Raw genomic sequence first — 143,690 nt, forward strand, 5'->3', positions numbered from 1 at the left:
TATGTTGAAAATTTGGAACCTCTAACACACACAAAAAGCACCCCCCCCCCCGAGCCCCAGATACCTGCACATCAATTCTCCATTATACCCTAGGGCCTATGGGAATCAGTTTCCATGGGGAATAATGCAGTGCCCAGAAGACATTTCCCTCTCCTCCCCCCTCTTTTTGATGACCCTGAAGTGGGGGGAGGGCCTCCAAACCGGGTGATCCCCTGCCCCCACCTGGGGATTGACAACCCTATGTGGAAATCTTTCCTCTGTGTCACTTGCTGAGATCTGTTAAGCAGATAGGCCTTCTTCATGCAGAGCAGTTATTCTGTCAAGGGGCCCTAACCACGCGTTCACATTTTGAAGACTGAGATCTGATTCTATATACAAAGCCTAAATGGGAAAAGTCATCAAATTCTGATGCTCAAAAAGCCCACATTTCTAGTATTAAGTGCCTTGCACTTTGTGGAATACGATAATATGGTGTGGCTAAAAAAAAAAGAGATAAGGATAAGCACATCTCCCCTTGCTTTTCCTCTCCGGTGCAAACGGAATCTGTATATTCCATTTAGGTCTAGAGACAAGAGTCACATTCCTGCTGACATTTAGATTTTCAAAGGCAGAGGAGCCTTTGGCACTTTGTCCCAGTGGCCTTTGGACTTCATCAAAGTTCAGGTTTAAGGCTTTGACACATCTGAAGCGGTCAGTTCAAAAGCTGGCAGCTCACAGTGACTCCTGTCTGCTTTACCTCAGGATAAATACCCATTACTTTCCTGACATCCTAGCTAGGGTTGCCAACTCCAGGCTGGGAAACTCCAGGGGTATGGAGGTAGAGCCTTAGGAGCTCAGAGTTTGGAGAGGGGAGGGACCTCAGCAGGATATAATGCCATAGAGTCTACCCTCCAAAGCAGCCGTTTTCTCCAGGGGAACCACTGTGTAGCCTGTAGGGTTGCCAAGTCCAATTCAAGAAATATCTCGGGACTTTGGGGGTGGAGCCAGGAGACATTAGGGGTGGAGCCAAGATCAAGGCTGTGACAAGCATAATTGAACTCCAAAGGGAGTTCTGGCCATCACATTTAAAGGGCCTTTTCACATACCTTTTCAATTCCTTCCTTCCATAGGAAATAATGAAGGATAGGGGCACCTTCTTTTGGGGCTTAAAGAATTGGAACCCCTGGTCCAATCCTTTTGAAACTTGGGGGGTGTTTTGGGGAGAGGCGCTAGATGCTATACTGAAAATTTGGTGTTTTTACCCCAAAACACAGCCCCCCCCCAGAGCCCCAGATACCCGCAGATCAATTCTCCATGATTTTCTATGGGAATAAATCTCCATAGGGAATAACAGAGTTTCCAGCAGACATTTCCCTCCCCTCCCCCTGCTTTCTGACGACCCTGAAGCGGGGGGAGGGTCTCCAAACCAGGGGATCCCCTGCCCCCACCTGGGGATTGGCAACCCTAGTAGTCTGGAGATCAGCTGCTAATTCCAGAAGCTCTCCAGGCCCCACCTGGAGGTTGGCAACCTAGATCTCAAGTGGGGAAGACAGCTTCTAAATCACACAAATGGTGTTATCCGGATTGCCAGGCATCTGGGTAGTGGCTTGTTTTGCTCTCGAGTCACAAAAGGCCCCGCGCTTTGCTGCTGATGCCGGCAGATGAGTTACGTTTCTTAACTGGGGCGGAGGGGGCAAGCGTTCTGTGGGTCAGTACTGCTCACAGCCCGTTGCAGCAATAAAGCTGTTAAAACCCAAAAGGTCCCCCAGCCGCTCTGTAAAATGACACAAGGCCCTGTCTTTCCCCTATTGTTTGTTTTTCCCCTCTGAAATCTACAGGCATCGGGGAACTGTATAGCTTTGACAAGTTAATGTGGAAGTATGATCTAATTGACTGAGCAAAGACTGGGCTGTGTGCCAGGAATGTCTCTGCCCTACTCATTATGATGTCTCTGTTTTTCTCGGTGCGTCCTTCAGTCAGTCACAACCGTGACCCTTCTGCGTCTCAGCCCAGGCCTACCCACTGCTGGGAAAGAGCCATGGCCAAGGGCCAAAATGGATATTACCGCGGGAGTTCTTTCTCTTTTAAGCAAGGGCTGAGAGATCCAGTTTGAAAAGCAGAAGGGGCACATAAGTATGGAGTGCTAAGCCTCCCTCTGTCCCACAGCTTAGCAGGAGAAAAGTACAACCTAGAGTTGCCAAACCTCCAGGTGGGGACTGGAGATCTCCCAAAATTAAAACTGATCTCCGGACGATCCATTTTCCTGCAAAAAAAAAAAAAAAAGTTCATTCTGAAGGATAGATTCTATGGCTGGGTACAGATGGGCAGCTTGGGGTGGCAGCTTCCCAGCTCAGAAAAAAAGCTGGCACAGTCTGAGACACTCTGGGGTGGTCAGACAGTGTGCGCCCCGCTGCCGGAAGAGGAATGGGCTGTGTGTGCTTCAGAGGAGCAGTCAGTCCACTCAAGCGGAGGCGTTTCTCTGGTGCTACTCAACAGTTCAGATGGTTGGGAAAAGCGACGGGGAAACGTTTTGGAGATTTTTAAGGCAGCAGAGGGGCCGGAGGATGACATAAGAGCAGGAACAAGGTGGGACCCAGGTGTGTGTGTTCGAATGCACAATTTAAATCTGGCTGTGAGGAGTTCCTGTGTTGACCCAAATAGGCCATCTGTGTTCAGCGTATAGCATTATACCTTGCTGATGTCCCTGCCACATAAAACTGCCAGCTCTGGGTTGGGAAATACCTGGAGATTTTAGGGGTGGAGCTTGGGGGGGTTATGGAAGGGAGGGACCCTTAGCGGGATATAATGCCAGAGAGCCTACCCTCAAGAGCAGCCATTTTCTCCAGGGGGAATTGATCTGTTTTCTGGACATCAGTTGTAAAAGCAGACAATCTTCAGGGACATCTGGAGCTTAGCCATCTATAGTGACACAGACTGTTCTGCATTGGAGAACGGCAATTTTCCCCCCCAGCCTGACAGGAGACCACATCTGGGTCTCCACCCATGTTTGAGGGTTCAGACTTGGGCATTAACGTTGTAGTCTTGGCAATAGGATTGGCAACTCTGACACTAGAAAATTTCAGGAGATTTGGGCAGGGGTGGCTGGAGATAGGGTTGCCAAGTCCAATTTCAGAAATATCTGGGGACTTTGGGGGTGGAACCAGGAGACTTTGGGGGTGGAGCCAGGAGACTTTGGGGGTGGAACCAGGAGACATTAGGGGTGGAGCCAAGATCAAGGCTGTGACAAGCATAATTGAACTCCAAAGAGAGTTCTGGCCATCACATTTAAAGGGACGGCACACCTTTTCAATTCCTTCCTTCCATAGGAAATAATGAAGGATAGGGACACCTTCTTTTGGGGCTCATAGAATTGGATCCCCTGGTCCAATCCTTTTGAAACTTGGGGGATATTTTGGGGAGAGGCACTAGATGCTGTACTGAAAATCTGGTGCCTCTACCTCAAAAAGCAGCCCCCCCAGAGCCCCAGATACCCGCAGATCAATTCTCCATTATTTTCTATAGGAATAAATCTCCATAGGGAATAATAGAGTTCCCAGCAGACATTTCCCTCCCCTCCCCCTGCTTTCTGATGACCCTGAAGCGGGGGAGGGCCTCCAAACCGGGGGATCCCCTGCCCCCACCTGGGGATTGGCAACTCTAGCTGGAGAAGGCAGATTTGGGGAAGAGAGGGACCTCAGTAGGGTATAATGCCATAGAGTCCACCTTCTAAAGGGCCATTTTCCAAGTGAAACTGATCTCTGTCGCCAGGAGATTAGTTGTAATTGGAGGTGGGTGGATCTCCAGGGCCCACCTGGAGGTTGGCAACCCTATTTGGCAGGCCTGTGCTTTGCTGGCTCTGCCATCTTTACATTTGGGCAGGGCAGGCTAGTGGTGCCAGGGATCCTCCACTGTGGCATTTGCTCAACAGTTTGACTCCTCAGCTGAGGCTTCAGTCTGACAGGATGTTGCACTTGACAAATTGTTAAGAAGGTCAAAGGGCTGGAAGAAAAGCTTCTGTGAGGTGCCAATGACCCTGGAACTGTAACGTGTCCACCTAGAACAAAGGCTCTCTCATATGAACGTATGAAGCTGCCTTCTACTGAATCAGAACCTGGGTCCATCAAAGTCAGTATTGTCTACTCAGACTGGCAGCGGCTCTCCAGGGTCTCAAGCTGGGGTTTTTCATGCCTACTTGCCTGGACTCTTTTTAGTTGGAGATGCCAGGGATTGAACCTGGGACCTTCTGTTTACCAAGCAGATGCTCTACCACTGAGCCATCATCCCTCCCTGGACGGTGACTGGAGTCCTGTCTCCCAAAAGTACTCCTTCTGCATCTCTATGGAACAATAATTTGTGTAAGGGATTCTTGTGGGAATTCAAAGGAGGATTTAAATGTACAAGGAGAGATGCCAAAAAAGGCCTCAAAATCATCTGGGGAGGGAGATGTGCGAGAAAACAAGCCCCACATGTTCAGGACTAGAATCAGGGGCCCTCAAACCTGTGGGCACTTCAGAAAGTTTGGAAACAGGTCATGGAAACAACAACAAATTGGCTACCATGGTGTCTGTGTGGGACATTTTAAGGTTTCTAGGTGTCTGTCCTCAATCCCTGGGAGCTTTTGGGGGAGGGACGCGAGGAAGGGGACACTCGATCTTCTTTACACGATCAGTGATTAAAATCTGGGATTCTCTGCCAGAAGATGTAGTGATGTAGCTATAGGCAACGAGAACGTTACAAGGGGATGAAGAGATTCATGTAGGAGAGGGGTCTGTCAGTGACTATCAGCCATGGTGACTCAAGGGAGCCTCCACATTCAGAGGCAGTACCAGGAGGCAACATCAGGGAAGGCCTCAGTCTCAGTACCCTGTTGTTGGCCCTCCTAGGTAACTAGTTGGCCACAGTGTGAGACACGATAGTGTACTAGATGGATCACCAGTCTGATCCAGCAGAGCTATTATTATGTTCTTAATCTCAGAAACTCTATAGTTTTACCATTGAGTTTTAAAGAATTCCTCGAATGTTGTGGCATCAATTGATGTCTTTTCCCTGTCCCGTCACCACGGGTCATTTGAGCACTGGCAGAAATGGCTAGCATGAACAGGAGTTTGCCCTGCAAAACTGGGCAAATGGCAAGTCTACTGGGATATGGCACAATATGGTCACCATGGGGGCTGGGTCCAATCACATATTGTTGGGAGGTTCCACAACATGTTGGCAAGTTCCCGGCCAAGCATGCTCTTATAACTAGGGTTGCCAAGTCCAATTGAAGAAATATCTGGGGACTTTGGGGGCGGAGCCAGGAGACATTGGGGTGGGGGCCAGGAGCAAGGGTGTGACAAGCATAATTGAACTCCAAAGGGAGTTCTGGCCATATCATCTAAAGGGACTGCACACCTTTGAAATGCCTTCCCTCCATTGGAAATAATAAAGGATAGGGGCACCTTATTATTTATTTGCCCTCCCTGCTGAAGTAGGCTCAGGGCGGCTCATACCCCCTGGTCCAATCGTTTTGAAACTGGGGGGGGCGTGTTTTGAGGAGAGGCCTCCAAACCAGGGGATCCCTTGCATCGGGATTGGCAACCTTACTTATAATGGAGGCAGATGTTTCTAAATGGGTGCTACCTATAGGTTATTTTGGCTCTTCTGAAGCATCTCCAATGCCACTGGAATGGAAGAAAGCCAGGATTGGTTCTTTGCTTTGGGGAAGAAGCAAGTGGGCATCAGGAGAATTATTGGTGGGTGCTAAAGTTCCCAAGGGCATCGCACTGGTGTTTGATCTTTTAGCCACCTTGAGCCTGCTTCGGTGAGGAGGGTGGGATATAAAATAAATAATTACATACATACATAAAATTAATGCTTCAACAGGGAATCACTGACACTTTGAACTGGGCTTGTACGCATACAAAAAGCCAGCAAATGTCAACCAGCCAGGCTTGCACTCTGTGTTTCCTGTGATCCATGATGATGATGATGATGAAGATATTGAATTTATATCCCACCCTCTACTCCAAATCTCAGAGCCTCAGAGCAGTTCACAATCTCCTTTATCTTCCTCTCCCACAACAGACACCCTGTGAGGTGGATGGGACTGAGAGGACTCTCACAGCAGCTGCCCTTTCAAGGACAACCTCTGCCAGAGCTCTGGCTGACCCAAGGCCATTCCAGCAGCTGCAAGCGGAGGAGTGGGGAATCAAACCCGATTCTCCCAAATTAGAGTCCACACACTTAACCACTACACCAAACTGTGATGCACCACACAGTATTGTGTGCTAGTGGAACTCTTTTCAGGACAGTTGCATTAAGAGCACATTGTAGTGGGTATTAAGACTTAATACAAACAAAATACACAATCTGATTAAAATGCATTAACATGTTATGAGGATTTAAAATAAAACAGAGGCTGGGAACTGTCCTGCTGTGATAGTCACCTACCCTTCTGGATTTTTAATAAAACTGGAAATGCCAGTGAGGCTAAACTCTTTTCCTGCAGCAATGCTAAATTATAGGGCTAACTTTAGAAGACAGCAAATGAGCTGAAGATCCCAGACAAACAAAGGGCCCAATGCTCCATTCCCACTTTGCACAGACAACCCCTGAACTTGATGGAATTCTCACTCTGCGTGATCCATCTCTTCCACATTAAGAGAGTGCACTGTAAGGGCCATTCCTAGGGCCCCCAAATTGTTATACTGGCAATGCTAATTGGCCTTGCTCTTTCATTGACCTTTGTCCCCTGTCTTTGATCATTATATATTGTTCAGATCCAGGGCTTTTTTTGAGCAGGAATGCACAGGAACGCAGTTCCGGCTGGCTTGGTGTCAGGGGGTATGGACTAATATGCAAATGAATCCCTGCTGGGCTTTTTCTACAAAAAGCCCTATGTGAAATAATGGTGACATCAGGGTTTGTGGCCTAATATGTAAATGAGTTCCTGCTGGGCCTTTTCTACCGAAAAAGCCCTGCTCAGATTACATCAAAGTTAGACTGCTGCAGCAGAGTCTAGCTGGGGCTGCATTTGAAGATTGTCCCTGGGAGGCATCATCAGATGCAAAAGGCAGCAGCAAGACTGACATCTGGCACAAGCTGCAGGGAACTCACAAATCTTAATGGAGATACACAGGTTGCTTGTACGCTTCTGGACCTAGTTTCAAGGCATTAGTGGTGTAGCGGACCCAGTTCAAAGCAGAATGGTGTCGTGGTTAAAGTGTTGGACTAGGAGCTCCGAAACCCAAGTTCGAATCCCCATTCTGTCATGGAAGCTTGCTGAGTGACCTTGGGTCAGTCTTGCACTCTCAGCCTAACCTACCTCACAGGGTTGTTGTGAGGATAAAACTGAAGAGTGGCAAAGAATGCAAGCCACTTTGGGTCCCCACTGAAGAGAAAGGCAGAATATAAACAAGAATAAAATAAATACAATAATAAAATAACCATTAAAGTCCTGGATAGTCTGAGACTGGTTACTTAGTGGACCAAATGTCCTCATACAAGCTTGCCCAGCAGTTAAGATAACTGAGCCAAGCTCTGCTTTCTGAACCTCCATCTTCTGAAATTAGCCGCCTGAGCTCTCAAGGTGGTCCCCCCCTCTCCCAGCTATGGCACCTTCCATGTGGAATTCCTTCCAAGTTCACTGAGGATCTGGAGCTAGGCACCCACCTTTTGCTTTCCCTGGCTTTTTGCTGATAATACTTTGTAAAATAGAACCAGGTGGGCAGCCGTGTTGGTCTGAAGCAGTAGAACAAAGTAGGAGTCAAGTGGCACCTTTAAGATCAACAAAGTTTTATTCAGAAGGTAAGCTTTTGTGTGCTCTAAGCACTCTTCATCAGATAATAGTATGGAATGGAAGCAGTCCTAAATACAGAGAAAGTGGGCAGTGAGTTAGTATGCAGAGTCATGGAAATGTTTTTTTTTTAGCAAATTAAAAGAATCACAAGTTGGCGTCTGGTGTTTGTTAGTTAGTGGTAACTGGGCTGAAACAACAATGAAGGGTAATATAAAGCAGATTGCTGTCCATGTACTAAACCCATTAAGTATCCTGGGTATGAAGTGCAATAAATGAGAGTCTGTTGAAATGTTTTTGTTGTTCAGTCTCTGGGTTAAAATAAGGGCATAGGTATCTCAAAGGTTTGATTTAAACATGTAACACACATATAAACATAATTCTAGTTTGCCATTAGAAAAAATAATACATTAAAATATAGTGGAAGTTGGGTTAGTATATGTAATGAGATAAATAGCCAGTATCCCTATTTGAGTATGTTAGCACTAACTAACAACTCGTGATTCTTTTAATCTACTAAAAAAACATTTCTTTAACTCTGCATACTAACTCACTGCCCACTTTCTCTATATTTAGGACTGCTTGCTATTCCATACTATTGTCTGACGAAGTGTGCTTACATTCTGAATACAACTTTGTTGGTCTTAAAGGTGCAACTTTTTAAAATGTTTGGGTTATTCCCTGATGTGTTGTGGGATTTAGTTAACCTTTGCTCGTTTGTCTATATCTCAGGTTGCCAACCTCAGGATGGGAAATTTCTCAAGGTTTAGAGGTAGAGCCTATGAGAGCAGGGTTTGGGAGGGGAGGAACCTCAGTGGGGCACTATGCCATAGAATCCGCCCTCCAGGGCAGCCATTTTCCCTTGGGGGGACTGAAGTCTATAGTCTGGAGGTCAGTTGCAATTCTAGGGAGATTTCAAGGCCCCACCTGGAGACTGGCAACCCTATCTACATTTATTTTTGTGGGGTTTTTTATCTTATGCTGTAGACTGGTCAGCATTTATTTATTTATTTATTTAATGATTTATATCCCACCCTTCCCACGAGTGGCTCAGGGCGGCTCACAACAAATAATAAGACATAATTTAAACTAGCATTTAAAATATTAAGAATTAAAACATTCAGAAAATTAAAACCTAAAAACATTAAACAGTATAACAATATGTATAACAGAGCATATTGGTTTGGGGCAGTAGGGAGCTAATCCCTGAGGTATCTCCTCCTCTGTGTACTTAGAGGCAATGTGGTGTAGTGGTTAAGAGTGGTGGACTCTGATCTGGAGAACCAGGTTTGATTCGCCACTCCTCCACATGCAGCTGGCTGAAGTTCTCTCAAAGTAGTTCTCTCAAGAGCAGTTCTCTGAGAGCTCTCTCAGCCCCACCTCTCTCACAAGGGCGTCTGTTGTGGAGAGAGGAAGGGAAGGAGGGGTATAAATCCAGTCTCCTCCTCCATTCTCTTGTACTATGTCTCATGAAAGTAGCTTTGACGCTTGAAAGCTTCTACTCTGAATCTCTTGTGGTCTCTACAGTATTACTGGACTCAAATCTAACTGTTCTACAGTTTGTTTTTAACTTTGGAAACCATCTTGCCAGTCATTCCACTGAGGGGGTGGGATATAAATCAACTAAATACATAAATATCTCTCTTGGTCATTTTTTTTCTTACTTCTTTCCCAAATGGGACAAGCCAGAATGTCCCCTCTCAGCAGGAAAGCTATTCCCTTTCCCTCCCTAAACCGTTATAGGGGAACAGATTAGGATGCAAGAGGATTTGGTTTGGAGTGCGTACAGATCTGGAGTCATTCCAGAAAAAATATGATTCCCTCCCCCATATGCACATAGGAGAAAGGTGAATTGAATGCCCTGTTCTCTCACCTGTTTGTTGCAGCGACTGAAAGCTACAGAGGGTTTCAGACAGGAAGGAAATCCGCTGTGCTTCAGAGAACTTTGGCAGAGTCTTCGGGAGGAAGGAGACCAAAGACTGTCCACGGAGAGATGGAAGTTATACCAAGGAAGGCTAAGGTGTGTCTGGGGAAATTGCCATGGTTACCTCTGTGGCAGTAGTATTTGGATGATGGTCACCCAAACAGCTCTCCAGAAAATGTGTGTGTGTGTGTGCGTGTGTTGATTTGCAGGCTGCCAGAGAGGCAAAGCTCCTTTGCCCCTGCTCTTTAAAACCTCCAGCCTTCCTCCACAAGATCACAAACAGCTCCGGGGAGCTGGAAAGGAGCGGTAGAGATTTTAACAGGCGGGGAAGAGGTGGGTGCCACTGTCGTCCCAGGTGAGGTGGAGTCCTCCCGTCTCCATCACCTGGAGCAGTGGTCCAGGGTTGTTGGGAGGATGCTGAGCGGATTTTGGGATGAGGAAGGTGTGTGTGTGGGGGGGTGATGCCACATGTTGCTGGCTCTCCCTGCCTCCCTCCCCTCCTCTAGGTGTCTTCTCTCCGGTTCTGTTTTCAGAGTCAGCAGAAGAAGTGGCAGAGGCTGGCGGCTTCCTAGAATTGTCCGAGCTTTTCTGGTCCACCGAGGGAAAAGGGGAGGGAAGGAAAACCAACGAAGTTGATCCAGCCACCCCTAGCCTGAAAAACGAGGTAAGCGAGAAAAGGGGGGAGAAGATGGGCAGCAGCTGGTTTGTTTATCTCCTTGGTCTGAAACTCACTGCCAAGGTTTTGTGTGTGTGTGTGTGTGTGTGTCTAGTGATGTTGCGTGTGTCTGGGCTCCGTCCCCCTCCCAAGTAATGTATACTAGTTGTGAGGGCAATTCAAAATCCCCTGCTTTTTGCAGACTTTGGGGAAGGGAAGCAGAAAGAGAGAGAGAGAGAATGTTTTGGCATTACATCCTGCCCTTGGGCTGCTGGAGAACCGGCACCCATCCCAAATCACTGTCTTATGGGGGGGCTTGTGGCACTGGGAAAGGTGGGGGGAGAGGAAGGGTCCGTGCTGGTTGTGCTGAATCTTCTTGGATGATGAAGGGAATGCCTGTGTGGCGAAAATAGCAGCAGAGAGTTAACATGAACCCTTTTCTGAGTGCCTGCGCTGGTTAATGGGGGCTGGTTCATCTGCCCCACTACATCCCACCCACCCTTGCTTTGACATATCTGAGGTGATGGAATCCAGAGCTGGAGAGCAGAAAGGGAGGGGGGGGGGGCTGTTGTGGAACTGAAGGTCATTTCCAGCCCATTCCTCTGGAGAATTACCTGGTGCCATACACTAGGGTCTTGACAGAGGGGAAGGTGGTGGTCACGCATGTGTTGTTTCCATCATAGTTTTTGGGGCTACTAAGTCACTAGTGCCTAGGGAACCATCTGACTGGCTGCCTCCGCCATTCCCCCCCACCCTTTTGGGCCAATTGCGGCTCCTTCCTGTCCTGTTATTATTCCCCCCCCACACACACATGCTATAAATGGTAAGATCTTCGGGGCAGAGGACCACAGATGGTGTGGAATTTTATTCTGTTTGGGTTACCAGATGTTCTCTTTTTAGAGGACGTGTCCTCTCTTTTTTTTTGGTGCCTTTTCTCTTTTGGACTCTTTAAAAAAAACTGATGAAAATGTCCTGTTTTGGGATTGGGAGGTTAGGAATATTCCTAGCGAGTAGCAATTATCACAGCTTAAATAGCAGGGGTATTTAAAATGAAATTTGTTATAGTGGTCACTTGTTTGAAGTAGTCAGTTGGGAAATATGCCCACTTTTTTACTTTTCAAAATATGGCAACACTAATTCTATTCTATTCTATTCTATTCTATTCTATTCTATTCTATTCTATTCTATTCTATTCTATTCTATTCTATTCTATTCTATTCTATTCTATTCTATTCTATTCTATTCTTCTGCTGTTGTGGGGTTTTTTTTTTTTGTGTGTGTGTACAATGAACTCTTTGCAATGAGAACATTTTAAGATTGGCAAACTACATCTAGCACTTTTCAGTGGTACTGACACAACAGTTCTGCTAGCCAAAGCTTAGAAGTCATGTGCCCAAGGGTCCCTCTTTGATACGGTTGCCAACCCCCAGTTGGGGGGCAGGGGATCCCCCAGTTTGGAGGTCCTCCCCCCACTTCAGGGTTATCAAAAGGCAGGGGGTGGAGGGAAATGTCTGCTGGGCTCTCCATTATACCCTGTGGAGACCAATTCCCATAGGGTATAATAGAGAATTTATCTGTGGGTATCTGGGGCTCTGGAGAGGCTGGTTTTTTTAGGTAGAAGGACCAAATTTTCAGCAGAGCATCTGGTGCCTCTTCTCAAACACATCCCCCCCTCAGATTCAAAAAGATTGGACCAGGGGGTCTAATTTTGTGAACCCCCAAAGAAAGTGCCCCTATCCATTATTTGCAAATGGAGGGAAGGCAAAAGGCATGCAGTCCCTTTAAATGTGATGGCCAGAACTCCTTAAGAGAACAAAAGAGAAGCCATATTGGATCAGGCCAGTGGCCCATCCAGTCCAACACTCTGTGTCATACAGTGGCCAAAAAACCCCACCAGGTGCCATCAGAAGGTCCATTAGTGGGTCCAGGACACTAGAAGCCTTTCCACTGTTACCCTCCTTTGGAGTTCAATAGTGATTGTCATACCCTTACTCCTAGCTTCACCCCCAAAGTCTCTTGGCTCCACCTCCGAAGTCCCCAGATATTTCTTGAGTCAGACCCGGCAACCCTACTCTTTGGTAGCCCATGATAGTTGTGGTCACCTCTGCAGGCATTCAGAAGCACACGCTATAATTTATGTATGTCCTCTCCTGCCTCAGATGGAGCTCAGATAAATGTGAAATCTTTACAACAGTCCTGCCAAGGAGGTTAGACTGCCTCAAGAACATGGCAGTGAGCTTCAGCAAGAACTTGAGTCCAATTTCTTGGCTCCGGGTTACGACCCTGTTGAATCTGATCATGATGTTGTTGTCGTTTGTGGGTTTTGTTAACATCCTTGCCTTTTTCGGGCTTGGCTTAGGCATTGCAAACAGGTTCCGGGGCTCCGGCTAAGCCCTGGTGTCAGCTCACAAAAACCTGATTTGCTTTCCATGGCTTTGTCTCTATAATCGGCTGTGTATCATCAGTTTCTGTGGGGGCTCCATTCCATCGTGGGGAAGAAAGCCCAACCCTGTGACGGTTTAAATACGCCAATTAACCACTTTGAGTGTGTGTTAATCCGATGCTTTGCGCTCTCTTGTACGCCAGGGGAGTGCATGAAACTAGAAATGCAAAGGCACCAGGCCAGCCGAGGAGCCCCGGGTTCTGCTTTTAGGAGCACGTGGCAACCCTGTTATCGGCTTTATTTGTGAGTTGTTCAGTAGAAATCTCACGTCCTTGCTTATTCTTCCAAGAAACCTTGTGCTTGTTAAAGGGCCTTGATTGATGGCTCCTGAGAGCAAGAGAGAGAAAGAGAGAGAGGAAAAGAACCATCTCCATGTCTATCCCACCTCCAGGGACACGGGGTGAAAGTTTCCATGACTAGGCTTTTCAGCAACAGCAACAAAAAAAGTTGCTAAAAATGCATTGTTTAACAATGTTAATTGGTATTAGCATAATGAATGGATGCAGTATGAGTCAACGGGAGCTTTTTCAAAGTGTGTATTCCATTTTTTCAGGTCACTGCTCCTTACCGTAGCCTGTCTAAGCTGTGGGGCATGGGGTTGCCAACCTCCAGGTTGTGGCTGGAGACCTCTCACTATTACAACTGATCTCTGGGCCACAGAGTTCAGCTCACCTGGAGAAAATGGCTGCTTTGGAAGGTGGACTCTCTGGCATTCTACCCCATCAAAGTTCCCCTCTTCCCTTCCCCAAACCCTGCCCTCCTCAGACTCCACCCCCAAAATCACCAGGTATTTCCCAGTTCGGAGCTGGCAACCCTACTGGGGCAGCTGTTCCAGGCCCTTGGGCTCAGGCTAGGGTTGCCAGCTTCCAGGTGGTAGCTGGAGATCTGGGATTACAACTGACCTTCAGATGACAGAGATCAGTTCATTTGAAGAAGAAGAAAACTACAGATTTATACCCCGCCCTTCTCTCTGCATCAGAGACTCTGAGTGGCTTACAATCTCCCATATCTTCTCCCCCCCACAACAGACAACCTGAGAGGTGGGTGGGGCTGAGAGAGCTTTCCCAGAAGCTGCCCTTTCAAGGACAATGACTGCCAGAGCTATGGCTGACCCAAGGCCATTCCAGCAGCTATAAGTGGAGGAGTGGGGAATTGAACCAGATAAGAGTCCACACACTTAACCACTACACCAAACTGTCTTTCTCTGAAGACAATGGTCCCTTTGGAAGGTGGACTGTATGGCATTATATCCTCTCCCCAAGCCATGCCTTCCTCAGGCTCCACTCCCAAAACCTCCAGGTATTACCCACTGTGGAGTTGACCAATCCTAGGGAATGCTGCCCAGATGGCCAGCTACTGCTGGTCTCTCTGCTGCCACTCGGACTATGAAGATTGAACAAATCTTTCCGTGCAAATTTTAGATCTTGGGAGAAGTTGTGAGGGATTAATGCACAGCATAATGTGAACACTTCATACCTCCTAAAATTTTGGTTTACATATCAAATATGCCCTCAGATTCACGTCTTAGTTGATTTACAGCACTGTAAAATTTCCCAATTTGGATTGTTGTGGAATACCCCCTGCACTGCCCATCTTTTCCAAAGGTTCTACTGGTTTTATCTCATCCTTTCTCCCAAGAATTCACAGTAGCATGTGTGGTTCTCCCTTCTCTGTTTTATAGGGTTGCCAAGTCCAATTCAAGAAATATCTGGGGACTTTGGGGGTGGAGCCAGGAGATATTGGGGGTGGAGCCAGGAGCAAGGTTGTGACAATCATAATTGAACTCCCAGGTACTACCCCCAAATATCCAGGAATTTTGAAAGTCAGAGTCGGTAACCCAAGCTGCAGGTTGATGCCTTTGGATTGGAGATGACTTCTGAGCAGGAACGCACAGGAACGCAGTTCTGGCTGGCTTGGTGTCAAGAGTGTGGCCTAATATGCAAATGAGTTCCTGCTGGCCTTTTTAATTTTTTTGTATAAAAAAATGAATGGCAGGTGACTAATGGGAGAGTGCTTTTGTTGCGCCGCTAGGTTGGCTCCAATGGCTGCAAAGCTAGGGATGAAACAGCCCACACTCCTTTGCTTTTATTAAGAAATGATGCCCAAAGAAAGCTGGAATTTACACAGGGGCATTACTGCCATGAATAAACCTTGTGAATAGGCAGCCAATTAACAACGCATGCCTAACTTAAATGATAAATTCCATCACTAGGTTCTTAGTGGACACTAGCACTGTAGCAAACCTAGTGTTAAATAACTGTCCACATGTTTTGGAGATGGTCTAAAGTGCCACACACAAAAGTGCCACATATTAGCTATTCTTTCATTAAAATGCTAATTGGATCCTTTGGTTCTAGTTCACACAACGGCCTTCTGGCCACAACTTGACCGCAAAAGCCTGTGAGGCAATAACACTTCACAATGGCCATTTCTTAGCATCAAATGTTGTGCATTGTTCCTTCAAGAGGTCGGTGGAGACAGACAGTGTGACATATGTGACCTTTGTGCAAAAAAGGTGGGCAAAATCACTTCCCACAAGAGCGATATTCTTCACAACTTGACTTACGTACGGTGTGATTTCAAACTGGACCTCCCTCCAGGGCCGTAGCAAGGTTTTTAAACGTTGGGAGGGGGCTTTTTAAAGAGTCAGGGGCACCTCTCCCCATCCACTGAGGGGCTTGCCACTTCTCAGAAGCTTTATGCGGTTGGGGCAAAATCTGGAGGCTCTGAATGTGGTCAAGTCAAGGCAGTCAGCCCCCAAATTCTGGAGTCAAGAAGGAACTGCGCCTTGCATGCAAGCAGTGGGGTTTCCTTCCACCTCCTTCTCCCCCACCTCAGCACTCGGTAGCCAGCAGCTCTATCCATCCCCATCCACCCATCCATCTTTCCATCCCCAACTCCCCAGCAACTACACCAGTTTGGTGTAGTGCTTAAATTTGCAGACACTTCTCGGGGAGAACAGGGTTTGATTCCCCACTCCTCCACTTGCACCTGCTTGGAATGGCCTTGGGTCAGCCATAGCTCTGGCAGAGGTTGTCTTTGAAAGGGCAGCTGCTGTGAGAGCCCTCTCAGCTCCACCCACCTCACAGGGTGTCTGTTGTGGGGGAATTGAACCCAGTTCTCCCAGATAAGAGTCCGCACACTTAACCACTACTCCAAACTGTCTCTCTCTGAAGACAATGGTCCCTTTGGAAGGTGGACTGTATGGCATTATATCCTCTGTGAGATTCAGAGTGGAGGGCGGGATATAAATCCAGTATCTTCTTCTTCTTCCTCTGCCTCCCGACTCCCCACTTGTTGCTTTTGCTGCTGCAGTGCACTGTACCATGTTCAGCTCTCCTGGCTCTGGCCACCGCTGCTGATGCTTCACCAACTCAGCCATGGCAAAAAGAAAAAGGAAAAAAAGCAGACTGCACCCTGGAGTGCCCCTGGAGAGGGAGTCAGGGGGCCCTGCCTGGAGAACTGCTAATGCCAAATAAAGAAACAGACTAGTCGCGTGCATATTGTTGTGGGCATTGGTTCCAGCTCCACCCCCAAATCTCCAGGAATTTCCCAAGCTGGAGCTGTTCCGCAGTGTGGGCAGTGGCTGGTGATGGTGTCTTTATCCTTCTATTTAGCACTATTTAGAGCCAGTCTGGTGTAGTGGTTAAGTGTGAGGACTCTTATCTGGGAAAACCGGGTTTGATTCCCACTCCTCCACTTGCACCTGCTGGAATGGCCTTGGGTTAGCCATGGCTATTGCAGGAGTTACCCTTGAAAGGGCAGCTGCATTAAGAGGTCTATCAGCTTCACCTACCTCATGGGGTGTTTGTTGTGTGTGTGGGGGAAGGTAATGGAGATTGTGACCGCTCTGAGATTCTGAGATTTGGAATGGAGGGCAGGATATAAATCCAATAGCATCATCATCATCATCATCATCATCATCATCATCATCATCATCATCATCATCATCATCATCATCATCTTTTTCTTCTTCATTTTAATTGTGCTTTTCCACAGGCTGTCTTCAGTTTAGGGACAACCTCCTTCCCCACAAAAAGTTTAGGGACAACTAAAACATGGACAACTCAGAAACAGCTTTTAGAAAAACATCAGAGTAAATATGTAGCCTTAAAAGAGTTGGGAGAAAGGCCGGGGACAGGGTTGAAGTGAACACTAAAGGCAGGAAAAGGCATGCAAATATCAGGGGATAAACCAAAGCAGCATGGGGCCAGAACCGGTGAAAAAATACCCATGTGAAAAAGCCCTTGGTTCGGTACTTTGGTGGTCTGGTTCTCACAACAAAAAACCTTCTGGTTTGCTCTCTTTGTTCCCTGGTTGGTGTGTGTGTGTGTGTTTATGTGTGTTTATTTATGGCTCAGCCATAATTGTGTGAGTGGAGAATGTCCACATCTCTGGCCTCATTCAGAGATAAATGATAATGATAGCAGTTCACTGGTAGATGTGTGTGTTGTGGGGGAGGGAGCGAGGGAGGTGGAAAGACAGCAAGGGAACCAAAAGAAGTCACAGAGCCCATCAGTAGTCAGAAGCATTGTGTTGGGGGTGGAGTGCTGTGGCTCAGTGGTACAAGAACTGCTTTGCATTTAGAAAGTTCCAGCCTCAGTCCCCAGCATCTTCTGTTAAAAGGGTCTAAGGCAACCAGGTCTTTCTCTGACACCTTGGAGAGCAGCAGACAGAGAGACAAAATAGTTTTGCTGAGCTCATGGATCTTTGTCTGCAGGTAAAAGGAGCATTATGCATGCCTGCAGCTCTGATTTTGATGGATCAGGCCCACGAGGAAAAGAGAGAGGTCTTCCTTCCTTCCTTCCTTCCTTCCTTCCTTCCTTCCTTCCTTCCTTCCTTCCTTCCTTCCTTCCTTCCTTCCTTCCTTCCTTTTCTAAGGTTGCCAACTTGCAAATGGGGCTTATAGAATCATAGAGCTCAGGAAAAATGGCCCCAGAGCAAACTAATGTATGAGGTAGCTCGCAACTTTAATGCCGGTAGCTCACAAAGTAGAATTTTTGCTCACAAGACTCCACATCTTAGGAGGAGTATTGGACCCCAGTAATTATCATTTGTTGTTACCTCATGTGGCAATATCTAATCCAGGAGTATCAAACTCATTTGTTATGAGGGCCGGATCTGACATAAATGAGACCTTGTCGGGCCAGGGCAATGTTGAGCCGGGCCATGGGTGTACCTGTTTAAGATTAGGTAGCACAGAGATAAAAGACACAAAAACAAAGATTTTTTTTTTTTTAAAAAATGCTTAAAATAAAACATGCTTAAAACATTACCACTTGTTGGTCTTAAAGGTGCTTTCTTTGTATTTCTCTCATAGGATCAAGGGAACTGGGCAAAGGAAGCTCTGGCTTTTTCCTTTCTTCCCCAGGGGACCAGGAGGGGGAGGAGCCTCAGCCAATAGAAGGAAGACAGGCTTGACTCAGTAGCTCTGCTGTGCAATTGAGAGTGCTTGGAAAAGCAAGCCCTGCCTTCCCCCTTTCTTCTCCAAGGGATGAGCCTCAGCAAATGTAGAAAACAAAGGTTTTGCTCTGTAGTTCCTGTGTGGTTGAGCAAGCCTGGCAAAGCAAGCTGTTTTGCAGAAGGAAGAAAGAGAGAGGGAGAAGGAAGCAAATGACAGCCAATTGCTCGGGGGGCCAGATAGGAGCCCTCCAGGGGCCATTTTCTTCAGGAGAGCTGATCTCTGCCAACTGGAAATCAGTTGTAAAAGGAGGAGATTCCCAGGCCCCCCATGGAGGCTGGCAACCCAAATTTTACACCTGGCCACTGATACCCATGTATGGAATGTATAACTTGTAATTTGGCCCTGACCTGGTGTGAAGGATAGAATAGATCTAACATTGTACTGTGTTGCCAATGAAAGGGTAGCTGGGTATATGAGGATACAGGTCTGTTCAAAAGGGGTTTATATGTCAGTCTAGACAGATCGTGATTGCTGGAGGCCCCTGCACACCTATAGGAATCAGAATCTCGATATTTGTATAGTACTTCCAAGGTTTCCAAGTTCTTTACATACATCATCTTGTGGCATTCCTTACAACACCCCTGAGAGGTTGTAATATATTTACTGTATATATGGATCTATCATGTATACATATAATAAATGTAATAGAACAGTCTGCTCCTGCCCCCCCCCCCCCCCCAAATATATGTGGGATTTAGTTTGGTCCTATCAGGTAGATCTCTTGTTTCAGCTTCCAGTTTTTTATGGTGCTCATCCAGGGATAGTTATGCAGCTGCACCTACTATTCAATGGACAAGGTGGGAAGGAGGAGGTGGAACTCTCAGAAAGGTTCAGGAGCAGTGCTCCTGTGAACTTCTGCTGAATCCGAGGCCTGGCTCTAATTGTTGGTCATAGGAGTTGTCTCTTTGCAAATAAACAGCTGATGTTTTGAGCCAGCTTGTCTCTGCTGAATGGACCTGAGAGCAGGTGCATGAGTCAGTAGTCTAACATGGGAACCCACAGCCAAAGGGGGACATTACAGAGTAGGTTCGCCAAGTCTAATTCAAGAAATATCTGGGGGCTTTGGGGGTGGAGCCAGGAAACATTAGGGGTGGAACCAGTAGCAAGGTTGTGACAAGCATAACATTTGGGGCTCCTTAAGTCAGGATCTCAGCTTCTGCAGCCCAAAGCAGCAAGTCAGCTGTGTTCTTCAGCATCTCTGCATCCCTTCCTTCAGTGCCGCAGCGGCTCTGCTGCCCCGTAAATTCCTTTGCCTAGGAATGTCAAATCTCAAAATTTATGATCCTGCTGGGAAAGCTGGGCTCTGCCATAAATCACTCCTCTTTGATCTTCCTCACTATTTCGGGGAAGAAGAAATCAGAACTTAGACAACCCCAAAGGATATCACTCAAAAAAAAGGTCCTAACCTTTGGATGATTATTATATGTGGCTTCAAAGAGTTCCTATTTCCCTTAATAATAATAATAATAATAATAATAATAATAATAATAATAATAATAATAATAATAATAATAATAATAATAATAATAATAATAATAATAAATTTTATTTCTATCCCGCCCTCCCCACCTCAGCAGGCTTATCCACTGGATCTTTTAAAAGGCTGTCCCATGGAGAGGCTGGTAAAAACATTTAAAAGCAAATAATGGGGGTGGGAAACCAGATGCTCAAGGAATAATCCACTCATTGCTAATTAATACATGTGAGCTGGGATAAAACCGTTGCAGGTCTCTCTTTCCAAAGGTGTTCACAACTTCACAGTCTTTTCTCAAGTGCTCCCATTTCTTCTTCAGCATCATTCCCTGAGCCCTTTGAGAGACTTAAGGTGCTTTAGCACACACTAAGACCCATTTCCCCACTAGCCTTATGCCGCTCTCACGCTCCTCCTCTCTGCGGGACTTTGGTTGGATTTCGCACTAACTGCCCCAAAGCTGCAACTCGCTTTGCCTTTTTCATGCAGCAAACAGAAACCGGTTTTTAGAGGATCTTGTTTTGCTGCACAGAAGAGGCGGAGCGAGTTGCAGCCCTGGGGCAGATAGTGTGAAATCCGATGGAAGCCCTGTGGAGGAGAGTGAGAGCAGTGGAAGGCTAGTGGGGAATCGGTCCAAATAACGTACTTTCAATCCAGTTTCAATACACTTTGCAAGTGGATTTTATTGTGTGAAATGGCAAAATCCACTTGCAAATGGCCACTGGACTGGATTGAAACGGCATTATTTAGCATGTGTGAAAAAGCCCTTTGGGATATGATACCTTATCCCTTCATCCTGAAGTGCCCATATAATGGATTTTCAGTGTCAAGGGCATTTGTGACTTATACCCACCAATTATACAACCCTGGGGTTTAGACCTAGAAAAAGGAGATTGGAGAGAGAGGAGAGAGCCAGTTTGGTATAGTGGTTAAGTGTGCGGACTCTTATCTGGAAGAACCGGGTTTGGTTCCTCACTCCTCCACTTCCAGCTGCTGGAATGGCCTTGGGTCAGCCATAGCTCTGGCAGAGCTTGTCGTTGAAAGGGCAGCTGCTGTGAGAGTCCTGTCAGCCCCACCCACCTCACAGGGTGTCTGTTGTGGGGGAGGGAGATAAAGGAGATTGTGAGCCGCTCTGAGACTCTTGAGTGGAGGGCAGAATATAAATCCAATGTCTTCTTCTTCAGTGTCTTCTTATACCCCACCCTTCACTACCCAAAGGAGTCTTAGAGCAGCTTACAATTGCCTTCCCTTCTTCTTCCCACAACACACACCCTGTGAGGTAGGTGGGGCTGAGAGAGCTCTGAGAGAACCGTGACTGACCCAAGGTCACCCAGCTGACGTTATGTGGAGGAGGAGCAGGGAATCAAACCCAGCTCTCCAGATTAGAGTCTACCACTCTTAATAACAACACCAAGCTGGCTCCTTGTTCAATGATCTTCCTAGTCCTCTGGGTGCTTGTACTCCGAGCCCATTTCAAGCAACAGAGCTATGATGGTGGCTGGAGATCTCCTGGGATTACAACTGGTCTGCAGGTGACAGAGATCAGTTCACCTAGAGCAAATGGCTACTTTGGAAAGTGGGCTCGGAGTTATGCTCCATTGAAGTCCCTCCCCTTCCCAAACCCCACCCTTTTGAGGTTCTGCCCCTCAAATCTCCAGGTATTTCTCAGCACAGGGCTGGCAACTCTAAACATGCAACATAATTTCCTGCAAGTGGCCAGGCAGTATGGAGTCTCTGGATTGGACAGACCTGGAATGGGTCCAGAGGAGGGCAACGAAGATGGTGAGGGGTCTGGAGACCAAGTTCTATGAAGAAAGGTTGAAGGAGCTGGGCATGTTTAGCCTGGAGAGGAGGCGGCTGAGAGGTGATAGGATCACCATCTTCAAGTACCTGAAGGGCTGTCATAGAGAGGACGGTGTGGAATTGTTTTCTGTGGCCCCAGAAGGTCGGACCAGAACAAATGGGTTGAAATTAAATCAAAACATTAGGAAGAACTTCCTGACCGTTAGAGTGGTTCCTCAGTGGAACAGGCTTCCTCAGGAGGTGGTGGGCTCTCCTTCCTTGTTGGTTTTTAAACGGAGGCTAGATGGCCATCTGACAGCAATGAAGATCCTGTGAATGTAGGGGGAGGTATTTGTGAGTTTCCTCCATTGTGTATGGGGTTGGACTAGATGACCCTGGAGGTTCCTCCCAACTCTATGATTCTATGAAATGCCAGGAACACCCTGCAGTACCTAATGCTTTCCGATTTCTGCTTCCAACCATTCCACACACCCTCCAGGCATATTTGTGTACAGCAGTCTGTTGCTTTAGCTCAGGGGTGTCGAACTCATTTGTTATGAGGGCCAGATCTGACATAAATGAGAACTTGTCAGGCCAGGCCATGCTGTGCCGGGCCATGTGTGTTCCTATTTAAGAAGAAGTAGCAGAGAACTTTATAAAGGATAGACAAACTTAAAAATAAAAAATACTTAAAGCATTAGCACTTGTTGATCTTAAAGGTGCTTTCTCTGTATATCTCCCATGGGATCAAGGAAACTAGGCAAAAGAAGCTCTGGCTCTTTCCTTCCTTCCCCAGGGGAAGAGAGGCTTGGTTCAGTAGCTCTGCTGTGCAACTGAGAGAGCCCGGCAAAGCAAGCTCTGCCTCCGTCTCCTTTCCTCCCCAAGGAAGGATCCTAGTCTAATGGAGAAAACAGAGGTTATGCACTGTAGCAAGCTGTTAGGCAGAAGGAAGCAAGAGAGAGGGAGAAGGAAGCAGATGACAGCCAGTTGCTCAGGGGCCTGATAGGAGCCCTCTGAGAGCCTGATTCAGCCCCGGGGCCGCATGGTTGACACCCCTGCTTTAGCTGGTTTCCTGTTACATACTAGCAGTCTTTGGAAGCTAGCAGCTGCCCTTGCCGTACATGGGAAACCTGTTTGTTTTTAATCGTGGGAGGCTTCTGTTTGACCATCGATGAAACTGAACATACAGCAAAGATCCCTGATCTTGTTAAACCTGAGGGCACTTCAGGGATTTTGAATACAGGGGGTGGAAGCCACAACAAAATGGTTGCCATTGTGGTGCGGGGTTTGTTAGGAAGACCAACTCAAAATGACTTCCACAAGGGTTTTGACCAGTCACAAAACACCAGAATGTCAGGAGATTCTAAGCTAAACATCCTCCAACAATGAAGGCAGTTGCTTCCAAATGGCTGCTTCCTGTAGACATGAAAGTGATGCTTCCCAGGTTCCTCTGAAACACCAACTACTCCAATGAGTCAGGGAAGAGATACTTTGGAGAAGAAGGAAGTGGGCACCTGGACTCTCACTGATGGGTGCTATGGCATTGTATTGGGGATCAAGGCTTTCCTTGTAGAAAAAGCCCAGCAGGAACTCATTTGCATATTAGGCCACACCCCGACACCAAGTTAGGCCACACCCCCGACACTGCGTTCCTGTGTGTTCCTGCTTTAAAAAAAAAAAGCCCTGTTGGGGATCACCAACATACAATCTTGAGGAAAACTACCCGTCCCCTTAAAATCCACGGAACTGACAGGCAATTCAAAGGGTAAAAAGGTAAATGTTCTCACAGAAATGTAAAGGTAAAGGTAGTCCCCTGTGCAAGCTCCAGTTGTTTCTGACTCTGGGGTGACGTTGCTTTCACAACATTTTCACGGCAGACTTTTTACGGGGTGGTTTGCCATTGCCTTCCCCAGTCATCTACGCTTCCCTCCCAGCAAGCTGGGTACTCATTTTACCGACTTCGGAAGGATGGAAGGCTGAGTCAATCTGAGCCGACTACCTGAAAACCCAGCTTCCACTGGGATTGAACTCAGGTCGTGAGCAGAGTTTAGGACTGCAGTACTGCAGCTTTACCACTCTGCGCCACGGGGCTCTTAATTCAAAGGGTAGTGCTGGGCTTATGGAAAGGCCTAATGATAATGGCAAGAGATAAGAGAAGCCATGTTGGATCAGGCCAATGGCCCATCCAGTCCAACACTCTGTGTCATACAGTGGCCAAAAAACCCAAGTGCCATCAGGAGGTTCACAAGTGGGTCTAGAAGCCCTTCCACTTTGCCCTCCCCCCAAGCACCAAGAATACAGAGCATAACTGCCCCAGACAGTTCCAGTAATATACTGTGGCTAATAGCCACTGATGGACCTCAGCTCCATATTTGCATTGATCCACACGATCAATGCAAACCTGGCCAAATTTCTGTGTAGGAGCTATGTAGGAGAGTGGTAAGCTGCAGTACTGTATTCCAAGCTCTGCTCACAACCTGAGTTCGATTCCGGTGAAAGCTGGCTTCAGGTAACTGGCTCAAGGTTGACTCAGCCTTCCATCCTTCCGAAGTCAGTAAAATGAGCACCCAGCTTGCTAAGAGTAAAGTGTAGATGACTGGCAAACCACCCCATTAAAAGCCTGCTGTGAAAATATTGTGATGTGATATCACCTCAGAGTTGGAAACGACTGGTGCTTGCACAGGGGACTACCTTTACCTTTACATTTCTGTGAGAATGTTGGCCCCCTCCTAAAAGCAAAGCAGCCCTAGCCAAGGTGACCCAGAATAGCCTGGTCTCGACAAATCTCAGCACCTAAGCAGGGTTTGCCTGCATAGTACTTGGATGGGAGACCACCAAGGAGAAGTCTCAGGTCTCTAAGCAGAGGTAGCAATGACAAATCACTCCTGAATGGCTCTTGCCTTGAAAACGCATTGGGATCGCCAGACTCAGGAGCAATGAAACATGAACTAGGCAAAGCATAAATTCCTTCAGTGCCTCCACGGGTTAGCTGCTGTTGTTCAAGTCTGGGTGGATTCAGAAGTGGATGGCAGTCAACTTGCAACAGATGAATTTTCCTAGTATCTGTTTTCTATGCTGGGTGCAGACTAGCGTTTCCCATTGGTTGAGCTCCAGACGGTGTTTCCCTTAGCAACCTTACTTCCAGCTGTGCTTCTGTTGACATCTTTCCAGCTGTTTTTTGGCTCACCTGCAGTTACGGAAGGCTTCCTGCTGCCCTGCCTGCACATTACGCAAATCTTGCTTGGCATGCACATCCAGTGTTAGTGTCTTACCGGCTGCTGTTGTAGGCTAAAATCCATCCCTCCTTGCCTTAACTGTAGTTTTATCTTAATTCAGTGAGGTTTGTGTCTGCAAGGATAGGACCCACATAGCATCTTTCCCCCAGCTAGAAGCCTCTGGAAAGCCCACAGGCATCCTCTATTGTTTATTATTTCATTCAGGAAAGGAAGTATCATCTACAAATGTTTCCATCACATCACATGAGACCAAGCTGTATTGCATCAGGCATTCCCATATAAATGGACAGGTCGTACCACCGGACGTCTTGAGCAACCAGTATAAATTTCTTTTTGGGGGGGTGTCAGGAAAATCTCACCATCACGTTGACGATTCGCAAGCCAGCTACACTCTGAGCTTCAGAGGATCGAGTGAAACCGCACTGAAACCCCTATGGTCCCCTAGTTTGTATCTGACAAAGGAAGCTTTGACTATTGAAAGCTTATACCCTGCAAATCTGGTTGGTCTTTAAGGTGCTACTGGACTTGTATCTTGTTTTTCTAGGGCAGATCAAAGTGGCTACCCATCTGAAACAATCCCCATCCCCCGCCCCCTTGTGTCACAGGACTCTGTTGAACTAGCAGCTGTAATACTACATTCTGCCTATCTGCAGTTGTGGCGCTAAAGAGCAGCTGAGAGCAAGCCAACAGCTCTTCATCGGCTGCTCTTCAGCGCCATCACAACAGGTGGCCAAAAGGTGTCACTACAGTAGCAGCCAGGAAACTCAAGGAGCCATTAGGGTTCCACATGGTCTGATAAGGGTGAAATTTACATCAGATCTCAAGAGTTCTAAGCCAGTTCACTTTAGATTTACAAATGTAGCTGTGTGGTTGAATTTGGGGTAATAGTAGGGCAGGCATCAAGTGCAGCTTCTAGTAGGCCTCTGAGATGTCAGGCATGATCCTTTCTGTATCGGAAAAGGGCTACCCCTCCACCCCCTTTTGCACTGGTTCAAGATCAGGGAAAGGAATTCCGGTGGGCTCTGAGAACTTCTGCTCATATCGCTGGAATGAGTTACCAGCATAGGCTTCTACCTCTAAACTTTTCATTCCTGGCCCTGAGTTTTACTCAGCTCTAAATGGTGTAACTGAAGTTTACAACCTCCCTAACCTCAAGGCTGGGCCAATTCCAGGTTCTGGGCGGGGGGTGGGTGGGCTCTGGGTAGAGAGTGTTCAGGGATGTCCATGCCCATTACTAGCCCCCCCCCCTTCTTGACCACCCACCCCACATGCTCCCATCCACCTGTCCTCTGCCCATTCGCAAGTTCTCCCACCACCTGCAGTCACAGCTGCCCACACTGCCTGCATGCCCTTTCCCCGATGGTGCTGTGTGGTGGGTGCAGCTGGGATTGCCGTGGGGCCACCAGGAATACTCATGCTTTGTGCACCACTCACATGCCCTTCTCCAACAGCACCACGCAGCATATGCAGCTGGGAGCACAGGTGAGAAAACACTCACAAGCAGGCGTGGAAGGGTGGGAGTGCAGGCATCAGGGGAGATGCTTGAGTCAGCAGCAGTGGGCCCAGGCAGAAGCTTCAAGGTATGCTGAAGCCAGCCTTTCCTTAAGGTGGTAGAATTGCCCCAGCTTTCTCCAATTCCAGAAATATCTGGGGACTTTGGAGGTGGAGCCAGGAGCAAGGTTGTGGCAAGCATAACTGAACTCCGAAGGGAGTTCTGGCCATTACATTTAAAGGGACCACACACCTTTTTAAAATGCCTTCCCTCCGTTGGAAATAATGAAGGATAGGGGCACTTTCTTTTGGGGCTCATAGAATTGGACCCCCAAGTCCAATCTTTTTGAAACTTGGAGGGCATTTTGGAAAGAGGCACTAAATGATATGCTGCAAATTTGATGCCTGTCTTAAAAAGCAGCCCCCCCCCAAAGCTGCAGATCAGTTCTTCATAATACCCAATAGGAATCAGTCTCCATAGGGAATAATGGAATGCCCAGCAGACATTTCCCTCCCCCGGCCACTTTCTGATGACCCAGAAGCGGAGGGAGGGCCTCCAAACCAGGGATCCCCGTCCCCCACCTGGGGATCGTAGAGCGAAGAGAGAAGTCACTGTAGAGATAATCAAAAACACAACCAAAGGTTATAGTGACAATTAACTAACAATTGTATTATTACCCATGAACACAAAGAAACATAGGTCCCTAATAAAGTCCTTAGAGTAGATACATGTGGAAGAAGTCCAACATGAGAACATCTTCTTCACGTAGTGATTTCTTCAGTGAAATTTCCATCAATGAAATGCGAATTTCCAAATGTTGTTTGAAAATCCTTGGACAGGTTGTTGACTTCTGCCCCACCTGTTTCTAATTCTTTTTCAACAGGGGATATTGCACAAATTTTAATAAGAAATATAAGCTTCTTACACGGCACTAATAGGGACCATAGTCTCCACAAAACCTTCACTTATGGCAATTGCTCATGTTGGACTTTTCCCATATGTATCTACTCTAAGGACTTTATTAGGGACATATGTTTCTTTGTCTTCATGGGTAATAATACAATTGTTAGTTCATTGTCACTATAACCTTGTGGTTGTGTTTTTGATTAACCCACTTGGGAATTGGCAACCCTATATCCTCCTGCCCTGGTTTGAAACTTCCTAGCACATCGTCAGGCGTTCCCTGGTAATTGTGCAGTATGGAAGGGGAGACTGCTTTCCTACAAGTTCTCTTCTGCTTCTGCTTCTTCTTTGGAGAGAACTGCCCTTTAACACCATTTATGCCTGTTACAGCAAAAAGAAAGGCTGGTTGTATGGAACCTTAAAGAGTAGTAGCATTTGCGGACCAAAGCCCATGTCACTAGATGCCTGAAGTGTATTCTCGGTTGGCTGTGCAGGCATGAGTATGGAGATGAAGGAAATCTTGCAAATGGGATGCAAGAGATCCAGCCGGTGACATTTCTCAGCAAAGCCCGGCCGTACACAGATAAGCACGCTGACATTCACAGCCGCAGAAATAGGTGATAACGCCGTCTCCCGAGACTTAATTTAACACCTGTAGTGGGAGGAAAGAATCCTGGTCTTGTTTGAGTTCCACATGAAACGGAATCAAAGCCTTATTTATGCATTCGAGCTCAGCCATCCATTCCACGCAGGAAATTTCTCCCTTTGAAAATTCTTTTTTTTTATTGAAGAGCAGTGACTTGCAGGTCAGGCGCAGAGCGTCCTAGGAGATTGAAATAGTCTCCCCCTGGTTTCTGAATGTTGTTGTGTCTGATGTCAGATTTGGGTCTGTTTATTCTTTTATGCGAAGGCTGACCTGTTTGCCCTGCGTAGACAGCAGAAGGGCACTCTTGGCAGCTGATGGCATATATCATATTGACGGATGAGCAGGTGAAGGCTTTAGGTCTCTTAATAATGTTCTTTGAATGGACATGGGGACGGCATTGACATCTGGGCTTCTCGCTGGGCCCTGTTCCTGAGCAGACGCCTCTAGTGTGCGGCTTGTTGTTGTTCCCAAGTAGACATCTTAGTGTCAGAAAGGGGTCCTCAACCTTTTTCATAATTCTAACACAAACGCTGGGCACAATCACAAAATGGCTGCTGCAAGATGCGGAGTAGGGTGGCAAAGTCCAATTCAAGAAATATCTGGGGACTTTGTGGGTGGAGCCAGGAGACTTTGGGGGTGGAGCCAGGAGACATTAGGGGTGGAGCCAAGATCAAGGCTGTGACAAGCATAATTGAAGTCCAAAGGGAGTTCTGGCCATCACATTTAAAGGGATAGCACACCTTTTCAATTCTTTCCTTCCATAGGAAATAATGAAGGGTAGGGACACCTTCTTTTGGGGCTCATAGAATTGGGCTCCCTGGTCCAATCTTTTTGAAACTTGGGGGGTATTTTGGGGAGAGGCACTACATGCTATACTGAAAATTTGGTGCCTCTACCCCAAAAGGCAGCTCCCCAGAGCTCCCCAGATCAATTCCCCATGATTTTCTATGGGAATAAATCTCCATAGGGAATAATAGAGTTCCCAGAAGACATTTCCCTCCCCTCCCCCCGCTTTCTGACGACCCTGAAGCGGGGGAGGGCCTCCAAACCGGGGGATCCCCTGCCCCCACCTGGGGATTGGCAACCCTAAGGCGGAGCCAACCACAACTGGAAGGGAGTGAGGTTAGGAACTCCTCAACATAACGGGCTGAAATTCTGCTTAGCAGGGTGCCTTTTTCAATGAAAATATTGTCTTGGTTTATTTTCCTGAGGACATACCGTTTAACTTCAGTCACGCGGTGAAGACTCGTGTGCTCTGGTGGCAGTAGCTACCAGAGCAACATTTTAAAAAATCTGTTCAGCCAATCGGATCTCCAATGGCCAATCAGAATTTCTCTATTTCTTTTGAATTTTTTTTTTTAAATTTCTCTACAGATACAGACAACAAGATGCCTGGACTCATCAACCAGACAAGCAACAGCCCCCTCCCACTCACAGCTTCGGAGGTCACCTCATGTGTCAGCGGCTACGCCTTTGGGATGACCGCCTCGCTCACCTACGGCAACTCTGAGAGCCACCCTTTTGAAGGTTCAAGGAACTTGCATTCTTACCTGCTTCTTGTGGGTTTCTGTCAAAAGGACACGTCTCGGCAGAGGCTTCTTTCCAACCATCAATGCCCTGGAACCGACAAAATGCTGACTATTTATTTAAAATATCCATTAACTGCCTTTCTTCCTATGGCGCTCAAGGCTACTGATATCAATCAAACACATAAAAAACATAATACAAAAATTTAAAACATTTAGGACTGCTTTAATTAAATGCAACAAAACTGGAGTCCTGTGGCACCTTTAAGACCAATGAAGTTTTATTCAGAGTTTTGAATAAAACATTGTTGGTCTTAAAGGTGCCATTGGACTCTTTGTTCCATTACTTCAGGCCAACAAGGCTGCACACCTTGACGTTAATTAAATGCAGTCTTAAATGAAATGGTCTTCAGCTGTGCCTCAGTGGTAGAGCTTCAGATTTGTACACAGAAGGTACAATCCTCAGCATCATCCATTAAAAAGGACCAGGCATTAGGTGATATGAAAGACCTCTGCCTGACACCCTGGAGAAAGCCACTGAGCAGACAATACTGACTTTGATGGACCAGAGGTCTGATTCCATATGAAACTCTGGCTTGTATTCATGCCTCCGAAAGATCAAAACTGAGGGGGCTAGGCACACTTCCCTGGGAAGAGTATTCCATATCATGGGGCTGCCTGCTGATCAGGCCCCTTCTCTGGTGTACTCACCAAATGTGCATCTTTGATTGATGAGACAGTCAAGTGAGCCTCTCCCTGTGATCTTAGTTCCTGGGCAGGAACATTTGGGAGAAGACTAGGGCTTTTATTTCTAGCAGCAACTCCTTTGCATATTAGGCCATACCCTCCCCTGATGTAGCTAGTCCTCCAAGAGCTTACAGTAGGCCCTGCAATAAGGGCCCTGTAAGCTCAGGAGGACTGGCTACATCCAGGGTGTGTGGCCTAATATGCAAAGGAGTCCCTGTTACAAAAAAAAAAGCCCTGGCAGAAGACAGTCCTTCAGATACACTAGCAAGAAGACAAGTAGAGCCTTGAAAGTCAAAAGCAACTCTTTGAATTGGGTTTAGGAGCAGATCAGTCACCAGTGTAATGGCTGTCATATGGAGATCACGTGCTCCCAATAGTTAGCCTCAACCAGCAGTCTAGCCACGGCATTCTGCACTAGCTGCAGCTTCCAATTAACAGTAGTTGGGCTGGGAAACTAGGTCATCATATGGGGAAGGGACTGTGGCTTGAGAGGCAGAGCATCTGCTTGGCATGCAGAAGCTCCCAGGCTCCCTGGCCTCTCCAGTTAAATAATCTGACAGTCGATGACATAAAAGACCTCTGCCGAGACCCTGGGGAGGCTACTGTCTGCCTGAATAGACGATGCTGATCTTTATGAACCGATGGTTCAATTCAGTACAAGGCAGCTTCATGTGCTCATGGGTTTATCTGCCTATTGTCTGGCAGTTCTGAGATGCCCCTTGGTCAGAGCTGGGTTGTAGGTACTGGCCCCAATCCAGTTTTGCTCATGTTCTTTTGAATGCTGGCCTTGATCTGACACGCAAATGCATAGAGCTTGCTCAGAATGCTGCTTTTCCAGAGTTCCCAATTCATTGTCAACATTCAACAAAATGCATGGGCAAGTATACATGCCATATGGTTGCCAGCCTCTGGGGCGGGGGACTGGAGATCTCCAGGAATGACAACTGATATCCAGGCGATAGAGATCACTTCTCCTGGAGAAAATGGTTGTTGGCGGGGCTTTTTTTGAGCAGGAATGTAGTTCCGGCTGGCCTGGCATCAGGAGGTGTGGCCTGATATGCAAATGTGTTCCTGCTGGGCTTTTCCTTTAAAAAAGCCCTGGTTGTTGGGGAGGGTGAATTCTTTAGCATCCTAAGCAATGTTCCCTCTAAGCTGCAGTGTCTTGTGAGCAAAAACTCTACTTTGTGAGCTACTGGTATTAAGGTTGTGAGCTACTGGCATTAAAGTTGTGAGCTACTGGCATTAAAGTTGTGAGTTACTGCATAAATTATTGTGCTCTGGGGTTATCTTTCCTGAGCTAAGACAAAAATGTGTGAGCTGGAGGCTAAAAATCTGTGAGCTTGCTCACGCTAACTCAGCTTAGAGGGAACACTGGTCCTGCCCTGGTCCTACCCTTCCCTTCTCAAACCTGGCCCTCCCCAGGCTCCATCCCCCAAAAAATCTGCAGGAATTTCCCAACCCAGATCTGGCAGTCTGAGGGCACAACCTTCCTATTCCTGGTCCTCATAAATGCACACAATCCTACACAATCTCATAAAATCCAGTGCTTATGTAATCAAAACCACTGTCCATGAAGACAGCTCTGAATGCCACTTGCACATCCATCCAAGGAATGAGAATCTGGATGCCTCCCATTCCTCCAACAGTCTGGCCCTTGGCCCTTTATCAGGGTCTGACAACCTCTGACACTAGTTCTGTGGTTGCACGACTGGTAGAAAAGAGCAAGAGCCTTGCTCTTTTCGACTGTTAAGGACTGGCTAACCTGGCAACCCATCTTACTGTTGTCTCTGTCGGCTTTCCTGAACTGTGGCCTCGTTTTCCAGGTCTCTTTGTCTATCCGCTGGATGAATACACGACTGTGGTTGGCTTTGAAGCTGTCATTTCCAGTCGGGTAGTGACCGTCCAAATCAAGGACAAAGCCAAGATAGACGACTGCTATGTCGACTGCTGCAACGGAAGGGCTCCGGGTGAAGGTAGTGAGACAGATCTTTACGAGAATAACTTGAGGGCATGGTAACTCGGACTGCACATTTAGGAAGCCTTTGGGCCCATGAGTAGGGTTGCCAAACCCCAGTTGAGGGCAGGGGATCCCCTAGTTTGAAAGCCCTCCCCTGCTTCAGGGTCATCAGAAAATGGGGGGGAGGGAAATGTCTGCTGGGCACTCCATTATTCCCCAGGGAGACTGATTCCCATAGGGTATGATGGAAGATTGATCTGTGGGTATCTGCGGCTCTGGGGGGGAGGGTGTTTTTGAGGTAGAGGCACCACATTTGCAGCATAGCATCTGATGCTTCTTCTCAAAACACCCTCCAAGTTTCAAAGGGATTGGACCAAGGGGTCCTATTCTATGAGCCCCCAAAGAAGGTGCCCCTATCCTTCATTATTTCCAATGGAGGGAAGGCATTTAAAAGGTGTGCGGTCCCTTTAAATGTGATGGCCAGAGCTATCTTTGGAGTTTAATCCCACTTGTCACAACCTTGCTCCTGGCTCCACCCCCAATGTCTCCTGGCTCCACCTCCAAAGTCTCCAGATATTACTTGAATTGGACCTGGCAACCCTATTTGGAGGGGGCGGGGTTGTATGGTATATCCTACAGACCACATCCCCACTGAGCTCCACCCCCCATATTGCACCTTCCATAGACACTGTTCACAAATCTTTAACCTGGAGCTAGCGATCCGATTGCGGGCAAGGGTGACCAGGGAGACCAAGTCCTGTGAGGAAACGGTGAGGGACTTGGGAATGTTCAGTCTGGAGAAGAGGAGGTGGAGGGAGGACATGATGGCTCTCTTTGTGGATTTGAAGGGGTGTCACTTAGAGGAGGGCAGGGAGCTGTTCCTGTGGGCAGCAGAGGAGAGGACTTGTGATAATGAATTTAAATTAAGAGTGGGAAGGTGCCAGCTGGATATTAGGGAAAAACTTTTTTACAGCAATAGTTTTTCAGCAGAGGAATCAGCTACCGAGGGAGGTGGTGAGCTCCCCCCTCCCTGGCAGTCTTCAAGCAGCAGCTGGACAAACACTTGTCAGGGATGCTCTAGGGCTAGGCTGATCTTGCATCGTGCAGGGGGTTGGACTAGATGGCCTGGATGGCCCCTTCCAACTCATGATTCTGTTTTAAGTCACACTCAATTCTACAGGTTTTATTCTTCCGCCTTTCTTAGAATACTGCTAAGGCTCTGCTGTATGTACATTCTGAACCAGGGGACCCACCATTGTAACAGCGGGAGAACCATGACCATGGTTGCCAACTGTGAGGTGGGAAATTCCTAGCGATTTGGGGCTGGGGGAAGGAGTTTTGAGAGGGGAGCTTGCTCAGTTAGCACGTGATACTTCCCCACAGTGCCATTTTTTTTTCACCCTGTAAAAACACTGGCTCCCATCCTTTTTGGCACCAGGGACCAGTTTCGTGGAAGACAATTTTTCCATGGACTGGTGTGTGTGTGTATGTGTGTGTGGGGACGCTGTTTTTTTTGCCACCCCAGGCTGCCTGCCCATGCCCTGTCCCTGCCCCCAATAGGGATCTTTGAATGAGGAGTAGGTGAAAGTTACTGCTCCACTGCCCCTTCCGCCCACCCTGGACCCGGGCGGATGAAAGAGGGTGGTGCTTCGGAGTGAGGCTGTGCACTTTCATCTTTCACCTGGGTTCCAGGTGGGCAGAAGAGGTGGTGGGGCTGGTCTGCCTTGCTCTGCCTCTTTTGTCCACCTGGATCCAAGGTGGGTGAAAGGGGCAGTGCAGCAGCTCTGCCTTGCTCCGCGACCCGGTTGCTTAACAGGTCACAAACCGGTACTGGTCCGCAGCTTGGAGGTTGGGGATCCCTGCTGTAACAGATCCAGGAAATTATTTCCCCTGGTGAAATAAAACATCCAGGCCCTTCCTTCAGTATTCATTTCTCAGGTGGAGCAAATAGACTTTCCATGGGGCCATTTCAGATTGGAAGAAAGGATCCTGGCAGGGGGGAGGCTTAAACCTTCCTTGAGCCTTGAGCATCTTTGGCTTAAAAGGAGGGGGGTGCACTGGGGAGATCATTACGGAATTTCCAGTATCACACCTGTTTTGGTCCTTAGAGTACTAACTGCAGCACTATCAAGCAGTTGGTAAGGAAGACTGATATTGATAGTACTATTTGCTGGGCTAGGCATATCTGCTCTTCTTGCCCTATGTGAATCTCACCATCCTTTACAATCCCCAGATACTTGTTTAGCCTTACAGTTTGGAGATAACAAGGGAGCAATTATGCTCACAAGATTAAATACAGTACTGTATGCAAATCTCTAAAGACTGTATATTAGGTATACTGTTTTCAGGGAGATATTGTGGTTGTGGCTTAGGGAATCATAGAAATGGTGAAGCATGTTTAATTTGAATGTCCATGGTATAAGGAGGCTAGAGAGAAATGGATCGAGCTGCTTATGCCCCAGCGAAACGAGCCTTCCCTGAACATTTTAGTTATTAAAATTTTTAATGGATCCTAAACCGGCAAATGCACTTTTAAAAACTAACTTCCTTATTCAGGCCATGAGAGTTCGGGCAGTTCATGACAAGACACCTTCTCTAATATAGTATAGCCTGTCCTCTCAAACTTGAATTCATCCTTTTCCCCTTTTATTCGTAGCTAGGATAGATCAATAGGAAAGAAAGAAAGAAAGAAAGAAAGAAAGAAAGAAAGAAAGAAAGAAAGAAAGAAAGAAAGAAAGAAAGAAAGAAAGAAAGAAAGAAAGGAAAGAAGGAAGGAAGGAAGGAAGGAAGGAAGGAAGGAAGGAAGGAAGGAAGGAAGGAAGGAAGGAAGGAAGGAAGGAAGGAAGGAAGGAGTAAAAATATGTGTTGTTTATTGAACAGGGAAAGGAAACCAGTGTACATGCATTGTGTAGCCCTCCTCTTCTTAGAACAGGAAAGGAACTCTGCACATGCTCTAAGGCATTCAACCCGAGGCATCAGAATTTTTGAAGACTAAACAAGGGCTGCCCTATATCTTGCCAGCAATGTGCCACAGGAAATCTTATTTTGGCATCTTACCAGTGTGGATTTTTATTATATATATATATATGTTTTAATACAGGGCACATTGTGCTAGATGAAGATTTGGAAAGGATAGTCTTTGTGGTCAACTTGGGCCTGGTGCCCCCTCAGGAAAGTGTGTCCATCTGCATCAGCACCTCCTCAGAACTGCAGACCCTCCCCAGCGGAGCTGTGAGGGTCCTCCTTCCAGCCGTGTGTGTTCCCAAGGTCCCCCAAAACACAACCAGCGCTACTATCAGCCTCTCTGGACATCACCTCCGACTGTAAGAATCCTGTTGGCTTTGTTGGCAGAGGGAGAGGTAGGGTTGTCAGCCTCCAAGTGGAGATCTCCTGAATTAATTAATTGTCATACGGCAGTGGGGGTGTACTGTAGCCAGGAGATCCAAAGGTTGTCTGGCAGCCTGACACTTTAGCTCTTTTTGTGATGAACTATGTTTATTTTGGGGGGCTGAGAGGTCTGTGATTGACCCAGGGTCACCCTGTTGGCTTCAAGTGGAGTGGGGAATCAACAAGATTCTCCAGATTAGAATCTGTCAATCTTAACCACTACACCAAACTGACTCAGAGGTCTCCTGAAATTATACCTGATCAGCAGGCAAAAGAGGTAAGTTCTGAAGAAAATGGCTGCTATGGAGGGTGGATTCTGTGACATTTTACCCTGCTGAGATTCTGCTCTCTCCCCAAATCCCACCATTCCCAGTTGTCTGGCGATCGATTAGGCCTGCCAGTCCCCAGTTACGGCCGGGGACCCCTGGTTTGGAGCCCCCCTCCCGTGTCAGGGTTATCAGAAAGTGGGAGGGGGGTGTTGAATGTCTGCAGGGCACTCCATTATACCCTATGGAGACCGGACTCCATAAGGTATAAAGGAGAATTGATCTATGGGTATCTGGGGCTCGGGGGGGGGGTGTTTTTTGAGGTAGAGGCCCCAAATTTTCCACATAGCATCTGGTGCCTCTCCTCAAAACATCCCCCAAGTTTCAAAAATATTGGGCTAGGGGGTCCAATTCTATGAGCCCCCAAAAAGGTGTTCCCGTCCTCCATTATTTCCAATGGAGAAAAGGCATTTAAAAGGAGTGCGGTCCTTTTAAAGGTGATGGCCAAAACTCCCTTCAGAGTTCAATCATGCTTGTCACAGCCTTAGCTCCTGGCTGCCCTAAGATCAGCTGTTAATCCAGGGGATCTTCAGGCCTGAACTGGAAGTTGGCAACCATAAGTCTACCCTCTGAAGCAGCCATTTCCTCCGGAGAAACTTCTCTCTGCGGTCCAGAGGTCAATTGTAATTCTGAGAGATCTTTAGGCTCCATATGGAGATTGGCAACCCTATGATGGCCAATGTAGACTCCAGGGATCAGAGAAACTTCATGATGTCTCATAACTGGTAAATTACATGGTATGATGAGAGGGAGAAAACTACAATCAGGGCTAGGGTTTGTAGAATCTTTCGGGATCAAGTGCCGTGTTCTACTGGAGAAAGTTTTCCTTCCAGACGTTTCGTTCTCAGCTGCGGAGAACATCCTCAGTGGCATTGCAGCCGGAGCAGGCGCTCAGACCTTCTTGGCTGCTGTGCATTGAGTGGCACAGCAGCCAAGAAGGTCTGAGCGCCTGCTCCGGCTGCAATGCCACTGAGGATGTTCTCCGCAGCTGAGAACGAAACGTCTGGAAGGAAAACTTTCTCCAGTAGAACACGGCACTTGATCCCGAAAGATTCTACAAACCCTAATGATGTTACCAGCCGTGAAAACCTGAATTCATTGATACAATCAGGGCTGTTGAGTGGAGGGGACTAGAGATACAAAATTCTGTCTGTCTGTTGTCGGGAGAGGAAGGGAAAGGAGATTGTAAGCCACTCTGAGACCCCTTCGGGTAGTCCAATCTCCTCTTCTTCTTCTCTTATGATTCCATATGGAAAACAAACGGTTACATTTTACACCCTCCTGTCCCTGGTGTACCTAGAGCAGGTGACCCTGTTAGCCCAATTGGTTGAGAGGTTTGTCTTGAATTTTAGCAGTTGCAAGATGCTATCCATAAAGCACTCTCTTGACCCTCTGTCTTCCCCTTAGCAGAGACAGACACTACTGTGGCACCGTGACTCCAGATCCGGCTGGTAAATTCTGTTTGGCCCAGCTTTTGGAGACGGAGGCGACCAACCCCACCGAATATGAGTTCAGCTTCTTCTTGGAAATCAGGGGGCCCTGCTTGCTTGCAGGTAAATTGACACGATTTAATGCAGGGCTAATCTCAGATGCTAAGTAGGGTCAGCCCTGGTTTGTCTTTGGATGGGAAACCATCAAAGAAGCAGGCAATAGCAAAGCACCTCTGAACATCTCTTGCCTTGAAAACCCCAAGGATCCCTGTAAGTAGGGCTGCCGGCAGGGGAAACCTCCCCCTACATTGCTCGCATGATGATGTCACCCGGAAGTGATGTCATCATGCTGTCAACATTGTGAGGCGACCGTTCTAGGCATTTCCGGGAAAACGCTATGGTTTTCCTGGATGCTCTAGCCATTTGGGAGGAAAAACTCTATGGTACAATAGGTACCATAGAGTTTCCCCCTCCCAAATGGCTAGAGCGTCTGAGAAAAACTATAGAGTTTCCCCAGAAATGCCTAGAGCAGCCTTGTGTGACATCACCGGTGTGATGATGTCACTTCCGGGTGATGTCATTGCATCGCGCATGCGCTTCACATGTGCACGAAAGTTCCCCACTGGAGAACGTAGGGGACTTGGCAACCCTACCTTTAAGTCATGTGTGACTTGACCACAAACAATAAAATAAATATTGGGGTCAGATAACTGTAAGGAGCAGTGCTTTATAAGGGATTATATCATTGAGTTCAACATCCCAGTGCCCATGTTTTGCCCTTAGGCCCCGCATGTCCACCGCAAAGGGTCCCCCTGGATCTCCTTATCAAGGCGAGAGGTTTCTTAGCTGACTTCGCGTCTCAATAGGCCAAACACTCTCACTGTCAAATTTGCAAGTTTGTTAAAAAAAACAACAACTGGTAAACCTTACCTGCTAGGTACTGTGGACCAAAGGGAGAATTCCCCAACATGGTTCATGTCTGATGAGATTTTCAGAAACTGGGTGGGATGATTATAAGGAAGGGCCACTTGAAGTATTTCAATGTTTTGCTTTTCCCTACATTCTGGGTTTTGAATGAACGCAGGTTTTGAAACACCTGCTTTGTTCACATTGACTTCATTTTTAAACTGGCTCAGGAAGCAAAGAGGACAGGGGTCTAGATGGAGGCCACAAAATTCAGAGGAGAAACTTCTTGGGGGAGGGGGGTTTGGAAATGCCACATCAGCACCAAGCAACATCCCACCCCTTCCACACATTTCTGTTGGGATCTCTACCTTCTTTTAACATGGATTTCCCCAACCAGGAGTCGAAAGTCCAACTCATGAAATTCGAGCGGATGCTGACCCTTCAGCCAGATCTGCCAAGAGTATTGTGATCACTCTTGCCAACAAGCATACCTTTGACCGGCCTGTGGAGATTTTGATCCATCCCAGTGGTAGGTGGGCTGTACTCTCTGTCTTTGGGGACTGGTTGGTCAGGGGGACAAATTCTTGTCCTCTGGAGAGCAGAGGACAATGATTTGTCCTCTGGTCTCCAGGAGAAATAAAGTGTACTTATTCCATCCCTTTGAAGCATGAGATCCATGGCATCCCTTTTGATCTCTGAACAAATGGTTGAGTCATCTTCTAGAAACTGGATTTCCTTAATACCAGCTTACTGTGCCCTTCCTCTATATTAGAAGCTAAAGTCAGGTGTATGAAATATAGAAAAAAAATGCAGAAGACGGTGTATGTAGAGTCAAGAGTGGCCAACTAGGGCTAGTGAAGCCAGGGTTCAAATCCCCACTTTGCCATGGAAGTTTGCTGAGTGATTTTGAACCAGCCACTCTTTCTTAGCTTAACCTACCTCACAGAATTGTTCTGAGAATAAAATGGAGGGGAGAAAAGAATAATTGTTGCCCTGAGTTCATCAGTGGGATGGATGGATGGATGGGTGGATGGATGGAACTGCAACTCCATACCATGAGTGGAAAAAATGATAGGCAGCCAACTGCTAGAATGGGAATCCAATATAGGCCTCCAATCCATTTTCATTTGACATCCTGATCTGTTTAGACATATTTATGCTAAAAGAGAATATCTTTATTATGTAGAATTGCCACAGTAAGAAATCAGTGTACTTCCTCAGATAGATAGATAGATAGATAGATAGATAGATAGATAGATAGATAGATAGATAGATAGACAGACAGACAGACAGACAGACAGACAGACAGACAGACAGACAGACAGACAGACAGACAGAAATTTCTATTAATCAATACAGCTTTGGAAGTTACTACATCAGTGCTAGATTCTTTTAAAATGTTTATATAAACTTATTTAGCGCACTAGGCCTTCTATGTTCAAAGCACTGTAGGTATGAGAAGGAGCTAATATTAAGAAATATCTACTGAACTTCTTGAAGGAGTGCTTTTCTCAATATAAAAATATAAAAAATCTTATTTCAAAAGCTATGTACATGATTCCAGGAGAGAGACTGGAATGGTCTTCAGATAGGGTTCCCAGCTTTGTTGGGAAATATCTGGAGATTTTTTTTGGGGGGGGGGAGCCTGGGGAGGGTGAGGTTTGAGGAGAAGAGGGGCCTCAGCAAGGTATAATGCCATGGAGTCCACCTTTCAAAGCAGCCATTTTATTTAGGGGAACTGGAGAATAACAGGGGATATTGGTCAACTGGAGATCAATTGTAATAGCGGGAGCTCTCCAGGTGCCACCCTATTTGGCAACCCTATTTTCATACACGGCTAGCTGGTGTTTAATTAAATCAGGTTTTTTCAGTGTTGGTCTTGCTTAGCTATCTTTTTTTTAATTTAAATTTTTATTAAATTTTTATAACATAACAAATCATAAAATAATTCATAAAACAAAACACTAACATACCGTAATACAAACCATACAATAACAGAGTAAAGTTCAGGGATTCCTTAGGATGGAATAAATTGTAAACTTTACATGGTTTCTATTTTTGGTTAAATCAGTTTTGAGACCCAGAGTGTCTCTGTGGAATTCATGCAGTTATTGGGGGGTGGGAGGGGGATGGGGGTGGGTTTGGTTTGGACTCTGCTTCCTACACTGTAGGAAATGTATTAGATAATGGTGTCATATGAACAAGTAACTATTATGAGAAGTCAGAGTCCTTAATTACTTCAGTTTCTGCAAATTAGACATAATTGTAGTGACACTCCTCAGGGAACCCAAGAGATAAAAACCCCTTTCGAGTTATTAACAGGAGATGATAGCTCAAGAAATCTGGTACTCAAACTGTAGAGACTCCTGCTGAATTTAAAGAATGTACCCTGTTGCTTTCTTAAGAAATGAGGGAAAGGTTTGACTGAAGTTCAGATTTGATCTAAAGGTCACTTCTAAATTACTACCACTTCTCTTGAGGGGAAGTTTTTCCTATAGTCTGTTTCAGCAGTATCTCACACAAATTATGTCACTCGGTAACAATAAATTTGTATTGTCTGTGGTATAAGGCAGATTTTAGCATTTAAACTAAGACTCACAAAAAATACATGTTGGTTAGATGTCACAAGACTGTGGTAGTAGACTGACAGGGCAACTGTTAAAAGTCTCTCTCAAGACATAAACCATGCCACCTGCTTTATTTACTTGACCCTCATTTTTGTTCTCCTCTGGCCTTTCAGAGCCTCACATGCCTCATGTCTTGATGGAAGAAGGTGACATGTCCTCCACTGAGTATGAGCAACACCTGAAGGGGCGGAGCGATTTCATTAAAGGGACAAAGAAGGATCCAAGTGCTGAGAAAAAGGTGAGAAGACGGGAAAGTATCAGCTGAGGCCATCTGAGAATCAGCAGAGTGAATCTGGAAAAAGAAAAAGCCCTGCTGTCTCACATCCTCAGTCCTTGTTCCCAACAACGACTATCTACCCCAGCCAGTGAATCCTCTGACACACTCTACATTCCAGCAGAAAACAGATTTTCCTTGCAGTTCAGCTGGTGGCTGAAAATAGATTTGAAAAAGATATTTTAACAGAATAAAGTTAGAGTCCAGTGGTACTTCTAAGACAGATAAAGTTTTATTCAAAGTATGAGCTTTCATCTGTATGCACACTTCTTCAGATAAGAGTGCATTGCACACAAAAACTCATATCTTGAATAAAACTTTGTTGGTCTTAAAGGTGCCACTGGACTCTCACTTTATTCTGTTGCTTCAGACTGACATGGCTACCCACCTGGCATTTTAACAGAAATGTGTTCCTAAGGAAAGGCAGGGTACCTCTGAATTAGAACAGGTGAAGCTGCCTTATACTGAATCAGACCTCTAGTCCACCAAGGTCACTATTGTCTACTCAGACTGGCAGCAGCTCTTCACAGTCTCAGGCAAAGGCCTTCCACATCCACATCACAATGTTTTTAATGATTTCATTGCAATTTTATATTAGCACTATGTTGTTTTAACTGTTGTTAGCCGTCCTGAGCCCGTCAGGGGAGGGCGGCATACAAATGTAAAATAGATAGATGATAGATAGATAGATAGATAGATAGATAGATAGATAGATAGATAGATAGATAGATAGATAGATGTATTACCTGATCCCTTTGAACTGAAGATGCCAGGGACTGAACCTGGGGCCTTCTGCATACAAGGCAGAGTCTCTTCCACTAAGCCACAGCCCCTCCCCCTAGTTTGAAGACAGATTGATTAATAGTCCTTGTCTACTGCAAATGAGTTAGAACTGCAGCCGTGTGACACCACAAGCCTTTTCGGCTAATTGCATTCCAGAGACTTCCGTCTCAGCTGGCATCTCAGGAGGCAAGATAATTAACCAACGGGCCCTGTTTTGACAGTTTGACTTCGCCTTTTCTCAATGGGTGACATCAGAAGCCCGGAATTGCATTGGAGGAGCCCTCTTTTGAAAGTGGGGGGTACATTGAAGGAGTTGTAGCACTTTACAGAACAGTTGTGCCTATTCATAGAACCCCCGGCGAGCCCATTCCACACATCCTTCGGCAGCAAACCCAGGTTTGTGGACCAGCATTCAATCAGTAGGGATTTGTGGTCAGTCCTGTATCTTGCGACCTGCTTGACCATTTTTATTTCATTTCTTGAAATAAATCTATACCCCGCTGTTGTTTTGTGCCTCAAGTTGGCTGACAATTCCAGAATGCAGGGCTTTTTTTGTAGAACCTCCCCCCCAGCATGAACTAATTTGCATATTAGGTCACACCCCCTGACATCACTACTGTTTCACACAGGGCTTTGTTATAGCAAAAGCCCTGCAGGAACTCATTTGCATATTAGGCCACACACCCCTGATGCCAAGCCAGCCGGAACTGCGTTCCTGCTTAAGAAAAAAAGCCCTGCCAGAATGTATGAAGTATAATAAAAATTTGATTAACCCCACATGCCAAGAAAATGCAGTTGCTAGATACCCCCATTAAAATCTGTACAGTACTTCCTGAAAACTTCTAAAGAGAACTCCACTACTCTACCTCCTTACTAGTGAAAGCTACTGCAGAAAAAGCACGGTCTGTAGCAAATCAGGGAAGGAAGAGAGCATGGTATAGCCAATCCTGTCTAATCTCAACCTTAGCAGGAGAGGCCCTTGGATGAGAGACCACCAAGGAAGGATCTGTAGAGGAAGGCAATAGCAAACCCACCTCTACTTCTCACTTGCCTTGAAAGTCTCTTGCTAGGGTCACAAAGTCGGATGCACCCCAACAGTGCTTATTGCATTGCAGATTGTACATTGCAGATTGCCAAACAGGATGGAGGGACCACCAGTAGGTGGCAACATCAAACCCATAGCTGGTGCACAAGGAGATATGGGGAGTGATGGTCTCCCAAACATATGTTTACCCAGTCCACATTTTACATTTTTGGGGTATGGTTTTAAAATAATCTTCAGCGTTTAACTAAAAAAAGGGGGGGCATATGAAGTGGATTAAGTGTACACCCCCCCCCCAAAAAAAAATCTATGAGCTGTAGCCTATTTTAGCTAAAGCAAGCCTGTTAGAGTTAGTGGGATTGGTTTTGAGTCAATAAATTGTCAACAGCAGCCCATAATGCCTAATTGGAGGGGTACAGGAAATGGTAAGATGGAACCCTTTGGGGATGGTACCTGGAGAGGGGAGGAAGGAGAAGAGAGGAGAAAGAGGAGGCAGAAGAGGAGGAGGAGGTGATTGGATTTATACCCCGCCTTTCACTCTAAGCCTCAGAATGGCTTACAAGCTTCTTGGCCTTCCCCTCCCCACAACAGACACCCTGCTGTGAGGTAGTTGGGGCTGAGAGAGCTCTGAGAGAACTGCTCTTGAGAGAAGAGCTCTGAGGAAAACATGTGACTGACCCAAGGTCACACCAGCAGCTGCATGTGCAGGAGTGAGGAATCAAACCCAGTTCTCCCAGATTAGAGTTCTCACTCTTAACCACTACACCAAACTGACTCTCTCAGGTGCTCAGTGGGATTGCGTGGGTAAAAAGCCTGCCCTCCAGTGTGTGCATTAGTTGTAATTCCAGGAGAACTCCAGGCCTTACCTTGAGGTTGTTAACCTTATTTGCTCCCATGCTAGCGTTGGCTGCCTCATTGCCCTTTTGGCAAAGCACTGTTAAGCCTAGGAACATCAGTAGGGAGCAGTAATTAATTTCTTGCCTTTAACATGCTACGCAAAGGCTTATTAGCTTGCAGGATTATGTGGGACAAACATCCTCAGGAATTGGTGGGCAGCAAATGAAAACTTATTCATTTATACCACAATTGGATAATGTGCGTAGGAAAAAAAGCAACCACCAGAATAGTGAAGAGATGTCACATCTGTTTCCCAGTTCAGCCGCCTGGGGCTGTTCCGGATTATTAAAGAGAAATCACATTTGATGCTGATAGAAGCCATCTCGTTAGCACCAAACTGCGGTCCACATTGCAGTAAGTTTCCACGTACTGTCCCAAGAAACAAAGGACGATCCCTGTTTTGTTCTACCAGTCTACCATAAACTACTATTTTGATTTTGCCTTTTGGGAGAGCTAAGCACTTCCGTGCTCAAACTACGCTCACTTGCATTGCACATTTTCAGAGCCGAATATGCTCCCTTTGGTGTATGTCCCTACTCTGTTGTGGTTTAAGTGTGGAATGCCTTTCCTTTAGACGTTTGGTATCCTCTCTGGCCTGCTTTACAAAACAATTGAAAGCTCATCTTTTTAATCTCTAGCTTTTTTTTCCTGATATTCTACTTGATCTCTGATTTCCCCTCCCCATTAATTATTGTGCAGTCTCTAACTTTCATATTTTTCTAGTATAACCCAGACAGTACACAGTTTTCTCTGTTTCCCTTCTAGCCGTCTCTTCTTTCTGTTTTCTTTCTTTCATTTTCTAAGAAAGTGAACCTTCAGGCAGAGTCTTCTTTCATTTGATTTGTATGTAATGTTTGTTGCAGGGGCTTTTATAACTAAACCAGCTGAAATGGGTTTTTTGCTTGCCTTGAAAACAGGTTGTGAATTGGCATGTGTGTGCACCAGAGTTCTTCATGGTTCATCCCCCTTGCCCAGGTCTTTCAAAGAGAAATTGCTGCATGAGGTGGTGGTGGGGATACATCTTGATTCAAGTGCCCCTGAATATAAATGCATATACATTCCAGGGGTGGAATTCTAGCAGGAGCTCCTTTGCATTCTAGAAATACACCCCCCTCCCCGATGTAGCCAATCCTCCAAGAGCTTACAAAAAAGAGCCTTGTTAGCTCTTGGAGGATTGGCTACATCAGGGAGGTGTGGCCTAATATGCAAAGAAGTTCCTGCTAGAATTCTACCCCTGCATTTGTCATTTTAATCCAACCTTTTCTTTGAGGATCTCCATATTGCAAGATGTCATAGTGTCCCATTGTACACTGCATTGGTCAGACCAATACCTGAGGTATTGTGTGCAGTTTTGGAGGCTCACTTCAAGAAGGATGTGGACAGAATGGAGCAGGTGCAGAGGAGAATGACGAGGATGACTGGGGGCCTGGAGACCGGGCCCTACGAGGAAAGGATGGCAGGAATGTCCAGTCAGGAGAAAAGGAGGTTGAAGGAGGACATGATCACTCTCTTGAAGTATCTAAAGGGTTGTCAGAGGAGCTGTTCCTATTGGCAGCAGAGGATAGGATTCATAATAATGGGTTTAAATTAAGTGCAGGAAGGTACTGGCTGGATATTAGGAAAACCTTTTTTGACAGCAGGAGTTGTTCAACAGTGGAATCAGCTACTGAAGGAGGTGGTGAGCTCCCTCCTCCCTGGCAGTTTTTAAGCAGTGGCTGGACAAACACTTGTCAGGGACGCTCTAGGCCAGGGGTGGCCAAACTGTGGCTCGGGCTCTTTTACACATATTGTGTGGCTCTTGAAGCTCCCACTGCCCTATTGGCTGGCCTGGAGAAGGCATTTGTCTCTTTAAATCACTTCTCCAAGCCAAGCCAGCTGGCAGCTTGGAGAATGCATTTAGAGTTAAAGTTGCTGTCTTTCCACTTCTCTCTCCCTCCTCCCACCCCATCTATTTGCCTTCCTTCCTTCCTTGTCTCACAGCTCTCAAACATCTGATGTGCATGTCTTGTGGCTCTCAGATATCTGACATTTATTCTATGAGGCTCTTAAATTAAGCAAGTTTGGCTACCCCTCTAGGCTGATCTTGCATTGAGCAGAGGGTTGGACGAGATGAACTGTAGGGTCCCTTCCAACTCTGTGATTTTGTGACCTCGTGGCATACACCCCTCTTCATTGCAGCCTCACAAAAAGCCCGTGACCAGTGTGAAGAAAGTTGGGCTAAGGGAGAGTGACAGGATGAAAGCATCTGCTTTGTATGCAGAACGTCCCAGATTCAATCCCCAACATCTCCAAATGTTAGGTGATGTGGAAGACTTCTACCTGAAACTCTGGAGAGCCACCGCCAGTTCAAGTAGACAAAACTTTTCTTGATGGACCGATTATCTTATTCAGTATAAGGCAGCTTCATGTGTTCATGTGTCACCCAAGGAACTTCATAGCAGAGTTGACATTTCAGCTCACGTCTCATAATCCATGTTGGACCACGTGGTCATAAAATGCCGTTACGATGTTTCTCCTTTATCCCCCACCCCGAAGAATTATGTGCTGGTTCAGATTGTGCTGTACCTATTCTGTAGTTGGGTACAATTAGGTCCATTAGGAAATTAAACATTCTAAAGATTTTCTTAAAAGGAAAAGGCAATCATACCCATACTGGTTTTTTTTTCATTGTAGACAGAAATTATCAGGAAACGCCTCCACAAAGATATCCCTCATCACCCTGTCATCATGTTGAACTTCTGTCCTGATCTGAGGACTGTCCAGCCCAACCTGAGGAAAACTCAAGGAGAATTCATCTTCCTTGTAGACCGCAGTGGAAGTATGAGTGGGGTGAACATCAGCCGTGTAAAGGTACCTTGGCTGGAGTGAGACTTGCTTCTGTGGTGGGGAGGTGTGTGTGTGTGTGTGCACGCACAGTGAAGTTGTTTCCCCCTGAAGTTCCTTGTCAAATGTAGGATTCCATGTATGGTGTGGTTGTTAAAGTGCTGAATTAGTGTTTGAGAAACTGGAACTTTCGTCTGCCAGTGAAAGCTTGCTATGTGAACTTGGCCCAGTCAGACTCTCTTGGCCTCATTTACCTTAAATTGTTTGTTGTGAGGATAAAATGGGAGAAAGGAGAATGGCATTGAAAGTCATTTTGGATCCCCCTTGGGGGGGGGGGGGGGGAAAGTGAGGTAGAAGTATCTAAGTAAATAAATATGCCTCAATGGTCTGGGATCAGGGTATCCTAGGGAATGGTCACAGCTCCAAGTATCAACCTATTTTCTTCATCGAAAGCTCTGGCAGGGTTGCCATCTAAGGGCTGAAAAATTCCTGGAGATTAGGGAGTGGAGTCTGGGGAAGGCGGAATGAAAGAAGGGACCTCAGCACAGTAAAATGCCATAGAATCCACTCTCCAAAGCAGCTATTTCTTCCAGTGGAACTGATCTCTATCATTTGGAGATCAATTACAATTCCAGATCTCCAGGCCTCTCCTGAAGACTGGCAACCATAGATGTGAGACAGATACCAGATGAATAAGGCCTTTTCAGTAATTGGGCTCAGTCAGACCATAAACTATCTGGGAAGTGGGTTTTTTCCCCCTGTATTGGGAAAGAAGAATTTAAATACCTGTTGTGCAGGAAAATATTACCAAGTTGACCAAACTTAATTGTACAGCAGTGGAAGTTGTACAATTGTTTCAGTCTTGTGGAGGTTTTTGTTCAATATTCTTCTGTTCTGATTTTCATGTCAGCCACTAAAAGCAGTTTTGGTCAAGTAGAAATGTTTTCCAACACACATTAGATTGTCTGACTATTCATCTCCCACCCACCCACCTGAACTTTACATAACCAATTCAGTGTGGCTGTGTAAAGATGTCACTGCAGACATATGAAGTCTATTGTCAGGAAGCATAATGGAAACAGTTTTGGAGCTGTAAAGTTGTCAGAAAAGAGTGCTTTTTTTAAAAGTGTCCCTCAAAAGGTGTGAGTAGTTTTGCCTCAGCTGCATTCTTGTCAATTTGAAAAGCTGTCTTCTGGTGATTGCTTTCAGATTTATCCTCCAGCGGATCTCTGCTGTGTTGCTAGCACCTCTCAGACCTTGGGAAAGCAAACTTTCCTGGTCTACCTTTGTTTGAATTGCGGTAAGAAAGCAAAATTCCACACACACCCCAGTTCCTGGGGAAGGTTTAGGTATCGTTAACAACTACATAGCTAATTTATGTTGTCTAAGGGTTTCATGGCTGGAGTTCATTGGTTGTTGTAGATTTTCCGGGCTGTATGGCCATGGTCTTAGCATTGTAGAACCTGATGTTTTGCCAGCAGCTGTGACTGGCATCCTCAGAGGTATAACACAAAATGCTACAGTTCTCTCTGTCAAAATGAGAAGACAGTAGGCAGTTAATTTATAATCTACCCAACCCCACCTTCCTGAGTAGATATAAATTAACTGCCTACCATCTTCTTCTCACTTTGTCACAGAAAGAACTCTAGCCTTTTGTGTTATACCTCCAAGGATGCCAGTCACAGCTGCTGGCAAAATGTCAGGTTCTACAATGCCAAGACCACAGCTATACAGCCCAGAAAATCTACAACAGCTAATACATAGCTAATTCTCAGCATGGTCCCAACTGCAGATACTTAAATTTGCAGGTTGGGGCTATGTAGAGAAAAAGGGGGTCTTTCTGCAAACTTGAGAGAACCACTAGGGTTGCAGAAAAATCTCCAAATCCTCCAAAATGCAGGAAGGGGTATAAATCCCTCCCAAACAGAGGAGCGTGATCTGTATTTGTGCAAACAGTGAACCTGTGGCAGGTGGGCAGGAGAGGGAGGGCGAGAAGGAACAGAAATGAGTGTTCTCCTGCTGCATGAGTGACGGAGGCAGCAGTGATACAGAGGCGTCAAACCAGTGGGAGAGAAATGGGATTCCCACCCACCCCAAGTCTTGCGGATCCCCCGCCTATTTTACCTGTTCTCTATGATCACCATGATGCTTTTAGTTAGATTTATTCCCTGCTTTCCAATGAAAAGGTCTTCAACGCGGCTCACATCATTTTATTATATTACAATAATTCTCTTTGAGTCTTTTTTTAAAATTCATACTCTGAAGACTCAACAGTGAAAACCTTCTCCTGTTCTTGGATCCCAGCTCGGTTTCAAATAAATCCTATTTACCATTATATTATTTGTTCCCCCCCCCCCCTTTTCTGATTTCCTTCTGGACAAACAAGATCTTTCAGATAAATTAACTCAGGGATGAATGGCAACTTTGACATATAAAGCCTGCGAAAACCGTTTTTTCTCCTCGTCTGAGAGGTGCACTATTTATTCAGCGATAAGAACAGAACAAAGCTAAGAATCAGAACAAACATGCAGACCTTGGAGAGTCTGTCCGACACATCACAAATTTCCTGGCTTGTTCTTGCGGTCTATCGATTGCAAGGACCTTGCAAAGTTGCTTTTGGGATCATGCACATCAATTAGGGTGACTGGTGCAGGCACGGCAGTATAGGATTTCACAGTATGTGACACCACTAAGGTTGCCAGCCTCCAGGTGGAACCTGGAGATCTCTTGCTTTTACAACTGATCTCCAGTGGCAGAGATCAGCTCCCTTGGAGACAATGGCAAAACTATAGGATCTTAGCATACAGCTGTGTAAATAAAAAACCTGCTAAGAGACACCATCAATTTTAAACAACAAGACAGTGTAATGTAGTGGTCAGTGGTGTACTGACAAAATTTGCACATAGAACTTCAAATAGAAAGCATGTAGCAAAAAAAACCACAAACAGAAGACAGTTCAAAAGCAGTCTTTCCAACCACAAAGGAGTGACATTGGCTCTAGAGTTTCGAGAACCTGGAAATCTTACAGACATGTTCTGAACCTTGCTGGTCTCTTCTGAATGTATTGTAAGATCGGGGTGAGTGTTCTGTTTATGCTTTGACAATTGTTGGACTATTTTTTGACTATTGTATAACAATTTAATATGACATGTATGTATATATTTCCAGTTCCAGTGATAAATAAGCCTCCAAACTGAAGAAAGACGGATGAAACATCTTGATATCTAGAACAGACGTCTTTTGAAGGGCTTCTTTTAGTTCCATGAACTAAATACTGGACTATTGTCACTCCTTTGTGATTGGAAAGACTGCTTTTGAACTGTCTTCTGTTTATATTTTTTTGCTACATGCTTTCTATTTGAAGTTCTATGTGCAAGTTTTGTCAGCACACCACTGACCTCTACATTACACTGTCTTGTTGTTTAAAATTTATGGGGTCTCTTAGAGGGTTTTTTTTTTTTAATTTACACCCTTGGAGACAATGGCTGCTTTGAAGGGTGGATTCTATGGCATTGTACCATGCTGAGACCCCTCCCCTCCCCAAACTCCACCCTCTCCCGGATCCATCCCCAAAGTCTCCAGGTATTTTCCAACACAGACCTGGTAACTCTACCACACTATCATTTTTTTTTCTGTCAAGTCACAACTGACTTAAGGCGACCCCAAGGAATTTTCAAAGCAAGAGACATTCAGAGTCAGTTTGTCATGCCTGCCTCTGTGTAGCACCCTTGGTGGTTTTTCATCCAAGTACTAACCAGGGCTGACCTCACTTAGCTTCTGAGAGATGATGAAATTGGGCTAGCTTGGGCTATCTAGGTCAGGGCACCCTAATGCATACTTGCAAGTGTGGGGAAAGGTAGGAGGATGAAGGGATGGCGAGAGCAGAGGTGGTGGAGGAAGGCAGGATGCAGGGCTGCCGACTTCCAGGAGGTGGCTGGAGATCTCTCACTGTCACAACTGATCTCCAGGTGACAGAGATCAGTTCACCTGGAGAAAATGCCTGCTTTGGAAGGTGGTCTATATGGCAGGGGTGGCCAACGGTAGCTCTCCAGATGTTTTTTGCCTACAACTCCCATCAGCCCCAGCCACCCCTGCTATATGGCATTGTACCCTGCTGAGGTGCCTCTTTCCCTGAAACCTCATCCTCCTTAGGCTCCACCCCCAAAATCTCCAGGTATTTCCCAGCCCGGAGCTGGCAACCCTAGCAGGGCGGGCCCATGGAGAGGGCTGTCCTGGGAAGCTGAGCCAGTTGTCCAGGCCTGCCTGGTGCAATAGCATGGAATAGAGAAGTGCAATGATCATGAAGTGGTGATGTGCAGCGATAATTTCAAGACTGGAACAAAATTCAGAGATAAAAAAACCTGCATATTCTCTCCTGGAGGAAAGTGTTCTAAATCTGCAGTGCCAAAGTTCAGGAAGGCAGAAATATAGGCTGGATTAAGATGACATTCCTGATGTCTATTTAGCAGCCGGTTCCCTCTCTTTGCATGCCTCCGGCCTAAACAGCTTGTTGCTGCTGTTTCCTATCTACAAAGAGGCTGCTTACCAATTTATAAACCTTTTAAAACATGCCTTCAGCTTCTTTCTTGGCATTCATTCTGCTGAAGTACCTCTTGGAGTTATTCTTCAGAAATGGTGGTCTAGAATGAGTGTCACATCTTTTAATTAATACATTCCTCAGGCTGTGACGCCTTCCTAATAGCTCTTCTAAGCTGAATAAAGTCGCGCTCGCTTGTTGTTTCGATGAGAAAACTCAAGGATCTTCCCATTTAATCGCTCAGGCTACTTGATTTTCCATTCATTGTTTCGAATCCCATCAGGGGATACAGCCATGCCATGTTGCAAAGAGGTCTGGGTGAAGATGCTGTTGTTTTGCAGCCGATATAAGCAGTTTATGCTGCATTATACATCATATTATATATGTATAATGCTGCTTTATTGTCACACAACTAAGGTTGGATTTGTTACTGGTATCTTTAGCTTGTTGTGGTAGTATATATATATATATATATTTAAAATTGTAGATTTGTAAACTCTCTTGGGGGGTTGAAATATCATATGGGTTAGTATAGAAAAGATTTGTAAACTCTCTTGGTCATACAGCAGCTCGTCAAAGAATACCTGATGGTGTCAATTCAAATAAGAACACCTGTTAAGAGAGCCAGTTGAGTGTAGTGGTTAAGTGTGCGGACTCTTATCTGGGAGAATCGGGTTTGTGAGAGCCCTCTCAGCCCCACCCACCTCACAGGGTGTCTGTTGTGGGGGAGGAAGGTAAAGGAGATTGTGAGCCGCTCTGAGACTCTTCGGAGTGGAGGGCGGGATATAAATCCAATATCTTCTTCTTCTTCTTAAAATCTCCATAATAGGAGCATGCCACAAAATCCAACCTAAACAAAAGACTCCTCATGCTCCAATAATCCAGCCATCTGATTAAAAGTCAATAGGTGGGGTTGCCAACCTCCGGGTGGTGGCTGGAGATCTCCCGCTATTACAACTGATCTCCAGGAAACAGAGATCAGCTCATCTGGAGAAAATGGCTGCTTTGGAAGGTGGGCTCTATGGCATTATATTCCACTGAAGTCGCTCTCCTCCATGAACCCCACCCTCCTCAGGCCCCACCCCCAAAACCTCCAGGTATTTCCCACCCCAGAGCTGGCAACCGATGTTCTTTCTAAACTTTGGAGTCTTGTGAGCAACAATTCTGCTTTGTGAGCTACTGGCATTAAAATTATGAGCGAGGGTTTCGCTACTGCATATTTCAGAATGCTCTGGGGCTATCCTTCTTGAGCTAAGCCAAAAATGTGTAATGTTGTGAGCTGGAGGCTAAAATACTGTGAGCTAGTTCACATTAACTCACCTTGCAGGGAAGATTGCTGGCAACCCTATCAATAGGGGGCTTCTACCCCAGGGGAAGAAAAAAGTTTAGTTCCAGCATCTAGGTGAACAAAATGGTACATGCAGGGCTTTTGTTTTTGTAGAAAAAGCCCAGCAGGAACTCATTTGCATATTAGGCCACACCCACTGATGTCAGTGTTGTTTCACACAGGGTTTTTTGTAGTAAAAGCCCAGCAGGAACTCATTTGCCTATTAAGCCACATCCCCTTATGCCAAGCTAGCCAGAACTGCGTTGCTGTGCGTTCCTGCTAAAAAAAAAAGGCCCTGCATTAATGTATCTTTTTTTCTGCTTCCTCTTATCATTGTGTATTTGGAGGGTCCTGGCCCCAATCTCCAGCTGGGACTGGCCCTGATACGATGGACAGAACTTCCTTTTTTTCATAGGCTGTATCGGTCTATAAATTCCAACATGATGGGCTTGGAAAAAGAAGTTGAAATGTGCCGTGCAAAAGCACCCCGAGTTCTTCTTTGAATCCAGCAGAGATATTATCTGTGCCGTACAAAGGATTAAATAGAACGAAGGGCTAAATTAAAAATATATATGAAGGGGAAAAGTTCAGGCATTTTAATTTCCTGCAGCTGGGTCAGTTTTGTTGCTCTGAGTTAATATGGCTACCGTTTCCAGAACATTTTAGACAGTATTGTTACGTACTACTCCACTCACTTTCCTGAGCAGTGGGACATTCGGGGTGTAGGCACTTACTTGACTTGGTTCCCTTTGGAGGAGAGAGCACTGCGCATATATGGTGGTCTTTGTAGTATTTGTTTTATTTACTGGTCGAGGAGGCGCAGAGGCATTCTTTCAGTGTGCTGCTGCCCCACATCAAATCCCAGAGGGATTGTTCCTGTACCCCCCCAGGGTGCTTCAGCCATCTCACAGTCGTAGGGAGACCAAGTTTGCCATCTCTTAGGTGTAGGGTTGCCAGGTCAGACTCAGGAAATATCTGGGGACTTTGGTGGTGGAGCCAGGAGACTTTGGGGGTGGAGCCAGGAACTCTGAAGGGAGTTCTGGCCATCATATTTAAAGGGACCACGCTCCTTATGCCTTCCATTCATTGGAAATAATTTGGGGGCTCATAGAATTGGACTTCCTGGTCCAATCTTTTTGAAACTTGGGGATTTTTTTGAGGAGAGGCACCAGATGCTATGTGGAAATTTTGGGATCTCTGCCGCAAAACAGCTCCTCCAGAGCCCCAGATACTCACAGATCGACCTTCCATTATGTCCTATGGGTGCCAGTCTCCATAGAATATAATGGAGTATCCAGTGGACATTCAACCAGCTTTTCTGATTCAACCCTTTCTGATAACCCTGAAGCGACGGGAGGGCTCCAAACCAGGGGATTCCCTACCCCCAATTGGGGATTGGCAACACTACTTAGGTGGTCGGGCAGTGGAAAATATCACGGGAAAGACTGGTGTTGAGCCAACATCATCACATCACTTCCTTCATGACCTTGAAGGGGCATCATTACGTCAGGTCAGGCAACACTCTCGCATCTGCACCAAACACTGTGGTTAACCCACAAAAGTAAGTCCCTGTCCCACTGGCTGTCAGCTTGGTTTTCACACCCATCTGTTCCTGCCAGGGTTGCCAATCTCCAGTTGGGGACAGGGGATCGCTATTGAATGCTATAATTTTATGCTCTTCTTATGCATTTGTAAGTCAAAGATCTTTGTTTTTAATAAAGATTTATTTATTTTAAAAAAAAAGAAAGCAAGGGAGGATGTTCAATGTCCACTGGGCACTCCATTATACCCTATGGAGACTGGTCCCCATAGGGTATAATGGAGAATTGATCCATGGGTATCTGGGGCTCTGGGGGGTGCGTGTGTGTGTTTTGAGACAAAGACACCAAATTTTCAGGGGACAGCCACGATGGGAAAATAGGCCGGATTATACTGCACTGGTGGAGCTGGGACAAGCCTCAGCAGCCCCTAGGAAAACCCAAAACCCAGATGGGTGCGGCAGAGCAAGAGCCTGCCTCCTCCTTGCCTCTCTCTGCTCCGTGCAGCGAAACCAGCAGGCAGGCAAGCCCAGCTGGGTATGGGATGAAAGTGGCAGCCATGGCTGCCCCAGCGAGCCTCTCTCTCCATCCTCTCTTGCCTCGGCCAGGACGACATGAAGATCCTGTGCATTTGGGGTAGGTATTTGTGGGTTTCCTGCATTGTGCAGGGGGTTGGACTAGATGATCCTGGAGGTCCCTTCCAACTCTATGATTCCATGACACGCAACCCCTGCCCCGAGGAGGAGGAGGAGACAGGGAGAGGAGGATACTTGAGCCCAAACCTTCAAAATCATTCCTGTAAGGTGAGCTGGGGAGGAAAACAGGCACAGCAGGGTTTGTTTGTTTTTTAGGTTGGGGGGCTTTTTAAAAATTCAAGTGCCCCCCAAATGTTTTAAAAGCCCCCCAACCAAAAAAATCCTGTCTACATCCCTGTTCAAAGGTGATATCTCCTAGAACCTTCTGAAGTTCCTCTTACTTTAGTGAGGTGAAGGGAAACCAGAACTGATTGCCCCGGAGCTGCGGGTTGGCACACCGTTCTCCCGTGGCAAATAGAAACCGCTTGGAAAAGGATCTCGCTTGCTGCAGAAAAGTGCCGCGTAGGGTTGCCAATCCCTAGGTGGGGGCAGGGGATCCCCTGGTTTGGAGGTCCTCCCCCTGCTTCAGGGGGGAGGGGAGGGAAATGTCTGCTGGGTACTCTGTTATTCCCTATGGAGATTTATTCCCATAGAAAATAATGGGGAATTAATCCACAGGTATCTGGGGCTCTGGGGGGGGGGGGAGGGGTGTTTTTTGAGGTAGAGGCACCAAATTTTCAGTACAGCATCTAATGCCTCTCCCCAAAATATCCCCCAAGTTTCAAAACTAGTGGACCAGGAGGTCCAATTCTATGAACCCCAAAAGAAGGTGCCCCTATCCTTCATTATTTCCTATGGAAGGAAGGCATTGAAAAGGTGTACCGTCCCTTTAAATGTGAAGGCCAGAACTCCCTTTGGAATTCAATTATGCTTGTCATAGCCTTGATCTTGGCTCCACCTCTAATGTCTCCTGGCTCCATCCCCAAAGTCTCCTGGCTCCACCCCCAAAGTCCCCAGATATTTCTTAAATTGGACTTGGCAACCCTTGTGCTGCGGCAACTTGCAGCTCTGGGATCAAAAGGGCTCCCCACCCGAAACAAGCCTCATGTGAAATTGGTCCAGGATTTGCCTTTTACTTTAGGGGAAGAAGTCGGCAGGCGCTACAGGGCCCACAGGCATCAAGCTGGGGATCTCTTCTCTGTCATGACTGTTTTTTTCCCTTTCCACCCTTTTTAGGATGCCCTGTTGGTCATACTGAAGAGCCTCATGCCGACATGCTTGTTCAACATTATTGGATTTGGGTCCACTTTTAAGGCCTTGTTTCCTTCCAGCCAGGCCTACTGTGAGGTGAGGGGTGGCATTTCTGAACCTGATTTTTTTCAAACACACAAGCATGTCAGTAGCTGTGTGTGGCGATTCCGTACGCCATCGCCACAAGTCGCCCTGGTCTGATCTCCCGTCCCACGATTTCACTGTCTCTTTTGTGATTTCGCGGCATCTGTTTCTAAGCTGCCTATCTTTCCTCGGCTGAAACAAGTCCTGGAGCACCCCCAAGCGAAAGACGCACTTGTCAGCGAAAGACAAACAGATGGTTCGCTTAGTTGTTATGGATTTGGTCTTCTGCTCAAAAGGAACACACAAAGTGGCATGTAAGAGACTGGCTGGGTTCGCAGAGCCACTTTGGTTGAACAAATCACGCACGTTTTAAATCCTTGTTCTCGATTGTGGGTGACTTTGGCAGGGCTTGAACAAAGACCTCCTGGTACGGTTGCCAGGTCTTCCCTGGCTTCTGGCAGGGGTGGGGGTTAGGGTTGCTAGCTCAAGTTTGGGAAAGTCCTGGAGATTTGAGGTTAGAGCCTGGGAAGGATAGGGACCTCAGTGGGGTACAATGCCATACACCCTCCAAAGCATCCATTTTTTCCAGGGGAACTCAGCTCTGTAGTCTGGAGAGGAGCTGTAATCCCTAACAAGTGCAGCAAATGAATCATAGAATAGAATCACAGAGTTGGAAGCGACCTCCAGGGTCATCTAGTCCAACCCCCTGCACAATGCAGGAAACCCACAAATACCTACCCCAAATCCACAGGATCTTCATCGCTGTCAGATGGCCATCTAGCCATTCATGCTATGAATGTCCCAGTATTGGTTTCCCTAATCACAGTTGCCAACCTTCAGGTGTTGGCTGAAGATCTCCTGGGATTATAACTGGTCTCCAGGCAACAGATATTAGTTCCACTGGAGAAAATAGCTGCTTTGGAAGGTGACTTCCCTGTATGGCATTTATACTCTGCTGATGTCCCTCCCCTCTCCAAAATGCACCTTCCCAAGGCTCCACTCCTAAAATCTCCAGATATTTCTCATCCCAGAGCAGGCAATCCTATCCCTGATCCTTTGTTATACCAGAGTGACTCTTTGTAATGAGCAGAGCAGAATTCTGGCTTTACTCAGAAGGGTCCTTCCCATGGGAAATTCACATGGAGGGTAGACTCATTTCCAATTCACCTCTTCTTGCAGAAGATAATGACTTGAAACCCTCAGACTAATAAAGCCGGAGAATAATTGTGCAGTTGCAAAAGTAATGAAATATAATTTTGTGCTAAAGTTAAATCCTCTATCCCCAAAATACCTCTGTGACCTTGAGCATTAAAAGAGCCTTGGCAGAGAAAGCCAGTTCTGCTGTTGAAGAAGGTACATCTACTCTGCTTTCTTTCCATCTCTCCCTCTCCATCTATTTTCCTTCCTTCCTTCCTTCCTTCCTTCCTTCCTTCCTTCCTTCCTTCCTTCCTTCCTTCCTTCCTTCCTTCCTTCCTTCCTTCTTTACCCAGAGCAAGCCTTGCTGAACTCTTTTCCCAGAATGCATCTGGGAAATGCATCTGCCTGCCATAATGAGAAGACAAAATGACCTTTGCAGAAGGCAGGAGAATTCTGGATTATCTCACACAGCTTCACAAAACACGAGTTTCTCTGGTTGGGGGAAGGTTATATGGAATGTGCTCCTTATAATGAGTGTATGGACAGTTGCAGAGAAAGGGGACAGACTCTTGAATGACTGGTGCTATGGTTGCCCACCACCAGCCAGGATCTGGGTAGGGTTGCCAACTCCAGATTCAGACATACCTGGAAGGTTTGAGTGTGGAGCCTGAGAGTGTGGAGTTTAGGGAAAGGCGGGGCCTTGGTAAGGTATAATGCCATGCAGTCCAGATTCCAAAGCAGCCATTTTCTCCAAGACAAGTGCAACAGATATTTTAAATAATTAAATAATTTAAAAAACCAAGTGAAGTATATAGTCTGGAGATACATTCTAATTCCAGGAGATCTTCAGCCTCCACCTGGCAACCCCAAGCCTGTGGTTCCCAGATTACAGAGATCAGTTCTTCTGGAGACAGTGGTTGCTTCAGAGGATGGACTTTAGGGTATCACATCCCTACTGAGCTGTCTCCCCTTCCCAAACTCTGCTTTCTCCAGGATTTACCCCCAAATCTCCAGAAATTTCCCAACCTGAAGCTGGCAACCCAGACAAACACCATGTTTGTTCATGTGAATGCTGCCAAGGTGACTCTTCTCCTCTCTCCATAGGAGAACTTAGTTGTTGCGTGTGAGAGCCTCAAGAAGATCCGGGCCGACATGGGTGGAACCAATGTCTTATCCCCTTTGAAATGGATCATCCGGCAACCCATCCACCGGGGCCACCCGCGACTTCTTTTCTTGCTGACTGATGGGGCCGTGAGCAACACTGGGAAGGTCATAGAGCTTGTTCGGAACAACTCTTTTTCTACCAGGTACAGGAGCCTCTGGAGGGAAGGTGACATGGTATAGCTCAGGGGTGGCCAAACTTGCTTAACGTAAGAGCCACACAGAATAAGTATCAGATGTTTGAGAGCCACAAGACAGGAAGGAAGGAAGGAAGGAAGGAAGGAAGGAAGGAAGGAAGGAAGGAAGGAAGGAAGGAAGGAAGGAAGGAAGGAAGGAAGGAAGGAAGGAAAAGCAAATAGATGGGGAGGGAGAGGTGGAAAGAAAGCAACTTTAATTTCAAATACATTCTCCAAGCAGCCAGCTGGCTTAGTTTGGAGAAGAGATTTAAAGAGAGAAATGCCTTTTCCAAGTCAGCCAATGGGGTGGTGGGGGCTCTGAGAGCCACAGAAAAGGAGTGAAAGAGCCATATGTGGCTCCCGAGCCACAGTTTGGCCACCCCTGGTATAGCTTGATCCTGTCAGATCTTGAAAGCTAAGCAAGGTTGGTGCTTAGATGGGAGACCAAGGAAGACCCTGCAGAGGAAGGCAATGGCCAACCACCTCAGCTTCTCGTGGGCCTTGAAAGCCCCTTGCTGGGCTTTCAACACTTTACACACACTTTACACGACACTTTACACACACACACACACACACAGAGGATCTTCTTACATACTTCGTGGCAAGGCTAAGGGGCCAAGTATCTAAAGGACCTTCTCTTCCCATGTGTCCCCAAGAGCCAACTGTGGTCCTCACTTTGCCAACTACTGATGTTCCCTCACTTAAGGGAGCCTGCTTTGTATGAACCAGAATAAGAGTTCCCTAAAAAGGTGAGTGGACCACCACCTCTGGATGTTTTTAGGAGGCAGTGCAGGGCCATTTTATTTGTGGAGTTGTAGGCTGCAAAGGACATTCATTGAGGTTTTACTGACTTGTGAATGTTTTCAGTCGGGATTTGTAAAGTGCCTGGAAGGGCAAGGTATTCATGTTTTAAGTAATTAATAGTCAATTCATTTATCCCTAAAGAAAGGATGAGGAAATTTTTTCTCTCCCCATATCCCAAATATCACCTTCAAGATTCTAAATATGCTGGGGCTCAAACAGGAGAACTTCTTTCTCTCCCCCACCCCTTCACATCAAATATATAGGAAGGCAATGCAGTTGATATTGTATTGGCTAATTATCTTTACATCTTTCAGTATTTGCAAGGAGCAAGACAGACATGTGTTGTCCTAGTTAAGGCATCTTAGCTGTCTCCAAGGGCAGCCCCTCATAAGATGTGTTGCAGTAGTCGAAACGGGAAGTTACAAATGCATAAATCAGCATTATGAGATCCCCTCTATGCAGCCAAGGAGGACTACAGCTTCTTCAACCATTATCCCTGGGAGATAGTGTGAGCATGCCTAGAAGGAGTGGGACTTTCCTTGACTCATCCCCACTATTACAGGTGGCAGAACCCAATGAGTGGGCCACATGTGAGCATTAGCCCTCTGCCTCTGGGACAACAACCCAAATCTTGCATAACATGCATTTTCATGCTCATGTTTGTTTGGAAGTGAGTCTCATCCTACTGATATCAGTGGGACATTTTCTAGTAAATGTGTAGCAGCTAGCACTGGAATCGCCTTTGCTCTGAATTCCAGCCTTGTGAAACTTCCCATGGCTGGTGCATTGGCTCTTTTCCCCCCATTAAACATATGAAGCCGCCTTCTACGGAATCAAACCCTCGGTCCATCAAAGTCAGTATCAAAGCAGCTCTCCAGGGTCTCAAGCTGAGGTTTTTCACACCTATTTGCCTGGAACCCTTTTAGTTGGAGATGCCAGGGATTGAACCGGGGACCTTCTGCTTACCAAGCAGATGCTCTACCACTGAGCCACCATCCCTCCTCTAAATCTATATAAATTGCTATAATCCCCTGGCTCAATGTGCACCTGATCCCTTTTTTGCAGGTGCTACACTTTTGGTATCGGGCAGAATGCCTGCAGGAGGCTGGTGAATGGGTTGGCTGCTGTGTCCAAAGGAAGTGCGGAATTCCTGATGGAGGGAGAGAGGCTGCAACCAAAGGTACTCACTTAGCTTTCATCATCCATATCCAATGAGAGAGAAGTTGAAGGTCAGTGTGGAAGAGGACATTCTTTCCAGGGAGCTGGCACCAGTCCCTGGCACCTCCAGGTTAAAAGGGAAGTAGCCGGGCTGGAAAAGACTTTATAGTGAATCAGACCTTCGGTCCATCAAAGTCAGTATTGTCTACTCAGACTGGCAGTGGCTCTCCAGGGTCTCAAGCTGAGGTTTTTCACGCCTATTTGCCTGGCCTTTTTTTAGTTGGAGATGCCGGGGATTGAACCTGGGACCTTCTGCTTACCAAGCAGATGCTCTACCACTGAGCCACTGTCCATCCCCTTAAAAAGATAGGGTTCCCAACACTGACTCTGCAAATAGAGGGCAGTGCCTAAGGAGGGCATAGTTTGGGAAAGATGTGACATCATTTCTGCATGATGCTCAAGGCTGCCTCCCCTCAAAACGATGCTCTAGGAATTTCCCCTAGTCTCTGTCATCTTCACCACAGAGACTAGAGAAAAAGCTTCTGGAGAGCTGCTGGCAGCTAGAATAGAAAATATTGTAGGTAGATGCAGGGCTTTTTTTGAACAGGAACGCACAGGAACGCAGTTCTGGCTGGCTTGGCATCACGAAGTTTGGCATAATATGCAAATTAGTTCTTGCTGGGCTTTTTCTACCAAAAAAAGCCCTGGGTAGATTAATAGCCAGCAGCTTCAAATGTTCAGATTTTTATGAAGGGCTATCTCTCAGTGGCGGAGTGTTCAGCCTGTGCATAAGGTCCTAGGTTCAGTCCCTGGCATTTCCATTTGAAGGATCTCAGACTTGAGAAGACCCTTCTTCCATCTGGCAGACAGAATAGATAACGCTGAACTGGATGATCCAATGAATACGGGAAGCTGCCTTATACTATTCCAGACCACTGGTCTATGAAAGGTCAACTCAGTTTTGATGGGCAGCAGTTCTCTGAGATCACAGGCAGAGGTCTTTCACCATACTAGCTACCTGATCTTCGAATGGATGCTCCTTGTGTAGGCCTTCCGTTTACCTGCCCAGGGCAGGGAATTACTTGTCCCCAGCCACTTTCCTGCTCCTGAGAAATTGAAGAGGGGGAGGAAAAAATGGCTACTGCCAGGGCTTTGTTTGTTGAAAAAGTCCAGCAGGAACATATTTGCATATTAGGCCACACCCCATGACATCACCATTGTTATGGACAGGTTTTTTTGTAGGGAAAACCCAGCAGGGACTCTTTTGCATATTAAGCCACACACCCTGGCACCGAGCCAGCTGGAACTGCTCAAAAAAAAAGCCCTGGCTACTGCAAACTGACACTCTCAGATTTCCTCCAGTCTCTGTGGTGAAGATGACAGAGACTAGGGGAAATTCCCTAGACTGAGCATCATTTAAAGGGGAGGCAGCCTTGAGTATCATGCAGAAGTGATGTCACAGCCTTCCCAAACTATGCTGCCCTCAGGCACTGCCCTCTGTTTGCAGAGGTGATGTTGGGAACCCAAATCTTTCTGCTGTCTGACGATGCAAAAACTTCATGAACTGCTGACATCAAAAGACGTCCTCCAGGTGTTTTGGAGATCATAGTGGAATACAGAAGAAGATACAGTTTTGGTGTTATGGTGATCCACTCTTTTGAAATGTGGCCAAATGGCTACAGGCTCGGAACGAAATGCAAAACAGAACAAAGCCAACTGCGTGCACTCATCTGCAGACATTTATAAATGTTAACTAACATTTTCTGCATCTGTGAGTCATGCAGAGGAGCAAAGGTCTCTTGACAGAAGCCCTGAAGACAACGTCCAACCCAGAGAAGGGTTTCTTTTGTTGTTTGTTCGAAAGGAAAGCTGAGGTCTTCAGAGTGATGAACCATATCAATTTCTCCGGTGGCTGCAGCATTGCAGAACGCTGCCGGCCTTGACTTCAGGAAGCCCGTGCAAACTTTGAAGCCCTGCTGTAATGGACCCATCAGTTTCAGTAATGAACGGAATTAGGCTGCAATCAGTCAGCCCAGAAAATCAGAAAATGGTAGATGAGTTCAATTTTAGTTGGGTAGGACCTCCTTCAAAGGAGCAAGAGGTGAAGACCGAAGCAGTAATTGAGGTCATTATCGTTCGGGGGCTAAGAACAGAGCCAATGCTTCTTTTCCTCGCTGCATGTTAAGATTATTGATCAGAGCTCCTTGCGAGGGGCAAGAAGAAAGCACCATGCCAAGAAGTAAAGTCATATTTCACAAAGCTGACAGAGTCGTTTATTGGCATAGGGCTCAGGGAAATAACATTCTTTTAAAAAAATATTCCTACCCCACTTTTGATGATGATGATGATGATGACGATATTGGATTTTTATCCCGCCCTCCACTCTGAGTCTCAGCGTGGCTCACAATCTCCTTTAGCTTCCTCCCCCACAACAGACACTCTGTGAGGTGGGTGGGGCTGAGAGGGCTCTCACAGCAGCAGCCCTTTCAAGGACAACTTCTGCCAGAGCTATGGCTGACCCAAGGCCATTTCAGCAGCTGTAAGTGGAGGCGTGGGGAAATCAAACCCGGTTCTCCCAGATAAGAGTCCGCACACTTAACCACCACACCAAACTGGCTCAACAAAGTCCAAACCAGACCTGATGCTAGGAGTTCTACAAATGGAACCTGCAGTAGGGAATCAAACCCGGTTCTCCCAGATAAGAGTCTGTTCATTTAACCACAACACCAAACTGGCTCTCCCCAATGGGGATCCAAAGTTTATGACTTCATTCTCCTCCCCTCTGTTTTATCATCGCAACAATGATGACCCTGCGAGGTTAAGAGAGGCAGGGGGACTGTCCCAAGGTTACCCTGCAAGTTTCCGTGGCAGAGCAGAGGTTCGAACCTGGGCCTCCCAACAGGGCAGGCCCTGCCATTGGGCAAAACTAGGTGACTGCCTAGGGTGCAGGCCTTCTGGGGGTGACGAATTGGGTGCCCCCCCCCTTGACTCAATGTTGGCCCTGCTCAGCTTCCGGGGTCTGACAAGATCAGGCTTGCCTCAGCTATCTAGGTCAGGGAGCAATGTCAAGTTTTGTGGTTTTCATTTTTCTCCACAATTCATCTGTTTTTGAACATTGGCTATCAGTGTGGGGGTGGGGGGGGGAGGCAGCATGCCAGAACTTAGCCTTGCCTGGGGTGCCAGATAGTCAAGGGCCAGCCCTGCCTTCCAGTCATAGTTCAGAACTCTATCCACTCCACCACACCGGCTATCGTCATTGTGCACGTGTAGTTCCGACTGGCTTGGCATCATGAGGTGTGGCCTAATATGCAAATTAGTTCCTGCTTGTCTTTTTCTTTATGAAAAGCCCTGCCCAAAACAATCGTGCCATCAGGGGGTGTGGCCTAATATGCAAATGAGTCCTTGCTGGGCTTTTTCTTTACGAAAAGCCCTGTGTAAAACAATGGTGCCATCAGGGGGTGTGGCCTAATATACAAATGAGTCCTTGCTGGCTTTTTCTACCGAAAAAAAGCCCTGCCTGGAGAGTTTGTGGGTGGATCCTGGGTAGGCTGGGTTTGGAGGGCATATTGCCATACAGGAAAGGAAAGGAAAGGTCCCCTGTGCAAGCACCAGTCGTTTCCACTATGGGGTGACGTTGCTTTCACAATGTTTTCATGGTAGACTTTGCATGGGGTGGTTTGCCATTGCCTTCCCCACTCCCCAGTCTTTTACACTTTCCCCCCAGCAAGTTGGGTACTCATTTTACCAACCTCGGAAGGATGGAAGGCTGAGTCAACCTTGGGCCGGCTACCTGAATCCAGCTTCTGCCAGAATCGAACTCAGGTCATGAGCAGAGAGTTCAGACCACAGTACTGCAGTACTGCTGCTTTACCGCTCTGCGCCATGGGGCCGCTTATTGCCATACAGCCCACTCTCTAAAAACAGCCATTTTCTCCAGGGAAACTGCTCTCTGTCAGCTGGAGGTTGGCATGTTGCATCCCCCCTCGCAATCCCATCTAGAAACGCCTCATCAGTTTTCTCTCCCCCCACCCCCCATCCAGTTTCTTCTGAAGTCCAACTAGGACTTTCGGGCTTCCAGGACAAGATAGTGTCAGTTTTGCAGCTGAGCAAACAGGGGATCATTGAATGATCCCTCTCCTCTGAGGGATTGAGGGGGCGGCTGCTTGTTGGCAGCTGGCACAATTTCCTGCTCTTTGACGCCCACGCAGTGAGTGGGCACGGTCTCAGTTGAAAAGCCCCCTCCTCTCCAATGATGGTCACCAGAGAGATGCTATTTACCCTTTTGTGTATGTCGCAGTCGCAGGGAGATTGGCGGGGGGGGGGGGCGGGCGGAGGAGGGAGGGGGTGAGCCAAGAAGAAGGATTTGTGTCGTTCAGTCTGCTAAGATTCATCACAAGATAGGGATCAGGAGAGAGGTGGCCACATCAGTTCCAGCTCCTTGGGGGCTGGAAACCTTCACTCCCCCTCCCTTTCCCATATACCTCTGAGGTTTGTGAGGCAGGAGGCCCTCGGGATTTTCAAGGCTTTTGTTTGACTGTTAGTGAGACACTAAGCTACCTGCGATGTCAGATTCCCCCACACTGATGGCTCTCAAAAGAAGAGGTTTTTCAGCTCTCCCTCTCAGCCCATCAGAGCCAAAATGCAATCTTGAATGGGGACTGACACAACGCTTCCCCTCTCTTTATTAATGGAAACATTTATATCCCACCTTTCTTCATGGTTCAAGGCTGGTTATAATACTAGTTTTCAGCAGGGCTTCTTGTGAGCATGAACGCAGTTCCAGCTAGCTGGGCATCACGAGGTGTAGCCTAATAGGCAAATGAGTTCCCGCTGGGCTTTTTCTACAAAAAAAAGCCCTGGGTGAAACAATGATGATGTTAGGGGTGTGGCCTAATATGCTAAATGAATTCCTGCTGGACTTTTCCTTAAAAAAGCCCTGTGTAAAACTATGGTGACATCAGGGGTGTGGCCTAATATGCAAATGACTTCCTGCTGGATGTTTCCTACACAAAATCCCTATGTGAAACAATGGTGACATCAGGGGTGTGGCCTAATATGCCTAATATGCAATTGAGTTCCTGCTGGGCTTTTTCTACAAAAAAGCCCTGGTTTTCAGTGAAAAGCAAAAATAAAATAGCAAATACCAAATCTCTTCCCCCCTCCTGTCTACCATTCAAACCCTCAAAAGCCATGGCAAGATCTCCATGAAGGGCCTGCACTCACCTCTTCAGGGAGCCCATTCTACAGAGTCAGAGCCATGATGGAAAAGGCCTGGTTGATATCAGACAGACAACCCTAAATGGTGGGATATGCAGCGGATGACTGCCTTATTACTGTAGTTTGCCCACAGGGATGTAAGGAAGGAGACAGTGCTTCAGACATTTGGGTCCCCGGTCATGGGCAGCTTTAAAGATCATAAGCAGCACCTTAAATTGAACATAGAAATAGACTGGCAGCCAGTGCTGCTGTTTCACAGTGTACTACGTGTTCCTGGCTACTAGCCCTTGTCAGCAGTCGGATTGCTGCTTTCTGGACCAAGTTGCAGTCTCCAGGATGTCTTCAAGTGGAGCCCCCTGTAGAGTGTGTTGCAGTAATCCAACTGCGCTTTATTGCCTTGCTTTTTTTCCTGGGTTGGGAAGCTGCTGGATGCAATGCTAGTGAGCATTTTGACACACTGGGTGATTTCTGCCTGTTGTGCTCCCAACGATCTCCTAGGCCTTTCCTCAACCAGGCCAGCGGCTTGTTAAGCCCTTGGAAGTATTTGTCAGCCAGCATCAATGAAAACTGGATCCTTCTATTCCATTTATTAACAGGTCATGGGTTTTTAGACAAGACGGGATCCTTCCTTTCATCAAACTAGTTGTTTTCTTTGCTGAAGAAACTTCCATAGACCAATTCTTAGACCATAAGAAGAGCCCTGCTGGATCAGACCAATGGTCCATCTAGTCCAGGGGTCCTCAAACTACGGCCCACGGGCAAGATGCGGCCCGCTGAGGACGTTTGTGCGGCCCGCCGGGTTATGGCAAAATCAGACCGGAAGTGACGTTCGACCTAAACTCGCGTTAGCAACGCACACTTCCGGCACTGGGCTGAGGCGGCGGAGACAGAGTGTGAGGTGATACCGAGGTGAGGTGAGTTCCCAGGCCGGAGTGTGTGGTGTGGGGAAGGGAGAGAGATGCAGAAGACGGAGAACTGACGGCCCGCGGCCTTGTACAGTAACAGCAGTCCAGCCCTCCAACAGTCTGAGGGACAGTGAACTGGCCCTCTATTTTAAAAGTTTGAGGACCCCTGATCTAGTCCAACATCCTGTCCCACATACTGGCAAACCAGATCTTCTGGAAGGCTAACAAAAGGGCATAAAGGCTCTTCCTTTTCAAGCTATCCACAGCCCTGTCCTGCCTCCTGTCTCTCAGCCTTGATTTTTCTCATGATGTACAAGATAATTTGAAAGTCCCTGTATCCTGTTCTCTGTGTTGTTACTTCTCTCATTTTCTTTTTGCAGTGCAGTAGTTATTTTGGGAATGACTAGGTTGGGGGATTCCTGAACTTTTGAGGTTGGAGCCTAGAGAGTGCGGGGTTTCTGCAAAGGAGGAACTTCAGCACAGTATAATGTCATGGACTCCACCCTCCAAAGCAGCCCTTTTCTGTAGAGGAATCAATCTGTGTTGACTGGAGATCAGTTGTAATTGCAAGAGTTTTCCAGGCCCCTCCTGTAGGTTGGCAGCCCCAAATGACTGGTCTAGATGGTTGAAACCCAGTTTTCATGCTCTGTGCCCTTAGATGATAAAGTCTTTAAAGAAGGCCATGGCTCCCATTGTCAGCGACGTCTCGGTGGAGTGGGTCTTCCCAGAAACAACGGAAGTCTTAATCTCACCGCTCAGTGCTAGCTGCCTCTTCCCAGGGGACCGCTTGGTTGGCTACAGCACAGTCTGTGATACTTCCCTGTATGTTTCTAATCCCAGGCTGGTGAGTATGAGTAACCAACACGGTTAGCCTTCTGTGCAGCTTTGAGCTCTTGGTGAAATGGTATCAGAAACCATCTCCCTTAGGCGATTAGTCCTTGATGGGTTAGACCCCAGGAACAGGAGAGGAGCAGTACCCTGTTTCATTTCTATTTCTAATTGTGTATATGGTTGTCAGGAGGAGGGAAAGCGGCATGATATAGGCCAGGGTTGGCCAAACTATAGCTTGGGAGCCACGTGTGGCCTTTCCACATTGTGTGGCTCTCAAAATCCCCACCATCACATTGACCGGTTTGAAGAAAGCATTTCTCTCTTTAAATCACTTCTCCAAGCCAAGCCACTTGGTAGCTTGGAGAATACATTTAAAGCTAAAGCTGCTTTCTTTCCACCTCTCTCTCCCCCATCCTTCCTTCCTTCCTTCCTTCCTTCCTTCCTTCCTTCCTTCCTTCCTTCCTTCCTTCCTTCCTTCCTTCCTTCCTTCCTTCCTTCCTGCCTTCCTTCCTTCCTTCCAACCAACATCTGATGTTCATGTCTTGTGGCTCTCAAACGTCTGACATTTATTCTATGTGGCTCTTATACTAAGTAAGTTTGGCTACCTCTGGTATAGCCCACTCTCCCCAGATGGTGGCACTAAGCAGGGTTAGTGCTTGGAAGGGAGACCACCAAGGAAGACCCTGCAGAGGAAAACAACAGCCAACCACCTCTGCTTCTCACTTGCCTTTAAAGCCCCTTTCTGGGGTTGCTGTAAATCGGTTGCGACGACGACACTTTACACATTCATCTGCTTGTCATCCAGTTTGGGTTCTCCACTTTTTACTGTTAGTTTGGCCGGTTGGTTTGTGTTGTGTAGGCATTTGTATGGGTTCTTAAATGCAAGTGATATGGTCTTTATATGTGTTAATAGACATACACAGAATGTATAATCCTCATTTATCATACTTACCCTGGATCTCTTGAGGATTCAAGAAGAAGAAGACTGCAGATTTATACCTCGCCCTTCTCTCAGAATCAGAGACTCAGAGCGGCTTACAATCGCTTATATCTTCTCCCCCCACAACAGACACCCTGTGAGGTGGGTGGGGCTGAGAGGGCTCTCACAACAGCTGCCCTTTCAAGGACAACCTCTGCCAGAGCTCTGGCTGACCCAAGGCCATTTCAGCAGCTGTAAGTGGAGGCGTGGGGAAATCAAACCCGGTTCTCCCAGATAAGAGTCTGCACACTTAACCACTACACCAAACTGGCTCAACAAAAACCAAACCAGACCTGATGCTAGGAGTTCTACAAATGGAACTTGCAGGGCTTTAAAAAGAAATTCTATGGCGGGGGCACAGGGGGGTCAGTTCAGTTTAAGATTATATTTATTTTCTGATCCACAGAACTAACTGCTTCTTGGGATAGTTTCAGAGTGTAATGTTGATCTGCAGAAAAACAGATTCGAGGCCAGTAACAGCTCAGAGCACCTTAGAGATAAACCAGAGTTTTAGGGTCTACGCTTCCAAGAGTCCAGGCTCTCTTTTGTCAGATACAAGTCAAAATAGAGATCTTGGAGTCCTTTTGTTCTAATCAGAAGCTGGAAGAAATGTTGTACAGAGAGCTGGGGATGGGGCATTTAAATCCTGGAAGAGTCATAGAAGGAAAGGGTTAAACACTGTCTCCAGCATCCCTTCCCCAGTCTTCAGGGCACACGCTCGAATCTGCTGTTTTTTAAAATGGCATTGAGTCTTTTTTAGCCTTTGGGTAGTATCTTCTGTATATGACCCCTTGAAAATCAGCCCCTTGGAAGAAAGAATGACAAGTGATGGCTGCAATGGGCACCGAAGGTGCCACTGTAATTAATCCTCTTCCCAATTTCTCACTCTCCTAGGACAAGAGGCGAAAGTACAGCATGCTTTGTTCCCAAGAGTCAGGCAGCTCTGTTTTCTTCCACTCGCAAGAGGAAGGAAGCACTGCAGACCACTGGAACTCTCCCAAGGATTCGGAAAGTGGGCTCCCCTCAGACAGGACCTCAGAACTCCTTGGGATTGGTGGAGACCTCGGGAGCGAGTCTGACCTTGATTCTGGTCTGTTCCCCCTCTTTCCACTTTTTAAAGGGCATGTTTGCATGTTAAGTGTTGGGGTAGCAAAAACAAAATAACCTGGTTTACTTCATCCTTAACAAAGTCACAGCCTCACCTGGATAGCCCAGGACAGCACCATCTTGTCCAGTCTTGGAAGCTAAGCAGGCTTGGTCCTGGTTAGTGCTAAGATGGGAGACCACCAAGGAAGTCCAGGGTCACTCACTACACAGAGTTTGGCAATGGCAAACCACCTCTGTACGTCTCTTGCCTTGAAAACTCCACGGGGTCACCATACTTCAGCTATGACTTGACAGGAAGAACAAAAAAACCAAGTCAGCAAAGGCTGCCATTCTGATCTATGAAGCAAAGTGAACAGAATGAGACCCAGGGCACAGTTGTGAGCTGGTAAAAAAATACCGCTCTAAATGCCAAATACATGAATGAATAAAGCAAGCAGGGGAAAAAATTGATAAATTTGCATCCAATTTCCGGACAGAAACAGCTGCAACATATACATACGTGGTGCCATTTTAACAAACTGTTCCAAAAATTCCCAGCTCCCTGTTTCTTTTTGCCCACATTCAAATTGCAAAGCTGCTTCTTCCTTGGACATTCCCTGTCCCACACCAGAACTCTGATCTTGGACTCTGCCTAAATTCTCCATTAAGGAAATGTTCTAAGCTGCCAACTGTCAAGGAGCCCATGTGACAAGCAAACAAACAACAACAAGAAGACTGCAGATTTAAACCCTGCCCTTCTCTCTGAATCAGAGACTCAGAGAGGCTTACAATCTCCTATATGGGGGTGGCCAACGGTAGCTCTCCAGATGTTTTTTGCCTACAACTCCCATCAGTCCCAGCCATTGGCCATGCTGGCTGGGGCTGATGGGAGTTGTAGGCAAAAAACATCTGGAGAGCTACTGTTGGCCACCCCTGTCCTATATCTTCTCCCCCCACAACAGACACCCTGTGAGGTGGGTGGGGGCTGAGAGGGCTCTCGCAGAAGCTGCCCCCTTTCAAGGACAACTCCTGTGATACCTATAGCTGACCCAAGGCCATTCCAGCAGCTGCAAGTGGAAGAGTGGGGAATCAAACCCGGTTCTCCCAGATAAGAGTCCGCAGTTACTCAGGCAGATTCCGCAGTTACTCATGCAGAGATGCATTGCCTCTGACCAGTCTATACTGGAAGTGACTGAATGCTCCAGTTATGCCCAGAATTTGCCTGTCCTTAGGCCAACTGGAGCCTTGACCTGGTTGACCTTGACCTCAGAAGCTAATGAGGGTCAGCCCTGGTTTCTAACCACCAAGGGAAATCCAGGGTTGCTATACAGAGGCAGGCAATGGCAAATTATCTGTGAATGTCTCTTGCCTTGACAACTTAACAAGGAGTTGCCATGAGTCAGCTGTGACTTGACAGCGCTTTCCACTGCCGAGCCAATTGGAAGGAAGCAAAAGGCAGAGCCGTGAGTTAGGCAGAGATGCAACAGTCAGCCTCCTCGGTGGGCGATTACTTTGGGATCAGAGCATCCCCTATTCCGGAATTAATTTATCCCTTGTGACACACTTGCAGTTTGTGAATGGTACAGTAGCGTGCCCAGCACTAGTACATAAGATTGGAATCCGATGTTATGTCCGCTGGTGCAGGAATAACCGCTTTGGGGCAGCCATTACAGTTAAACCAGCTGGCATGCCACTATCGTTTGGGTCTATAAAACAGGCCATTTGTTTCTCAAAGGGACAGAAGTTAAAACCTCATCCCGACGGAGGGCGTACAGCACCAATCAAATCGCTGACCGTGAGCCGACCCGGAAGATCCCCACCGCCAGCGATCCCAGCTCTGCCCTGATCAAGAATCCTCTCCGGAAAGCCCAGCTACAAGATCTCAGTCAGTTCAGCCCAGAACTGCAGCCCTGGCAGACAGAGTTTCAGGTATGCCTCTTGCTCTTTTAGCAAAAACGCTCGAAGCCTTGCTTGTTTTGTTAATCTGTTAAAACTGTGCAGCAAAAGGAACATTAAAGCAAAACCAGCCAGCATTTAAAAAAAATTATAAAGATTAATAAAAATAAAGAGAGCCAGTTTGGTGGTTAAGTGTGTGGACTCTTATCTGGAAAAACCGGGTTTGATTCCCGACTCCTCCACTTGCACTTGCTGGAATGGCCTTGGGTCAGCTATAGCTCTTGCAGGGGTTGTCCTTGAAGGGGCAGCTGCTGTGAGATCTCTCTCAGCCCCACCCACCTCACAGGGTGTCTGTTGTGGGGGGAGAAGATATAGGAGATTGTAAGGCGCTCTGAGACTCTGATTCAGAGAGAAGGGTGGGGTATAAATCTGCAGTCTTCTTCTTCTTCTAATTGATTTTTTTTAAAAAAAAACATTGTAACTTTTAAAATCAAATACATCTTAAGCAATTGATGGACATTCGTTGAGGTGGTGATTACTGAGTATCCTCCACTTCTTCTGCAATAATCAAGACCAAAGCTGTCACATTTAGAATACAAGATTTGTATCATGCTTGTAGCACCCAGTGGCTTTTTATCACTCTGGTTGCGGTGTTTGGTCAGGAGCAGACAGGGGAGTGAAAATGGCTCCAGAGCAAGTCCTGTGCTACAAGCTGGCACTGCAGGGCGGCTCAGTGGGGCTGGCAGTGGGCATCAATTCCTCCAATGCATCATTCCCGCCCCCCCCCCACAACTGGAAGCCATGCAGGAGGAGACGGTGAGCTGACACAAGCTGCCAGGCTAGGGTTGCCAACCTCCAGGTGGCCTCCGGAGATCTCCCCTGATTATAATTGATCTCCAGATGATCAAGATTAGATCCCCTGGAGAAAATGGCTGCATTGTGCCCTGCTGAGTTCCCCCTAGGCCTGTACCTATAAGATGGCTCTCACCAGGCAATGCCCCCTCCCCAGTAGGTCAAGCCCAGACAGAAGATTGATTGTGCCCTGTCTGCTCTAATAGGAGAGACAGAGAGACTGAGGGGGTAAGAAACCTTTTGTAGGTAAAAGCTGTTTTCATTTCCCTGCTAGCTGACAGCTTATAGCTGAAAGTGGGAACTGACCATGCCATTGTCTCTGACCAGGGAGGTCACTGGCATTTCTAAAGGGTTAGCCCTGACCTGGAAAAACGTTGGCTGCTCAGTCGAAACAAAACAAGAGCAGCTTCTCCATTCCTTCACACAGCCTGATCAATTTAGCAGGTTTCCTTGGAAGTAAGCTCTACTGTACTAAACTGCCCCCTGCCAGCTCCCCCTCCCAGAAAAATTCCTAGCTAAAGTGTTGGTCCCCCCCTCCCCAACCTCCCCCCAGACTCCACCCCCCAAATTTCCATGTACTTCTGAACCCAACCCTGACCAAGATAGCCCACCCTAGCCCAGTCTCACCAGATCTCGAAAGCTAAGCAGGGTCAGCCCTGGCTAGTGTTTGGATGGGACACCTCCCAAAATAGCAGGTCGTGATGCAGAGGCAGGCAATGGCAAACCACCTCTGAACGTCCCTTATCTTGAAAGCCCTGCAGGGCCATCGTAAGTCAGCTGTGACTTGACAGCAATATATATCTATATATTCCCAGAGCTGGCAACCTTAGTCCAGGCCAGGGCCTTTTTTTGTAGAAAAAGCCCAGCAGGAACTCATTTGCATATTAGGCCACACCCCCTGATATCACCATTGCTTAGCATAGGGCTTTTTGTAGAAAAAGCCCAGCAGAAGCTCATTTGCATATTAGGCCACACCCCACTGACACCAAGCCAGCCAGAACTGCGTTCCTGTGTGTTCCTGCTCAACAAAAAGCCTTGGTCCGGGCAATGTGGCACCGGAGGTTTAGGCTGGGTTGCAGGGACGTAACTCTGCGTGCTCCTGATCACCAGCAGCCTTCTAAGGCAGCAGCCCACCAGGAAATCTCTCTGTAAGTTAAATTGCCAATCCACCCTGCTCTTGGTTCGACTGAGCTACAGTCTGTCCACAAAGAAAGCCCTCTACCCCAGATGCGGTCCATTGCCCTGCATCCGAGGCCCACCCACGTTCCCTTGGTCAAGCGCTTCTCTCCCACTGGAAACCCCTTTGCCTCATAGTAGCTGCGTCAAAGCAAGAGCTTTGCTGCGTCTGAGTTTCCATGGCAACCCGAAAGCAGGTATCCGAAGCCTTTTGCGGCTCTTGCAAAGACCTTCAGATCACATCTCTGGCCGCATAGAGTCTGAGGAGGAAAGGATATGAGAGATGAGAGAAGGGAAGGGAAGGGAAGGCTGCATGAGTGTGTGTGTGTGTGTGAAAGGAGACATCTGACAGGGCAAGACGGAAAAGGAGATGCGCAGGGCTGGTTTGTTCCTTCGGACACCGCAGAATTGCTGCTAAAGGGAGATCATATTTGCCTACACGGGTATTTCCCATGCTCTGTGCTTATTTAGAGCCGTTGCCCCAGGAAATAAAATATAGCGGGCTGATTGGGCGGAAGGATTGCAATCAGTGAAATTGGCATGCCTCTGTGTATGAATACAAATGACACAGCACTTCTCTATCCGAATCTGGGAAAGGAAAGATAATAGCGTTAAGACTGTGCTTCCCTGCATAGTCAGAGAATATAAATTCCAGCTTCCCCCTGCGGTCGCAGAGGTCATTTGATATGCTTTTGCTGCCTCCCGCTTGGTTCCTGCTCATCCGAGTCAAGGTTTCTGACTTGTATTGTCCTTGCTCAAAGTCAAGTGGCAAAAGTTATGAATCCACCCAGAATGGGCAGAAATGCTTCATAAAACATCCCGTTCTAGCTATAGGAAGGATTAAAGTGGGCACACTGGAGAGCCAGAGGAACCACCTCAGGTTCTTGGGATTACAAGAAGAATAAAAAAGGTAGTCCCCTATGCAAGCACCAGTCGTTTCTGAGGTGACGTCACATCAGGACTTTTTCACGGCAGACCTTTTTACGGGGTGGTTTGCCATTGCCTTCCCCAGTCACCTATAACAGAGCCCCAAGGTGCAGAGTGGTAAGCTGCAGTACTGCAGTCCAAGCTCTGCTCCCGACTTGAGTTCGATCGCAGTGGAAGCTGGGATCAGGTAGCCAGCTCAAGGTTGACTCAGCCTTCCATCCTTCTGAGGTCGGTAAAATGCGTACTCAGCTTGCTGGGGGATTACAGTAGTTGACTGCAAAAACTGCTGTGTTTTTCAGTGATATCTTGCTTTCCATTGAATAGACTTGCCACTCCAAGTTGGAAAAACTCTGGAGATTTGGGGCTGGAGTTTGGAGGGGGAGGGACTACAGTAGGGCGTAATGCTGTAGGCTCCACCCTCCAAAGCAGACCTCTATAGTCTGAAGATGAGCTGTACTTCCAGGGGATCCCCAGGTTCCACCTGGAGGCTGGCATCCCTAACTTCAGTAGGGCATAACGCCATAGATTCCATCCTCCAAAGAAGAAGAGAAGAGATTGGATTTATACCCCGAAGGAGTCTCAGAGTGGCTTACAATCACCTTTCCCTTCCCCTCCCCACAACAGATACCCTGTGAGGTAGGTGGGGCTGAGAGAGCTCTGACAGAACTGCTCTTGAGAGGAACAGCCTCTGACAGATTTATGACTGCAGCCATTTTCTCCAGAGATACTGATCTCTGTAGTGATCAGTTGGAATTCTGGAGGTTGGCAAGCCTACCCAAGAAGTGCCCCCCTGTGGGACTCCTTAGTGAAATGACATTTTCAAAAAAGGTGGAAGGCGTCCGAGTTCCTTCTTTTCATCTCCGAAAGGTTAGTGCATTCAAGTGGGCGGCTCATTCGGCGCAGGAGTCTTTGGAGAGCTGAAAGTCTTTGATAAGACAAGGCAGATATGGGGATGTGGTGGGTGGGGAGAGCGGATTCCAGAAAAAGGTGTTTTATTTCACAAGCTTCTCTGGGAAGAAAGAGCTGTCAGTTTCCTGCTTTGCGTGTCTAACTTAGGTTTTTATACATTACTTGAAATGTTGTACTCACCTTTCCACTAACCAGGGGTCGGTTTGTAGAAAAATAGGTGGTGGAGCTCATCCAGGGATTGTTATGCAGCTGCACCTACTATTCAGTGGGCAGGGTGGGAATGAGGAGGTGGAACTGTCAGAAAGGTTCAGGAGCTGCACTCCTGTGAGCTCCCGCTGAATCCAAGGCCTGCCGTTAACGATAGCCAAGGCAGCTTACGAACTTTATAACAAGATAAGACAAGGCAGATATGGGGATGTGGTGGGCGGGGAGAGCGGATTCCAGAGAAAGGTGTTTTATTTCACAAGCTTCTCTGGGAAGAAAGAGCTGTCAGTTTCCTGCTTTGCGTGTCTAACTTAGGTTTTTATACATTACTTGAAATGTTATACTCACCTTTCCGTTAACCAGGGGTCGGTTTGTAGAAAAATAGGTGGTGGAGCTCATCCAGGGATTGTTATGCAGCTGCACCTACTATTCAGTGGGCAGGGTGGGAATGAGGAGGTGGAACTGTCAGAAAGGTTCAGGAGCTGCACTCCTGTGAGCTCCCGCTGAATCCAAGGCCTACCGTTAACGATAGCCAAGGCAGCTTACGAATTTTATAACAAGAGGATAAAAAGATGCAATGCCCAGCAAACTCAAACAGAAACCTAAAAGCAGCCCTTCCAGTAATTTAAAACAGCAGCCAACGAAATGTCTCCAATACAGATAAAACAGCATGGAGCAGCTACGCTAATGGCACTCGGAGTGATAAGAGCCTCCGTTAATCATTTAGACAGGAAATTGCTTGTGTGTAATAGAACTGGGATTAAATATGATGATCTCCCACAAAGTTTAGTTTGAAATCCAAACTTGCTAAGCAGTCTAGAAACCAAAATGGGGGGGGGGGGAGGTGTAGTATATAAAACTCCCTCTTCTACCCACCAGCCTGCCACATTTACTTTTATTTAGTCTACCTTTATCGTGCCTTTTCTCCAAGGAACTCGTGTATGGCCCTCTCTTCCTCAGGCTCGTCCTCGCAACAAACCTGTGAGGTGGGCGGAGAGAGAATGACTAGCCCAAGGTCACCCAGCATGGATTTGAGTTCTGGTCTCTCTAGGTCCAGCCACAGAATCACAGAGTTTGAAGAGGGCCAGACAAGCCAACTAGTCCAGCCCCGCACTCAATGCAAGATCAGCCTAGAGCAGGGGTGTCAAACATGCGGCTCGGGGGCTGAATCAGCCCCCCCGGAAGGCTCCTATCAGGCCCCCAAGCAACTGGCTCTTGTCTGCTTCCTTCTTCTTCGCTCTTGCTTCCTTCTGCTTGCTTTGCAAGGCTTGCTCAATTGCACAGGAGCTACAGAGCAAAACCTCAGTTTTATCCATCGGTTGAGGCTCCTCCCCATACTGGAAAGGAAGGGAAAGAGCCAGAGCTTCCTTTGCCCAGTTCCCTGGCTCCCATAGAGAAATACAAAGAAAGCACCTTTAAGACCAACAAGTGCTAATGTTTTAAGCATGTTTTATTTTAAGGGTTTTTTTTTTTTAAACCCTTTAGTCATGATTGTCTGTGTCCTTTAAAAAGTGTATATTTCTGCTACCTAATCTTAAATAGGTACATACATGGCCTGACATGGCCCAGCCTGGCCCAATGAGGTCTCATTTATGTCAGATCCAGCCCTCATAACAAATGAGTTCGACACCCCTGGCCTAGAGCATCCCTAACAAGTGTCCGTCCAGTCGCTGCTTGAAGACTGCCAGTGAGGGGGAGCTCACCACCACTGCTCTTACTGTAAAACATTTTTCCAAATATCCAGCCAGTAACTTTCCACCTGCAATTTAGACCCATTATTGCAAAAGCACATGGTCCCACGATTCTAAAAAATGCCTTCCTAAACAGGGCTTTAAAAAAAAAAAAAAGCAGGAACTCACAGGAATGCAGTTCTGGCTGGCTTAGTGTCAGGGGGTGTGGCAAAATATGCAAATAAGGTTCCTGTGAAACAATGGTGATTTCAGAGGGTGTGGCCTAATATGCAAATGCGTCCCCGCTGGGCTATTTCGAAATGATTCCTCGTGTGACATCTTAGGGAATCACAGCAATGGGGGATTTTTCTGGGGGTTGGCAGACACAGCTTTCACCTGCTTGCACAGAATTGTAGTTGAGAAGACCTACGTCTGAATGGAACTGTCACCGGTCTTGAAATTGGCATGAGGGCACCTGTACATTTGCCCCAACTTGACCTTGCAAGGTTGTTTTGGATACGGAAAATGGCATGAATTGGTGGGTTTAAAGGCCCCACCCGCCCACTCATATAGCTTTTTAGACTTCCTAGAAAAGGCCTTTTTAATAAAACTTGCTTGGGTTTTGGTTGCCAAGCAACCGAGCCCTAGTATCTCATATCTCATCATTTTCTCTGTAATTAAAACAACTGGCTGAATGAAATTCATATATATATTGCTTTGTCTTCCTCAAAGGAAAGATAAGCCTCCCTAAAAGCTGCGTTTCCCAACTCAATTAGGATATGGCAGTTTTCTCAAAGGAAGCTGCAGGGAATGGTGCAAAAAACCCTGGAGGTTGCCGTAGGACTGCGGCACACAATTTGCTGTGAAGCCAGCTATTCGAATGAGATGTGGTGCTCTGTTTCTTACATGGAAGGACTTCATGCAGGAACACAAATCATTACTGCATTAGAAGGGAAGCTGGAAGAACACGGTGGCTAAAGTGTGAGGGAAGAAGTCATGGGAAGATAAAAGAAAGAAGCTCTCCACACACTGCAGGATGAACCTGTGGAACTCACTGCCATGGGATGTAGTGACAACCACTAATGTTCACAGCTTCAACATAAGAACATAAGAGAAGACAATGACCCATCCAGTCCAACACTCTGTGTCACACAGTGGCCAAATATATATATACACACACACACACACTGTGGCTAATAGCCACGATGAACCTCTGCTCCATATTTTTATCTAATGGAGCTGGCTTTGCTTGTAGCCGCCGCCACCTCCTGTGGCGGTGAATTCCACATGTTAATCACCTTTTGGGTGAAGAAGTACTTCCTTCTATCCATTTTAACCCAACTGCTCAGCAATTTCATTGAATGCCCACGAGTTCTTGTATTGTGAGAAAGGGAGAAAAGTACTTCTTTCTCTACTTTCTCCATCCCATCCATAATCTTGTAAACCTCTATCATGTCACCCCGCAGTCGACGTTTCTCCAAGCTAAAGAGCCCCAAGTGTTTTAACCTTTCTTCATAGGGAAAGTGTTCCAGCCCTTTAATCATTCTAGTTGCCCTTTTCTGGACTTTTTCCACTGCTATAATATCCTTTTTGAGGTGCGGTGACCAGAATTGTACACAGTTTGTGGAAGATAGATCCATCAGTGGGTGTTAGAAGAAGAAGAGTAAGTTTTATAACTTGCTGTTCTCTACCTGAAGGAATCTCAAAAGCAGCTTACAATCACCTTTCCCTTCCTTTCCCCACAACAGGCATCTTGTGAGGCAGGTGGGACTGAGAGAGTTCTTAGAGAACTGTAACTGACTCAAGGGCACCCAGCAGCTGCATGTGAAGGAGTGGGGGATCAAACCTAGTTCTCCCTATTACAGTCCAGTGCTCTTAGCCGCTACACCACACTGGCTCTATTAGCTGGGACGGCTAAATGGAACTTCCATATGCAGTGCCAGTATACCTCTGAATGTCTATTGCTGAGCAATAGAGAGAGACTTTCCCCCCTCCATTTGAGGGCATATTTTTGGCCACTATGGGCACCTGGTTTTTTTGACCACTGTGGCCTGATCCAACATGGCTTCTCTTATGTTCTCTGATTCAAGTCAGCACAAATGCAGCCACGCTACTGTTCTTTCCAGCTTCAGCCCCCAGTTTATAAGACACTGGCCTACTTTGCTGATTTGTTGCAAATGTAACTGAGATGGTATTTCACAAAGCAGTTAAACTGCTTGAATGCGCCATAAGCATGTGGGTGGTCAAAAGTGCCATCAAGTTGTAGTTGACATATAGTGGCCCCTTGAGATTTTCAAAGCAAGAGAGGTTCAGAGGAGGTTTGCCATTGCCTGCCTCTGCATAGCAACCCTGGACTTCCTTGGTGGTCTCCCATCCAAGTACTAACCAGGGCCAACCCTGCTTAGCTTCCAAGATCTGATGAGATGAGGTTAGCCTGGGCCATCTAGGTCAGGGTGTGTCAGTGCTAGGTGGTGTTCTGCACCCAGAGCCAGTTAGGTTTCCTTGAAGCAGCACAAGGCCACTGGAGCAGAAGGTTTGTGCCTCGTGAACCAGCTGATCTAGCAAGGCTGTCTTCCTAGAGCCCAGATTAAGTAGGCGGGGAGGTAACTGGGCTCACCTGCACTGCTTGGCAGGTGCTGGAGTTCCTGAGGCTGCATTGTGCATTGGCCTGGATACTGCAGTGAAGTCCAACCCTCTGCTGCAGGGACGTTGTGCTCAGCCTGTTTGGCACCTTGCCTCTTTTGTACCACCTTTTGCCACTGCTGTTCCTGTGGTATGGGAGTAAGGTTGCCAAGACCAACTCAAGAAATATCTAGGGACTTTGGGGGTGGAGCCAGGAGACTTTGGGGATGGAGCCAGGAGCAAGGGCGTGGCAAGCACAGTTGAACTCCGAAGGGGGTTCAGGCCATCACATTTAAAGAGACCATGCTCCTTTTAAATGCCTTCCATCCATTTGGAATAATGAAGAATAGGGGTGCCTGCTTTGGGGGCTCATACAATTGGACCCCCCCCCAGTCCAATCTTTTTGAAACTTAGGGGGTAATTTGAGGAGAGTCACCAGATGCTATGCTGCAAATTTGGTGCCTCTACCTCAAAAAACAGCCCCCACAGAGCCCCCAGATACCTGTGGATCAATTCTCCATTATGCCCTATGGCAGGGGTGGTGAACGGTAGCTCTCCAGATGTTTTTTGCCTACAACTCTCATCAGCCCCAGCCAGCATGGCCAATGGCTGGGGGTGATGGGAGTTGTAGGCAAAAAACTTCTGGAGAGCTACCATTGGCCACCCCTGCTCTATGGGAATCTGTCTCTATAGGGAATAATGGAGTGCTCGGCAGACATCTCTCCCGCCCCCGCTTTCTGATGATCCTGAAGCAGGGGGAGGGTCTCCAAACCAGGGGATCCCCTGCCCCCACCTGGGGATTGGCAGCCCTATATGGGAGAGGGACCTGACAGACTACAGGCTCAGATTCAAGTTCAGCCAGGCAGAGGCCTAGCAGCTGACTAGGGGGGCTGATGGTGAGCTTTTCCTTGCAGGCGCTGGTGGGGGTGGGGGGGGGGTGTTAGGCCAAATGCCCTCGAAACGACGTTGGGGAATTAGTTTGATGGACACCCGGCCTGAATAGGAATCTTTTTATCAATGTATACCAGGCTCAACCATTCAGAGAGTGATGCTCAATTAACTGGACTCTAATTTTAATAAAACCAATTGTAATTTATTTAGAATAATAGTTCTTTCACACAAGGATAAAATACAAAACAATCACACATTCACACAGGTCTAGGAAATATAGATAGATCGATAGGGGTACATATAGGGATAAACATACAGGGTGATACTACCTCTCGCAGACTCCAAGGAAGACTCCGATGGCGACGAATGAGGGAATGGGGGAGGACCCGAAACTGATCAGGAATCGGGGATGTATCTATACAGCGGGATATGGGGTTGCTGAATAGAGAGCACACCTGTGGGTAGCTAGTCCACAGGTTATAAACAGTCACCTCAGTCCCGAGGGGATGGGAGGTGACTGGGAGGGGAGATGGGAGGTTCCGCTGATGACCACGAAGGCTGGACATCAGCTGGACCAATGGTGAGTCTTTGGCGACACCTGATTGGGTGTATGCCTTGGCCAATGAACTTCACCTTCATCCTGGGCATCCTGGAAACTTCCAAGTTGCGACAGGGCCTGGGGCGGCTCCCGTGATATCAGTATGGAAATGGCTGGGTGATTGGGATGAGATGGGATTATCTGGGAATGTGACAATAGGGAATCAGATATGGACCTAGGTATCCCCGGTGTAGACAAAAGGCTTGGATGTGACAGGGGAGATCCTTCCTCTTTCTCATCGTCTCCTGGGTAAGAACTGCTGTTCAGGATATTACTGAGCACTTAGGATCAACAGTCGAGCTATTAATCCATTCATAAAACAGATGGGTTGCTTGCGGGCTAGGACTGACTCAGGGTGTGTATGTGAGGTTCCCATCGGGAAGGAATGAAGCCCAACCAGGCAGGAAGATGGCTACAAGTGGTGTTAGCGAAACACAGTGGCTTCCATGCTTAGCGCTTCAACACCGGTCGCCTGGACAGCTCTGTGGCGGCGTAGTTTCTTCCCCACCATGGCGGACTCCACGCAGTAGCGGGGAAACGTCCGTGCATGTTAGCAAGCACTCTGTGCCTGTTCAAAACACTTATACCCTTAGGCTGCTTGTACACATGAGTCCCATTTAGTTCCTGGATAACTTTGCTCGCACTCTCTGGCCAGACGGGTGCAAGCTCACTTCTCCAGGCGCCCTGGCAACCGTGCTTGTGACTGTGATATTGGGGAAAGAGGGGTCATTTCCTCACAGTTGGGCTCTGCTGTCGTTGGAACATTCTCAGCAGGTGCCTCTACAGGACCGGGTCCTCCGTGGTCCCTCTGCTACTAACTGTGGCTCCTCGGGCTGCTCCCATGTTAAGGTCGCCAACCTCCAGGTGGTGTCTGGAGATCTCCCAAAATAACAACAGATCTCCGGGTGACAAAGATAGGTTCACTTGGAGAAAATGGCATTGAACCCCACTGAAGTGCCTCCCCTCCCCAAACCCCACCCTCTACAAGGCTCCACCTCCCAGATCTCCAAATGTTTCCCAACCCAGAGCTGACAACCCTATCCCTTGGCGGCTCTGAGTTGGATTCACTGAGATGGTTGGAGGGGATCAGGACAGACAGCGTTTGGTGTAGTGGTTAAGTGGACTCTTATCTGGGAGAATCGGGTTTAATTCCCCACTTGCAGCTGCTGGAATGGCCTTCGGTCAGCCATAGTTCTTGTAGGAGTTGCCCTTGAAAGGGCAGCTGCTGTAAGAGCTCTCTCAGCCCCACCTACCTGACAGGGTGCCTGGTGGGGAGGGAGGTAAAGGGGATTGTGACCACGCTGAGACTCTGAGATTCAGAGTATAGGGCAGGATATAAATCCAATATCATCATCTTCTTCTTCTTTGTCCAAACTAAATGTTAGCTGCCATTGCTGTATCTCAGAAACATCTTCTAAAGTCATTTTTTTCCTAGTTGTACCCTCGTCTTAACGTACAGGCTCTGATTTGACTTGTTGGACTTCTCAGTCTTTCACTGCTAGCCCCCACATCTCTACGCCAAGAATACGGGGAGTTGGCGCCAGGCGTCCCTCTCTGCTGCAGCAGAGTCGTCTCTCGCTTTGCCAGGACTTGGATTCGCCACAACCGTACATCGGCACCCTTCAGACAGCAGCAGGGAAGTGCTCTGGGCAGCTGGAGGGCAGCTCAGTCCCGGGATCCCTTTCAGAGAGCCGAAGCCCTGGAGATATAGGTAAGCAAACCACCCATGTTGATTTACTTGTAATCAGGGCTTTTTTGGAGCAGAAACACACAGGAACGCAATTCCGGCTGGCTTGGTGTCAGGGGGTGTGGCCTAATATGCAAATAAATTCCTGCTGGGCTTTTTCTACCAAAAAAAAAGTCCTGCTTGTAATGATCATGGTATGTCTTGTGGTCTCATCCTGGAGTTCCTTTGCACGACCAAAACCACATAATAACCCCCCAGTACTGCTGAACCTGTGGGGGCTCACAGAATTTTTGAAAATGTGTAGAGGTGGGCCTCATTTTGGATAGGATCTCACAGGAGCCGAGCTCCAGAACCTCTAAATTTTATTGCGCTCTTTCTTTCTTACCCCCGTTTGGAACTGCCTAACGTTCTGTGGAACCACCCGATGCTTGATGATCAATGCCACCCACCTCTGTAGTGGGCAGAGAGAGTTCTTAGAGAACTCTCCCCCAATACTTGCTTCTGGGTTCCAAACTCCCTGTTGAGAATGTTGCTGAACTCTAAGATTTGACAGACTTTCTAATATTTCCCCCCACAAATGGGAAAAGAACCAGAACATCAAGCAGACAGATGGAAATCATCCTCATGTCACTGTAGGAGAAAGTCATTTTAAAAGTATGCTGGGAGTAAGGTTTTAGTATGACAATTATAATCCAAGAAGCATTTTAAGGTAGATGCTGAGGTGATAGAATTTAATACGCCTTCCAGTGATGTCAGGGGTGTGTGTGGCAGATGCAAATGAGTTAGGTTAATGAGCTCTGGCACCTCTTTTCCCATGAAATGGCCCCTGAGTAGAGGGCACTATTACAAAATGCCCGCTACAGAAGTGGGTGGGATTGACCATAGAACATTGATCAATCATAGAACATTGGGTGGTTCCACAGGATGTTAGGAAGTTCCCGATGAAGCTTTCTCCTATGGTGGAGGCAGTTGTTTCTCAAAGGGATGCAGACACAAAGGAGATGGCTCTGAGGCTTTTGCTCTAGAGCAGGGATGTTTGTTTGTTTTTTACCTACAACTCCCGTCAGCCCCAGCCAGCATGGCCAATGGCTGGGGCTGATGGGGGTTGTAGGCAAAAAACATCTGTTCTAGATGTCCTAGAACAGATGTCCCCTGTTCTAGAGCAACTTTTTGGCACCAGGGACCGGTTTTGTGGAAGAAAATTTCTCCATGGACCGGGGGTGGGGGGGCTCGCACTGGGGGTTTTGCTGTCCCAGGCTGCCCCCCCCACCCACACCCCATCCCTGCCCCCATGGGAATCTTTAAAGGGGGGGGGAGGAGAGACTGGAGCTTTTTCTGCTGCCTCTCTGCTAGGTGGCCAGGTGGCGGAAGGCCAGTCTGCCTCCCCCTCCCATTTAAAGACCCCCACCAATCAGCTGATCAGTGGGAGTCTATAAATGAGGGGTAGGCTAAGGTCGCAGCAGCACTGCCCCTTCCACCGGCCCAGGACCCAAGCGGGCGAAAGGGGCGGTGGGGCTGCTCTGTCTCGCTCCGAGGCTGTGTCCCTACCTTGGAGTAAGGCCGTGCTGCCTCTTTCATCCACCTGGGTCCCAGGCAGGTGGGGGTGGTGCGGTGCCTCTGCCTCACTCCATGGCCCAGTTGCTAGCAGGCCACAGACCAGTACCAGTGGTTGGGGACCCCTGTTCTAGAGCATCTCCTGCACCGATGGAAGAATTTGCTCATCTGTCATTCCCTTGCAGATTCTGTCCAGCACTCTTCTTTTATTTTTGAAACGGAGACTTCATCGGCCTGGGAAACACATGACCCGGATGTCAGCTCAGCCAGGAGTAGTTTGCATCGCTCTCCAAGATCCCTCTGCAAGGCAGTAGTGAAAGGGTTACGGAGCAATGAACCGGTCCAGTGGGAGATCACTTTTGATATTGGGACTCTTTTCCAAGACAGAAGAAGCGAGGAAGAGGACCTCTGGAACGAGACCTTCCACCACTTGGCTTCCAGGTCCATCATCCGGGACTTTGAACAGCTCGCCGAAAGAGAATGCGAAATTGAGCACGGTATCTTGTCTGCTTTGGCTGATAATTCTGTCCTTTCAGGGAAGGAAGGGGTTGAGACACTGGTAGAGTCTTCCAAAACATCTCAAGCTGGGGTTGCCAGCCTCCAGGTGGGGCTTGAAGAGCTCCGGAAATTACAACTGATCTCCAGATCGCAAAGATCAGTTCCCCTGGAGGAAATGGCTTCGTCAGAGGGTTGACTCTATGACATTATATCCTGCTGAGGTCCCTCCCCTTTCCAAAATCTGCCCTCCCCAAAATCCATCCCCAAATCTCCAGGAATTTTTCAACCCAAAGCTGGGAACCCTGTTTCAAACTGTCCCAAGCTGACTCTCAGGGTCACGTCAGTTGGGTGTAGTGGTTAAGTGCGTGGACTCTTATCTGGGAGAGCCGGGTTTGATTCCCCACTCCTCCACTTGCAGCTGCTGGAATGGCCTTGGGTCAGCCATAGCTCTCCCACAGAGTTGTCCTTGAAAGGGCAGCTGCTGTCAGAGCTCTCTCAGCCCCACCTACCTCACAGGGTGTCTGTTGTGGGGAGGGGAAGGGAAAGGAGATTGTAAAGCCACTCTGAGACTCCTTCAGGTAGCGAAAGGCAAGGTATAAATCCAATCTCTTCTCGTCTTCTTTTGTATGGTGGATCTTTTGGGTGATGCCCTCTGCTGTTGAGAGGCAGTGTTCACCAAAATCAGAAGAAAACTTCTGGTGCACAAAGCTAAACTCAGTACCAGTTCTCAAATTACCCAAGTAACCACTTGGGCGCGGTCCAACAAATACAGTACTTCACAGGGGCTCATATTAGTTCCTAGATATCAGTGGCACAGCAGGTGACTGGCATCGCCTCCTAGGCCCATGCCTTCGTACCTGTCCTGTGACAATGCAGGTCCAGGTACTACTGGGCATACTCTGATGGGGTCATCAAAATTCCCAGCCTGACCTCCAGCCATTTAGCAGTTGAGACAAGAAGCTAAATGAACCCCAGGGCAAAACTAGAAACACTTAAACACATTTATTCAGGAAAACAGAACACAATTTTAGGGATGTAAATTCAGAAATTTGCGTATGATCTAGTATGAGCTAAGACCAATGCTTTTTTTTGTAGCAGGAACTCCTTTGCATATGAGGCCACACCCACCTGGAGCTTACAGTAGGCCCTGTACTAAGAGCTCTGTAAGCTCTTGGAGGATTGGCTGCATCAGGGGTGTGTGGCCTAATATGCAAAGGAGTTCCTGCTACAAAAAAAAAGCCCTGGCTAAGACAAAACTGTGTGAGCTGGAGGCCTAAAAAACTGTGAGCTAGCTCAGCTTAGAGGGAACGCTGATTGCTATATATAAGGAATTTCAAAGAGGGAGGCCTGTTTCCAAGAGTGCATCTCTGCGAAGTCTTGAAGACCTACCTGGATGCATAAGGTGCGCTTAAGGCTAGGGAACCTTAACAACCACCATATGTCAGGAGCTCCCTTAGGGATGTGGGGCTTTGGCTTCTGGCAGGTGTTTATAGGAAATACCGAATTGAGCCCAGAAGGCATCAGGGAGTCATCGCCACTGCTGGAACAGGGCTGTTAATGTGCTGAAGTGAGATCAGAGCCCTCAGCATCTGCGGAAGCTCCGGCCTTAGTCACAAGAAGGAGGAAATTGCCTTAATGCGTTCTTGTTAGAATGATTAGCTAGATTTGTCCTCATTTATGCAGGTGTCTGGCAGGAGAAACTCGACCGGTTTCAAGAGTCTCATGCTTAGGAGGCAAAAGGGACTCCCCAGTGTGCAGACTTCAACCCTTCTGAAGATTTTACTGCAAAGAATCAATATAGCTTGTGGCCCATTCATACCCTTGGGTCTTTTTAAAGGATACATACTTCCATCCTATCTTTCTACTGTTTCCCCATTGTAATGTGCTGGGTTCGGACACGATTAGACGTAAGCATCCTTTATTAACGAGTACATCACGAAGACAACATGTCGGGGCTGGGTCCCCGATTATATACATTCACCCGGAACAACCCCCTTCCCAGTCAGGTCCAATCCGGACCGCTTAAACAGATCGTAATAGGCGGATTCCCTCTGTCCCTTACAGTCAGGTGACCCACAGTTTCCCCGCTGATCACCTCAGTGTGCATAGTCGCGCTGTGTTGTAAACGTTGGGACCGAAATGAACATATGAAGCTGCCTTCTACTGAATCAGACCCTTGGTCCATCAAAGTCAGTCTTGTCTTCTCAGACTGGCAGCGGCTCTCCAGGGTTTTTCACACCTATTTGCCTGGACCTTTCTTTGGAGATGCCGGGGATTGAACCTGGAACCTTCTGCTTCCCAAGCAGATGCTCTACCACTGAGCCACCGTCCCTCCCCAAGACACAGCACCCATCAAGGCTCTGTGTTTTCACAGGGAGTCTTTGGAAAGATGCTGGGGGCAAGCCTGTCTCCCCACAAAAAAGGAGTAGCCAGGAGCACAGGAATTGCAGCTGGTAGCTGTGCCATTTGCTTGCCTGACCCTCTCCTTCAAGGTAGACGCAGTAGTGCTGCACATAGAATCGTAAGAGCTGGAAGGGGCCAGACAGGCCACCTAGTCCAACCCCCTGCTCAGTGAAGATCAGCCTAGAGCATCCCTGACAAGTGTCCATCCAGCCGCTTCTTGAAGACCTCCAGTGAGAGGGAGCTCACCACCTCCCTGTGCAGCTGATTCCACTGCTGAACTACTCTTATTGTTTTTTTTAAAAAAAATCCTAATATCTAGCCAGTACTCTTTCACCCATAATTTAAACCTGCTATTGCTAGTCCTAGGAACAGCTCCCTGCCCTCCTCTAAGTGATAACCCTTCAAATAGTTCAAGAGAGCCATCATGCCCCCCCCCCCATCAACCTCTTCTCCAGATAGAACATTCCCAAGTCCCTCAGCCTAGGGCTTGGTCTCCAGGCCCCTGATCATCCTCGCTGGCCTCTTCCGCACCCCTCAATTTAATCCACACCCTTTTAGAAGTGAGGCTTCCAGAACTGCACACAGTACTCCAGGTGCGGCCTGACCTATGTGGCATACAGCGAGACTGTGACATGAGCCACAAGAGGCGGTACTAAGCAAAGAGGGGGTGCCTGAAGAGTAAAGATCCCTGGGAGAGAAGAAGAAGAAGACTGCAGATTTATACCCCACCCTTCTCTCTGAATCAGAGTCTCAGAGCGGCTCACAATCTCCTTTACCATCTTCCCCCACAACAGACACCCTGTGAGGTGGGTGGGGCTGAGAGAGCTCTCACAGCAGCTGCCCTTTCAAGGACAACTCCTACGAGAGCGATGGCTGACCCAAGGCCATTCCAGCAGGTGCAAGTGGAAGAGTGGGGAATCAAACCGGGTTCTCCCAGATAAGAGTCTGCGCACATAACCACTACATCAAACTGGGAGAGAGGTTAGATAGAAAGCAGTTCTGCACACTGGCAGGGAACATGACGGTGGGGTCCCACAAGGGCCTCAGTCGTTGCCAGGCAATGCCATCCCCTTACGCCAGCCGGGTTTCATGTAAGCTCAAGGGAAATGCATTCAAAATATTTTTTAAAAACTTCAATACGGTGTAAAGTGAAAACAACAGTAAAACTGCATGAAACATCGACATTGAACACTAACATGGAAACACTCCCAATGCCCTCTGAAAGAAGCAAATTAACAAAATATGCAGACTTGGTTTGGGATTTCTCCTCCACACCTTGAGTTTTCCATTGGACCATTTCAGGTCAGTGAGTGTGGGGGAAGCTGAAGTCCTTTTTCCGCATGTCCAGCAGTCCCCCGACTCAAACCAGGTACCACATGGTTGGGAACAGAGGAGAACCCGAGGCAGACATCTGACTGTTACACTACAGGCGGCAGACCTAACCAAGGTTACCCCATAATGTGTGAAAGGGAGATCACTCCAACCCAGTCCTGGACATGCAAAGGCTAACAACAAATTGTGCTTTCAGGCACTGCTGTGGAGTTTCACAGTTCTCGTTCATTCTTAAGCTGCAAGCAGGTGACAGCTTTTTTTTTTCTTCTGGAGGGTAGAATGAACTTTAAAAGAGGTATCTCCTCCCCCCCCTCCCGCAACTCACAGCTCTTGTTAGGGTTGCCAAGTCCAATTCAAGAAATATCTGTGGACTTTGGGGGTGGAGCCAGGAGACACTAGATTCTATACTGAAATTTTGGTGCCTCTACCCCAAAAAAACAGCCCCCCCAGAGCCCCAGATACCCGCAGATCAATTCTTCATGATTTTCTATGGGAATAAATCTCCATGGGGAATAACAAAGTTCCCAGCAGACATTTCCCTCCCCTCCCCCCGCTTTCTGATGACCCTGAAGTGGGGGGAGGGCCTCCAAACCAGGGGATCCCCTGCCCCCACCTGGGGGTTGGCAACCCTAGCTCTTATCAAACATTTTTTTTCTAATTTCAAAAACCCATTTGGCCAGAGGACACTGAGACAAAAAGATTGTTTGTGTGTGCATGCCACAGGAACCGCAGTCTCTCCCAATCAGTTTGTGTCTCCCTTGAAAAACGATTTCCTGCCTCCGAGCCTAACTGCAGCTTTCTGTTCTGCTTCAGGGTCGGGCCGACGGTACCAGCTGAACGCCATGCACACCAGCAAAGCTTGCAACGTCATCAGCAAATACACAGCCTTTCTCCCTGTCGACCTGAGCAATAACAGCTACTTGCCGACGATGCTTGAATACCCCAATGCAGGTAAAAGAGTTTGGCTGACACTTGAGATAGGCCTGCAATGCCATCCCAGCGACGCTGGCAATCTGTTCTCATCCGTTGGGAATGTGGGCTGGGTCAGAGGACATTGGGGGACTCAAGGGTGAACCACAAATGCACACAAAGCAATGCGGAAGCGTGACAGTGGAGGGAGGAGGATTCCGATTGTGCAAGGCCCTTCGATATCAGAGTATGTGTGAAGGGTAGAGTTGTCAGCTCCCAGATAGAAGCAGGGGATTCCCTGCTTTTGAGGGCTCCTGCCCGCCATCGACAGCCACAAGTCCATAGGACGTCTCCGATGTGATGACATAATGTGGAAGTGACGTCATCACACTGGGGACATCGCAGATGGCAACATTGCCCCCACATCGACCATCCTTTTTCCACATCAGTATATTTAGTTATCAATTGTTTGTAAAATCGCACCAATCTCATTTCCACCATTTGATTTACAGAATTCATACATGATTTTTAGCTAAAGTGGAATTCTCAGCAATCATGCCCAAATGAAAGTTCAAATCCCGCCCCCCCCCCCCAACTAAAAATTCACTTACAATCATCGCATCGGAAGGCCAAAATTTTAAATGGCTATTGTGTGATTTTAAAAAAAATGAAGCAGAAATTCTGTGGCAAGAAAGCAACATTCTGAAGCAGAAGGAAAAAAAGGTTATTGTCTGTTACAACATGTTAAGAAGGGCCAATTAAAGTTTGTAAAAAGTAGGTCCAGTTAGGCCATAATTTGGGATTGGAGGACCTGCTATACATGCAGAAGGCCCCAGGTTCAATTTCTGTTAAAGGATCTGGGGATGTAGGCAGGGTTTTTTTTGTAACAGGAACTCCTTTGCATATTAGGCTACACCCCACCAATGTAGCCAATCCTCCAAGAGCCTACAGTAGCCCTGTACTCAGAGCCCTGTAAACTCTTGGAGGATTGGCTACATCGGTGTGTGTGTGGCCTAATAGGCAAAGGAGTTCCTGCTACAAAAAAAGTCCTGGTTGTAGGTGTTGGGAAAGACCCTTCTCTACCTTAAGACCTGAAGAGACACAACTCATCAGAGCAGACCAGTGTCTCTGACTTGATAAAACACAGGTTCATATATTCACATTAAGTCAAAACCTGGCCAGTTTACAGAAAGCAAAAACGTTCCATAGGGTGTCAACAGCCAAGGCAACCAGCTCCAGCAAAACCCAATGCTCTGGTTGATCTACCTCACCCCATAACACAAACGCCTCTTTTCTCTTTGTGTCAAGGTCCTGTGCTGAAACCAGGCAGCCAACGGAGCCTGGGTTCAGACAACCGGAGATACCGTGGGTTCTCTGCAGGCCTGGGACGCACCCAATCAGTCTATGGGCAAGACGGAGCAGACAGCGGGTTCTACAGTATGAGTAATAAACTGGCACTTTCTGATCTTTTTTGCTGGAGATGTTCTGTTCAGAGACCTAATGGCGTTAAGCCTTGCCATTTCGTTTCAGAAGCTAAATAACCCGATCCTCTAATGATGATGTATGATACTCAGGATGTTTCAGTAGCAAAAGAGTGGGGTTGTTATAGCAGAAATAGTGTGCTGTACCAAGCAAACAGAGCCCAGAGTAGTAAAGCTGCAGTACTGCAATCCGAGCTCTCTGTTCACGACCTGAGTTCGATCCAGGCAAAAGCTGGGTTCAGGTAGCTGGCTCAAGGTTACCTCAGCCTTCCATCCTTCTGAGGTCAGTAAAATAAGTATCCAGCTTGCTGGGGAGAAAGTGTAGACGACTGGGGAAGGCAATGGCAAACCACCCCGTAAAAAGTCGTGATGTGACGTCACCCCAGAGTCGGAAATGACTGGTGCTTGCACAGGTGACTACCTTTACCAAGTAAACACAGCAAATTGGGCTGGAGCCAAACTAAATGGACAGTTTGCATGGATTCTGCCTTCCCACTGCAGGCTCCAGTTGTGGAGTTCATCAGTCCCCAGCCCTCCCAGGACAAGCATCCCTGGTAGGCTTCCAATCCCCAGGTCCCAGCAGGGGTTCTTCCGCTTTTCCAGGCTCCTTCCCACCCCCAGTCAGCTGGCCGGTGGGGGGAAGCCCTGCCCCCAGAGGACCATGTGCCTTTACACCTCCAGAGGCTTCAGTCTCTGATTGAAAGGCTTCCTCTTGGGATGGTATGTCTGTGTTACTTTGAAAAAGTTGGCAGCAACTCATGAGTAGAGAGGCCAGTCCCTCGCTTCAGAGTCACCAGAAAGGGGGGGAAGGAAACATCTGCTGAGCACTTCATTATTCCCTATGTGGAGATTGATTTTCATAGGATATAATGGGGAATTGATCTGGAGGTTTCGGGGGCTCTGGGGGAGCTGTTTTTTGAGGTAGAGGCACCAAATTATCTAGTATCTAGTACCTCTCCCCAAAGTACCCCCCAAATTTCAAAACGATTAGACCAGGGGGTCCAATTCTATGAGCCCCAAAAGAAGGTGCTGCTATCCTTCATTATTTCCTATGGAAGGAAGACATTTGAAAAGGTGTGCTGTCCTTTTAAATGTGATGGCCAGAGCTCCCTTGGAGTTCAATTATGCTTGTCACATCCTTGCTCCTGGCTCCGCCCCAATGTCTCCTGCCTCCACCCCCAAACTCTCCTGGCTCCACCCCCAAAGTCCTCAGATATTTCTTGAATTGGACTTGGCAACCCTAATCCCTGGAGATCTGGGAACTGCAGCAGGAGCAGGGGAGACAAGGAGGTTTTGTTCTGCTGCTAGAAAACTTAGCCTGGAATCCAACCCATCTTTTCCCGACCTGAAATGACCCCAGGGTGAAATGTCCCAACTGTGGAAATGCATGTGTCTTAAAAACTACCTGGATGTGGCTGCAGTGGTCTGCTTCCCCCACTCTGCTGTCTGAGCCAAATCTGCAGGCAGTGTCTGTGAGCCTGAAAGTGGCAAAGTAGGCAGCTGGGTTGCTGGTGATCACCTGGGGAGGTCCAGCAGTTGCAGCGACGTGGAGGAAAGCTCAGGTGCTCACTGATTCTTTTCTTCTCCTCCCCTGCAGACGCAGAAGAGAACAGCCTGTCTCCGTGCAGCACACCTTCTTCCTCGGGCTGGGAACGCTACACTTTCCCAGATGGTAAGTGTAATGTACGGAGTGACGAGACGTGTTGAAGGCAACATGCTTTATTAGCGAGTACATCACAAGGCAAGGCAACGCGGGCCAAATCCCGCTTATAAACATACCCCGGAACAACCCTCCATCTGGCCAGGTCCAATCCTGGCCAAATAACCTTCCCGCCACAGATCTTGATTGGCGGAGCATATTTGCGGAACTACATCCGGGGACCAGTGGACTTCCACTGGTCACCTCCGTAGCGTCCGCTGTGTTGTAATTTTGGGACTGAATGCAAGACACAACAGTAAGGAAAGACTTGTGAGGCATCCTATGGGGAGGGACAAGAATTAGGGAAAGATTCAGCAGTAAGAAAAGGACCAATTTTGCCAGGAAGTGCCGTGGCTTTTGCGTAGCAAACGTAAACTGGGTTTTAGTGGTTTACGTTTGCTACGCGAAAGCCACGACACTTCCTGTAACTCCGGCGCAGATAGTGGGAAATCAGACGGATGCTGCGCAGAGAAGAGGAATGTTACCGTGGGGTAAGCTGTGTGCAAAATTGGTAAAGGTTGTTTGAATCCCAGAAACCTCAGAGGGACTCTGAACAGAGGTGGGCACAGTACTCTCTGGCAGAAGACCCCCTCCTCCATCCTCCTGATCTGGCGCAGGTCAATGACAGCAGCTTGCATCTCTGGCTGGTATGCCTTAAGCAGGGTTTTTTTTGTAGCAGGGACTCCTTTGCATGTGAGGCCACACACCTCTGATGTAGCCAATCCTCCAAGAGCTTACAGGGCTCTTGTTAAAGGGCCTACTCTAAGCTCCAGGAGGATTGGCTACATTGGGAGTTCCTGCTACAAAAAAATCCTGGAGAAATCTGAGAGATTGAAAATCCTGTTTCTCCCCTGTGGGAATGCTGAAGCTTTACTTGTTTTTTTTGTTTTTAAACTTTCAAATAAGTTTATTTCAAAATTCAGAAATACATACAGAATCATATACTGCAGGGGTGGCCAATGGTAGCTCTCCAGATATTTTTTGCCTACAACTCCCGTCAGCCCCAGCCAGCATGGCCAATGGCTGGGGCTGACGGGAGTTGTAGGCAAAAAACATCTGGAGAGCTACCATTGGCCACTCCTGATGTACTGTATTATACATAAATAGTTGGTTTGAGTCCCTCCCCCCCCCGAGTGGACTTGCGGTGAACATGGTATTTTAAAGGCAGGAGACATTCAGAGGTGGTTTGCCGTTGCCTGCCTCTGTGGTGGTCCCCCATCCAAGTGCTAACTAGGGCCAACCCCACTTAGCAGTCGTGATCTGATGAGACTGGGCTAGCCTGGGCCATTGAGGTCAGGCCCTGCCTGAGTTTGCCCATAACGAAAGGTTGCTATCAAGGTTACTGATAGGCAAGACTGAAGCCATTTTAAACTGCTTTGAGCAGTTCAGCCAGATCATCCCTTAGGGGGAGGTATTTGTGAATTTCCTGCATTGTGCAGGGGGTTGTACTAGATGACCCTGGAGGTCCCTTCCAACTCTACGATTCTATGAAGCAAATTTCAGTTGGGCAAGCAAAGCTAAATTCAGTTAAAGTGCAAACCAGGATGTGGCAAAGTGGGTAAGGGGACAAAGATGTCCCAGAACATAGCTGCTTAAGCAAAACTTATGTGACATCTTTAGAAAAACATGTCTCCCCCAGCCAGCGTGTTCCCTGCTACTCCTGGTTGGGAAAGGGCACAGGAAAGCAGGGAAATGGGGAGGGAGTGCAGAGATACAAATCAGCCTTCTTTTGAACTTCAGAATTGTACGTTGATCACTGCAGGCTGAGCTCCAGGAAAAATAGAAGGGGAATGGAGCTTACATGCAATTTAAATCACACTGGAGGGGGAGGGAGAGGGGTAGCCCCCACCCTCTTGAGCTTCTTGCTCTCACCCCCATGGCTCCCCTTCCTACAGCTCCCCTGTGGCCCCCTTCCCCTGTGACTTTTAGCTACAGGGCTGTCCTTGGTGTTTTGCTGCTGAGGACTCCTTTATTCAAATAAAGTCCTGTCTGCTTCTGGAATCTCATTGGCTATCTTCATCACTGGGCATTGGCACAGCAGGCAACAGGCCCCAACATTACTAACACCTCTTCCAAGCAAATGGGAGTGCATCTTTGCTCTGGGAGTTTTGTTTCTTATGAGTTCTCATATCCTCTCTTTCTACCAATATTGGCATTCCGCAACATTTTACTGAGTCTAATAAAACAACAGAAAATGAGGAAGACTAAAACTATACAAACTTTTTTTTAAAAAAAGAAGGAAATTGGCACTATGGCAAGCCCAGGGAGTTCTTTATCCTAGCTGTCAGATTGCCAGAGGATTGAGAGGGGAGGAGGGAACACAGCTGACCAGTGTTTCTGCTGATTCCATATGTTTTAATTTTGGGACTTCTTTTTTGTACACAGTTCCACTGCGCAGCCCATCCGTTTCCTCCCAGAAATCCATTGAGAGCCTCTTTACTGCCAGGTAGGTCTGTTCTTTGATAGATTGGAGTGAGGAGGCAGGAGGATAATAATGTAATAATAATAATTAAATGCTTTCAAGTCATAACTTATTGATACCAATCCCCCATGCGGTTTTCATGGAAGAGATGAGCAGAGGTGCTTTGTCCCTGGAGTTCCCTGGTGGTCTCAAGTTATATTCCATCATCATTACATGAGGAAGTCCTTCTTCAGCATACATGGAATACAATGCCACAGGAGGTGGTGGCAGCGGCGGCAAGCAGTGACAGCTTCAAGAGAGGATTGGATAAGCATATGGAGCAGAGGTCCATCAGTAGCTATTAGCCACAGCATATTGTTGGAACTCTCTGTCTGCGGCAGTGTTGCTCTGTATTCTTGGTGCTTGGGGGGGCACAGTGGGAGGGCTTCTAGTGTCCTGGACCCACTGATGGACCTCCCGAGAGCCAGTTTGGTGTAGTGGTTAAGTGTGTGGACTCTTATCTGGGAGAATCGGGTTTGATTCCCTACTCCTCCACTTACAGCTGCTGGAATGGCCTTGGGTTAGCCATAGCTATTGCAGGAGCTGTCCTTGAAAGGGCAGCTGCTGTGAGAGCACCCTCAGCCCCACCCACCTCACAGGGTGTCTGTTGTAAGGGAAGAAGATATAGGAGATTGTAAGCCGCTCTGAGTCTCTGATTCAGAGAGAAGTGCACGGTATAAATCTGCAGTCTTCTTGTTTTTCTTCTGATGGCACTTGGGTTTTTTGGCCACTGTGTGACACACAGAGTGTTGGACTGGATGGGCCAACATGGTTTCTCTTATGTTCTTAAGTGCTAATTGTGGCAAACTCTGCTTAACTGTTCAGGTTCTTGGTGCCAGGACAGGAGAGTTCAATGAACATCCATCCCTCATTCATGAAAGTATGAATTACTGAACTTCAGCTGTATCTTCCCAGAAATCGCTTGACTCACAGCATTCCTTTAAGAGCCGCTCAATAAATATATATATATATATAGAAGCAAACAAAATGTAGGAATGAAAAGAAGCTCTATGAGCGTCTTCAATCAACATTGCCTGAATGCCTGCCAGGTTAAGGATGGGTTATTTTAAAATGGGATTTGGAAGCGGTTAAAATCCATCACACATTGATTTCAGTTGGAAACACCAGACCTCTCCTTCGTCCCCTGTAAGGCCAGATTTCAGGGTGACACCGGCTGAGGCAAAAGCCTCACCCAAGGGACTTTGCACTCACCAAACCAGGACTGTAAATCAGCCTCACACCACAGTTTGAAATCCTGGTTTAGATGTGAAGCACAAACCATAGTTTGTAACAGCAAGCTGAGGTTTGCGCTGAAGCTGGAGTCAATAATTGCCTCAGGAGGAAAACAAAAGAACATAAGAGGAGCCCTGCTAGATCATACGATCTAGTCCAGCATCCTGTTTCACATAGCAGCTGTTGTCCTGGAGGACCAACAAACAGGGTATAGAGGCCAAAATTCTACTTTCTGAGCTACTGGCATCAAAGATGTGAGCTATGGCATAAATTAATTTGCTCTGGAGCCATTTTTCCTGAACTAAGACAAAAATGTGTGAGCTGGAGGCTAAAAAAAGTGTGAGCTAGCTCACACGAACTCAGCTTAGAGGGAAGAATGCTCCTAGCACTGGTATTCAGTGGTTTATGGCCTCTGAAGGTGGGGAGGGGGTTCCCTTTAGTAATCATGGCCAGAAGCCCCTGATAGACCTACTCTCTGTGGATCCCTTTTAAAACCATAAAGGAGGATTGAGTGTGCAGACAGCAGACTTAGTCAGGTCTGGCATCACCTCTGAACCAACTCTGAGACATGACCCAGACACCTGTTTTAAAGATAGGTGAAGATGATTGAACAGACCCGCCATTACTCATGGTGTGCAAATGGTTGCTTATCTTCCACCTCATTAATAACATCTCCAGTCAAAGGAGACTGGTGCGTTTTTGAATCAATATAGCAGTCTGCGAAACTGGTTGTTGATAGGAGACAATCCAAAGTCAATCCTGATCCTGTTTGCTTGCTCCAGCCCCAGTGGGGTGCATTCAGATTTCTGCATGCATTCAAGAATGAGCCAGATGCAAACATGTCATTTGCCTGGTCCTGATGGGCACCCTCCCATCAGCTGGACCATCCCATAAGCCCTGGCCTCCAGTCCAGTGGGAGAACAGTAAGGAGTGGAAAACAACATCCAGGTGAAACCCCGGATGTGATGTCAACTGATGCCCTGGATGCTATGGTATTAACCAGGGGTGGAATTCTAGCAGGAGCTCCTTTGCATATTATTTTCAAAACCTGTTTTGTAGGCAAGAAATAAACTGCAGTTTATAAAAGCAGCCCAGATTTTAGAAGTTTGCACTCATGCTGAATAATGCACTTCCAATCCATTTTGCAATTGGGTTTTGCTGTATGAAATGGCAAAATCCACTTGCAAACCATCGCTTGAGTGCATTGAAAGTGCATTGCTGAGCATGAAATAAAGCATTATTGGACCTCAAAAGAAGTTGTGGTTAGACTGAACACTTCCTAAACCAGGACATTAACCTTTTAAAGAAATAGTCCTTAGCTTAAATTTCCAATAAACCAACAACAATAATACGATCAACAACGATGAAAAGAAAAAATAACAATATAACCATGTGAAAGAGAAGCACAGTACATATTGGAAAATTTAAAAAACTACAAAACCTGTGTACCTTTATATAACATACTACAAACCATCTATTGAAGTGTCTTCATAATGGTGTTATAAAATCATAACAAGATGGAGTAGTACAATCGCGGTCATTGCTAGTTAGGGGATAATCTGAAAACATGGACCGCATTTCCAAAAAAGAAGACTGGAATAATGGATTTTCATAACCTAACAGCTGATCAGAAACTTGCTCATTAATAAAGTAGTCCCATAGTTTTCTGTACCAGTTGTGGATTGTAGGAAGGTCTTTTTCTTTCCATGTGGATGCCAGGATGTTAACCATTTTGATACACTGTGCGAAGGGGAGGTGGGAGGAAGCATACAAGCCAAAGGACTTCCTGTCTCATACTCCTCACAACTAAATTAGTATTTGTGACAGCAGCTGCTTGAAGGAAAAACTTTCCATCTTTCTCCAGCGGAAAGTTTCTCTCCCAAAAACAGTGTGTCCATTTGGGAGGGGGCTGTGGGGCTGTGACGCAGTGTGGAACAGCCTTCTTTTGTGACATCTCCATCTGGTTGGTCCAGGTTGACTTTCAACAAGACAAGACTGTTGACTCGAGCAGCCAAGGGCTTCATGGGCAAATCCACCACCAGGACCAGCGAGTCGAGTCTGGAGAGCGACAATGAAAACATTGAGTACCTGCCTCTCGTAAGTATCTCGTGCTGTGAGGTCACCACAACTTGGAGGGAACAACAAACCGCAGCCCTCCAGAAGATGCAGCAAGGAACCCAAGAGTCACTCATGAGGGCATGCACCACTTCTTTATCACCAGTGCCATTTGCTGACAACTTGAGCATAGGCGAGAAAGTGCTGTTTTAGTGCTGTGGCCGCTAGTGCTTTTTTTTGTAGCAGGAACTCCTTTGCCTATTAGGTCACACCACCCCTGATGCAACCAATCCTCCAAGAGCTACTAGTAGGCCCTGTACGAAGAGCCCTGTAAGCTCTTGGAGGATTGGCTACATCAGGGGTGTGTGGTCTAATATGCAAAGGCGTTCCTGCTACAAAAAAGCCCTGCACTAACATATTCTCAAAATTCCAAGGGCACCCACACACTTAGCAAGTCTATAGAACCAGGGTGTCAAACATACGGCCTGCGGGCCAGAACCAGCCCATCCATGGCTCTTATCTGGCCTGCAAGCATCTGATTACCTTTACTGCCGGATGACAGAGACTGTGCATTATGTCCCTGTATACTGTCCAAGTGCTAATGAGTAATGGACGGTGGAAGTGGGAGGGTAGGCACCAGGAAATGCTGTGAGGAAATACTGTAAGAGTGTTAATGTTTTAAGCATGCATATTGTTAATTGGGTTTCCCTGGGTGATACCAGACAGGCGTTTAAAGCCGCCTGGGGGTTGAGAGGCAGGCGGGCCAAAAAAGCGCGTCCACACGCGCACATCCGCCTCCCGTCCCCATCCTGCCCCGGGCCAGCCCTCGGCCTGCCGGGAGCTGGCTTGAAAAGGCACCACTTTCAAAGTGATCCCTTTTCGCTGGGGCACCTCTTTGGCACCTCCCCGGCTGTCTGGAAAGCCGGGAGACACCCGGAGAGGACACGGGAAGCTGCAGACGGGACGCAAGAGTGTTCCAGATGCTCCCTGGGCACCCACCACCTGCTGCTTTCCTGAGCACTGTCCAGAAGCTCCGGGGCGCTCAATTTCCGGACAGCTCTCTTTGGGACGGCTTGAAGCCGACAAAAACCAGCTCTCTGGTATCAGCCCCTGTGTCCTTTATAAAACGTATATATCTTATAACTGGCATTACATTTTACAGCACCCATGACAAAGAGACCTGACAAAGAGACGTTTATGTGACTTTGATACCTCTGCTATAGAACATCAAGGTGTGCCAGTTTGTTGTGTGCCACAACTTAATAGTGGGTGTTAAATTTCTTCTAATTGGGTGCCTTCTAAGGAAATGTCACCCCTTCTCCTCAGGTGTCTCTGCAGCTGGCCTGTGGCGCCTTCCTGTTGACCAAGGCATTCTGTGAGGCCATCAACATCCCCATGGAGAAGCTCAAGTGGACTTCTCCTTTTGCCTGCCACCGGATGGCACTCAGCCCCTCAGCCAGTTCCTACGACTCCCGAAAGTCAGGTGTGCTGGGGGAAACCAAGAGCTCTGGCCAGCAGCTACCATCTGGCGGCAGCATTCCAGGAGAAAACGGAAAGCCCTCGGCTGACAAACATGGGGAGAGCGAGGTGGGCCGGGCCCGTCACTTCTCCGGCAGTGCAGCTGAGAGCTTCTCCAAAGCCCTGAAGGCCGAAAACAAACTCTCTCCTCCTGCCATCACCATCCGCCGCTTTTCCTCCCCGGAGAATGCTCTGTCACCTGAGGGGTCTCAGGCCGACAGTGGCAGGGGCTCTGAGACAGACAACTCCGAACTGCAGGCTTGGCTCTTCGACATCGAACTCCAGCAGCAGACGGAGCCAGAGGGAATGCTCTGGGCCACAGCCGTTGCCCTGGCCTGGCTTGAACACAGCTCCGCCTCCTACTTCATCGAGTGGGAGCTGGTGGCGGCCAAGGCCAGTTCGTGGCTGAGCGAACAAGAGTTCCCAGAAGGCCGAAGCCTCCTCATGGTGAAAGCAGCAGCGCAGCAGCTATTTGTTCTGCTCAGGCACTGGGATGAAAACCTGGAGTTTAATTTGCTTTGTTACAACCCTAAGAACGTGTAGGGAAGGGAGGGGAGTCCAGGAATGGAGAAAGGACGAGGTGGGAAGGTGAGGCACAGTGAAAACATCCCAGGCCTTAACAAAATACACTCATAACCTCCTATATGCTGCCAGAAACATTCTCCTCAGTTGAGTCAAACAATGCTGCTTTTAGAGGCCTCTTTTACCTCACGGCCTCTCTTGCCCTGTTCCAGTAACAACCCCACGTTTTGCTATGGGGGGGAGTTGCTCAGGTGTCCTTTAAATACAGCAGTGGTTGTTATTCATCCGTTTTGATCCTGTTCTGAATGTGCAAAGCGGCTGTGTGACGGTTATTCCTGTTTGACATTCTTTCCATCGGCTTCAGTCTCTGCTGAGTACCCTCCGCGTAGCATCCACCGGATCCTTTGGCATTATGCAAACCCACAGCAAACATGATATTGGCTTCCTTAGTCTTGAGTAAGACCATTGGACTGCCTTGCCCAAACCTGTGTGGTCTTGTCCAATGCCAGTTATTGTTGAACTGAACGTGCCAGGGATCAAACCCCGGACCTTCTGCATGCCAAGCATGTGTTCCGCCCCTGAGCCTTTCCCTGCAGGCATAGCATCCCCCGCTTGTGTGGGAGTGAGGCTCTCCAGTACGCATATTGTGCTCGAAATCCTTGCTGGCGAAATAGTTCACAACCCCAAGAAACCGCCGCCTCCCCTATCGGCCAGCATGATGCAAAACAAGCAGATCCCTCCCTTTGCGAACTTTGCATGCGAAGTTCGGCAATCGATCTTGGTAGGAAGTGCAAATCCACAGCGGCATGCTTGTGAATGGCAGCTGTATGGCTTCCCAGGCTGACTTGGTTTCTCCCATGTCGCCTTCTTTAGCAAACTCAGATGGCGTGGCCTTTTAATAGACAGCAGGAGGGAGGTTGTGATAGGGGTACGGTATGTTCAAGAACTTCTAGCCAAAGGGGAAGATAAGATTTCTTCTGGGCTTCCATATTCGGCAGGCTTCTAGGCTTGCAGGATAGGACCACTAAAGCTGGTGTGGTTGCTTTGTGAGATCCCCAGGCAAAGTGGAGATGGCAAGCAGGCTTGTGGGGACTTTGCTGTCTGAATCTGCAGAGGACACAGTGAATTCTTTCTTCGCTGACTTGCCAAAAGCGGTTATGTCTCCCTTTCTCAGCATGTGGTTCCAAGTGGCTTATGACGACGGATGAAAAATAAAATAAAATGAACACCCTATTATTTATTATTTGATACATTGGTTCTCCCACTACAGCCTTCCCACTGATATATATGGTCAGGGCCATTATTCCAGCAGAGGGACCAAAGATGCACCAGCTGACATGGGTAGAATCTTGGAAGCAGACAGTGATTGTCCAGACATTACAACCCCTTCCCCGCAAATCGGGTGGGGAGGATGGATGCCCAGAGGTGATGTGTATTGGTCTGTGCTCAAGGCCGGCGCATAGGAGTAGGCTAGGTTGACAGCTGCCTAGGGTGCCACTTGGCTTACAGGGGTGCCACCAGGTGCCCCCACCCTGCTGCTCTTGCCTTCCTGGGTCTGCACACACCCAGGAAAGCAAGAGCGGTGCAGCGGCGTGGCTGTGTGTGCTCTTCTCGGAGCTCGCCTTCTCTTGCAAGGGAAGGCAGGGTCCGAGGACAGCATGTGCCACCCCACTGCCCTTGCCTTTCTGGGTCTGCCTGGAGTGGGGGGCGGGGCACCAGGAACCCTGACACCAGTCCTGTCTATGCTGCTGCTAAAAGCAGGATATCTGCTTGTTATTTGGGGGAACAGTCACAGATATGCACATCTGCAGCCAGGACTTTATTAAATGCATTTGAAGAGCCCTTTAAAAGTTATATATCAGGGGTGGCCAACGGTAGCTCTCCAGATGTTTTTTGTCTACAACTCCCATCAGCCCCAGCCATTGGCCAAGTTGGCTGGGGCTGATGGGAGTTGTAGGCAAAAAACATCTGGAGAGCTACGGTTGGCCACCCCTGCTGTATATATTTATACTTTCTGATGGAGCATGAAATCACCATGCTCATGCAAGAATGCTGCTATGCTGCAGAGATCAGGGTGTAAAAATTTAGGACTGGGTCCAAAGGCTCCAAAAGATGATGCGAAGGGTTAGCAACCCAAAGCCTTAGCCTTGCAGGGTGCTTGGCAATGGTCTTGTCAGGGCTAGACTTGGAGACTCCAACCACTCTGACTCAGTAGAGGGTATCCCAGATGCCAGCTAGTGATGGGCAAGCTCCATCCAGCAGTCTTTTATCTTTATCCCTTCCCTTTCTCCTCCTTCCAGTGCATTCTGGGTACTGTAGTTCTCATAACACCTGGTGTTGCTGATAAAAGAAGGGGGGCCCTGAGGCCATTAAGTCTAGAGTTTAAACTACGCAATCGCACCGTTGTGTGTCGGCAACTCAGCCTCTTTCTGCTTCTACTCACAAACTCTGCCTTGTGTATAGAATGGGGGGAGGGGATATAGCCTAGAGGCTATATCTTTTACAACTGCCCAGTCCGCCAGTTCTTCCACCATAGATGCACCCGGCCACACCTTTGTTGAGTCTGCCATCTTCAAAGCTGTGCTTCTACCGTTGGCAAATTGTTAACAGCTTCCTTTAGTCCACCAGGTGGCTTTTCTTCAGCTTTTCTTCATGCTGAATGCGAAATGCAATTCTCCAAACTCTGAAGTGCCTATGGGAGAGAAGTCACACCCGCCGTATAGACAATTGGACTGTGATGCTTGTGACGTTTTAGCATTTGGGAGAAAGAATCGGGGGGGGGGGGAATGTTTGTTTTCCAGCTGTCCAGCAAAGAATTCTTGACTATTTAGGAGGACCAAAATGTGCTAGTGCAAAGCGGCAGATTGCAAAGGTTGGTTTGGGGTTTGAGACATTCTTCCTTCGGGATTTAAAAAAAAAAACTTGTTTCAATTCTTTTGCTTTTTGAAAGATGACCTATAGCACCACCTTAAGCCGAGTCACATCATTCCAAGCCCACTACAGACTTGGAGTTTTATTCCTAAGAAATGAAAATGTAACCATGTCTGGCATTTGAACCCTCCCCTGTGCATGCGCGCACGCATGTTGTATGTGTTCGTTTTGGAGGGACCAATTGTGAGCAACGGGAAGAGCTGAGACCGGCACGTCGGCAAAAGGTGGATCGATGAATTGTTCGGCTCATTTCTTGCGCTGGGTTTCTCTTGTGACCACTTCAGTATCCCAATAAAACAAGATTTGTTGCACAAAATCAGTGTCACTTTCCTTGTCAGGTCTTTTCTGCGCTACAGAACTGAAATTCTGCAGCCAGGGAACTTAAAATTTTGCAATCAGACTCTGGTCCCTAAACCAGATAAAATAAAACGGGGGACCTGCAGTCTTAGGGAGCAGTGGAAGATGAGCAACATGGCTTTACTACCCAGGGTAAAGAACGTAATCCTTACACGTCCCTGAATATATATGGTTGTCATCCTCCAAATAAGGACTGGAAATCTCCTGCGATTACAAAAAGATCTTGGGACTTCAGAGATCAGTTCCCCCAAAGAAAATGGCAGCTTGATTAAACCCCACTAAAGTCCTTCCCCCTCCCCCCAAGCCCCCCCTTCTTCAGGCTCCACTCCCCAAATCTCCAGGATTTGAGTTGGCAACCCAAGCAGTACAGCGTGGATATTTTTACTTCCCTGCTGCTGAGTGTAACAATTTTTTTTTATTTAAATGGTTCAGAGGGTGCATGCCTCATAGTGCCTTCCCTGTCTCTCATTCCAACATAAGAGAGAGAACATAACATAAGAGGAGCCAAGTTGGATCAGGCCAATGGCCCATCCAGTCCAACACACAGTGGAAAAAAAAAACAGGTGCTATCAGGAGGTCCATCAGTGGGGCCAGGACACTAGAAGCCCTCTCACTGTTGCCCCCCCCCCAGCACCAAGAATACAGAGCATTACATTCCATCCTCTTGAGGCGCACCTGGCCTCTTTAGGGGTCTGTCTCCTCCGTAACAAGCAGTAACAAATTAGGATTGGGGCAGATCTTGGGGAGATGCGGTCCTCTTCGAAATGAAATCAAATTGATATTCATCGGCATGACAGATGCGCCAAACGAATGCTTGTGGGTAGCCTATTTTGCTACTTTACTGGGTGAGCATGCAGTCACCTGTTTTCCTGTATTTATAAAGTGCCCTCAAGTTGCAGCCAATTTACAAAGACCTCACAGAGTGTTCAAGGCAAGGGATTAAGCAGAGGTGGTTTGCCATTGCCTTCCTCTGCAAAGTCTTCCTTGGAGGTCTCCAATTAGGGTTGCCAGGTCTGTGTTGGAAAATACCTGGAGACTTTGGGGGTGGATCTGGGAGATGGTGGGGTTTGGGGAGGGGAGGGGCCACAGCATGGCACAGTGCTATAGAGTCCACCCTTCCAAGCAGCCCTTTTCTCCAAGGGAGCTGATCTCTGCCAGCTGGAAATCAGTTGTAAAAGCTGAAGATCTCCAGGCCGTGCCTGGAGGCTGGCAACCCTATCTCCAATCCACGACCCTGCTTAGCTTCCAAGATCTGACCAGACTGGGCTGTACCATACTATTCTACATCTCGCCCTATTTTCCTACAGGAGAGAATTATTTTTGCATTCCATATTTGATTTCCAAATTAGCAAAGTTTAACTTTGCATCAGCAATTCCGCTGTGAAAGTTCTGGATCTCTCAGGCTTCTGTTTTCCCCATCAGAACCCCATGCGGTACAGGGCTGGAATACTGTGTGCAATTCTGGTCATCGCATCTCAAAAAGGATATTATAGCATTGGAAAAAGTGCAGAAAAGGGCAACTAGAATGATTACAGGGTTGGAACACTTTCCCTGTGAAGAAAGGTTAAAACGCTTGGGGCTCTTTAGCTTGGAGAAACGTCGCCTGCGGGGTGACATGATAGAGGTTTACAAGATTATGCATGGGATGGAGAAGGTAGAGAAAGAAGTACTTTTCTCCCTTTCTCACAATACAAGAACTCGTGGGCATTCAATGAAATTGCTGAGCAGTCGGGTTAGAATGGATAAAAGGAGGTACTTCTTCACCCAAAGGGTGATTAACATGTGGAATTCACTGCCACAGGAGGTGGCGGTGGCTACAAGCATAGCCAGCTTCAAGAGGGGGTTAGATAAAAATATGGAGCAGAGGTCCATCAGTGGCTATTAGCCACAGTGTGTATATATATGTATGTATATGTATATATATATAAATTTTTGGCCACTGTGTGACACAGAGTGTTGGACTGGATGGGCCATTGGCCTGATCCAACATGGCTTCTCTTATGTTCTTATGAGTCACACTGCAATGAACATTGCTGAATTCCTTTTTTCAGACAGTACACACCTGCAGTGTGGACTATTTCACAAGTGGCTTGATCCTTCACTGCTGGGACATGCGCACGCATATTCCAATCGTATACACGGTACATATACTTTGAGGCGGGGGGAGGGGAGAGACGGCTCCAATCTTTTGAGCACTTTACCCCTCACCTGCAGGATCCAGTCTAGAAGCGACTGAAGCTCCAGAGCAAAGTTCAGCTGACAGTGAAATTTGGGACATCAGAAACACGCTTCAGATCTTCTGCCTGCAGCCCACACCTTCGCTTCCTTTGCCTGATAATTATGTGGATTATTAGGCGCAGGTATATTTATAAAGCACCTATCTCCGTGGTATTCATTAGCACTCACACAATTGCTGTTTAGAATTCCGAGCACCGGCAAGGAGCAAAAGATTCTCTCCCCCGCCCTCCTTGTCCCCCGCACTTGTAGGTGGGCAGGTTGGCCTGATTCTCAAGTGGGTTTTTTTCCCCCTGGAAAGGTACACAGTGGTGTAAATCTCATCAGTATCGCTCTGGTCAGGCCTGCCCTTTTTGTTGTGCTCAACTGGAAGATTTAAAAAACTGTACTAACGCCCTTGTGAGATGTTGTAGAGAATATGGAATTTATAGGCTCCAAGAGGCCACCCTGCCCAGTGTTAAGAAGGGATCTTGCAGTCTATGGTCAAATCACAGGTACCTCCGCTGGTGCCCCCCCCCAAAAAAAACGGTCACATGGGATCTATTCATAACTTTTCATAACTAAAAGGTAAAGGTAAGTCCCCCGTGCAAGCACCAGTCATTTCCGACTCTGGGGTGACATCGCATCACAACGTTTTCATGGCAGACTTTTTACGGGGTGGTTTGCCATTGCCTTCCCCAGTCATCTACACTTCCCCCCCAGCAAGCTGGGTACTCATTTTACCGACCTTAGAAGGATGGACGGCTGAGCCAGCTACCTGAACCCAGCTTCCGCCAGGATCAAACTCAGGTCATTGGACTGCAGTACTGCAGCTTACTACTCTGCACCATGGGGCTCTTTTTTCATAACTAGGGGCCAAGTATTTATTTAAGGCTGCAGTCTTAAGAAACACTTTCCTGGGAGTGAGCCAGGGTTGCCAACTCTGGGCTGGCAAACACCTGGAGATGTTGGTGTAGAGCCTAGCAAGGGCAGGGTCCAGGGATGAGAGGGATCTTAGTGGAGCCTAATGCCATAGAGACCCCCCCCACACCCTCCAAAGCAGCCATTTTCTCCAGGGCAATTGATCTATGTCGTCTGGAGATCAGCTGCAATGAGAGTTACTTGTGAGTAAAATAGCTCCCTTTTGGCCTTTATGCAATCACCTTATGAAGTGTCCCTAGGTTTTCTTAAGAAGGAATGGAGGTTTCTACTGGTTCCTCCATTCCTCCGTTGACCCACCCACTATGCTGGCAACATAGTGGAGGGCTCAGGTGGACTGCAGTGGAAATGGCAAAAAATCACCACTCCTTCTAAAGGAAACTTAAGGGCACTTTTTTCTTGTATATTTTAGTGAAATAAAGTGAGTTCAGCCAGCTCTGTATCAACCAAGAACATTTTATCGCAAGAAGAAAGTCACAGAGGAACGCAGGCAAAACTGCAACTATATACAATCTGACCATGGTTAATCACGCCCCCTTAGCAGGCAACAGTTACTCCTATTGGCTCACTCCAAAAGCCTTCATTTGCATATCTTTGTTACAAATTGTTACATGCCTAGCATCCTGATTGGCCAGTTCTTCCAGGCTTCAGGATCCCGGTTTGCAAGGAGTGCCTATCTCAAGCTCAGGCCACAAGAACCCAGAGAGGTGTAATACATAACAGCTAGCCTACAGGTGGGAGCTGGAGTTCTAGAATTACAACTAAACTCCAGACACCAGAGATCACTTCTGCTAGAGAAAATGGCTGCTTTAGGGGGTGGACCCCATGGCTTTATACCTCCATAAAGGTCCCTCTCCACCCCAAACCTTTGGCTACAGGAATAAACAGGGGATTAGATAGATTCATGAAGGATAGGTCTACTAAATGTAGACTCTACATTCAGGGGAACTAAACTCCTGAATCCGAATGCCAGGGGGCAACATCAGGGAAAGGTCTCGGCCTCTATAACCTGTTCTCGGCCATCCAGAGGAACTGGTTGGCCACTATGTAAGACAGGATGCTGGACTAGATGGACCACTGGTCTGATCCAACAGGGTTCTTGTGTTCTTACATAGTACCTGGAGATCTCCAGTTATTGCAGTTGATTTGCAGTTGATTTCCAGGCAATTAAGATGAGTCTCCTGGAGAAAATGGCTACTTTGGAGGGTCTATGCCATTATCCCTGCAGAGGTCCCTCAACCCCCTCTGCAAGCTCCACCCACAAAATCTCCAGGTATTTCCCAACTCAGATCTGGCAACCCAATGTAAGGGCCACCTCTTTTGGTTGGCCTTTGGTCCCCTAGGTTCTGTGCACAATTTGACTGTGGGATGCTGTCTGCTGTTTTCTTCCTACTGCTGTTCGACAGCTTCAAATCCAAGGAGAGAAGGCAGGATCAAAATATCTGAAATTAATCAATAAAAATAAATGAACTATTATTTGTTTTAAAGCCTTATAATCATGATATGGGGGGGGCACCATGAGCCTTCAGCACAGAAACCCTGTGGCGCAGAGTGTTAAAGCTGTAGTACTGCAGTCCGAGCTCTCTGCTCACAACCTGAGTTTGATCCCAACGGAAGCTGGGTTTTCAGATAGCCGGCTCGAGGTTGACTGAGCCTTCCATCCTTCCGAGGTCGGTAAAATGAGTACCCAGCTTGCTGTGGGGAAAGTGTAGATGATTAGGGAAAGCAATGGCAAACCACCCCATAAAAAGTCTGCCGTGAACACATTGTGAAAGCAATGTCATCCCAGAGTCGGAAACGACTGGTGCTTGCACAGGGGATCTTTCCTTTCCTGATCCTTATTCCCAGAGAGAAACAAACACCTGCTTTCCAGGCTTATCCCCAGCAAGGTCACTAGGGGGCGGTGTGCTGCCAGGCTGGATTCCACATGGGCTCCAACCAGGTCAACTAACAAGGAGGCCTGCTCTTGTCGCTCAGGAAACCAGCAGGCCTAGAGAATTAAGCTAAAATTGTGATTCGCAGAAACTGGCATTATTGTTCCACAGATCTGTTCTGGGAGGACATCTCTTGCCTGCATCCTCACGTACACTGCACCCATTCCCTCTGAGTGTGCGTGTGCTTGAGATCAAAACTTCTTCTATACCGGCAGACAGTCGCTAATGAGCTTGTTTAGGATTGCCAAGTCTGGGTTGGAAAATAGCTGGAGATTTCGGGGCTGGATCCGAGAGAGGGGAGGGTTTGGGGAGGGGAGGGAAGGGAAGGGAAGGGGCCTCAGCATGGTACAATGCCATAGAGTCCACCCTTCCAAGCTGCCATTTTCTCCAGGGGAGCTGATCTCTGCCAGCTGGTGATCAGTTGTAAAAGCAGGAGATCTCCAGGCCCCACTGGAGGCTGGCAATGCTAGTACTTGTTCTTACGAATGCTACCACAACAAACCCAGCAATGCTTTGTGGATAACCAGTAGAGATGCCAACCTCCGGGTGGAACCTGGGGATTATGGCTCATCTCCAGACTACAGAGATCAGTTCCCCTGGAAAAAAAATGAAAGCTATGGAGGGTGATCTCTGTGGCATTGTAAGCCACTGAGGTCCCTGTCCTCCTTAGGCTCCATCCCCAAATCTCCAGGAGTTTCCCAACCTGCAGCTGACCAACCTACCTTCTATCCCTGTCCAGTGGTCAGGGGGATAAACAGAGGGACTCACCTGTCCCTCGCCTGTTGACAGGCCTGAGGCTTCCACCTATGCTATTGAACATTACTGAGGGCTTTTTGTTTACTTTGTAATAATCTGCTGATTGATCAGGCAAGAGGGTGACTTTTGGTATATTAGGAAAAATATAATTGCCCTATAATTAGGCTGGTTGCCCTCACACTCGCTTAATGGAGAGATGGGGAGAAAATGGGAAAGGATTCTGTGACATTGGTTCTGAATGGTTATCCAAGAGTGATATCAGTGTGAGGGGCCACTTGGCTTAGAACGATCCAGAGACACTGACAGAAAGCCTTGGCTCACCCATCACCTACAGACAGAGGCAACCAATGAACTGCAATGGTTAGGATTGCCAGCTCCAGGTAAGAAAATTCCTCGAGCTTTTGTGGGTGGAGCCTGGAAAAGGCAGGGTTTGGGAAGGGGAGGTAAAATTGGTCTCAAACCATAGAGTTTTGCCCAAAAAGCAGAGTGTTCCCCCATGTCACCAATGTGCTGACATCACTTCCGGGTGATGTCAATGTGTCATGAGCAGTATCACTTTTGGGGGAGGGGGGGTTTCCTCCCACTGGCCAGCTGTTCAGCAGCAAGCAGCGATTTTTCCAGGGAAACTGATCTCTGTAGTCTGGAGATCAGTCATAATTCTGACAGAACCCCAAGCTTCACTTGGAGGTTGGCTACCCGACTCTAGACACATCGGCTCAGGTCCAGGGGTGGAGCAGGGTGATAGTTCCACATCCTTCTAGTAGGGTTGCCAGGTCCAATTCGAGAAATAACTGGGGACTTTGGGGGTGGAGCCAGGAGACATTGGAGGTGGAGCCAGGAGCAAGCATAACTGAACTCCGAAGGGAGTTCTGGCCATCACATTTAAAAGGACCACACACCTTTTAAATGCCTTCCCTCCATTGGAAATAATGAAAAATAGGGACACTTTCTTTTGGGGACTCATAGAATTGGATCCCCTAGTCCAATCTTTTTGAAATGTGGAGGGTATTTTGAGGAGAGGCACTGGATGCTATGCTGCAAATTTGGCACCTCTACCTCAAAAAACAGCCCCCGCGAGCCCCAGATACCATGGATCAATTCTCCACTATACCTAAAGGCATCTGTCAACATAGGGAATAATGGGAGTGCCCAGCAGACATTCCCCCCCACCACCGGCTTTCTGATGACCCTTAAATGAGAGGGCCTCCAAACTGGAGGATCTCCTGCCCTCACCTGGGGATTGGCAACGCTACCTTCTAGAAATTTTTTCCTTTCCCCCACTCTCAGCTCTGCCACCAGAAAGACTTGGTTTTAACCTCTGGCCAAGGAACCCGAGTAAACAGAGTATATTGCCACACATTCCACCCTCAAAAGCTGCCATTTGCTCCAAGGAAATTGATCTCTATACCCTGAAGATCAGTTGTAATTCCAGGAGATCTCCAGGCCTCACCAGGAAGTTGGCAAACCTAAGGAAACCAAAAAAAATATTGTACTTGCAATCCTTTTGCTTTAAGGGCATGCTGGGTCCCTTGAGCTGTAGCCAGCCTCCTCCCCTCCCCTCCCTCCACTAGTTACAATTCTCATTATTCTTGGCAGAATATTTAATGCTAGCGGTTTCCTACAAAGGTTTCTCCCATGGGTTTTTGGCGCGATGTGTCTGCCATAGCAATTATCACACTGCAGGCTCGCCCCCCCCCCCTTTCTCATCCCTCCTTGCAAAACGATGCAGTGCAGACGAGATGAAGCAAATTAGGATAATCAAAGCCATCCATCCTAAATCAAAGGGACTCTGCTCTCGACAAAGTGACTGAACTGTGAAACGGGAAGTCCTTTTGTGCTGGGAAAGAACTGCAGACCATGCTAGGCAGGGGCAGGGAAACAGTCACGGCCTCTCATCTCCTAAATAAAGATAATGTTGGTGTGCTGATATTAGAAATCCACAGCAGAAGCTTCTGTAAGTGCACCTGCTACAGTTCCTCGGTGGGGTATTAGATGCAGAATTCATTTCCTCTACCATCTGACGTTCGATTTACAAACCTGGGCAAGTTTCTAGGCCCTGTGGTGCGCTTGGAAGCACGTGGGTAATTGCTGCTGACAGACTGCATTACACGTTACTTCCTCCATTGCTTCCTTGATGAAGACATGAGTTTGCCAGATCCAGGTTTAGAAACTCCTGGAGATTTAGGGACAGAGACTGGGCAGGACAGGGACCACAATGGCTTACAATGCCATATAGACTCCACTCGCCAAGGCATCTGTTTTCTCCAGGGGAACTAATCTCTTGTAGTCTGACAATGAGCTGTAATTCTAGGGGATCTCCAGGTCCCACCTGGAGGCTTGGCATCCCTAGCAAGGACCACAAAAATGAATCACCATTATCAGAGGAGAAGCAAGCCAAGATTTAATCAAGTCTTCTGCCTAGATGAGTCCTTGTCTTAACCAGGGCCTGCAAAAAAAAGCAGTTGTGACAACCCCCCTGTAGTTGGCAGTGAGGGTTCCCAACCTCCAGGTGGGACCTGGAGATCTCCTGGAATTACAACTGATCTCCAGACCACACAGATCACTTGCCCTGAAAAAAAACAGCAGTTTTGGATGGAGGAGTGTATGGTATTTCAACTAGGGTTGCCAACCTCCAGGTGGGGCCTGGAGATCTCCTGCTTTTACAATCAACCTCCAGCTGGCAGAGATCAGCTGTCCTGGAGAAAATGGCTGCTTTGACTTTATGGCATTGTCCCATGCTGAAGCCTCTTCCTTTCCCAAACCCCACCCTCTCCTGGATCCACTCCCAAAGTCTCCAAGTATTTTCCAGCACAGACCTGGCAACTCTAATTTACAACCCTACTGAGCTCCCTTCCCAAACTCCGCCTTCCCCAGTTCCCACCCCCCCAGATCTCCAGGATTCTCCCAAGCTGGAGTTGGCAACCTTGAGTTATCTCTACCCGCAGCCTCAGGTGGGAAGACAAAGCCCACAAGCACAATTGGAAAGAAGCCTCAAGTGGCTGCAGTTTCAAGCAGCCTCCACTTGGCGGCCATTTTACATGTGGTGGCAAACCCCGCAGCGGCTCTCCTGGCATCGGATCTGACCCAGTCACTGAAACAACAGCAAGGAAGATTGCAAGGCCTTTCCCAAAGGGGCCAATTAAATGGGAAATGTCTCCACTTCAAACGTTTCAGAGCTGGTTTTCATCTCGTTCCCTTCCTCTGCACGATCCGCCCGTTTGTTTGAAGCCGAATCACAGGATCTCGAGGCAGGATGCCTGGTGGCGGTTGGTGGCGACACATCTAGATTTCTTTTTGTCACAACTGCTCTTTAGGGACCTGTGGCAAATGGGTCCAAAATCTTGACGGGAAGGCTGTGCTTGTTCAGTGTGCAGACTCTTATCTGGGAGAACCGGGTTTGATTCCGCACTCCTCCACTTGCAGTTGCTGGAATGGCCTTGAGTCAGTCATAGGTCTCGCAGAGCTGTCCTTGAAAGGGCAGCTTCTGGGAGAGCTCTCTCAGCCCAGCCTACCTCACAGGGTGTCTGTTGTGGGGGGGGGGGGAGTTATGAAGATTTTAAGGCACTTTTAGACTCTGAGATTCAGAGTGATGGGCAGGATATAAATCCAATATCATAATCTTCTCCTCCTCTTCCTCCTCCTATCACAAATAGCCTGTATTTTGGCCCTAAATTCAGCAGCTGTGCAGGGAAGGGGAACCGCTGGGGGCATGCAAGATTCCTATACAGCATTTCAAAGAAGAAGCGGGTTGCTTTTCCCATCCTCCTGTGGCCGCAGTCTTCCTCTGCTAAGCATCTGGCAGCTAATTAATATAACGTCAGGTGCTTCAACCCAACAAGGGGCTTTGGGGCTGGGAGGCGGGCCCCTGGGGAGAGGACCTATTATGCTTTCTTTGCAGCAGGGTTGCCCAGCCTGAGTGGAAAATAAACCTGGGGGTTTTGTAGCAGGTGGTGGCCCTGTGTTGTCACCTGTTTCTCAGGGCCGGGAGGATTCGGAGCTGTTGTGCAAGATTTCCCTCCGGACCTGTACGCAGTTCCCTTCTCTGATCAGCAATGCCCGGCGTAAGGAGCTAGTGACTCAGCCCAGACTCCTGGTGCGATTTATTTATTGACTTGGCGGTGGTGGAAAATGCCCTCAAGTCACAGCTGACTAATGGCAACTCCGTAGGGGTTTCAAGGAAAGAGACGTTCAGAGGCGGTTTGCCGTTGCGTCACAACCTTGGTACTCCTCCAAGGTCTCCCATCCAAATAATAGCCAGGGCCAAGATCTGACAAGTCTGGGCTAGTCTGGGCTGTCCGGATCGCCAGGGCTTTTTTTGTAGAAAAAGCCCAGCAGGAACTCATTTGCATATTAGGCCACACCCCCTGATGTCACCATTGTTTCACACGGGGCTTTTTGTAGGGGAAGTCCAGCAGGAACTCATTTGCATATTAGGCCACACCCCCTGATGTCGCCATTGTTTCACACGGGGCTTTTTTGAAGGAAAAGCCCAGCAGGAACTCATTTGCACATTAGGCCACACCCCCTGCTGCCAAGCCAGCCAGAGCTGTGTTCCTGTGTGGTCCTGTTAAAAAAAAAAAAAGCCCTGATCAGGGCTATTGACTTACGTATTTCATTTTTAGTCAGCCTTTTTCATTGAGACACGAGGCAGATCACAAAACGTTTAAGAAAACGAATGCAATGAAAGCAATCTAATGCAGAGGTGTCAAACGTATGGCCCAGGGGCTGGAATTGGCCCATCCAGGGCCATTATCCAGCTTGTCAGTGACTGGTGCAAGGGAGGGAAGGCAGGAGGCTGCTGCGGGGGGGACCAGGGAACAGACACATACAGGGAGGTGTGTGAGAGCAAAGCTGGCAAAAATAGAAAGGAAATTGCCAGGGGGCAGGACTATGCAGCTGAGGTAAAGTAGTATGGGAGGAATGGCAGCAAAGGGGGAGAAAGAGGAGGTGCAGTGTTTTTTTCCCTTCACCTCCTCCAACTACAGCTCAGTGAGGATTGGCAAAGCCACTATACAGAGGGGTAGAATCAAGTGGCTAGCACTGCCACCGCCACATCAGTCACAATGAGGGGGGTTGGAGAGAGCAGATGCATGAAGCAGTGATTTGCTGGTGAAGGGATGGGGCTAACAGGGGAGAGAGGAGGAGGAGGAGAACAGGCATGTGTTTTGTGCATGCCACTCCAGGAGGAAAGAAGTCCTGGCCTTGGAAGGGGTGGAGGAGCAAAGGAGGCGCCTGAACAGCTGCAGAACCAGGAGGCAGAGGGAGTGTCAGAGACGGTGAGGGACGGTAACCCCCCTTCCAGTGTTCCCTCCAAGCTGAGTTAGCGTGAGCTAGCTCACAGATTTTTAGCCTGCAGCTCATACATTTTTGTCTTAGCTCAGAAAGGATGACCCCAGAGCACATTAACTGATACAGTAGCTCACAACATTAATGCCAGTAGCTCACAATTTTGATACCGGTAGCTCACAAAATAGAATTGTTGCTCACAAGACTCTGCAGCTTAGAGGGAACATTCTCACCAGTTTTCAGTCCATGAAGGAAAAGGGTTTGAGGGAGAACAAAAAGCACTCCTTGGAGGTTTTGGAAACAGCCTCTTCCGTAAGGCTTTGCCCCGCCACTTCTGTGGGGAATGCAAGAGGGAGAACTGGCAGTGGAGTGGAGGGATCTGGGAGAGCCAGGTTCAGACCCTCCTGTCCTTCTGAGCCAGAACTCTATGTTACCTGGGGCTGGTTCAGGGCTTTTTCTGAGCAGGAACGCGGTTCCGGCAGGCTTGGCATCAGGGGGTGTGGCCTAATATGCAAATAAGCTCCTGCTGGGCTGGTTACTCAGCCTGGATCACTTGACAGGGCTGTGGCTGGTGGTAGGGATAGGGCAGTGGAGGGGAGAATCCAGTGTGCCTCCATGGGCTCCTCAGAGGTAGGATGGGAGAAGAGAGGAAACAAAGAGCAAGAGACGAATTATAGCCATCCTCAGCTGCAGAGGTTGAGCGTATTGGGGGGGTGGGAGCTGCTGAAAAACTACCATTGGCTTGCATGAAAGATGACTCATCTCCTAAAAGAGCTATATATGCAAAAAAGCAGGGGTGGAATTCTAGCAGGAGCTCCTTTGCATATTAGGCCACACACCCCTGAAGTAGCCAATCCTCCAAGAGCTTAGAAAAAAGAGCCTTGTAAGCTCTTGGAGGATTGACTACATCAGGGGTGTGTGGCCTAATATGCAAAGGAGCTCCTGCTAGAATTCCACCCCTGTCAAAAAGTAACTAATTTGTATGGAAATGTATTATCCTCCCCCCTTTTATGGTATCCCTTCTTGGGGCAGGGGGAGGGACTAGTCTTGCATATGATTAAATACATCGACTGGGGTTTGTGTTGATTCCCTAGTAAATCATTTTTTTCATCTCCTAGGAATCAATTCCTTTTGTTTGTATGTTGAGTAAAAAATAATATCGTTAACTGACTTTGCCTGTGTCCTTTATAAAGTTTATATCTCCCATAGCTGCCATTACATTTTATGGCACCCATGGCCTGGACCAACAAAGTGACATTTAGGTCAGACCCGTCCCTCATAACAAATGAGTTTGACGCCTCTAATGCTTACAGTGAACAACACAATTAAACTAGATTGCAAAATTAGAAAACAATGGAATGCAACCAGTATAATACGATGCAACAAATAATGCCATACAATTGCCTAAAGTTTCTCCAAGATCTTCAGTGAGAACCATCTTTTTTTTTTCAGATTCAGAGCAAGTGATTTGCATGAGAATACAAATGCCACCTGCTGGGACTGCTCCCCTCATCTGATAACTGCATTCCAAGGCCAGCCCTAGGCTAGGGTTGCCAATCCCCAGGTGGGGGCAGGGGATCCCCCAGTTTGGAGACCCTCCCCCCGCTTCAGGGTCGTCAGAAAGCAGGGGGAGGGGTGGGAAATGATGCTGGGAACTCTGTTATTCCCTATGGAGATTTATTCCCATAGAAAATCATGGAGAATTGATCTGCAGGTATCTGGGACTCTGGGGGGGGGGCTGTTTTTTGGAGTAGAGGCACCAAATTTTCAGTATAGCATCTAGAGCCTCTCCCCAAAATACCCCCCAAGTTTCAAAAAGTTTGGACTAGGGGGTCCAATTCTATGAGCCCCAAAAGAAGGTGCCCCTATCCTTCATTATTTCCTATGGAAGGAAGGCATTGAAAAGGTGTGCTGTCCCTTTAAATGTGAGGGCCAGAACTCCCTTTGGAGTTCAATTATGCTTGTCACAGCCTTGATCTTGGCTCCATCCCTAATGTCTCCTGGCTCCACCCCCAAAGTCTTCTGGCTCCACCCCTAAAGTCCCCAGATATTTCTTGAATTGGACTTGGCAACCCTACCCTAGGCAAGGCTAACTTCTGCCCCCCCCACCTCCGCACTGATAACCTCACTGAGTCACATGTGGGGTTACCCAATTTGTCACCCCCAGAAGGCCTGCACCCTAGGGAATCACCTAGTTTGTTTAGTGGGAGGGCCAGCCCTGCTGTCTTCTGGAAAATCCACAAGCCTATCATCAGGGATTTTTTTGTAGCAGGAACTCCTTTGCATGTTAGGCCACACATCCCAGATGTAGCCAATCCTCCTGGAGCTTACAGTGGGCCCTGTACTAAGAGCCCTGTAAACTCCAGGAGGATTGGCTACATCAGGGGTGTGTGGCCTAAGATGCAAAGGAGTTCCTGCTACAAAAAAAAAGCCCTGCCTATCATAAAGGCTACCATGGGTTCAAAGTCAGAGGGAAACTACAACACCAAGACTGCTTGTTTAAGAAAAATACATTGAACACATGAACAAATGAAGCTGTCTTATACTGAACTGGACCCTTGGTCCTCCAAAGTCGGTATTGTCTATTCAGACTGGTAGCGGCTCTCAAGGAACTAAGGCAGAAGTCTTTTGCATCACCTTCCACCTGATCCATAACTGGAGGTGCCAGAGATTTGAACCCAGGCCCTTCTGTATGCAAAGCAGAGGCTCTACTGCTGAGCCACAGCCTTTCCCCTCCTCTGCAATGACGCTCATGAGGGCTGGAACCTTTTGATAAAATAATAAGAAATAAATCAAGTTTCCAAAAGTGATGTTAAAAGCCACTTGGTAGTCAAGGTACCATTTCTCCCAGTCACAAGAAGATGAAATAACAGGGGAATTTCAGCTCATCAGTCTGGATAATTTGTAAATGCAGTTATGAACCACAGTAACCCCTTCTACATCCCACTGAAGTCAATAGGCTGAGAGGGGTGTCACTCCACTTAGGTTTGCAACGATGGAAGTTCACATGCTTTCTCAAACTGTGTTTGGCAGAGGCGGGACTTGTCGGCACCTAGCACAGGCCGCAGCCAAGTATGCATGTGTGAGAGTGGTCCAAAAGTGATATCAGAGTTGCAGATGGTGAGTGGGCTGGCCAGTGAATCGTGGTGGATATATATACACACGCGTACTCAAGTGCACACACACACTGCTTGGGGGAGATAAATTTTTTAAAGCAAATAAATAGTAAGCCATGACTACACTGAAATGAAGAATACAGGTTACTCTTAAAAAAAAAGAAAGAAATAAACATTTCATTATACTTTATTGATAAGAGGGAAGGTGGCACGGTATAGCCTCAGTCTCAGAAGCTACGCAGGGTCGGTACTTGGAAGAGAGACCTCCAAGGAAGACTCCACAGAGGAAGGCCATGGCAAACCACCTCTGCTTCTCACTCGCCTTGAGAACATATTGCTGGGGTTGCTGTTAAGCCAGCTGCGACTTGATGGCACTTTATACACAAACATCCTGTATTGGCTTTTTAATCTATTCATCTAACTATGTGTACTTGCCAAGATGAAATTCTCTTTCCAAACAGGGCTTTTATTTAAATAGCTGAAAGAAGATGTTTTGTTCAACATCTTTATAAATGATTTGGATGAAGGAATAGAGGGAATGCTTATTCAGTTCGCAGATGATACTAAATTGAGAAGGGTCACAAATACAGGGTAGCTCTCCAGATGGTTTTTGCCTACAACTCCCATCAGCCCCAGCCATTGGCCATGCTGGCTGAGGCTGATGGGAGTTGTAGGCAAAAAACATCTGGAGAGCTACTGTTGGCCACTTCTGCAGTAGAAGACAGAGACGGGATACAGGATGATCCTGACAGGCTGAAAAACTGGGCCAGCGAAGCATCCACTGATCTGGTGTGGGCATGGAGGTCTTTCTCAGAGGGAGGGAGCTCTATCAACTTGTGGGGAGGAGCCATGACTCAGTGGCAGAGCATCTGCTTGGTATGCAGAAGGTCCAAGATTCAATCCCTGGCATCTCTACTTTCAAGGGTTCAGGTGGCAAGCCTCTGCCTGAAACCCTGGAGAGCTGCTGCCAGTCTGAATAGACAGTATTGGCTTTGATGAACCACGGGTCTGATTCTATATCAGGCCGCTTCATAGGTTCATGTGTGTGACCCTGTCCCTGGCTTCCATTTAGGTTGTTCTTTGCCTGAGGAATGGGTTTCGCAGCAGAAAACTGCCGCCATCTTGGAAAAAGGTGCTTGCGGCATGAGCGGAAGCAAAGTTTAGGATCCCAGCTATCATTCCCAACCAACTTCAGAGAGGTGCTAGGAAGGAGGGGCCAACGCTGGAATGTGGACAAGACAACGCCTCCTCAGGCATGACAGGATGGATGACACAAAATGCCAACTCCTCACTTCAGGCTGATAGGCAGTAGGCCTGACAATTCCTGGAGATTTGGAGGTGGAGCTGAGGAAGGGCGGGGTTTGGGGAGAAGAGGATCCTCATTGGACTATCATGCCACAGAATCCACCCTCCAAAGCAGCCATGTCTGGGAAATAGCAAAAATTGAATGAAATATATAACATTTTCAAATTTTCTAGTTTTAGGATGCCACATCTGCTTTTCTGGCATTCGACCCCTGCTGAACTGCCCTGTCCTTTGCAAGTATTGTATTTTAATTTCCCTACTCATGTTCATTCAGGGCCTTTGAAATCCTGGCATTACTTCATGTGAACTGTGCTCCCAACAGCACACGCAATGCTGCTGCGGGACAGCACATTATAAAAAAGATCAATAGCGGAACATAGGATGTCTTTCAAGGAAGTTTATTTACCATTACCAGTCTTCCCTTTGAGGAACCACTGATAAGTTTCTGAGGAATTCTGGGGTTTTCTGCAAAGCCGTTTGGAAAAACCACTGGAAGAATAGATCAATTAACTGGTTAAAAGCCTGGTTAATCAACCAAAAATATCCCTCCATCATTTGGCAGTCCTAATAATGAAGTTCCATCAATCAATGGGATTTCAGCAAAAAGTAAATTTGAAGTGCCATTGATTTTTCCTGGTCTTAATCACATCCTTAACTGTCTCTGGATCGATCTTTTCTGCTTTACAAATCTGACCTCATTTGCAACCTACTGTGGGGAAAAGCCTGCAGTAGCCCAAAACATAACAAGTCGCTTGCCCTTTGGGATTCCCATCCATTAGCCCAGCCAAACACAGTATCCCTATTGCCCCCAAATTATACAGGCTATTACAGCTATAAATATAGATTAACGGAATGCAAGAGGTGAATCGTTTCATGAAGCTGAGGCAGAACAAACATGTTTAGATCTACAGTGAGTTCCTAATCTTTGCTGGTTTCCATAGAGATAACTTCAGTACCGATTTGACTGCAGACTGCCTGGGGTGGGGTGGGGGGGAGAGAAGAAAAAGATAGCAGAGAACACACAGAAGTACAACGTAGAAACTGCAGCTCATAAGAAGGACAAAGATGGAGATTAGCATATGTTCATGCGGGAAAGAAAAGGTGCTATGGGAAATTAATAGAATTGCTTGAAGTCAGCCTTTTATTGAATCAGCCTAATTCTGTGTTCTGCAGTCGCTTTGGAAAGTTTCAGAAGGGAGAGCGGTCACCAGCACAAAAAAGGTTATATTGTGGTGCTGTGGGCAAATCACTAAATGTTGGGGTGTTCTCCAGAATGTTGGGAGGTTCTAAGCCAAGAATCCTCCTGCAATGGAGGCAGCTACTTCCAAATGGGTGTTTTTTTTCTGGATGATGGCAAAGGTGATGGCCTCCAAGGTCTTCTGAAGCATCTGCTGCTCCAGAGATGTGGAAGAAAGCTGAGATCAGCTGTCTGTTTCAGAGAAGAAATGTTGCTTGGTTTCTTTACTCAAAGCAAGGCACTGGAGGAGAGCCAGTTTGGTGTAGTGGTTAAGTGTGTGGACTCTTATCTGGGAGAACTGGGTTTGATTCCCCACTCCTCCACTTGCATCTGCTGGAATGGCCTTGGGTTAGCCATAGCTATCGCAGGAGTCGCCTTGAAAGGGCAGCTACTGTGAGAGCTCTCAGCCCCACCCACCTCACAGGGTGTCTGTTGTGGGGGGGCGAAGAAATAGGAGATTGTAAGCCACTCTGAGTCTCTGATTCAGAGAGAAGGGCGGGGTATAAATCTGCAGTCTTCTTCTTCACACATTACGTACAGAACTGCCATCAAGTCATGACCAACTTAAGGTGACCCCAGCAAGGGGCTTCCAAGGCAAGTAAGAAGCAGAAGTGTTTGTCATTGCCTTCATCTTCAGAGGCTTCGTTGATGGTCTCCCACCCAAGTACCGACTCTACTTAGCTTCTGAGATTTGATGAGACAGGGCTATACTATGCTATCTTCCCTCAAGGCACTTCAGCCTAGGAAGAATGATTTGTTCAATGGTTATCCTCCTCTACCTCCATGAAGGTTGGGGCGGTGGACATGTCCCCCTTTCATTATTACAATCCTTAGCCTGAGAAACTATTAGTGACCTGAATCACATAGTTAGAATTTGAACTCAGCTCTTTCCAATCCACTCCACTCACTATATCACATTGAATACTGATGGCAACCCCACTGATGAGTGCTATTGCTGCTATCAAGTTTTGTGTGTGGCTTGGATGATACAGAGGTAGGAGAGCTCCTTACCCTCATCAGGGCCTTTTTTTTTAATTCAGGGAGGTGGCTGAATAAATCCTGCCACTGCCTCTAGGCTCTAGTGTTCCATGGAGGTCTTCCATCCAAGTACTTGCTAAGGTCAACCCTGCTTAGCTTCCGATATCTGATGAGATTGGACTTGCCTGGGCTATCCAGGTTAGGGCTCCCCCTGTCAGTTTTTGAGGGACAATGGGTTGCCTGTGGAGAGACAAGGGAGATATGGGAGTTGTGTTGACTACAAGGCAAAAGCTGGAACAATCACTGCATTGCCTTGGCCTTCAGATGATGGTGTGATTACATAAGGTGTTGTCCTCTAGGTGCTCTTCCCAGCTACTAGTTTGCTCTTCCCATTTCCTAGTCTACTCTCCGCCCTCCCAGTGATTGCCTCTGTGGAGTCTCCAATGTAATGTTGGGGATGATAAGGCACCCCTATTGAGGATGAGCAAAACTAATCCTTCCCATCAAGTAGCACTGGAATGCCAAGTCTATTGTTGGTTTGTTCTTTTCCTTGTGATCTGTCTCGTATCCACCAGGAGCGTTGGACCGATAGCTAGAGTTTTTGGTGCTCATCAACCAAACCTGATGCTGCATCACTTCTCCTAGTATTCTGCCAGTCTTGTTGCCTTGGTGGCGTGGGAAGAGGTTTGCTGCCTCCTCCAACCTCCATTACATAACCCATACCCGTGGGTGATTGTTGCAGTGTTTAAGGATTCGGGATGCAGGGAGAGAGCATGACAAGAATTGCTGTCCCTCAAATTGCAGGGGAAAGGTGCCAATTGAATCATTGCCTGTGGAAGAATTTGGCACTGGATGTCTAATTGTCTATAGGGTAATTAGCTTGCAAGTTCAGTACAGTTTTGGTTAGATAGTCAAGAGCGGAGATAATCCAACAACCGGGATGTCTAATTGTCTGTAGGCTAATCAGCTTGCAAGTCCAGTACGGTTTTGGTTAGATAGTCAAGAGCGGAGATAATCCAACAACCAGGATGTCTAATTGTCTGTAGGCTAATCAGCTTGCAAGTCCAATACGGTTTTGGTTAGATAGTCAAGAGCAGAGATCATCCAATACCCGGGATGTCTAATTGTCTGTAGGCTAATCAGCTTGCAAGTCCAGTACGGTTTTGGTTAGATAGTCAAGAGCGGAGATAATCCAACAACCGGGAAGAATCAAGAAGAACTCCGTAATCAAAGGATAATTTGGAAAAGTTTGGGATCTTCTCACTGATAGTGATGAGCATAGGAAATGTCACTGTGCTCAAGGGGCTTATGTTGATGGTCCTGTCATTGGGTAGTAGCTCTGCTGTGTTCTTGAATCTTTCCTCCCAAGCTTATTGAGCGTCACAGTCTTCACCCCCTCCCTTCTTTATTGCAGGGTTGCTGGCCATGCAAATAGATATGAGAGGAAAGTGAAAGTGTTATTATAAACAGATTTATCTAAAGCTGTCAGTGAATATTCAGAGAAGCATAAGGAAAAGACTGGTTTTATCACGCTCTTCTCCCTGAGTGTGGTGGGCTTAACTCTGGTTTACTACTCTCTATAGTGTCTTTGCTCCCTTGTTGTTTTTATTGACCCCCTTATTGGCTGCTATGACCTGCAAACGATCTTTGAACATTTGTTAATTCATTGGTCTTTTCAGTGTGAGCCTCTTTATTGTTCAATCAATATTGTTTCTTATTTATAGAAGTTGACGGAGGCTCCCTGGATTACATTCACTCATGTGGTGGAATATATATTTTAATAAATTGGTCTTGATAGGGAGGTAATTTTTAATATAATTTTTAACTTGGGGGACAGGGACTTGCTGAGCAGTCGAGTTAGAACGGATAAAAGGAAGTACTTCTTTACCCAAAAGATGATTAACACATGGAATTCACTGCCACAGGAGGTGGTGGCAGCTACAAGCATAGACAGCTTCAAGAGGGGATTGGATAAACATATGGAGCAGAGGTCCTTCAGTAGCTATTAGCCACAGCATATTGTTGGAACTCTCTGTCTGGGGCAGTGATGCTCTGTATTCTTGGTGCTTGGGAGGGGCAACAGTGTGAGGACTTCTAGTGTCCTGGCCCCACTGATGGACCTCCTGATGGCACCTGGAGTTTTTGGCTACTGTGTTGGACTGGATGGGCCATTGGCCTGATCCAACATGGCTTCTCTTATGTTCTTGTTCTTAGGGGGTGGGGCCCACAGTTCCATCTGCCAACACTTCCTTCTTATTTCTTATTTCTTTATTGCACTTGTATCCCGCCCTCCCCAAACGGGCTCGCGGCGGTCAACAACAGTCACAATTCGATGACAGATTTACATTATAACAATAAAACATTATTAAAACGTTAAAATATTAAAACAGTTGAATACAGTTCAGATGGCGTTCTGTCTGTTTTGAATTAATTTGTGATGATATTGTGGGGTAGATAGTACACCCCCCCATAGTTGTTAAAAGTACCTCCATTCTTCTGGAAGTTTTCCTGGGAGGGGGGCAGATTTGGATTCTTTATTCCTAATCCCCAGCCTGAAATGTCTGAATTCCCAGACTAGGGAATCCTTGGGTCTTGACCGTCTTGCTTGGCAACTGCAGGCAGTTCTGTTTCTCCAATGACAGTCTAGCCTTATCTCAGATCAATGCTTTGCTATCTTATGCATCCTTCATATAACCATTGCTTGCTTATGATTGTTTCCAATTTCCACACTTATTCTCTGAATATATAGTCATGGATGATTCCCCCCCTGCTCCCCAGCTCTCTGGTCAGGAGCCTAACTTTTTAAGTTGCTATGACAACTGGGGATTGCTCGAGTTATTAGATGTGCCCGGGGTAGAAACAAAACTGTCACAACCAACACAATAAGAACTTGTGCTGGTTAGCGGATTATTCTGCTAAAACTTGGCATCTGACGGAAAAGCGAGCGAAAATTGGATCCAGTCATAACTCTAAAGACCTTACCATTTTAGATTTAGAATTAGATGGGGTGGGGTGGGGGGAAGTCAAGAAAGAAAACTCAAGATCCATGTGAGTGAATGGATTTACATGCACATCAAAAGGAATCATGTTACGTGAGTAAAAAATGGTTCACAACCACCAATTCAAACCTGTTAGGGTTGACATTCAAAGTCTAAACATGGATCAAGAAAGTCAGGGTTGAGGACAAACATATAAGGAGGATTCCCATAAGCTTCTTCCAAACTGAAATGAAAAAATAACGCAAAGATATGTCCTAGATACTGCTGGCAGCCTTCAAACAGGGCCTGGAAATCTCCTGGAATAACAACTGATCTCCAGAGATAGTTCCCCTGGAGAAAATGGCTGCTTAGACGGTGGACTCTATGGCATTAGGGTGGACTCTATGGCATAGAGGGTGGACTCTATGGCATTATTCCCTGGTGAGGTGCGTCCCCTCCCCAGGTCACAGAATTTCCAGGAAATTTTCAGTCCAGCATTAGCAACCTTAGCAGCAGGCAATGAAATGGTAGAAAACCATCAGTCTCGCATCCCCATATCGGGGTCGTCCATCCCAGACTTATCCACCTGTCTAGTGCTGCAGTGCACAGATAAGGTCTGGAAAAAACATTGGTGCTAAGTTGGAGCTCTGATACGGAAGGAGATGGGATGTAAAGGCTAATGAAGGAGAGCACGTTGTCTGAGTGCCAGATATGTTGCCCAGAAAGAAAAGAGAGAGAAATTAAAGAATCTACCTCTGATTTGTTTTTGCACTTTTTAATTTAACAACCCAAGCCTGTATCTGCAAAACAGTCTGCCCGTAACAGTCGGGGCTATGCCATCTCCAAGAATGAGCTGAATTTTAAACACCAGGGAAGACCTGCAGTTGTTTGCTGTAAACTACAAACCATTTCCTGCATGGCCACTTGAAGAAAAGGAAATAAATTGGTGTCATTACCGTGGATTTTCAAGACAAAATGAAGATTAATACTGCCTGGCTGAATAAGAGTCTCTGTGGAGCGAGATTTAAGAGCTGTCAATGCTGGGGCAAGACCAAGGGAATGTACTTGACCTGATTTGTTTGGAGAACTCCCAGGATCTTCCCAGAACAGAAGGTCTTGGTTCAGTACCTGCCATTCATTCATTACTTAGAATTTCAAATAAAAGTGGGAAACAAATTTTATAAGTATTGTGCTGTTTTACAGCATTAAAAAAAACGTGCTTAATGACTAACAGAATGAAGGCAAATCTTGTATTCCCCAGACCGTGTTGGTCTGAAGCGGCAGAACAAAGTTTGATTAGAATAAAGGTATGAGCTCTCGTGAGCATACATCCTCAGATACGTATCTGAGGACGTGTGCATGCACACAAACGTTCATACCTTGAATAAAACTTTGTTGGTCTTAAAAGTGCATGGGACTATGGTTGCCAGGTCATACCTTTCTGTTGGCAGGGGGATGATAGGCCTTTCTGGGAGCTTGTTCCCCTCCCAGGAGGTTTGAGCCCGATTTTATCATCGTTTTGTCCAAAAGCTACAGTATCGCCATGCGATATCAGCAGTGTGATGACGTTACGTCCAGGTGATGTCATTGTGCCATGTTTTGGGACCTTTGCGGGCAGGAAGGAGCCCACAAGGGCAGGGGAACCCCTACCCAGATAGGGCTGCCAATCCCCAGGTGGGGGCAGGGGATACCCCAGTTTGGAGGCCCTTACCCTGCTTCAGGCTCATCAGAAAGTGGGGGGGATGTCTGCTGGGCACTCCATTATTCCCTTTGCAGACCGATTCCCATAGGGAATAATGGAGGATTGATCTGTGGGTATCTGGGGTTCTGGGGGTGGGGCTGTTTTTTTTAGGTAGAGGCACCAAATTTGCAGCATAGCATCTGGTATCTCTCCTCAAAATACCCTCTAAGTTTCAAAAGGATTGGACAAGGGGATCCAATTCTATGAGCTCCAAAAGAAGGTGCCCCTATCCTTCATTAATTCCAATTGAGGGAAGATATTTAAAAGGTGTGCAGACTCTTACAATGTGATGACCAGAACTCCCTTTGAAGTTCAATTATGCTTGTCACACCCTTGCTCCTGCCCCAAAGTCTCCTGGCTCCACCCCCAAAGTCCCCAGATATTTCTTGAATTAGACTTGGCAACCCTATACCCAGACCAGGGGATGGACAACCCTACACTGGACTCAAACTTCATTCTCTTGAATTTCCCAGAATTTGAGGCATTTTGGGGTCAAACGGGCCTTCTGCAATTTTTACCCAGGTTTCCCTAAGAGAATTTTAACCATCTTTGTGACAAATAAGGGCTTTGGTGTAGTCTGTGATGAACAGGGTTGCCTAGATGTTTCCATGAGGAAGATCTGTATCATCCTCTTGTGTTACAAATGAGAGAAAAAGCAGGAATGCAGAGATTCAGAAGGTCTTTCACATCACCTTCTACCTAATCTGAGGATTGAATCTTCTGAAGGCAAAGCAGCCACCCTTTTACTAAGCCATGGCCACTCTCCGTCTCTTTTACTTGCTAACTGTCCTGTGCATCTTTCTCCTCAAGGAAAATTAGCCACTAGGAAGAATATAAAAATAGATCAACCGCTGATGGAGAAAGGTAGGCAGAGGTCTCCTTTCCAGGTTTCTCTGCAGGAATCTTCCATATTTGCAAAGGTTGCCCTTTTGTTATAGCATTCTTCCATTCGGTTTGCGCAACAAGAAATGCCCAGTTGAATAGCACTAATGCCATTAATTTATTTAATAGAGTTGAAGCAGAGGACACCCACAGTTTAATCTCAAGGGTGGAGAAGCCATAAATGAAGCTTGGTTTTATTAACTGAATCGTAATTATCAAGAAATTAGCAGCCTATTTCTAATGCCGCTTGGAATTCTTCCGTTACCTCCAAGTGGTCTTCGGTTGCACAAAGATTGCTGCTGAATGCACGACGTAGGGTGTTGTGTTATATTTTTACCCAAATCCTGTTAAACAGTCACACATTGCCTTCTGCCATTCTCCAAACATGGTTGATTAAGATGCTTACGCATAAATAGAAGCTGTTTCTACTGCCGGTTGCCTTATTTTCATTGTCAGAATCCCTTCTTGGAGACTCAGGCCCAACCAGAGCCATCCATTCGTGAGGAAATCTGGGCTAATTAATCATCTCCATCAATTGATCATTCCCTTATGCTTGCATAAATTTGCATATGAATCAACAAAGCAACAGTTCTCTGGGCATTATTTATTATTATATTTTGCATGGGCCGAAGAAATTTTGATTGCTCTTATTTTGTGATTCTGGTGGAATACATGGACTAACCTTCTGGTTTTGACTGGTTTAAATGCTTTAGGATTAATTTCTGTGAATTCGTTTTGTCAAGAGGTTTCCCTTTGTTCACAACATTGTTCCTATGTAATGTTTATGACCATTCTAATAGTATAATAAAATAGTTATTTAGCACGCAATATGTTTGGTTATATTAAGCTTTATTATACAAGGTTTCTGACTACAGGATATCACATAGTTTCTTCTTATTTATTAGGTGGGGTCTGGAGATCTCCCGCTTTTACAACTGATCTCCAGCCGGCAGAGATCAGCTCTAGGGTTGCCAAGTCCAATTCAAGAAATATCGGGGGACTTTGGGGGTGGAGCCAGGAGACTTTGGGGGTGGAGCCAGGAGACATCAGGGCGGAGCCAGGAACAAGGGTGTGACAAGCATAATTGAACTCCAAAGGGAGCTCTGGCCATCACATTTAAAGGGACTGCACACCTTTTTAAATGTCTTCCTTCCATAGGAAATAATGAAGGATAGGGGCACCTTCTTTTGGGGGTCATAGAATTGGACCCCATGGTCCAATAGTTTTGAAACTTGGTGGATACTTTGGAGAGAGTCACTAGATACTATACTGAAAATTTGGTGCCTCTACCTCAAAAAACAGCGCCCCCAGAGCCCTCAAAACCTCCAGATCAATTCCCCATTATACCCTATGAGAATCAATCTCCACATAGAGAATAATGAAGTACTCAGCAGACTCCCCCCCCCCCCCATCTCTGGCAACACTGAAGGGGGATCGGCCTCTCTACTCACAAGTTGCTGCCAACTTTTTCAAAGTAACACAGACACCCCATCCAAAGAGGAAGCCTTTCAATTAGCGACTGAAGCCTCCGGAGGTAGAAACGCACATGGTCCTCTGGGGGCGGAGCTCCCCCCCCCCTCTGCCAGCCAGACTCCCCGAGGAGACGCCTGTAGCAGCCGGAGAGGATGCAAGGACTACAAGTCCCAGCATGCACCTGGCGAAGGGAGGCCGCGCCGTTCCCCCTCCCTCCCGCTTCCACGTTCTTGGAGATCGGGGGGAAAGGCTCCTAATCCAGGGGTCCCCCGGCAGGGCGGGGGGGTTGGGAACCCTAATCAGGGTTTTTTGATGTTGGCCGCCCTGAGCTGCTTGGTCTGGGAGGGCGGGATACAAATAAAATGTGACTGTGACTGACTGACTGATATTTTCCAGCACTGCCCTGACAACCCTAATTAGTCTCCAGGTGGTGGCTGGAGATCTCCCAGAATTACAACCAGTCCCCAGGTGACAGAGATCGGTTCCCCTGTAGAAAATGGCTGCTTTGGAAGATGGACTCTGTGGCATTGTACCCCACTGGTCCCTCCCCTCTCCAAGCTCCGCCCTCCCCAGGCTCCACCCCCACAGTCTCCTGGAATCTCTTGACCCAGAGCTGGCCACCCTACATTTGACCCCTTTATTCTTGGCCAGCAGTAGATGAATGAATGTATATCATTCTGGAGGACTTCTGGGAAAGGCTGAACTCAGCTGCCTTTATTGATTCTTACCATTGAATCCAGCCCTTTTTCAGTGAGAAGGGAATTGCTAGCTCAGTTCAATAGTAACAAGCTTTTATGTGACTGTGCTCGACAAACGTCTTGTGTTTTCTGCCCAATTTCCTCTCCTTTTTCAATTACTAGGAAATACTGCAATCATGCAAATTGCAACATAAATATATTCATGGGCCACCGAACGGTACAAGACGTTGCAGAACAAGGGTTCATAAATTTTGCCTGACTTTGGGAGCCTCTTGAAGGTGCTGGAGAGATAAGATCTGGTTCCTTTCTTGGTTCTGGTGAGGGATGGAGCAAAAGCTGGATTTATGCAGGAGCCATATAAACTGCAGTTTATGGGCTCAGGTTACGAGGGGCATCTAAAATACATTTACTGAATGATGGCATTTTGGTAAGGAGGCCTCTTAAGCTTGGCATATCTTATTGCTTCAGCATGTTTTAAGACCAGGGAATAAGCCATTCATCTCTCACATTTGAGCAACTCTGTAGAGGTGTACACTTGCCAACCTCCAAGTGGGGCCTGTTGTTCAACTAAACTCCAGACTACAGAGACCAGGGCTGGAATTCTAGCAGGAGCTCCTTTGCATATTAGACCACACAGCCCTGATGTAGCCAATCCTCCAAGAGCTTACAAAAAAGAGCCTTGTAAGCTCTTGGAGGATTGGCTACGTCAGGGGTGTGTGGCCTAATATGCAAAGCAGCTCCTGCTAGAATTCCAGACCTGACAGAGACCATTTCCGCTGGAGAAAACGATAGCTTTGGAAGGTGGACTCTATGGCGTTATACCTTGCTGGGGTCCTTTTCATCCCCATCCTCCATTCTCCTCAGGTCCACCCCCAAATTGCCAAGAAGCTACCAACCAGAAGCTGGCAACCCTAGAGAGACAGCATGCAACTTTTCTAAATAAAACATTTCAAGTGACTGTGCCTCAGAAAAAGAACTGGCATGTCTTGGTATGCACATTTTCCATTGGTATGTTCTAGTGTTGCTGGCTCCAGCTTGGGAAATCCCTGGAGATTTATGGACAATGCTTGAGGAGGGCAGAGAACAGGAAAGGGAGGCAGTTCAGCAGGGATACTGATGCCCCAGAAGTTGTCTTCTGAAACTGTCATTTACTCTGGGGGGGACTGATTTCTGTAGTCTAGACTAGGGGTGGCCAAACTGTAGCTCAGGAGCCACATGTGGCTCTCCCACACATATTGTGTGACTCTCAAAGTTCCCACTTCCCTGTTGGCCAGCTTGGAGAAGACATTTTCTCTCTTTAAATCACTTCTCCAAGCCAAGCCAGTCAGCAGCTTGGAGACTACATTTAAAGTTAAAGATACTTTCTGTTGGAACCTTTTATCATCTGCTACCAAAATGTTAAGAAATACATGTTAAATTCAGAGGTTTGGAGTGGCAGTAATTGGAGTCGAGGCTTAAGCTTATCAAAAGAAATAAAGTTTACTAGAAAACATCAGGACAGGGTACTTGGGATAAAACAGAAAAACAATCTAGCTTATCAGCTAGTCTATCTATGTCTGATCTACATGGCTACGTTCTTTGTCTCAGCTGTTCTCCTCCCCAAAAAGCATTTCGTCAGGAAAAAGAGCAATAAAACTTGCATACAAGATCAAAGCGTTTCACACCTAACATCCTCTCTGGCCAATGTTGTGTTCACATCTTTCGCGGGCAAAGTAAGAACCACCCCACAATTGAGTTTAGGTCACAATACATCACTTCCTCTATCAGGCAAACAAACAGTTAACTATATAATGGCTGGAATGTACATAGCTTGTATTCCAACACTTTCTTTCCACCTCTCCCTCCCCCCATCTATGTCCTTCCTTCCTTCCTTCCTTCCTTCCTTCCTTCCTTCCTTCCTTCCTTCCTTCCTTCCTTCCTTCCTTCCTTCCTTCCTTCCTTCCTTCCTTCCTTCCTTCCTTCCTTCCTTCCTTCCTTCCCTCCTTCCTTCCTTCCTTCCTTCTCTCAAACATCTGATGTTCATGTCTTGCAGCTCTATGTGGCTCTTATGGTAAGCAAGTTTGGCAACCCCTGGTCTAGACAAAAGTTAAATTTCCAGAACTCCATTCTCCATCAAGAGGTTGACAAATTTAGTATGTTTTAGATTTGGGGTGGGGAGCAGTGTTCCCTCTAAATTGAGTTAGTGTGAACTAGCTCACAGTTTTTTACCCTCTGGCTCACACGTTTTTGCCTTAGCTCAGGAAAAATGGCCCCAAAGCAAACTAATCTATTCAGCAGCTCACAACTTTAATGCCAGTAGTTCACAAAGCAGAATTTTTGCTCACAAGACTTCACAGCTTAGAGAGGGAGGATTGGTGGGGAATGGTGTGTATTTGGAAGTTTGAAGAAAGTCACAGTGGATTATCGGAAGGATGCAAAACTGAACTCTTGATGCAATTAATTGCTAATCAAGTATGGAAAGGATGACATTTGAGCAACCCTACCGAGAAAGCAATCTACCCAGGAGAACTGGTACTTTATCTTGCTGCAAGTCCTACTAACTCCTAACAGCACCAGTTCCTGTCAAGCACGATTTACCTTTGATTCACCACACCACTTCCAGAAGCCGGGGAGAATTTTCGCCACCCATAACCATCAAGTTTGTATTTTTAAGCCCCCTGTCCCTCTGCTGTATGTTACTTCCCACCTTTGCGACGACCCGAAAATTTACGGAAGGTCTTCCGTGCTGTAATTATCGGCAGCGTCATTAGTATTCGTCCTTTATCTTTTTTTAAACTTTCCTTCCAACATCCACCCAGGCCTTTCAATCACATTAATGACTGTTTACGATGCACCATCAAAACTTGCGTAACGTTCCCATGACTAAAATGAAAATGCCTCTGGAAACAGGAAGGTTTCTCAGCATTCTATTCTGGGATTGCGAGTTGCCAAGGTAGAGAGAAAGAGAAAGGACTCAAGAAGCAAGCCTGGGTCAGGTGAATTTTCTGCTTCAGGTGTCCAGACTCATCCCTGCCCCACCCCCCTGCCTTGTTCTTGTGCTTGGAGGAGTAATACTTCTTCTTCGAGGGTTAGAGAGCCAGTTTGGTGTAGTGGTTAAGTGTGCGGACTCTTATCTGGGAGAACCGGGTTTGATTCCCCACTCCTCCACTTGCACCTGCTGGAATGGCCTTGGGTCAGCCATAGCTCTGGCAGAGGTTGTCCTTGAAAGGGCAGCTGCTGTGAGAGCCCTCTCCAGCCCCACCCACCTCACAGGGTGTCTGTTGTGGGGGAGGAAGATAAAGGAGATTGTGAGCCGCTCTGAGACTCTTCAGAGTGGAGGACGGGGATATAAATCCAATATCTTCTTCTTTTCCCAGTGGTAGCCCCTTTTCCCTGTTCTGCATGGAAAGAACTTTGAGTGCATTTAGTTGTTTAAAGTTGTGGGCAGGCCTCAGATTCAGCGGGAGCTCACAGGAGCACAGCTCCTGAACCTTTCTGAGAGCTCCACCTCCTCCTTCCCACTTTGTCTGTTGAATAGTAGGTGCAGCTGCATAACAATCCCTGGATGAGCTCCACCACCTATTTTTCTACAAAATGACCCCTGGTTGTGGGAAAGGAGACTGCAGCTGGCAGAGTACCAAGGGGGGCGATTGCCCCCATACTTCAGGCCATATTGTTGCAACTTGAAAGAAAGTACAAGGGAAGGGGATGTGTTCAGTTTAGAAAACATTCCAAACTATTTTGAACACTTGGGGATGCACCTACAGAATTAAGTGTATTCCCAAGTCTTTTTTGGACTTTTACTGTATTTTCTGTGGGTTGAAAACGTTGCTAAAAGTTTGCATATTTTACATTAGTAATTTTAGGATGAGTTTGAATCTCTTATCCCTGCTGTTTCATCCTGGGGGGAAAAAAGATCTCCATTTCCATTATTTCTTTAAAATATTCCTATTCTGCCTCAGCACCAAAGCAATATTGAGTTGCATAGGCATAAAAACAATATAACAACCCATTAACAGTACAGAGCAACACACCGGTTCAAAGCCCGCAGGTAAATGTTGTTTGCGCCTTTTGTAAAGCAAACCCTTGATTCCTTAATTTTGTACCATTTTCTGTTTTCAGACACCAAATTTCACTCTGCAAAATGCACGTGTTTCATGTGTTTTTCATCATGCATCTGCCCAGGGCTTTTTTTTCCCCTAGAAAAAGAGGTGCTAGAACTCTTAAGAGGGAAATGAAGGAGAAACACACGGGTGCCCCTTATGAACTTTTAAACATTTTTTTTGAAAAATTTGTTTCCGCAAAGAGGCTTCAGAACTCCATTCCACCGTGAGCCCCCAGGGGAAAAAACCCTGCATCTGTCCATCAATAAATCGTAAACACCATATATGGTAAATGCAGAGTCGACAATCCAGTTTCTTTGGTCTGATTCATAGGGTTGCCAACTCTGGGTTGGGAAATTCCTGGAGATTTAGGAGTATAGCCTGGGGACTAGGGAGGAGTGGGATACAATGCCATACAGCCCACACCCTCCAAAGTATGCATTTTCTCCCAGTGCTTGATTAAACCCTAGGCAGTCGAAATCTTGGGGGCCCCCTCACAAATTGTCTCAGAGTCTGAGTACCTGCCCCATGGCCCACGGCCCCCACTGCAGCCTTAAGGCACCTTCTTAAAAGCCCCTTTTACTAAGCTGCAGGGGAGAGGCAGAGAGGGGCAAATTTGGTGACAACACCACCACCAGCTGCACCAGACAAGCTGGGCAAAGACCAGCTCAGCTGCTGACTGCATGTGCAGGCTGGAAGGGCTGCAAGCTGGGGGGAAACTGGCTTGGTGCCCCTCAAGGCATTGGGGTCCATAGGCCAGTGTTTACTTGGCCTAATTGTTAATCTGGCTCTGTTTTCTCCAGGGGAACTGTTCTCTGTAATCTAGAGATCAATTGTAATTCCAGGAGACCTCCAGGCCCCATCAACAAATTTGTTTGTAGTAGAAATTATATTGTAGTAGAAATTATATTGAAGGATCTGTGCAGTGACAGCGTCTTGGCACTTTAAATTTGTAACAGGTGTCACTAATCAGGTTTTTAAAATGTGAAATGCCTGGGCAGTAAATTGCCTTGAGCCATTTGGAGCATGCTGCCAGTTTAGAAATTTCTATGGAGACATAAGAACATTAGAGAAGCCATGTTGGATCAGGCCATATGACGCCATACTGCGTCATACAGTGGCCAAAAAACCCAGGTGCCATCAGGAGGTCCACCAGTGGGGCCAGGACATTAGAAGTCCTCACACTGTTGCCCCTCCCAAGCACCAAGAATACAGAGCATCACTTGCCCCAGACAGAGAGTTCCAACAATACACTGTGGCTAATAGCCACTGATAGACCTCTGCGCCGTATGTTTATGGACTTTTTGTCCGTAATGAGCCTTTACTACTACATGAGATGTAAGTATATTAATTTGATCATTCTTTGTATAATTTGTGTTTTGGATTTGTATCTGTATGGTGTTAAGTATGGTATTGGACTATGACTGGTCTTTTACAGTATGATTAATCCTTTTCCTGATGAAGAATTTGGTTTGGAAAAAGGAGGAGAGCTAGCACACCTGTTGCACAGTACTTACATATTTTAATTGGAAGACTGACAATCTGATTATATGAACGTTGTGCCCTCATTTCAAATGGATAATTGAGAGGAACATATTTTATCTTCAATCAAGATTTGCTGCCACTGAAGGCTTCCAACAGAATTGTATATTGATTTATGGCTGTGGATGAACTTGCAAAGGAATTGGATGTTGTAAAGCCTTCTGGATTTATTTATATTTGTTTATTGCAGAGGTGGCCAGCGATAGCTCTCCAGATGTTCTTTGCCTACAACTCCCATCAGCCCCAGTCATTGGTCATGCTGGCTGGGGCTGATGGGAGTTGTAGGCAAAAAAACATCTGGAGAGCTACCGTTGGCCACCCCTGGTTTATTGGAGTAAACGTGTTTGTAATTTTGTCAACAAGAGTATTGTTCAATTTGCATAGTAATTGAAGTCACATTTTTTTTATTTCCATTGGTCTCTTGGTGACTACTCTCATTCTGTTGCAACCCACCAAGAATTTGGCAACCTTATGTCTGAGGCAAAGTTGTGCCCTGAGCTAAGACTAAATGAAGAGAGGATCACAGAACCTCAGCGGCCTCTCAAAGGACACAGAACAAACCAAGAACAGCAAGCAAGAGACTTTGTTGCGGAGCACAGATGCAGAAGACTACTTTGGGCCTCAGACTTGCAAGATCTGTTACGGGAAAGGCCCTCCTTGTCCTGCTAACTTCTGCTGCTGTAGACTCCTGACAGCTCTTGCTGGATTATTCAGCAACCTGCAAATTGCTGCCTGCCTTCAGATAACATGGGGTGGGGCCATGACACAGTGTCGGAGCATCTCTTGGCATGCAGAAGGTCTCTGGTTCAATTCATGGCATCTCCAGTTACCGAATCTGGCAGTAGGTGATGTGAAAGGCTCTCCTTAAGACCCTGGAGAGCCCCCGCCAGTCTGAGTAGACGAGACTGACTTTGATGGACCAAGGAGTCTGATTCAGGATAAAGCAACTATGTGTGTGTGTACAGTCTTCACATATGACATAATCTCCTCCAAGAGATTCCACCTAATACTAAAGTCATTTGGATTCTGGGCAAAGACATCTCTCTTTCGGTTGCCTTGATGAATTAGTTTCTCAAACCTACTCTTGAACTGTCTTGATATTTTCCTCTGTTCTTCCAGGTGGGAGGGGGGTTAACCCTTTCATGCTGGTTTCCCCCCCTCCCCCTCCCCCGCTGTGAAAACTGATTTATTTTTGCAGACGTATTTTCCCTGCTGTTGACCCTGTTGTTCATTGTCTTTTACCTTTTCCTCCTTTTTTCCTGTCTTCTTGTCACAAGCTGCCTTGGATGTAAGGCAGGAAAGGCCAGATAGAAATACTGTAAATGCACTTTGTTGAATTAAATAAAGGGATCAATAAAATGAAGAGAATTCACAGCTCCAGATAGTTTGGGTTGCTTATCTTCAGTGCCGGCTCTGTCTGTGTGTGTGTTTGTATGCACAAGTGTTTTAGAAAGGGGGAGATAAATCTTCCAAAAAAAGGATGTTGGAAGTGCTCTTAAGCTGTGTGGAAACGTGCCGTTCCCCATCAGCTTGCGAGTTCTAACCTAAATGCTCTCGAACAGTACAGTCACAAGTCAAGACACACCCTCCTGATGTCAGAGGATTTCAAAGGGTGCAACTCAAGATGGCACTGCAATTGCCAGATATTCTGCAGAATCTGCCTCATGCCAGAAGGGACATTTTAAAGTCAGGCAAGATTTTTAAGAGAGTAATTAAAAGTCAGCTAATGTGGTGTAGTGGTTAAGAGTGTCATGCTAGAATCTAGGAGACCTCAGTTCGAATCCCCACTCTGCCATGGAAGCTCGCTTGGTGACCTTGGGCCAGTTACATGCTCTCAGTTTCATCTACCTCATCTAAAATAGAGGAGAGGAGAATGAAGTTAGCCACTTGGCGTTCCCCGCTGGGAAGAAAGGCAGGTTATAAATGAATTAAAATAAAATGATCAGGAGCCTGAAGTACAGTTCCAGTGGGGAAAGGCTAAAATTCTGGGGTCTTTTTAGCTTCTTTCTAAAAGGTTAAGGGACCTATGACCAAAGTTTCTATAATTATGAGTGGTGTGGAGACAGGGGTGTAGCCAGGATTTTAAAAGTCAGGGGGCTTCTTAAAAAACTGGGCGGCACCCTTTCCCATCCACTGCAGGACTTGCCGCTTCTCAGTAGCTTTCTGGGGTAGGGGCAAAAACTTGAGACTCTGAAAGCGGCCAAGTTGAGACAGCCAACCCTAAATCTCTGGAGTCAGGAACAATGTTCCCTCTAAGCTTCAGAGTCTTGTGAGCAAAAATTCTACTTTGTGAGCTACTGGCGTTAAAGTTGTGAGCTCCTGCATAGATAAGACAAAAATGTGTGAGTTGGAGGCTAAAAATCTGTGAGCTAGCTCATGCTAGTTCATCTTAGAGGGAACACTGGTCAAGAAGGGACTATGGGACAACATTTCAGTGTTCCTAGTATCCCAGAGGGCTCATAGAGCCAGGCAAGTCCTGTGATTTTCTTGTATATAATTATTTTGGTTGAGGGGAAACCCAGGGAATTTCTGTGCAGAGGCAGAGGAGGTGTCTGGGTCTCAGCTGCCTTGCCCAGAGAGAGCAGATTTTTCACTGTTGTTTTAAGTGTTCACATTTTGGAAAGCCACATCTCTCTCCTGACAGGATACAGACTGTGAAATACAAACGCTGCTTGCGTCAGTCTGTGTATCACACACACACACACACACACATGTCCGTCGGTCTAATTAGTACAGATTCAGTCTCAAATAAATTGTCAGGCAGAGAATGAGCAGAGTTTGGACGAGTATCAAAAGAGGGGTGTTGGCTTTGTGACTGCAAGCGCATTTTAACAAAGTACAAAGCAATGAAAGCCAGTTTGTTTCTAACAGCATTTCTTGCAGCAATGAAAGCCAGTTTGTTTCTAACTGCACATGCAGTCAAGATAAGTGTCAAAGGGCATATCTGCACTGCAAGTATATTTGGGTATTTTACTTGGTTAACTTGCACAACCTCTCCCAAAAGAATTGTGGGAACAGGAGTTTGAAAAGAGTGCAGCACCCTTTTTCATTAATCTGTGGACTCTAAGCTTTCCTTGGATGTTGGACCAGGGAGGGAAGGAGTGACAAAGTTCTTTGCCCTTGGTGATGGCCCAGCTCATGGAGGAGGAGGAGGAGTAATTGGGTTTATACCCCACTCTTCACTTGGAATCTCAGGGCGGCTTACAGTCTCCTTTCCCTTCCTTTCCCCGCAACAGACACCCTATCACAGGGGTGTCAAACTCATTTGTTATGAGAGCCGGATCTGACATAAATGAGACCTTGTAGGGCCGGGCCATGTCGGGCCGGGCCATGCGTGTACCTATTTAAGATTAGGTAGCAGAGATACAAACTTTATAAAGGGCACAGACAAAAAAAATTTAAAAAATAAAATAAAAACATGCTTAAAACATTAGCACTCGGTCTTAAAGATGCTTTCTTTGTATTTCTCCCATGGGATCCAGGGAACTCGGCAAAGGAAGCTCTAGCTCTTTCCTTCCTTTCCCAGGGGACCAGGAGGGGAGAAGCCTCAGCCAATAGGAGAAAGAGACGCTTGGCTCAGTAGCTCTGCTGTGTGATTGAGAGAGCCTGGCAAAGCAAGCTTTCCCGTCCCCCCCCTTCCTCCCCAATGGAGAAAATAGATGTTTTTCTCTGTAGCTCCTGTGCGATTGAGCAAGCCTTGCAAAGCAACCTGCTATGAAGAAGGAAGCAAGAGAGAAGGAGGGAGAAGGAAGCAGATGATAGCCAGTTGCTTGGGGGCCTGATAGGAGCCCTCCAGGGGCCTGATTCAGCCCCCAGTCTGCATGTTTGACACCCCTGCCCTATGAGGTAGGTGGGGCTCAGAGAGCTCTCTGAGACTGCTCTTGAGAGGAACAGCTCTGAAAGAGTTATGACTGATCCAAGATTATACCAGGCAGGTGCAGGTGGAGGAGTGGGGAATCAAACCCTGATTGTCCCAGATTAGAGTCCGCACACTTCACCCCTATACCGAACTGGCAATCCTATCTGGATCTTTAGTACAATACAAATGCAACCACATTGGAACAAAGCAAAAACCCACCTATTCCATCCAGCATCTCTTTCACACTGTAGCTGAACCGGTCTTCGCCTTTTTGTTATCATTCCCTGCTGCCTCTGGATGTGGTGATTCCACTTAGACATTGTGAGTAACAACCACTGATGGACCTCTCCACCATGAACTGGACTCTCCCCCTTTTCAAGCCAGCTAAACTATCATTACGTTCTTCCAAAAATTTTATTTTTTTTCCTGCTGGATCTGCCGCCAAGCTCACCCCACCTGGGTCAGTACTGTTTCCTCTTAGCTGGCAGCTTTCCTAAAGGCTTTTCCCAAAACCCTGCTTGAGATTCTCTTAACCAGGGAGGCTGGGAATCACACCTGGGACTTTCTTGCTTACAACAGACATGCTTGCTGAGCTAAGTTGTATCTTCATAATTGATGCTGATACAGTCTATAGTGAGTCAGACTACAGGTTCCTCTAGCTCTGTATATGTCTCGTCTAACTGGCAAGAGCTCTTTTTTTCCCCCTACTCTTCCACCGGAGTCCTGGTATTAAGGATGAGGGAGAAAGGTTTCTTCTCATCCACGTTCTCTACACCATGCACAGTGTTATAAGAACATAAGAGAAGCCATACTGGATCAGGCCAATGGCCCATCCAGTCCAACACTCTGTGTCACACAGTGGCCAAAAAAACCCAGGTGCCATCAGGAGGTCCATTAGTGGGGCCAGGGCACTAGAAGCCCTCCCACTTTGCCCCGCCAAGCACCATAGATCTCTATCATTACACCTCTTACAGTCATCTTTTATTTCTAAACTTCTTCTAAACGAAAAAGATCAAGAGTCTTTAGCTTTATCTTACAGGACAGGGCCTCCAAGCCCATGATCATTTTGGTTGCACTTTTCACTCTTTCCAGGAAGGACTGGACAGACAAGAAAAGAGAGAAAAAAAGAAAGGAAGATAAAGCGGGGGCGAGGAGAGAGAGAAAGCTAAGAACAGGCCCTTCGGCAGGTTCCAACCAGCAAACAGGCAAAATCAGCAACTGCCCATACACCTGCATTCTCTGTTGTGGCCTCTACCTTGTGGAATGGTCTGTCTGAGGAGGTCAGGAAGGCTCCCATGCTCCTGGCTTTCCACAAATTATGCAAAGCAGAATTTATTCGAGAGGGCTTTTCTATGCAGGTAATAGGTTAGCACTGTAAAATGATTCACAAAGTGACTCAGACATATTATTAGGGGCTATGGTCGATACTACTGCACATAGTTTGCTGTAAGCTGGAGCCAACTTTGCAATCTTGCGTCGTTTGATGTCTCATGTAACCACTTCTGCTTTGCTTCAGATCTGTTTTGTAGATATCTGGTTGGTTCCCCAACCCAAATCCTATTTCATTGTTTCTTGAAGGCTCCACTGCATTGACTCACTCTGCTTTGCATTCTGGTGAGAAAGGAAGATTATAAACAATGCGGGGGAGCGGGGGGTGGGTGGGTTGAGCAGGAACGCACAGGAATGCAGTTCCAGCTGGCTTGGTGCCAGGGGGTGCGGCTTAATATGCAAATGATCCCTGCTGGGCCCTTTCTACAAAAAAAGCCCTGTGTGAAACAATATGAACATATGAAGCTGCCTTATACTGAATCAGACCCTTGGTCCATCAAAGTCAGTATTGTCTACTCAGACTGGCAGCGGCTCTCCAGGGTCTCAAGCTGAGATTTTTCACACCAATTTGCCTGAACCCTTTTTTGGAGATGCCAGGGATTGAACCTGGGACCTTCTGCTTACCAAGCAGATGCTCTACCACTGAGCTACCGTCCCTCCCCATGGTGGTGACAGGGGGTGTGGCCTAATATGCAAATGAGTTCCTGCTGGGCTCTTTCTACAAAAAGAGCCCTGAAACATCGTAAATGCATAAATAGGAGATAAATTAAAAGCAGCTGTAGTGCAACAGAAAAAGTCTGGAAGAGCTCAGTTCATATCTTGACTTGCGATGCATCCTTAGGAAAGTAACTAATATTGCAGATTCCCTTTCCGTCTGTGACATGTGGATTATGACACTAGCCTACCCCATGGGGTTGTTGTGTAATGTACTGCAACCATGTCTTTGAACAACTTTGAATCTATTACTTATTCTGCAAGAGCGGATACTATTTTGTGCTCTTGGAGCCCTGGTTTCTTGTTCAACCCACCCCAGATATGGAGCGAGGAGCCTTGCCAATACAAAGGAAGCCAGTTCTCTCGCTAGGGTTGCCAGGCATGTGTTGAAAAATACCTGGAGACTTTGGGGGTGGATCCAAGAAAAAGTGGGGTTTGGGAAGGGGAGGGGCCTCAGCGTGGTACAAATGGCTTCAAAGCAGCCATTTTCTCAAGGGGAGCTGATCTCTGCCAGCTGGAGATCAATTGTAAAAGCAGGAGATCTCCAGGCTCCACCTGGAGGCTGGCAACCCATCTCACATGGCTTACTCTGTCCTCTTTTGCAAACCGGCTAAATTCCTTCACCTTCTCTGTGAAAACTCCTTCCAAATAAAGTCACTCTCTGCCCCCTGCTCCTCCTCCATATCATAAATAAACCATTTCACAGTACGACGCTGACCTACTTTTCACATGCCCTACTTGAGCGGGAAAAAAAAATGAATATTTATATATTTCAGAGAAGCAGAGGGGAAAGACAGCTTGGAAATGGGAGCTGTGAATAATTAACCTGTTTATCTTTGTTCCAGGCAGGGTATTTGAGGCGGGGTGGGGGGGAGAGTGGAGGTTGCCAGAATTCGTTTGATCACATAAGAGGAACACGTGTGTGGCCCCCCCCTGCAGAGATGAGGCTTCCACCCTGTCCTAATACAGCACACTGACCTCCTTTTTATGTGGGCTGTTGCAGGCTGTTCATCATCATCGTCATTGCGAGTGCTGGCACCGGAGAGAGCAGAGCGTGTGCTCCTGAGCCTTCCTGGGAGTCCAGTTAGCAAGTCTTGGAATCGCAGAGGAGGCAGCCATGTCAGGAGGAAAAGAGGCGTGGGACTCGCCCAGACAGATCAGGATCTGAACGGCCTGTCTGGCTACCAGGACAATCTGTTGAAGAACGTTAAAAACATAATGGCTGGCTCTCAGACCAGTGGTCCATCTGGTCCAGCATCCTGTCTCACGCAGTGGCCAACCAGGTCCCCTGAGAGGGCGATAAACAGAGCAAAGAGGCTGAGGCCTTCTGCTGATGTTGCCTCTATGTGCTGGTGGGGTTGCCAACTCTGAGCTGGGAAATTCCTGGAGATTTGGGGGTGAAGACTGGAGACTGTGGGTTGGAGAGGAGTCTTAATTGGGGTATAATGCCATGGAGTCCAACCTCCAAGGCAGCTGTTTTCTCTGTAGTCTGGAAATCTGGTGTAATCCTGGGAGGCTGGCAACCCTAAATCCAGAGGTCTCTTGTGTTTCATTTGCAAACAGAAATTTGTCGGCATCCATGCCTGCTTGGGATCTATGCACTTTGATACCCAGCACTGGGCTTGTGGAGAAGTCCAAGCGCACATATTTCCACTCGGGGCCAGCCCTGCCACTAGACAAACTAGGTGATTGCCTAGAGCGCCAGCCTTCAGGGGGTGGAGAATTGGGCACCTCCCCATGTGACTCAGTGACATTGTCGGGGGGGGGGCTTGCCAAAGGTGCCAGACAGTCTAGGGCTGGCTCTGTTTCCACCCAGCATTCATGGCAGGAGGCCAACCACATGCCATTTGGCCAGACGAGGGAATGTCAGACCCGCCTGGATTGTGGAACACTTCCCAGACCTATACTTCAAACCTTCTAACATTTCCATAACCAGATGGAGCAGAGATTATAGATCTCCTAGAATCTTTTAATGGTACATTTCTGGAAAGTTCAGCCCCACCTTGATGATTGGAAAGGTTGCCTATCAGTTAAGTTTTGTTATGGTACCTTCTTTCCCCTAACCTCATTCCACCCCCCCCTCCATTCGTTGCCCCCTTTTTTCTCCATCCTGGTTTTTATCACCTCTGGAATTGTTCTTTCCTTTCCCCCCCAAAAAATTACCCTCTGTGACAGGGCTGTCAGCTCCAGTTCAGGTAATTCCAGGAGATTTGGGAGTGGAGCCTGGGAAGGGAAGTGGCCTCAACACACAGGATATGATGCCACAGAGTCCACCCTCCAAAGTGGCCATTTTCTCCAGGGGAAAGGATCTCCATAGTCTGTAATTTCAGGACATCCTCAGGCACACCTGGAGGCTGGCAGGCCTAATCTGTGACCTCCAGGCCTTGAATTCAGCAGGAGCTCACAGGAGCACAGCTCCTGAATAGGCTTCCCAAACCTCCCGCTCTGGCGGGAGACCCCTGGGTTCGCAGCCTCATCTCCCGCTCTTCAAAAATTGGGAAGCGGGGGGTGGAGGGGGGGGGAGAACATACCTGTAGGCTTCATGTTATTATAGAGCTCCTGAGCCGTTTGTAAAATGTATGCCCCTTTAAGGCTGGGCAGGAAGCAGGAAGAGCTTGGGAGAATGGCCCCTCCCTTTCTTTTGCTTTCGTTTTCACAGCAAGAGTTCTCCGGAAGAAGATCTGGTAAGTATTTGTGTGTGAGAGGGAGGGAGGGGGCAGGGGATTCCCTGGTTTGGAGGCCCTTCCCCCTTTAGAAAGCGGGGGGGGGGAGGGAAATGTCTACTGGGCACTCTATTATTCCCTATGGAGAACGATTCCCATAGGGAATAATAGGGAATTCATCCGTGGGTATTGGGGGCTCTGGGGGGGTCTATTTTTTGAGGTAGAGGCACCAAATTTTTAGTATAGCATCTAGTGCCTCTCCCCAAAATACCCCCCAAGTTTCAAAACGATTGGACCAGAGGGTCCAATTCTATGA

The 143,690-nt window shown here is 47.2% G+C and overlaps 1 protein-coding gene across 3 annotated transcripts; it reads left to right on the forward strand.

Moving 5' to 3' along the window:
• Window positions 1-29,149: 29,149 nt before the first annotated feature.
• On the forward strand, window positions 29,150-100,967 carry VWA5B1 (von Willebrand factor A domain containing 5B1). 3 transcript variants are annotated; one of them, XM_060259470.1, is made up of 21 exons: window positions 29,150-29,299; window positions 31,869-32,021; window positions 35,103-35,325; window positions 37,123-37,268; window positions 38,449-38,580; window positions 40,792-40,916; window positions 46,348-46,524; window positions 55,711-55,821; window positions 58,051-58,253; window positions 60,153-60,267; window positions 67,026-67,211; window positions 69,072-69,267; window positions 70,999-71,192; window positions 82,497-82,719; window positions 84,435-84,746; window positions 89,296-89,433; window positions 90,700-90,834; window positions 92,470-92,544; window positions 94,957-95,017; window positions 98,239-98,362; window positions 99,647-100,967. In XM_060259470.1, the coding sequence occupies exons 1-21, from the start codon at window positions 29,161-29,163 to the stop codon at window positions 100,379-100,381; spliced, it is 3,903 nt and encodes a 1,300-aa protein (XP_060115453.1). In that variant the 5' UTR covers window positions 29,150-29,160; the 3' UTR covers window positions 100,382-100,967. The 3 variants fall into 3 exon arrangements, with proteins under 3 accessions (XP_060115453.1, XP_060115455.1, XP_060115454.1); XM_060259472.1 differs by having other exon boundaries at window positions 37,126-37,268; XM_060259471.1 differs by having other exon boundaries at window positions 31,869-32,018.
• Window positions 100,968-143,690: the final 42,723 nt, after the last annotated feature.

This window comes from Heteronotia binoei, chromosome 18 (genome assembly GCF_032191835.1).
Source record: "Heteronotia binoei isolate CCM8104 ecotype False Entrance Well chromosome 18, APGP_CSIRO_Hbin_v1, whole genome shotgun sequence".
Lineage (NCBI taxonomy): Eukaryota > Metazoa > Chordata > Lepidosauria > Squamata > Gekkonidae > Heteronotia > Heteronotia binoei.

Coding starts and splice junctions, on each gene's coding strand:
- VWA5B1 (XM_060259470.1), top strand. CDS start 29,161: ATGCCTGGACTCATCAACCAGACAAGCAACAGCCCCCTCCCACTCACA. Junction 35,326..37,122: donor TCTGGACATCACCTCCGACT/GTAAGAATCCTG, acceptor TCTTCCCCTTAG/CAGAGACAGACACTACTGTG. Junction 38,581..40,791: donor GATTTTGATCCATCCCAGTG/GTAGGTGGGCTG, acceptor CTGGCCTTTCAG/AGCCTCACATGCCTCATGTC.